At 39.2% G+C, this 116,643-nt stretch overlaps 13 protein-coding genes across 20 annotated transcripts; 11 read left to right on the forward strand and 2 right to left on the reverse strand.

The window, feature by feature from the left end:
* Window positions 1-7,433: 7,433 nt before the first annotated feature.
* Act5C (Actin 5C) lies at window positions 7,434-11,146 on the forward strand. 2 transcript variants are annotated; one of them, XM_017180679.3, is made up of 2 exons: window positions 7,434-7,588; window positions 9,324-11,146. In XM_017180679.3, the coding sequence occupies exon 2, from the start codon at window positions 9,332-9,334 to the stop codon at window positions 10,460-10,462; it is 1,131 nt and encodes a 376-aa protein (XP_017036168.2). In that variant the 5' UTR covers window positions 7,434-7,588; window positions 9,324-9,331; the 3' UTR covers window positions 10,463-11,146. The 2 variants fall into 2 exon arrangements, with proteins under 2 accessions (XP_017036168.2, XP_017036167.2); XM_017180678.3 differs by lacking the exon at window positions 7,434-7,588 and adding an exon at window positions 8,513-8,664.
* Window positions 11,147-12,389: 1,243 nt separating this feature from the next.
* On the forward strand, window positions 12,390-14,965 carry LOC108084466 (putative fatty acyl-CoA reductase CG5065). Its single transcript, XM_017180677.3, has 8 exons — window positions 12,390-12,675; window positions 12,782-13,067; window positions 13,299-13,535; window positions 13,595-13,704; window positions 13,763-14,157; window positions 14,236-14,306; window positions 14,378-14,503; window positions 14,689-14,965. The coding sequence occupies exons 1-8, from the start codon at window positions 12,621-12,623 to the stop codon at window positions 14,909-14,911; spliced, it is 1,503 nt and encodes a 500-aa protein (XP_017036166.1). The 5' UTR covers window positions 12,390-12,620; the 3' UTR covers window positions 14,912-14,965.
* Window positions 14,966-15,287: 322 nt separating this feature from the next.
* On the forward strand, window positions 15,288-20,514 carry LOC108084483 (modifier of mdg4). Of its 2 annotated transcripts, none has more exons than XM_017180709.3 (5): window positions 15,288-15,908; window positions 15,974-16,640; window positions 16,702-16,938; window positions 17,006-17,152; window positions 20,195-20,514. In XM_017180709.3, exons 1-5 carry the CDS (start codon window positions 15,639-15,641, stop codon window positions 20,512-20,514), a joined length of 1,641 nt encoding a protein of 546 aa, XP_017036198.1. In that variant the 5' UTR covers window positions 15,288-15,638. The 2 variants fall into 2 exon arrangements, with proteins under 2 accessions (XP_017036198.1, XP_017036199.1); XM_017180710.3 differs by lacking the exon at window positions 20,195-20,514 and adding an exon at window positions 17,880-19,393.
* A 1,028-nt stretch (window positions 20,515-21,542) lies between these two features.
* Shmt (serine hydroxymethyl transferase) lies at window positions 21,543-26,024 on the reverse strand. 2 transcript variants are annotated; one of them, XM_017180712.3, is made up of 4 exons: window positions 25,818-26,024; window positions 25,464-25,714; window positions 23,158-23,357; window positions 21,543-22,848 (listed from the first exon to the last, which is right to left on the reverse strand). In XM_017180712.3, the coding sequence occupies exons 2-4, from the start codon at window positions 25,701-25,703 to the stop codon at window positions 21,642-21,644; spliced, it is 1,647 nt and encodes a 548-aa protein (XP_017036201.1). In that variant the 5' UTR covers window positions 25,704-25,714; window positions 25,818-26,024; the 3' UTR covers window positions 21,543-21,641. The 2 variants fall into 2 exon arrangements, with proteins under 2 accessions (XP_017036201.1, XP_017036200.1); XM_017180711.3 differs by having other exon boundaries at window positions 25,808-26,024.
* A 23,459-nt stretch (window positions 26,025-49,483) lies between these two features.
* Window positions 49,484-52,266, forward strand: LOC108084490 (modifier of mdg4). 2 transcript variants are annotated; one of them, XM_017180727.3, is made up of 6 exons: window positions 49,484-49,774; window positions 49,838-50,322; window positions 50,381-51,434; window positions 51,497-51,621; window positions 51,679-51,791; window positions 51,852-52,266. In XM_017180727.3, exons 1-6 carry the CDS (start codon window positions 49,484-49,486, stop codon window positions 51,887-51,889), a joined length of 2,106 nt encoding a protein of 701 aa, XP_017036216.1. In that variant the 3' UTR covers window positions 51,890-52,266. The 2 variants fall into 2 exon arrangements, with proteins under 2 accessions (XP_017036216.1, XP_017036212.1); XM_017180723.3 differs by having other exon boundaries at window positions 51,875-52,266.
* Window positions 52,267-52,658: 392 nt separating this feature from the next.
* LOC108084445 (putative uncharacterized protein DDB_G0274435) lies at window positions 52,659-54,977 on the forward strand. Of its 2 annotated transcripts, XM_070288475.1 has the most exons (6): window positions 52,659-52,896; window positions 52,967-53,161; window positions 53,642-53,780; window positions 53,859-54,007; window positions 54,044-54,162; window positions 54,231-54,977. In XM_070288475.1, the coding sequence occupies exons 1-6, from the start codon at window positions 52,741-52,743 to the stop codon at window positions 54,658-54,660; spliced, it is 1,188 nt and encodes a 395-aa protein (XP_070144576.1). In that variant the 5' UTR covers window positions 52,659-52,740; the 3' UTR covers window positions 54,661-54,977. The 2 variants fall into 2 exon arrangements, with proteins under 2 accessions (XP_070144576.1, XP_017036142.1); XM_017180653.3 differs by having other exon boundaries at window positions 53,859-54,162.
* A 230-nt stretch (window positions 54,978-55,207) lies between these two features.
* On the forward strand, window positions 55,208-57,393 carry LOC108084448 (trypsin eta). Of its 2 annotated transcripts, XM_017180657.3 has the most exons (4): window positions 55,208-55,398; window positions 56,221-56,428; window positions 56,486-56,765; window positions 56,839-57,393. In XM_017180657.3, exons 1-4 carry the CDS (start codon window positions 55,341-55,343, stop codon window positions 57,247-57,249), a joined length of 957 nt encoding a protein of 318 aa, XP_017036146.1. In that variant the 5' UTR covers window positions 55,208-55,340; the 3' UTR covers window positions 57,250-57,393. The 2 variants fall into 2 exon arrangements, with proteins under 2 accessions (XP_017036146.1, XP_070144743.1); XM_070288642.1 differs by having other exon boundaries at window positions 56,221-56,765.
* Window positions 57,394-57,959: 566 nt separating this feature from the next.
* Window positions 57,960-59,434, forward strand: LOC108084452 (trypsin). Its single transcript, XM_017180662.3, has 3 exons — window positions 57,960-58,420; window positions 58,475-58,760; window positions 58,812-59,434. The coding sequence occupies exons 1-3, from the start codon at window positions 58,041-58,043 to the stop codon at window positions 59,211-59,213; spliced, it is 1,068 nt and encodes a 355-aa protein (XP_017036151.1). The 5' UTR covers window positions 57,960-58,040; the 3' UTR covers window positions 59,214-59,434.
* A 1,689-nt stretch (window positions 59,435-61,123) lies between these two features.
* Window positions 61,124-63,459, forward strand: LOC108084449 (trypsin-2). The gene is made up of 3 exons (XM_017180658.3): window positions 61,124-61,266; window positions 61,622-61,847; window positions 62,554-63,459. Exons 1-3 carry the CDS (start codon window positions 61,191-61,193, stop codon window positions 63,356-63,358), a joined length of 1,107 nt encoding a protein of 368 aa, XP_017036147.1. The 5' UTR covers window positions 61,124-61,190; the 3' UTR covers window positions 63,359-63,459.
* Window positions 63,460-65,896: 2,437 nt separating this feature from the next.
* LOC108084482 (uncharacterized) lies at window positions 65,897-68,915 on the forward strand. Its single transcript, XM_017180708.3, has 3 exons — window positions 65,897-66,130; window positions 67,640-67,865; window positions 68,012-68,915. Exons 1-3 carry the CDS (start codon window positions 66,055-66,057, stop codon window positions 68,640-68,642), a joined length of 933 nt encoding a protein of 310 aa, XP_017036197.1. The 5' UTR covers window positions 65,897-66,054; the 3' UTR covers window positions 68,643-68,915.
* Window positions 68,818-74,973, reverse strand: fs(1)M3 (female sterile (1) M3). The gene is made up of 7 exons (XM_017180706.2): window positions 74,293-74,973; window positions 74,098-74,233; window positions 73,529-74,024; window positions 73,069-73,470; window positions 72,505-73,005; window positions 72,197-72,444; window positions 68,818-72,133 (listed from the first exon to the last, which is right to left on the reverse strand). Exons 1-7 carry the CDS (start codon window positions 74,928-74,930, stop codon window positions 68,954-68,956), a joined length of 5,601 nt encoding a protein of 1,866 aa, XP_017036195.1. The 5' UTR covers window positions 74,931-74,973; the 3' UTR covers window positions 68,818-68,953.
* A 2,402-nt stretch (window positions 74,974-77,375) lies between these two features.
* Window positions 77,376-103,120, forward strand: Grip (Glutamate receptor interacting protein). 2 transcript variants are annotated; one of them, XM_041775011.2, is made up of 10 exons: window positions 77,376-77,834; window positions 95,403-95,522; window positions 97,858-98,070; window positions 98,126-98,319; window positions 98,396-98,712; window positions 98,782-98,945; window positions 100,501-101,719; window positions 101,800-102,002; window positions 102,064-102,596; window positions 102,668-103,120. In XM_041775011.2, the coding sequence occupies exons 1-10, from the start codon at window positions 77,642-77,644 to the stop codon at window positions 102,767-102,769; spliced, it is 3,258 nt and encodes a 1,085-aa protein (XP_041630945.1). In that variant the 5' UTR covers window positions 77,376-77,641; the 3' UTR covers window positions 102,770-103,120. The 2 variants fall into 2 exon arrangements, with proteins under 2 accessions (XP_041630945.1, XP_041630946.1); XM_041775012.2 differs by having other exon boundaries at window positions 98,129-98,319.
* Window positions 103,121-105,872: 2,752 nt separating this feature from the next.
* Window positions 105,873-110,332, forward strand: LOC108074936 (pancreatic triacylglycerol lipase). The gene is made up of 3 exons (XM_017167167.3): window positions 105,873-106,384; window positions 108,275-109,170; window positions 109,234-110,332. Exons 1-3 carry the CDS (start codon window positions 106,267-106,269, stop codon window positions 109,837-109,839), a joined length of 1,620 nt encoding a protein of 539 aa, XP_017022656.1. The 5' UTR covers window positions 105,873-106,266; the 3' UTR covers window positions 109,840-110,332.
* The last annotated feature ends 6,311 nt before the right edge of the window (window positions 110,333-116,643 follow it).

Raw genomic sequence — 116,643 nt, forward strand, 5'->3', positions numbered from 1 at the left:
TGGATTTGTAGAGTTGTTTTCGAATCACAGAAGTAAGTATTACATATGTGCTATTAAATAATTACTTACCCTTAAAGTTATTAAATTATTTCTTAAATCACGAACAATTTTCCATAATTTAGAAAATGAACAATTAGAAATGAATATGTTCACTAACTTCAGTTCCCTCACTTATGAGCAACCCGTCATAAATTTAGCATAGGATTCCAGAACGGATTAGTTGAAATGCTATTTATACAGATTATAAAATATGATCAATCCTGCTTGTAATTCTTCCGATGTAACTGTTTAAAAGTAATTTCCAGTTAAATGCAAAAAATATATTCTAATCTTTATCATTTACCACAACCGGTTTCATAAAAGTTCTCTCAAGTTCATTAACAGACTGCATTGAGATTTGCAATTCAAAACCTGAGATACATACAGACTTACAGCTTTTAATAAAAATATGACGAATTTTACTTAATCGAAATATATTTAGGTAGGGCAAACTTAAGTACTTTCGAGTTATTATAACTCCTAGATAAACTTCCGTATTTTCGAGATACAGGGCTATTAAACTTGTATTTCGTAGTTAAACTGGATTTAAATGTTGTCCAAATGAATTTCTTGCATGTCACACCCTCTGGGCAAAGGACTGCGACTGGCTATAACTATCTGCTTGGCACGATCTGGTGGAGACCCCTAAGTACCCCCGGTGAGAGCATTATGTAGAGTGCCGCCCGGATTTGGGGCCTCACGCAATGCTTTCCTCTTTGCGCCCGGCTCAATCCGGATTCCGGCGGAATACCAAAAGGGCGGACAAGTATCTCTGGCGGGGATCTGGGCGTGGCCACACGTGTGTGCAGAGTGTACACACCCACGGAAGCATAAAAAAAAGTAGCCGAGCTCACGTGTGCACTTTTCAATTTGTGTAATTAGAGGCAGAGTCAGGGGCATCTTTATTTGAATTTTTGTTGCGCACAATGTTGTGGTTATATGCTTTTATCAGGAGGTATAAAATCAGCTTAAAAGTTCGTAATATTTCATAATTTTTGTGTTTATTTATTAAAAAAGTTAAAATAATTAACAATAAAATAATTCAAATGAGTTAATCCCATATCTAATAGCATTTATTATAGACTAATCCATAAGATCACACTATCATAACTCTGCTACCCTGAAAGATAATGCTGTGAAATTTGGCAGATTTGTATATAATACAATTTCAGAGGATCGTGACAAGTTTGGTGCTTTTTATGTTCTTAATGTACCCCTGGGAAGGCAATGAATGAGCAGTAAGTGTATTCCAAATGTCTGTTCCTGCACCCAGCTGATGGCAACAGACCGCAACGGGCCAACCCTGCGAAAAGCAGAAGACAAAATAAATAACTCAGCACTACTTCGTCGGGAAATGGAATGGGAACGGGAATGGGACTGCGAACGGGATTTGGAATGGGTATGGAAGTGGTAATGGAAGTGGGAAGTGGGTGTGCTTCTATGTGGGCCTACATATGTATACATACATTTATAAATACATTGCACACACGAAACCAGCATACAATACATATATAGAAATTTTCATTAAAAACCACTTTTAGGTTTAGTTTCTGCAACCCACATTCTGGACGACCGACCAGCGATGTTTTCGATTTCGCTAACAGAAACAGTGGGGTTTGACTTATAAAATATATATTTTTTAAATTTATTTAGATAAATAATAATATAACCAGGAAAAATATTAGGTACATTTTCAAATAAAATAGAAAATAATTATTTTAAATCAACGTAGAATATAGAAAAGAATTATATTGAATGCTTAGGTCACACTTAATATTTAAACCTTTCATTTAAAAGCTGTTTTTAGACCTACAAATATGGAAAAAAAAATAATAATTTTGCAAGCTATAATTCTCAATATTCTTTATCTTTATATAAATTCTTATCTCTTTCGACAAAATACTAAATAATACTATTAATAATTAATACTTCCAAGCAGAACCCACTGTAAATTCAATCTTCGTATAGTGTCTAGTTCCACTATAACTGCCTCTTTCTGCCCCAGTTACTTCACCATGCAAATATGTTGCTTTAACCTTAAATGCAAGACGTTGACAGCGCTGCGACTGAGTCTCTCAGACTGAACTAACAGAGGCAGTTTTTTAGCCCTGTTTTTTGGCCAAAGCCAAAAATTATAATGTAACAAAATAAGCTTAATTTATGCGCATTTTATTATAAGGCTGTTTATTTGAAAAAAATGGAACATGATATAAGCAAAAATTTATTTATAGAGAATTACAGAATCCAGAAGAATTGTTTTTATTGAGTTTTTAAATTAACCAACAAAACAGTACGACTTTATCAATACTTTTCCCCTTGAATACATGAAATTAAATCCTTTGGCTTTGATCCTTTCTGGTTTAAACCTGTTTATTTTTTGCTTTGAAGACTACTTGCTACTGCCTCCGCATCAGTAGATCTCGCACCCACGTGAAGTGTGCGGTTTTGCTACTTCTTTTTTATTTTTTATTTTTTTTTCCCCACATTTCTTTCATTGCCAGCCGCTAGCCAGCTTAACTTGGCGCTAATCAGATGCGACAGCAACAACAGCAACAGCACGAACACAGCTGCAGCTGGATGGATGGATGGATAGAGCAAAAAATAAAGTCTCGCCAAAAGCTGACGCCGCAATAAACAAGTCAAGAAAGCAACTGAAGAAACTAAAGCGACGAGCGGAGACAGACAGAGGTGGTGCGAAGGGGAGAGCATGAGTGTCTGCTTTTGCCTGTCTCACTCTGTCAGCTAAAGCTGGGTACAGTTGTGCCCAAGATGAGAGTATAAGTAATAAAATATAAAAAAAAAAATTAATTAATATAGTAAGCTTATAAACCATTAATATAAGAATTTTAAATGAAAAATCGATTAATCAAAGAAATCAAATTCGTCTTGATATAAGAATTTGAAATTTACAAATATTTTATCTATAATCATGGGTTAAAATACTATTTGTATTATTAAAAACACTAGTTAATACTATTTTTGCGAACGCAGCTGTAACTTACATCAAGCACAATTGCTTTGCACCTTTCAGTCTGGGAAGCTGCGCCCTCCGCCTGCTCTTCATCCTGCCATCACACACCCAATGGCGTGTGTCTGTCTGTCTGACCAAACTGAATGACTCAATGAAACTTTTTTACACTTGTTTTTTTTTTTTTTTGCCCTGCACAGTTCAACTAGTTTATTGAGCAATTGCTCAAATATTTTAATATTATGATTTTAGGACTGAAATAAATTAAATTAAATTGTAGTGACACAAGTGTTGACTGTATTGAAAAAGTTCAAGCAATTTAACCTGCTCACTTGCATTCTAAAATTTATTAACAGTAATTTGTTTTTGAAGGGAACACAGCTCGATCACCACTCGGGTGAAATTTTGCAAAAAGCACTTTAAAATCGAGCAACAAAAAGAAATTAATAAATAAAATGCAGTAAAATATTATTTCTTTCACTTTCCCGAAGCTTCTACTGCAACTCCCACGCGCACGACAGGTGCAACAATGTCGAAAATGCAATGCTTCGGGCAATTAACGGAGCAATTAGCCATGTTGTGCAGGAATTCGGCGATTTAGCATTAACATAGATATTCGTGGCTGTTATTTATATCACGGATGGCGAAAGCAAGCACAATTAACTCTAAGTGTATATATGTATCTACTTAGCAGACGTATTCATAAGATACAAGGGTTTTATCCATAGGATACATGGCTGAAAACAGAGAATGTATGCAATAGACAGAGAAAATAAATACATATGTATATTATTGATAAGCATAACGGACATGGCTAAATCGAATCGGTTGGTGTGTCTATGTTCGTTTGTTTTATTTATTTAATTTTTTTTTACTTTTTTGCTATTATAATAAATATTTCTTAAGCATTCGCTCTATGTTCTTGACTGAGATTTCTTCAGTCTGTTTTAACCAAATGTCCATGGCCTTGGCTTTGGCTTTGGCTTTGCATTTGGTTTGGTGCTCTTGGGCTTTCGGGTGCCATCGCCAACGCATGATCTTCAATTCAATTCCAAAATCCAAAAATCCAAGCAGAAAACTCACTTTTTCGCTGCCTCTTGGCACGCAAACTAATTAAGACGGCAATTAATGATTATATCTCTCTATCTCTCTCCTGGCCATGGCCAATTGTGCGATGCGAAGCCGAAATGGCCAAAAGCGCGCCGGAGTGAAAATGTGTTTGCAACGTCGCGTTGACCAAAAACGGTTAACTGCAATGCCAGCTGGTGAAAAAAAGTAAATTAATAAAAATAAAATAAGGTTGGAGCAGGGGGGTGGGTGGTGGCAACCCTGGCGGTGCGTGCATGTTAATGGCAAACGCACACACACACACGTGTGTATGGACGCACGCAGCGTGAAAAATAATGGAAATGGAAGAAAACAAATTAATTGCGAAAAATTTACGAAAATTTTCACATTCAATGACCTTGACAATGGCTTTGGCCCAAGTCGCTTAACAAGTTGGATTTTTTTTCTCGTTGTGGAGAGTTTGCCGTGTGTGTGTGCGTGTAGAAAACGTGACGAGTTACGTACTTTTGGAGAAAGGTCGTTGATCATGGCTATAGTTTTTTTTTTTTTTTTTTTTGTTTAATAGCGGTTTCAAAGTCAACATCAACTTAACGCGCTGCTGTTTTTGGCCATTTAAGTATTTCTAGTTTCGGTTAACCCCTCTTCTCCTTCGCACCGATCGATCTCTCACCTGCCTCGAGTTAACCTCACCATCGCAAGGTTAAAGCCAAAGCCATTGGCCCCCCGGGAAATTTCTTCAATCTTTTTTTCACTGCCTTGCCAAATTAAAGTAAATAAAAAAAAAAAAACAGTTGATCAGCGTGAACTTGAGAACAGCCAACAAAGCTGAAAACAGAATGTGACTTTGCCCAAGAACTAGAGTTCAAGGGGTATCAGTCTTAAGCCGACATTCTACGTCGCTTTTAGCATTTATATTAACACATATTCTTAGTTCTTCTTCGTTTTCGATATAATATAATTTTTCCAGTCGTTACCGTCTTATGTGTGCCACAAACTGAAGACACGTCTTCTGGCCATTAACGCAGACCAGATAAACGTAAAATACCAAATACAAACACATAATAAATACATTCGAGAAGAAATGGCTAAAGAAAACTAGTTGATGGCCTCCCGACTAATGCTAAATAGCCATATTCGGAGCAATTCGATGCCAATTTCCTTCCAACAGGTGCAATTGCTCCATTCTCGGGCCGTATTCCACAACGCTTTTCACCGTTACAACAACAGCTACGAAGATAAGATTGTGTCTCGTCTCTTTTTCACTTATCTCTAAGATTCAACGATTCTCCGAAGAATAACCATAAAAGAGAACGAAAATCACAAGAAGTTGATTGAGGAATGTGGAATTTTGCGATGACGTCGGCGAATATTTTTGACACCCAGAAACCATGATAAAAATATTTGCTTGTGGAAATTTTCCCTTAAAATTAGTATCCATGACAATAATTAATTCACATAAGGGTTTTTTAAAAGTAAATCTATGAAGAAATACTCATACTATTTTAGGAAACTCATGCTTCTTTTAAATGTCTCTTATTCTTTTTAAGCTCACATTTCAGATTTTGCCTGGAAGGCTCCATGCAATCGTTCCCTTCTTTTTAATATTTGCAATTTGCAGTCTCTCCTCTTTGATTTCAATTTCTTCCAAAGAAGAGACAGCAAGACCAAATGTGGCAAGGCAAAAAAAACAGACAGGGTGAGAGAGTAGTAGAGACAGGCAGGGCGGGGCAGGGGCTGTGCTGTGGCTGGGCGCGACGTCACCGCCGTTGGAGCCACTCCTTTGACCAGTTGCCCCAACATTGACTTCGCATTGTGTCTGTGTATGCGTCTGTTGTTTTCTTTTTATGCTGCTGCTCTCCCTCTCTCTTTCTCTCTATCCAGCTCTGTCTCTTGCTCACTCGCCTTGCGTGCTTATCGCCGTATGTTGCCGTTTCCTTTTATGCGTCATTTTGGCTCGAAATAGGCAATTATTTAAACAAAGATTAGTCAACGAAAAGCGCAAATAAATAAGTCTACATATTGTTACTTATTTTTATAGGCATGTGTGTGCAGTATTGTTGCAAGCAACAACAACAGCTGAATCAAGTGAAACACACGCATCGGCTTTCCCTCTTTCACTTTTTTGCAAAGACGAGTGCGAGTGAAACGGCAAGACCGGCACAAGCACCCGGCCGAATTCTGACTAAAAATATCAATTGCTAGCAATGCATTTGGCATAACAATAACAATAGCAATGGCAATAGCGAATGCCTACAATATTGTGTATTGTTTATGCCGCGAGTCCGGCTCAAGAATCTGCGAGAGTGGAGCTCGGCTTATCATATATGTACATACATAAATACATAAAGTATGTATGCATGTAGCAGGACTGAGTCACAGCCAAAAGCCGCAAGTCAGAGCAAGAGAGCCGCTTACTCTGCATGGGCGTGCGAGGCTGCATGTGTATGTGTGTTGAGGGGTGTGCGTGTGGAGCGTCTCTCTCTGCATCTCTGTTGCGCAAACGCGCTGTCGCATCACCTACTCCAGCTCTCGTCTGGCAGCTGTTTCGCCGCTGGCGCCGTTATTGTTTAAAACCGGCTTGCGGCTTCTATGACTATTTTTTAATGACTACGAAAATACCCTCTCAAAAGCTAGAAAAGTTTATAGATAACAATATGCATGCAAATAAATGAAAGCAACATTTTTTAGATTTATGAATTCCCAATTTCAAATACAAAATCGCTAAACACTTGTATCCTTTAATTATTGTTAGTTTACAAATTGTCAGAGTTGACAAAAATTCGAAATGGGATTACAAAGACGCTTCAGAGATTGTGACTTAAAGCATAAAGTTCCAGGAATATTCCCATGAATTGCTCCCCGTGACTAGTGGGGCAATTTAAAGAATTGTTATGACCACCCTTTATCTCGCACAAGTAATTCTCCATAAAGATAACGCCTGAAGTGTGCGGGCCTTCGATTATCGGGTGGGGATGACTAAGGCAGCGCCCTAAGAATTGAATTGAATCACATGCGTAGTGTTAGGCGCCGAACGACCGACCCGGCCTCAGCTATAGAGTATCAGAAACCCCATTGGAACTGATAGGACCCATGAATACACTGCACACACACACACACACACACACACTTGGAGAGTGCAGACATTCAGAGAGAGGGAAAATTCTCCGAAAAGCGAATCGGCGAACAATTCATACCCATATATGGTAAAACTTTGGACGCGGCTCAAAGAGAAGAGAGCCGGTTTTGGCTGTGCGCTGATAAGGCGAGCGGCGAACTGTTGAGCGGTACGGAAAATGCGGGGTGGGTGTTGGGCCGGCGGTACACGAGCGGCCCGGCTTTATAAAACGGGCGGCACCGACCAGTTTTCATATCACTACCGTTTGAGTTCTTGTGCTGTGTGGATACTCCTCCCGACGCAAACCGCTCCATCAGCCAGCAGTCGTCTACTTAGAGACACCAACCGAAAGACTTAATTTATATTTATTTAATTAATTTTAATAAAACAGACCAAAAGTAAGTATACCGTAGTACCGCGATGGTTGTGTGAAAAGACGTTACTTTTTTTGATAAACCAAATATTTTTTTGTGTGCCAGTGCTAAAAAGTGATCTGAAAACCCAAGCCAGTTACAAGAGTTATTGTATTGATCAAAACTCAGAAATCTGCAAGGCAAAAGCTTTGACCGTTTGGCTACAAATTGAAAATCAAAAACGCCCTGCTTGATAATACCATAACTCCGAAATAAGCAACAAAAACCCCCAGGCCTTCTTCGTATCACATCAGGATAGTCCAATAAGAACCCCTTAAGTGTACAGTTATCAGACATAAATCCCCTGTAAATCCACCAATTTTATGAGATCACTGCGATTACTCGCCTATAAAAGTGGGCGTGTCACGACGATTTCACCCAAAGATAGTCCAAAAATCATGGCGACAGTTTCGTTTCGTCTCTGTGCTTTCTGCACACTTTCTTTTTCCCACGCCTCACGAAACCAGAGCGTTCGATCGTTCGAACAGCGATCATAGTTTCTATGTTTACGCGGTGGTTCCAATAACTGCGGAATGCGAGCAATAATCTGAAACTTGGATTTGGATCAAGATCCGTCGTCGCTTGTGACGTAGGCAGCAGATCGCATCGCGTCATTAAGGCCGAATCGGCTTAAACAGAATTTTTGCCGGTTTTCCAAGTCGGCGCTGCAAAAATGGAGAAAACCTTCGGCTTTGCATACATGCATGTGCGAGTGTGTGTGAGTGAGCCCGAGCGAGAGAGTGCACGAAAGGCGAAGCGATTGCTTTTCGCCCCGAAACATGACCATATATGGTCACAAAACTTGGCAGCCGCAACTCAACACACCAGCGCTCTCTGTCGCACGCATGCGCCGGGTCCCTGTGGTGAGCGCGGCAGAGAGAGAGAGCGAGAGGGCGAGGGAGATAGGCGGCCGCCATCGCAGGCAGCGGGAATCGTGGTTAACTGGCATTCGCCGTTCGTCCGCTTCGTTTAATCATTCCTCTTTCGACAGTCGTTCGGTGCGGACCAGTTCACTTGAGCTCTCTCTTTCTCGCCTTGAATTTGTTTAATTAAACAAAAAGGTAACGGCTTTTGGCTCTCGGGTGAAAATTTGTGCAGTTAGCTGAAAGTATTTCGCGATTTTTTTTTAACCGTGTGCGATTTTGAAATAAATTAAATTGATTTTTTTTTTTTTCAAACAGGCGCCATCTTAAGGCTGCTCACATATAAAAGTGTCCTCTCCTTCAGCGGTTCCCTTTTGCACCGGCTTTTGTAAAAGTTCTTCGTGTCTCCTTTCATTTTTTTTTTTAGATTTTTTTCCGTTATCCAAATTACTATTTTTTTGTTCTTTTCTTTTTTGGGTGGGGCCTTTTGATACGTTTAATTCGTTTTTTACAGTTATCAAAAATTTGCAAAAGCAATTAACCTAAAAATGTATATTGATACATTTTAAAAATAATATGAAAAAGAGTGCTGAGAAATATACATATAGTCTATGATTCAAAGTGTTTAAACTCAAACTAGCTTTTATTGAGCAGTATTTTAATTTTTTAATTTAACTTGGCTGAATACGAAAAGACTTATAATCTTGATTTTGACTTCCTAGGCCAGTGAAAAAAACTAAAAAAAAATTTCACACATATTAGAAGTAAATGGTTTAAAAATATTTTTTATTATTTTTTTTTTTGCCAAATTTTATTTTTAACTGAAACTAACCAGCATTTATTTCCTTCAATTGCAGCTTACAAAATGTGTGACGAGGAAGTTGCTGCATTGGTTGTCGACAACGGCTCCGGCATGTGCAAGGCTGGTTTCGCCGGAGACGATGCGCCCCGCGCCGTCTTCCCCTCGATTGTGGGTCGCCCCCGCCACCAGGGTGTGATGGTCGGTATGGGCCAGAAGGACTCCTACGTCGGTGATGAGGCCCAGAGCAAGCGTGGTATCCTCACCCTGAAGTACCCCATTGAGCACGGTATCGTGACCAACTGGGATGATATGGAGAAGATCTGGCACCACACCTTCTACAATGAGCTGCGTGTGGCCCCCGAGGAGCACCCCGTGCTGCTGACCGAGGCCCCCTTGAACCCGAAGGCCAACCGTGAGAAGATGACACAGATCATGTTCGAGACCTTCAACACACCCGCCATGTACGTGGCCATCCAGGCCGTGCTCTCCCTGTACGCCTCTGGCCGTACCACCGGTATTGTGCTGGATTCCGGCGATGGTGTCTCCCACACCGTGCCCATCTATGAGGGTTATGCCCTTCCCCACGCCATCCTGCGTCTGGATTTGGCCGGTCGCGATCTGACCGACTACCTGATGAAGATCCTGACTGAGCGTGGCTACTCTTTCACCACCACCGCTGAGCGTGAGATCGTGCGTGACATCAAGGAGAAGCTGTGCTATGTTGCTCTTGACTTCGAGCAGGAGATGGCCACCGCTGCCAGCAGCTCGTCACTGGAGAAGTCCTACGAGCTTCCCGACGGACAGGTCATCACCATTGGCAACGAGCGTTTCCGCTGCCCTGAGGCCCTGTTCCAGCCCTCGTTCTTGGGAATGGAGGCGTGCGGCATCCATGAGACCACCTACAACTCAATCATGAAGTGCGATGTCGATATCCGTAAGGATCTGTATGCCAACACTGTGCTGTCTGGTGGTACTACCATGTACCCTGGCATTGCCGATCGCATGCAGAAGGAGATCACCGCCCTGGCCCCATCCACCATGAAGATCAAGATCATTGCTCCCCCAGAGCGCAAGTACTCCGTCTGGATCGGTGGCTCCATCCTGGCTTCGCTGTCCACCTTCCAGCAGATGTGGATCTCCAAGCAGGAGTACGACGAGTCCGGCCCCTCCATTGTGCACCGCAAGTGCTTCTAAGGTGGATCAGGATCAGGAGGAGTGGTTAGAAGAGGAACAGGAGGAGGAGGAGAAAGCGAAGAAGGAGGAGGAAACAGCAGCAGCAGTAGTGCAAGTGCGAGTGGTGGCAGTTTGGAGTGCAGCACAACAACAACACCAATCAGAAGATGAAAAGCAGAAGCAGCAGCAAGAAGCAACACACAAGCATCATCATGATCATCGTGCATCCGGTGCCAATAGCATTATTATTGGCGCGTTGTGTTGTGTTGTAGCATTAATTTAATTAATTTATTCCACATGAAATATGATAAACTATGTATTTTTTGTTTTTTTTTTTTTTTGTATACCTTTTAATATAACAACTACAAACAAACAAAAAAGCAAAGAAACAGCATATTCTGCCATTTCACAGACACACCAAAACACACACAAACACGAACACACCTGCACATGCAGCAGAACACACACACACACTCGCGGCATGACAAAGACATGAACATCATCATCCGGAGGATCAAGAAAAAGAACAGATATTCCCCAAAGCAAAAAAGACAAAACATGAAGAACACACAAAAGCAATGCAAAACACAAACAACACACTAGCGTTTTGTAAAATTCGTCAGCAACCTTATGTATTATTTTTTAATTATGATGTAATTATAAACAAAGTGAAACAAAAATATGAAAACAAAAAGGAAAACCAAACTGTCTTCTCTTTCATCCTCCCCCGCCCCCATCCGTCTTTCTCTGTCTGCCTCCTCACTCTGCTGCCCTGCTCTCTGCTCGCTCGCTGGCGCTCTTTCCTTATTTCTGCCTGTGCCGCCGCCTCTCTTTTCAACCTTCTTTGCCGGCCGGCAAAGTTACCATTACGCCAACAACACCCACACACACACACACACACTGAGACACACTTGGCTGCAGTTTCACACACACGAGGAGCATATAAGCATATGTAATTTTTTTATTTGTACACTTTTCTAATTGCATGCGTATCGATTGATAAGTTTACGCCTGAAAATGTTAATTAAAATGTGAAAATGCAACTAAAAGAGACGAAAACCACGGAACTATTCCGGAGACTTATTAAATATTTACAAGGTACCGTTGCAGCGGCTTTTCTGGAGTTGCTGCGGGAGAGGGGGTTGGGGTCACCGACCCGAAGCTGTTAGAAACAGCTGTTAATGCTCTGCAATTTAAGAGTCCGCAGCCGCCGTCTCGCTCGCTCTTACGCACACGCATGCTAATGCCGGGAGAGTGCGATTAAAATGCCGTTTTAAGTAGCAAGAAAAAAAATACAAAAACGGGCGCTCAAAGCGGAGGAGCGGATAATACGATAAACGCGCTAACACAAATCGACTGGCATAGTTTAGTGTGCTTGTGTGTGTAAGCAGACAGAAAAAGGTTTGGATGGCATTTTCGAAATACAAATTTTGCTATGATCCTTGTTCTAAGATCCTAGAATAGATTTAATTTTATAATTGTTGAAAAGGTAGGAGTAATCGTATTGTGTTTTCAACTTTGATTCTTCCTTGTGTTGGGTTCAAAGGTTCCGTTTCTATTGCTCTTCATTTAAGCTTCGTTCTTGTTCTACTTTTTCTTCTTGTCCACACACACACATGAATCAGATTGTGGGGGGCATAACCTTAGTTAAATTTTATGTTTTTTAAAAAGATATTGAAAATAGCTTAAGTATAATTCATATTAAAAATTTGCAGAAATATAAATAAAAATTAATTAAGAAAGGTTTTTTTTTTTATGTAAAACTGTGTCTTACTATTCAATAAAGCAAAGTGTTTTTACTCGCCTAAAAATATTTACTTCATGAAAGGTGCTTAAATTAAAATAAAAACAAGTTTAAATACGTTATGTATTTAATTCTAAGCACTTGGCTTAAAATACCCTCTCTCCGATTTTTTTTAGATTTATTGTTGTTGTTCTTTTAGGCGAAATACCAATTCATTTACAGGGTATCATCCGCCACGTATATAAAGAAGGCCCTACCTAATGCGGCCCAGAATATTCAGCAATGTGTGATCCCTTTAGCCGGAGGTCAGGCAACGTGATTGTCCGGACTTGAGTATTCCCGCCTTGGATCCGGTGTACTTCGCACAGAACCACTTGGGACGGCAATACGGGCAGAGTGACAAAAGAAAAAGCACCATTATTAAATATATATACGATGACTATATCGGAAGTTTTCACGGATCAGGAAATCTTTGTGACCGGCGCCTCGGGTATGTAAATTATTATTACAGGATTTTAAAGAGGTTTTCATCTATATTAACTTATCATACACTTAATTAATTAAATTTAAATCGAATCTGCAATTTTGCGGAACAGGTTTTGTGGGCAAGGCGCTGGTCGAGAAGCTGCTCCGGTCCTGTCCAACACTAGGCCGGATTTACGTTCTGATGCGGCCCAAAAAGGGGCACAATATCGAGGAGCGTCTGCAGCTCCAATGGGAGACAAAGCTGTACGAGAGGGTGCGTAGGGAACAGCCCGATGCCCGATCCAAGTTGGTGGCCATTGCCGGGGACGTGGAGCAGTTGGGCATGGGCATCAGTGCAGCAGATCTAGAGCGATTGAAAAACGTAAACATTGTATATCACTCGGCGGCCAGTGTGCGGTATGTAAATCGTTATTATTATTAATATTTTATAAATCAATATTTAAATTATAATTATTAGCTGTGAAATATACACCCACCAGTTGTTATAATTCTCAACTTGTTTTTCGTTTTGTTTTTGGATTGAAAATTGTATTAATTTGTCTTAAATTTAAATTAATTTATGGTGCTATATAATGATATGTAAAATAATTTTTCAAAAATAATATATGTACATCTTTTGCTCCATAGTTTTGACGACCCCCTACGCACCGCCATATTAATGAATACCCGCGGCACCCATGAACTGATCAAGCTGGCCCTGGGTTGGCGTAAACTCAAGGCCTTTGTCCACGTGTCCACCACGTATGCAAACCCCGGAGTTCTGGAGGTAGAGGAGCGCGTCTATCCACCGCTGGCCGATTGGCGGACAACCATTAAGCTGGCGGAGACCTACGACGAGGAGACTTTGAACATCTACAATCTCAAGTGAGTAATGACGATATATCTAAGGAACTACATATAGAATCTATATGTCCTCCTGGCAGGTATGGAAATTTCCAGCCCAATACGTACACCTTTACAAAGAGCTTGGCCGAGCAGGTTGTCAACGACTACAGGGATCAGCTGCCCATCTTTATCTTTAGGCCATCAATTGGTAAGGTTTTGTTTATACAATTTGTAAATTCCTTCATTTAAAATCCCTTTATTTACAGTGGTTTCCACCATTGAGGAGCCCATGCCCGGCTGGGCGGATAATTTCAATGGACCCACTGGCCTTCTGGTTGCCTGCGGCACTGGAATTCTTCGTTCCCAGAACTGTGATCCCAATATTGTGTCCGATTTTGTGCCCGCTGACGTGGTGGTTCGTACACTAATCACCGCAGCTTACAAGTTCATTTCGGAGGCTAAGCTCCGGCAGGAGCGTAAGGCCAAAGGCGAGGAAAGTGAGATGTATGTGATCAACTGTGCCACGGCCAATATATCACCCATAACCATGGGCGAGGTGATCGAAATTGGCAAGACTTTTATACGAAAGAATCCCTTTGAGAAGACCCTATGGCTGCCAGGTGGAAGTATGACCACCTGTCCGGTATTGCACTTTATAAGGGTGAGTAAATAATTCCTAAATAATAATAAAATGTAATTAATAAATAATTGTATATGATTCTTCGGTATATATTTCCAGTTCTGCACTATGCATTTACTCATGGCCGTTGTGGTTGACACTTTGCTGCGACTCTCTAACGAAAAGCCCTTGTAAGTGGAATAGTTTTTAATCAAAATACAAATTAAATTTGAAATTATTTAATTTCCTGTGTAAATTGCAGCCTTATGAAGCTGCAGCGTCGCATTTTTGCTGCCTTTAGTGCCCTGCAGGTTTTCGCCATGACCGAGTGGCACTTTCAGAATAACAATTTCCGGGCCCTGCATGACTTAGTTCCGGAAAATGAAATGTGAGTTCTTATTTAAAAAAGTTAAACAACTTAAAGTTAATTTAAGAAAATGCACAAAAAATACCCCTTTAGTTTTAAGTCTTTTAAATATTTCTCAATAGGATAAACTACATTTTTTTATTGTTAACATTTGAGATGTAACATTTAACATATTCTTTTATAACTCCATCCTTCCTCGCTTCCAGGTCCACCTTTGGCTTCATGCAGCATGCGAATATCAATTATGTGGACTTCTTCCAGCATGGTATACGAGGCGCCAAGGAGTTTCTATTGAATGAAGGTCCCGAAAGCAGTAAAGCCGCCAGATTCCGGGTGAAAATCTTTTACGTTTTGGACTTTTTGTGTCGCGGCATTGTGTACAGCTTCCTGCTCCGTTTGATATACAAATTTCTTGTGGGCCTGTGGTAGCCTCGTTTTATTTTATTTTCCTTAAAAAATATATATTGTGGCATTGGTTTGTAATTCTCTCGTGATTTTCTTAATATTTAATTTTTGAGAATATGGAATTCAAAATAACAGGTTTTTGTCGATCTGGCAGCGCTGTTTTCGAACAAGCGCCATCTGGTGTATTTTCTTGGCACTCCAATTATCGGCTTTGCAAAAATAAAAAAAGTAAACTGAAAACTTAAGAAAAACTTAGTTTTGTTTCACAAAAATGTAAGCAAATTTGGTGCAATTGTAATTTTTGCCCTTTTCATGGTCCCTGAAAATGTCTTATTTATCATCGATATCATCGATACTGCGATAGGTATCGCCCAAACGATGAGTGCATATCGATAGCACACACAAGTACAGTAATTGTGAAAATTAAGGTAAACTCAGCGAATAAACAACAAGAAGAGGAGCCACCAGCAGCAGGAGGAGCAACGCGCGAAGAACACAGCGAATAGGCAGAGAATCGGTGGAGAAAGAGCCAGCGGATAAGGATTTCGGTGTTTGCCAGGACGTGCGAGGCGGGCCAGCTTCAGAGGAGAGCAGAGCAAACCCACCGCCCCCGTTGCCTCTCCTCCCCCGTTGCGGGGAGAGCGAGAAACCGCTAATTGGATTGCAGTGTTTTTTTTGTGTTTTTTTTTTTGCGGAAAGAGGGTAATAATAGGAAGATAGCCGCCGCCGCCGCGCGTGCAAGGAGGACGCAATGGCCACCACGCAGCAATACTCGCTGCGATGGAACAACTACCTGCGCCACCTCACCTACTCGCTGGACAACCATCGGCTGAACGACGACTTTGTCGATGTGAGCCTGTGCGTCGACGGGCGACGGATCAAGGCGCACAAGGTGGTTCTATCCTCCTGCTCCTCGTACTTTAAGGAGATCTTCAAGGAGAATCCGCATCCGCATCCGGTCATTATTTTTAAGTTTATCAAGTTTGAGGATCTCAACTCTATCATTGAGTTTATGTACCAGGTGGGTTTTTGCCGGCGGAAGCCATACATGGGGAAATGATTACCTCTTATTTCCTCCTCTTCCAGGGCGAAGTCAATGTGCAGCAGGAGGCCCTCCAGTCTTTTCTGCAAACCGCCGAGCTACTGGCCGTCCAGGGACTTACCGCCGAGGAGAAGGAGCGGCCGCAGCTGCCGGTGGCGCCGCTTATCAGCGAGCACAAGCTAATCAAGACCATACCGAGCACCATCCGTGCAGTTAGCGAGCAGCAGCACCAGGTTAATACGGTGGCGGCCCAGCAGGCGCAGACGGCCACACAGACCATCGAAATACCCACGGCCACGCTGCTGCAGGCCACCACCGCTAGCCAGGTGCAAACGCAGGTGGCGGCAGCTGCAGCAGCAGCCGCACAGTTGCAGCAGGTTCAACAGCAGCAGCATCATCATGTACAAACCACACAGATTCAGCACATTCAAGTGCAATCTGCACCGCCACCGCAGCAACAACAGCAGCAACAACAGCAGCAGCAGCAGCAACAACAGCAGCAGCAGCAACAACAGCAGCAGCAGCAACAACAAACCCAACCGCAACAGACGACGCCCGTGCAGACGCAGCATTTGAGCATTAGCAATGCAGTGTCTCTGCCCGCGGCCAGCACGGTGAAGAAGCGCAAGATCACCTTCTCCGACGACGATGACAACATCTACACCACCGAGACCGTTGACTATGCCAAGGATGAGCAGAACATTGTGAAAAGTAAATAAAAAAAAGAGCCATTAGGATAAAATATAATAGTACAAAATTATACCCCCCATAGCCTCCGATATGACTTTTTTACGCGGCGCCGTAAAGATGGACATACCGGATTACATTGTCGGCGAGGTGGACGATCGGCTGTCGGATGGCGCCACACCGCAAACGTCACAGGATGCCACCACAGGCGCTGCCCAGACAGTGGCCCAGTATTCCTCCGAGTACGAAATCCTCACCGAGTCTGAGATCGAGGAGAAGTATCAGGCGGATGCGGATAATGCTGAAATTACCATCGAAATGTGTGAGTATTGATAATGTATTTGTACTATTACTATAATTATAAATGTAAAATATATTCACCATTTAAGCTCGCCTGTTGGGTAATGCCAGCGGCACGGCAGCAGCGGCGGCGGCAGCGAGCGGTGGCCTGGAGGATGGAGGCGGTGGGACGGGTCCCGCGACTACGGTGTCTGTGACGCCGGTCAAGTCGGACAGCAAGTCCAGTGGGACGAATGGTGAGTGGGGTTTAGGTTTTTTATATACTTTTTTTTGTATATTTTAAGAGACGTCAGAAAATATCGATATATCAAAGCTTATATAACGATATTGAAACGTTGCGATATATGAGCGATTATTGGTTATACCGATCCACTTAATCAAAAAAAAAAAGAGACAAATATTTAAGTTGGTTAAGCAGTTTCGTATATTTCGATAATATCAAGATTTTTCTTTGAATTCGATTATTTTCGATATTTAAAATTTCGATATATCGAAGTTAAAGATATTTTGAATAAGATATAAAATTTTTCCTTTCTTTTCTTTCCTTTTTAAATTATTATTATTTTTATTTATTTTAAATTTATTTTTTAAGTTTTAACTAGTTAAATGTTTTATTTTTACATTCTTTAAGTTACTAAACCAAATATGCTTTTAAGTATTTATTTATAGCATTATCTATATTATTTATGTATTGTTTTTGTGTGTGTGTGTGTGTATGTTTTTAGTTTAAGATTAAGGTGATTGTGTAAATACCATAAGGCATTCCCTAGGAAGGTCTTGTAGCTTTGCTTCCCCCAATTAGTTGATTATTTATTTCGTGCATTAAGTATTTAGTTGTTGTTGTTGTGGCTGTCGAATATGTCTCCAACGCGTATGTCCAGCTAGGAAATTCATTGAGGGATCCATCCCATCCATTAGAGTCTGTGCCTAACTGATCTGTACGTATTTTCTGTATATTTTTAGATTCACCCAATAATAAGTGGACAGAATGTCAGTTTTGCAAAATGGTTATTACCACGGTAAATCTTTGGAGACATATTCGCACCCAACACACACCACAACCGCCCCGCAAATGCGATCTGTGCAATAAGAATTTCAAGAACAAGTACAGCCTGCGAGAGCATATACGCATCTCGCACGAGCAGAAGGTGTCTATCAAGACGGAGAACTGATCCGCCGCCATCAGCGTTGTCAGCGTTGGCCGCCTCTAAATCCAGAGTCCCGGCAATCAACATATAGTTAATTACGTCCAGCTTAGCAAAAAGAGTCGAGGAAGAGTCAGAGTCAGCCCATTCCCATTAATCCTAAAACTAGCCAAAATTTTCAACTCAAATGCAAAGCAGAAACAATTCAAGAGCATTATACTCTTAGCGTGCATATATACATATATTGCGTGTCTAAACTATATAGCCTATGTAAACATAAACATAAGATGGATAGCGTTTAGGTTCAAGTCCGAGTCAGAGCCAGAGTCAGTCGGAGAGTGGAGCTGGTAATCCCGTCGTTGACCAAGCCACATTATGATTTAGGAACACGTATATATACTAACTTTATTTATACCTTGGATAGCAAAGTACAAGAAACCCCTATGTATATAGACACACAGATCAGTGATCACAGGAATATTTAGAGTTTAAGGATTAATTAGGCCCAAATACCTTGATTTTATGTACATATACTATATTATATATTATATATAGTAGTGGCAGCCGACTTAATGTAACCCTGTCTAATACTAGTGACTAGTCTTTAAATCTCTGGAGATTTCTGTGAGCGCTTCAAGAGATTGATTCCCTTGCCAGGGCCCATGTACTTTGCTCAACCCCATCAACCTGAAACCTTAGATGAATATGAACAGAATATACCCTATATACCCTGTAGTCTTTCTATCATTGTGTACAAATTTATATATTAAAACAAATGAACTGTAATTCGATCCAGCGCTTTGTCCATGACCATTCTGTGTTCAGCATTGAAGCGTTGGGCCCCCCCTGTTTGTACATTAGCTAAATTAGTTATAGTTTATAGTTGATAGTTTATAGTTGATAGTTTATAGTTTAATTTAAGCCCAAACAAAAATTGCATGTAGAGACCACGAAAAAGCCAAGTGAAAATGGAAGTCATAATGTGTACGCTAGGATTAGGTTTGAAAGTTCGAGAGTATTTTGTCACAACCTGTAACACCTGGTAGAAATTCTCTCTATAAAGACAACTCTACATACTAAAGATAATCTAGTTAAATGAAACAACTCATACGTATTACTTATCGATCCACATATTGATCTATGTATACACAAGCATATAGTTAATGTTATATCTATACTATATATATATATATATATATATGCCCCGAAGTCCGAACTCAAGCCACTTGGAAAATATGTGTTTTTTCGCCTAGGATCTCACTAAAAAAAAAACAAGAATACAACAAAAAGAAAAAGAAGGAATGTATCAACGAAATGTAGACTCTCTGGTCAGTATGTACAATGAGCTGGAGTTGTCTTTTAAAAGTCTCTTAAAAATATGTAAATCTCTTCTTAGGTGACTTTGAAAATCTCCAGCGATTTCTGTGGCATTCCTGGCTAGAGAGTATTTAGTAGCAGATTCCATGACCTTCAAAAAAAAAAGAAAAAAATGTTTACCTTTAAGTCCCATATGTATATCTTTGTATATTGATTTATACACATCGATGAAATGAGACAAAATAACTCAATTTGAATTCGTTTTGCTAGAAACTTAAAAAAGAAAGAGACAGAGCTAGAGGGAGAAAGCAAGAGAGAGACAGCGCGAAAGGAAGAAAAATAAAAGAATTACATGTAAACAATTTCAAATGCAATGTATTTTTTGGGTAGAATTAAGAAAAAATACCTTTAATTAGCATTTTATAATTTTATAAATTTCTATTGTTATTGTTTTTACTTAAAAATTTTTTTAAATTGTATTTTGGGTTTTTAATAACCATGACTGAATGTTGAAATTTATTTTATTTCATATATTTTTATTGAAATGAACCTGAAATTTACTGTAAATAAACTTGTTTTATTGTTAATTTTAAGTTTATGGTAATTTTTTTATTTTTTAATTTAAGAACTAACCACGAATTTTAGATATTTGAAAATATTTTTGTTTAAAATGGAACTCTTACAGCTAGCTTGGCGCTAGAATTCCCAATGGGTTCTAGCTGCCATCTTATGGTAATCTGTTACTAATAACGATTCTGGCTTAAAAAATCACAAAATCAAATTCTAATATTGAATTTCCTGCTTTTCTGCTTGCAGCTTCCAGAGTAGCCTTTAAATCCGAACCTGGCAGCGGTAGTGATAGTGCATCAGGTGGCGGAGAACCACGAATCGGAGCAGCCCCAGCCACGGCCAGTGATGATGAGAACGGAGCAGGCCAAATGTTATTAGTGTGCAGCTTTTGCAAACGTCGCCTCAAGTCGGTGCATGCTTTGCGCCGGCACATAGCCTGCCGGCACTCAGAGATCCAGGGCAGGGAGCACGAGTGCTTCATTTGCATGAAGAGCTTCAAGACGAAATGGTCGCTGGCCACCCACAATTCCCGCTTCCATCGGGATCGCTCGAGCAAGGAGTCCTAAACGTATTTCGTATGTATGCTATGGTATTTTCTTTTATATATTTTGTATACAAATTTAAGCAAAAGTGAAATTAGCGTCAGCACACGTAAGTTCCTCCGCTAACTTGTTCTTAATTAGGACAATTTTTAGGAAAAAACTTCTTCTCAAAAAAGAAATCCAAGCTCAATCAGAACCAAACTATCGCGAATGACACCTAAAAAATAAGCTAAAAATTTTAAAATTTATATTAAATTAGCGTTACTTAAGAAAAATCTGAATTAAATGTATATTCCTGGCATTTTTTTTGTGCCATTTTAAAACTTAAGCGTCGGGAGGATACTTTCTTAATAATAATTTAAATTATTTCAAAAGATTGCAATGCTTAATTAAAGAATTTTATATGTTGCCTATTTTTCACCAAGACTAGATTGTTTATACATATATGCAATAGCAATAACAACATCATGAATAAACAAAATGTAGGCATATTTCCAATACCGTTTTCCTTTTTGACTGGATGAGTCCAAAAAATGTCCGCTAAAAATATTAAATTCGGACAAAGAATCTGACTTTCCGCATTAGTTTCGCTAAATGCTCAAAAACGGACGCGCAAACGGACGAATAGCGGACGAGTGTTGCGAATTCTCAGGATTATACTCGCTAATGATGTTGTAAAATAGAAATCTTATTGGGATTCCAAAAATTATAACATTTTCTGCCCTCGACAGGTTACGATAAGCTTTATTGTCATTTATGAGTCTGAATCGGAGGTTTTGTCCGCTTCAAATCCGGTAAACTTTCGTTTTTAATATCATAAACGAACCAGACAAAAGCTAAGATCTTCTCATCTTCAGAAATACAAAAACAAAATCTATACATCGTCAATATTAACCAAAATATAACACAAAAGTTATAAAATACACAAGCCTTACACTAGGCTTTCCTTTTATAAAGCTCCTTAGACTCCAGAAAAGACTCATATTTGAACATTTACTGTCCTCCCCTGGTCTGAATCCACTGTTAAATCCCAAGAAAAAAAAAATTGAAAATATGTTAGAATGGCTTCGAAATGCGTTTAATGACTTAACTACTACAAAATTTACTGCCAAAAGAGAGGTAAAAATTATCAGAGAAGGTCTCCAGTCTCCTTAGAAGGTCTCCAGTCCCGGGAGCGGGAACTTCCTGCTGAACTCCACCACCGACTTGCTGATCTCATCCTTCTTCGCCTTCACCGTTGCATTCTCCTCGAGCACCTTGTGGTAATCGGCCATTTTGGGGCTACCCGCCACCTTGGCCGCCTCGACACCGACCTTCAGGGCGTCATCGATAAAGGCCACCACCTGCTCAATGTCCTTCTCGACTAGACCGCGTGTGGTCAGGGCCGGTGTGCCAAGACGAATGCCCGAGGGATTCATCGCTGACTTATCACCGGGCACAGTGTTCTTATTACAGGCAATGCCCACCTCCTCCAGGATGTACTCGGCCTTGGCGCCGGTCAAACCAGCCTTGCGCAAATCAACCAACACCAGATGGACATCAGTGCCGCCGGTGGCCACCTGATAGCCACGAGAGATCAGGCCATCGCACAGGACCTTGGCATTCTTGAGGACCTGCGTCTGATATGCCTTAAACTCCGGTGTCTTGGCCTGCTTGAAGGCCGTGGCAATGCCGCCCACAGCATTGTTGTGTGGACCGCCCTGCAGGGATGGGAACACAGCCTGATTGATGCGCTCCTCCAGATCGTAGAGGATCTTGTCGCCATTGGGCTTGGTGGAACGGACGCCCTTGCGGAAGAAGATCACACCGGAACGTGGACCGCGCAGGGTCTTGTGCGTGGTGGTGGTCACAATGTCGGCATACTCAAACGGCGAGGGAATCAAGCCGGCGGCCACAATGCCAGCCACATGGGCCATGTCGGCCATCAGATAGGCACCGACATCGTCGCAAATCTTACGGAAACGGGCATAATCCAGCAGGCGGGAATAGCACGAGATGCCGGCAATGATGATCTGCGGACGGAAATTCTTGGCTGCCTCGGCCAGCTTGTCGTAATCGATGATGCCCGTCTCGGGGTTCACCTTGTACGGCATGCTCTCGAAGAAGATCGATGTTGCGGAGATCTTCTTGGTGGGCGTGAAGAAGCCATGGGTTAGATGGCCACCATCGGGTAGATCCAGACCCATGATGCGGTCATGTGGCCGGCACACGCCCGTATAGACGGCCAAATTGGCCGGCGACCCCGAATATGGCTGGACATTGACGCCCCACTGATCCCCGCTGAGGTTGAACAGTTCGAGGCCGCGTTTCTGGGCCAGCAGCTCGATGCAGTCGATAAACTCGTTGCCGCCATAGTAGCTGCAATGGAGAAGGTTTCAGGGATTAGTTAAGGTTTTACAGGAAATATCGATTAATCGAGGTAATCGAAGTTTATCGAGTTAGTTGTTTAAAACTCAAGGGTTTAAGCTTTTCAGAGTCACTTAAACATTTTTTAAATTACGTTTGTCTAAATTACGTCTAAAATCTAAAAAGTTATAGAAATTAATCTAAATTGTTTATCAAGTTGTTTGTTTGGCTATTTTTGACTTTGATTTGTCCTTAAGCTGATATTATTATACAAATATCGAAATATATCGATTTGCAATCGAAAAACGAAAATCCACTCACCGCTTGCCGGGATAACCCTCCGAGTACTTGTTGGTCAGGCAGGAGCTCAGACTCTCCAGCACCGCCACCGAGGTGAAGTTCTCGCTGGCAATCATCTCGAGTCCCTCGCGCTGACGCTCCTTCTCCTTCTTGATGAGATTGGCCAGCTCGGGATCGCTCTCCTCCAAAGTGGCCTGCAGCATCTTCTGGTCCGGCATGGTCTGGGGTTTAAGGATGATATATATATATATATACTATATATTCGAGGTATCGGCAGTGCAATGTGCGATGCGTTCGATGCAAAGATCGTTGGCTATATGAATGCTATGGAAAACCGATCCCTGACTCAACAGTGCGCCTATCATGTTTTTTTCTACGCCCCGATTTCAACAACAAAAATATTTATATTTATATTTATGTTGCGAAAAAAAAATACACACACTCTCAGGTTCAATGGGTTCAAATAGCTTTGGAAAAGTTCGGTTGATAAGAGGGCGATCGACTGATGGATCGACGAGCTATCGCCAAGCGGAGATTAGCCGCGGGATGCACCATGGCAACCACTTGATTCGGGCTTCTTTCTCGATTAGATTGGCCAAATAAACACAAAAGTATAGGTATATAATGGTTATGTCACCAATATACTACCCAGAGATCCCTGCTTCAAAGACCCCCTGTGGCTGGGAGCCAAGCTATTTGCGTCCTATCTGTATCCATCTATCGCGTGTTTGTCTGTCTGGGTCACGGGTTCAGGCGATAAGGATGCGGGCCCCCCTTGGGTGCTGACGTATGTGCTTTGGAAAGATCGGGAATAACGTAAGCTATAATGTTTTGAAAGTCTCAATGTTGGAATTTACTATTTCTATTAGGGAAATTTCAAAAAGATGTTTCTCTTTCTTTCAGTTTTAACCTAACCTTTCAGTTTGCTTTAGATATTTATTGAGAAATTATTGTATATTTTTTGAAATCCCATTAAAAACTGCCTTAAAGTGGGCAACAAACAAGGAAAATGATCATAACTTAGTCAACAATTCGTTAATTTTAATTCGAAAAGGTTTTTTTTTTAACTTAAATCAGCATATGGAATTTAAAATTAAAATATTTAAAATAAGTCAACCTTTTTTTAAACTATTTTGATTTAAAAATAAATTCAATAAAAACCTTATATAAATATTTAATTAATACCTCACACTTTCAAGAATAATATAATTAAAAAATCATTTTTAGTATTTAAAAAAAAAAAAGGAAGAACATCTAATAACTAAATAAATTAAATAAAGTGCTAATTTTCAGCCACGAGTCGTCGCCTAATGTTTACCGCAAAATTTTGCACTTGTCACAGGCGAAATTCAATTTAATTGGCAATGTCATATATAGCCGGCGATATCGGTATCGAACTGGCTATATATAATGTATAAACAGGTGGAAAAAAAATATAATAGAGCAACACAAAACCAAAGAAATTTGAGTAGGCCTAAAACGAGTTTAAAGCTGAGACAGCTAAATAAATCAAAGAATATTTTGCTTAAAATAATGAAACCGAAAAGTCTAATACCCTAATATTAAGTTTATAAAATTGAATGTTATAATTATATATCAATGCAACATCTAAACTATATTTTAGGTGAAGAGTAATTTATTTTTAATTTAAAGCCTGATTTTAAGTTTATAAGTAAGGTTTATACCTTAAGTTAGAAATATTTGAACATTTTTTTTTTTGGCTAAAGTAGAATATTTACAATAAATTTAAGGTTTTTTCTTTAGTTTGATTAATGTTTTAAACTGAGCATAAAAATAAGTATATACATATGTATAAATATTATTCAAAAGTATCTTTAATAATGTAAATATTTTTAATAAGCAAACCGAAGAATAATGTATATTAGTTAGAATTAAGTACAAACTAATCTTTCTCAAAAAATCCTTATAACTTTACGATGCCTATAATTATCATAAAAAAGTATATAATAAGGTAAACAATGTATGTGAATACCTAAATCTATACATACTTGTTTACTTTCCTCACAAAAAGTGAAGATTAAAAGGCTTTAGGAGGCCCAAAGATAAGAGATCACACAACATTTCCCATTGAAAATACGCTCTGGAAGAGTATTTTAAAGGAAACCAACCCCAACACAGAAAATATGCGAGAAAAACACATGGTTCCTACACCGGATCAGCACATGGCTCCGTAAAAAACAAACGAAAGCAAAGCTTTACAAGTTAAGCACTTATTTCCAATACCAACTCAAGATCCACACTACACAATACACACTTCTCCTGCTCAATTGATTAATTAATATCGTTCAGTAAACACACTCACTCACCTTCTTCGAGGTGTTTTGTTCGCAGTCCGAAAATCTTCTGATCGCGGCGAAAAATAATGGTGATGGTGCCGCCGATATCGTCCGATTTTTAGCGGCAAAGATGCGGCGGGTTAAAGCTCCTCCTACTTCCAGCTGAGTTCCAGTTCCAGAGTTAACCAGTTTCTGACTGGCGGTGTTCAGGTCCCGGCTAAAGCACAATCGAAGCTTATTTGGCAGTGTGATTGGGCGCATTCGCTGCATGTTTTTAAGGCCTACAAAAAATTACATAAATAATTTAATTAATTATGTAAGAATATACTGTCTTTTGGAATATTAAAACATATTCCACAGCCATCGGCAGGCACCTTTACAGACTTCTCTGGTTTGGCCGCTCGGCGTTCGTGGCGAAACTGTGCCTGTCCGCGTTGCCGCCGCCGCCGCCTTGCCACCGCTGATAATTGATAAGAGTTCGGCCCCTGACCCGTGACCTCAGATTACTGATAAGGCCGCCGCAAGAGATCTCCCTATCTTTTTGGCCGCATCCGAAAATATTCCCGACACTTTCAAGTTGAAAACAAAACAAAACAATGTCAGTGTTCTCCCTAAAAAACCCAGAAAATTTGCGCTTTCGCGGCTTCTGGGCACACTAAAAAAGTTCTCTCTCTACATTTTAACATTCTACACGAGAATTCGACCCCAAAAACGAGAATTCGACCCCAAGCATGTAAAACTTTGTTTTGACATTTTACTTTGAAGTTCAGAGTGACCAAGGGGAAAATATAAAAAAATATCAATATTGGGCAAAAAATATCGATATATTTAGGTTTTGAAGCATAATTGATTATAGTGGGAAAATAGCTGAATTGGCAATACTGATTCGGTCGCGGCGGCACATTTCAAACACGTTCGTCGAACACATTCTCTCTCGGTTCGGTTGCAACGAAGCCGAAGTTCGGTTGCAACGGAGCCGAAGTGCTGCCGAAGGCTGCCGAAGTCTATGTTGTTCGCTCTCGAACACTCTACATTCTACACGAGAATTCGACCCCAAAAACGAGAATTCGACCCCAAGCATGTAAAACTTTGTTTTGACATTTTACTTTGAAGCTCAGAGTGACCAAGGGGAAAATATCAAACAAAAATATGGCGATTTCGATATTTGGGCAAAAAGTATTTAGGTTTTGAAACACGCCAGATATAGTGGGAAAATAGCTAAATTGGCAGCACTGATTCGTAGTCGTATTCATTCAGCGTTCAGAGTAGCGAATCGGAGACGTTCTGCGATAAAATAAAACTCGTCTGTCGATTTAATATTTTACTTCAAATTAAGTAAACAAACACAAACAATTATTTTTTTTTAGGTTTTTTTAGCTGTTTATTTTGGGTAATCCCGGTTTTTCACTCGAAAGGTCTCTCAGCGGTCGGTTCTGCTTTTCCCAAGTCGAAAAACGGTCTATTAGATATATTAAATTAAATTAAATATAAACCAAATATTTAAAAACTAAAAAACACTTGTATTTTGTTTTTTATTTTTATGTTCATTGCCAATATTGATTGACTTTTCTCGGTAATACGCCGAAAAGCTAAAGCGAAAAGTGACAATTATTTCGAGTGCTAACGGTACCGTTTCGTCGATCTGAATAAAGCGCGCGCTTCGAAAATTTGTTTGAAAATACGATTGTTTTTTTTCTGTTACACCGAAAAGAGAATAACTGAAAATGAAGAAATTACGAAAATAATAACTGAATGGATTTTGTTGCAAAAATTAAACAAATAAAATAGCTGCGTGTGCATTTTAATCAAATAAATACGAAGAGCGGCCGCAAGGAAGGCGATAAAAAAAGAAAACAAAAGCAACGGTACGCGGCGAAGGTGTGGAGAGAGGCGACAAAAGATACCGCGAAAAGTCGTAAAGAAAAGGTGAGAAAACAAATTATTTATTTCATGTGCTAAAAAGACACGCAAAAACGTCGTTTTATTTTTAGCCAAACAAAAGTTGTGTCTTATCTGTGAGTGTGTGTGTGTGCTGTTTTTTCCCTCCTTTTTGCATTCATAATTTGCGATTTTTTCAAGAATAATTTTGTTTTGTTTCTTGTCTTGTGATTTTTTTTACACGTCTCGTTTTGTGCGTGTTTTTTTAATGTTTTTTTTTTTGCTTATTGTTTTGTGTGTGGCAAGTGAATGCACAAAAAAAGCACAAAACGTAGAAATATAAAAAATATTACGATAAAACGCCGTTGTTCTCTCGGTTTCCGAAGGTTTCCGGGTTTGTTGACTTTGCCAGCTGCTGAACACCGAAATTGACATAAACAATAATGCCAGCGTATTTATTCATGCACAATTATTATAAACAATTGTGATTTGCCCAGGAAACGATTTTATTCGCTGTCCGCTATTTGTTGTCATTAATTTGCAATGATAAAAAGTTAGAAAAAATAATGAAAAAAGGAGTTAAAAACATAAATAAACCAAGTATTTGTATTTCAACTGAAAGGGCGCAAAATGAGAAAAATGCGCTAGTAATTTACAGTTTTTTTTTCTCTTTCTACTGATAATTAGCAACTAGAAATGACAATGGAAAAATAGCAATTTTGTTCTCAAAAACAAAATAAAAGATAAAATGTTATTTATTATTTACCGAAAACGTCAGTTTTTTAAAAGTTCTTTTCGGGTTATTTACTTTATTTATTTATCTTTATTTTCAAAATTTATATATGCCTATTTTAGGTTTTATTTAAAGCTTTTTGTTTGCTTTTTGTTGCCATCATCATTTCCGCCTTTACAGTAAAAGCAATTTGCAATTTACTTTTCTTTTTTTCCTCTTTTTTTTCTTTCATTTTACTCATTGCAATTAATTTTTTACAACGTTAATTATAATAAACGGCGATAACCAAACAAAAAACTGGGGAAACAAAAAAAAAATATATACTCGAAAAAAAGTCGTAGAAAAAAACGTTAAAAAACATGAACAACGAAAATTAAAATTGCAAATCGCAAATTGAGTGACGTTGCCCGACGACGGCGCTGCGCGGCTGCGAAACGTTTGCGTTACGTTTACGTTTTCGTCTTGTTTCTCCGGCCTTTTGTTTTTGTCCGCTGCTTTATTAGATTTTTTGTTTTCACAACGGCATTCGCCTGCGCAAAAAGCAGTGGCCGAGGAGGAGGAGGAGACAGAGGATGGGGATTGGGGAAGGCAAAGAGAGGCGCCAAATCTGCGGCATCGTTGCGTATGTGTGTGTGTGTGTGTGTGTGCCAACTGCGGCCTGTGTGCGTGCTTTCGCTCTCTCCATGGCCCCCTTGCTGTTTTGCTCGCTCTCTCTCTGCCCCTGCCTTTCGCCCCACTCACACACATTTCAATTACATGTGGAACGCGTGCTCCAAATTTCAAGTTCATTGTCCAAAGCGGAATCAACAACAACAACAACAACAACAACAAGCACACACACCCCCACTCGCAGCCGCCACAAGCACAAACAGGAAAACAAGGGCAGTTCAGCATCCGTAATGGCGGACCACGCCTCTTTAAATGTTCAGTGCCCACAATGTAACATATAAAAATAATGCAACAGAGTCACTCTGCTCATTAATGGCCACATTATCTACTGATTTATGGTAATTAATCAGAATTGACACAGGACAACCGCAAATACGCATAGATGTTACATTAATCCGAACTATGTATACACATTTGTAAATTAACATCAATCAAATTATTAACGTTCTGGTCAGTAATAAAGGCTAGAAATTAGACTGTTCTGAATCTCTCCCTCCTCCCTTTGGCGTAATGAATCCATCTTAATTTCGTTATTTAATCACGCTTTCCGTTGTTTTTAAATCCACTTTTTTATTACAATCATAAAAATATATTTTATATGACTGTAAAACACGATTGTTACATTATACAAATTACTTTTTAATTGTCTGCTCTTCAGACTTCATTTGTAAATACTTTGTTTTATTTTTGGGAGATTAGGAATATTTAGTTTTGAAAAAGTTTTGGATGCATAATCAATTTTGGGGAATTTAAAATATTTTCAAGAAATAATTTTAGGATTTTCTAAAGTTACAAAAGTTTTCTTTTTACATTTATTTTTTCAATAAAATAAAAATCACAAATCCATTAGGGTATTTCCAGAGTCTTGTCTTGTGCATTAAAAACAAAATCTGTTCATAATCAACAAAAAAATCACACTTATTTTCGTGTTATTCCGCAACCAAATAAAAATTCTTCAGAAAAAGCACAGAAAAAAACAAGAACAATAACAACAAAATGGCAGCAATAGAGGAAATAAAGCACAAAAAACGACACAAATTTTGCCACGAATATTGTTTTTCTGGGCTTTTGTTTGTTATTTTACCTTATAAAATGGCAGTACATTCGTTTCTTTTTTTTTGTTTTTTTGTCACACTAACTTCAGTTTGTTCAGTAAATAAATTTCGCTTCTTACGCAAATTTTTAGTTGTTTATTCAAAACAATTCCACTTTTGACAGATAGCTGAAAATAACAAAATAATTTGCAATGCGTAAATAATGTTTTTTCAAATGTAAAAAAAAGAAGAAAAAAAAAAAAAAAACTTCCATTGAAGGTATGAATATGGAACATGGAATAATTTCCTTGAACTTTTCCCAAGGTTTTTTGTCAGAATAGGAAAAATATATATATTATATATGTATATGTACAGTGTATATGCTATTTGCTATTGTTGCTGAAAAGGGCTTTATTTGCTAACTTTTTTTCTTTTTTAATTTTTTTTCCTTTGTGATATCAGCGCATATTTATAATTAAAAACAAACAAACAAATCAAAAAAAAAAAAAGAAAACAAAAATTAACAACACTAGAAATATGTATGTACTATATATATACATATGTATATATATGTACATATATAGTCAAATTCGCTGATAACTTCTAGAGCAAAATGTAGAAGTGGAAGAAAATAAAGCTGGGTGAAAATACATAGCAAAAAAAATAATAAAAAAAAACAACGCTGAAATCAAAGCAATGGGAGGAGAGATAAAAACTATTTCCGTCGAATAAAGCCAAGCAAAACAATGGGAAATAATACAAATAAAAAAATGAAGAAAAAACCTAGAGAAATACACTAAAAATATGGTTGTTTCCCGCGTTGTTGGAAAGTTCGAGGAGAATTCTGTGGGGTCCCAGTTTCTTCAGGGGTTTTTTTCTCCTCTCTCGCTCTCTACATGTATGTTTTTTGTTTTCTTTCATCTTCTTTTTGTTCATCCAAGGTTTTCAAATCAAATTATGTCGCGATCGAAAATAACAAAAAAGGCAACACAAATACGGCCTCTATTTTTATGCAATTATCCGACGAAAAAGAGCAACAAAAAAAAGAAGCATTTTCAAATAGGAAAGATAAAAACAAACACACGCATACACTCACACTCGAACAAAAGGCAAACTCTACAAAAAATGTTATATGTATAAAAATAATAACAACAAAACCGATTCCGAATCCGAATCGAAATTATGAATCACAAAACGTTTTTTGTGGTCGTCGTTTGGGTTTGCCTCAATTTTATTTTATATATTTTTTTTTGTTAATTGTTCTCTCCTTTTTGTGTCTCTTTTTGTTATTTGTTAATACATTTTAATTCAATTTTGTTTCTTTCGCCTGGTTTCCAGTTTTTTTTTTTAATTTATCCGCTTCCGTGGCCATGTGGCATGATTTTTTTTTTGTGTGTGTGTGGTAAATATTTTTATATTTATTTTTATTCCCATTTAATTTGCAAAAATGTTTGGGCTTAAATTGTATTAGTTCTGGCGCTGCATTCCTGTGCATTATGTTACTGATTCAATTATATTTACTTTTCCATTAATTGAATTTATGCACAAAAAAGTGAGGTGACGTCTCTTTCTGTACATTATTTTATTTAATTTGTTTTGTTTTTCCTTTTTTAACCTTGGCTGATAAGCGTTGGGAGAGCTTTTTGAAAAAATACATTGTGTAAATTTGACTTGGGGCTTACAGGTTTAGGTTTTTCTATATAATTTAGAGTGGACCTAGCTCTCTTTTAAAATTATATATATATATATATATATTTTTTTTTTTTTTTATACCCTTGCAGGGTATTATAATTTCAGTCAGAAGTTTGCAACGCAGTGAAGGAGACGTTTCCGACCCTATAAAGTATATATATTCTTGATCAGCATCAACAGCCGAGTCGATCTAGCCATGTCCGTCTGTCCGTCCGTCTGTCCGTCTGTCCGTCTGTCCGTTTCTACGCAAACTAGTCCCTCAGTTTTAAAGCTATCTCAATGAAACTTTGCATATAGTCTTCTATATACTCTCACTGCTATATATGTCGGAACGGGCCGGATCGAACGACTATATCGTATAGCTGCCATACAAATGTTCGATAAATTTTTAGAAAAAAAATTATAACTTGGCTGTTTTCCAAAATTTTTGCATCATTTTTGGGATATGGCCATTTTATATTATTCCAGAATTTTGGTAAAAATTTTATGAAAATCGGACGACTATATCTTATAGCTGCCATAGGAACGATCGGGAAATTAATAGAAAAAAAATTATAGATTCGTTGTTTTTCAACGTATTTTCATCTACTCCGGGATATAAGCTTATTTTATTATTATAGAATTTTGGTATAAATTTCAAAAAAATCGGACAACTATATCATATAGCTGCCATAGAAACCGATCGGTAGATGTAGAGAAAATGTAAAGCTGGGAATGCAAAACTGTAACTGTCAAACTGTAAACATAATAAGTATAGGTAAAATGTATTGAAATAATATCTGCAAGGGTATACAAACTTCGGCGTGCCGAAGTTAGCTTCCTTTCTTGTTTTAATTTAATTTTTAAAATAAAATTTCGTTATAAAGTTGGGCTCCAAAAAATGTTACAAGGTGGGAGAATTTTTAACTTGTTTATAACAAGAAACCGGCTCGAAATACCAATTTTTCATCGTTTCATGAAAGAAGAGATGGCTTAAATATTTGTTAACAAAAAAATATAAACAAGTATTATAATTTTAATATATACAAAACAAATTTTAAAAATAACATGAAATTGTTTACATTTTTAACATTAATAATGAGAAAAACACCTTTAAGACAATTTTTAATTTACTTTTTGTGGTGAAAATGCCTTTATATATATTTTTTTTAAGTGTCAAGTAAAGCAAAATATAATTTAAATATTATTTAAAACCCTAACTATACACTAATTTAATAATAATAATCGTATTGAGGTACATTTTGGGATACCTTTATGCTTTTACTTCAAGGTTTTCAAGATTGTTTATCTAGATTTATGTATACAGCTAAAAAGCTTTATGTGTAGTTTTGTTTTAGTTAGTTCACATTTTCTTGAAAAATATTTAAGTGCAAATAAGAGGATTTTCTCTGTTAAGATAAAAGTCTCTTGTCAACCGCAACAGGTTCAACAGTAATTTCTTTTCTTTTTCCATCTCCTTGCTAAAACCCTTGTTATTTTTTGTCCCCTCATGGAAAACTTACTTGGTTCGCTTTTCTCACTTATGGAAATCTTCTTGTAGAATGAACATTTCCACCCTATTGTTCGTTCGCCAGCAGCAGATTGGAATTCCATCTAACGAACGAACTACAAATCATGCTCTAAAATGACACAAAAAAAAAAAAACGTAAAAAAAGTAAAGAATATATATAACAAAAAAAAAAAGTGAGAGATGGAGACAAAGGGAAAACACGAGAGAAATTGCTAAGCAAAAACAGTCAATGGCAAAAAAACTTACACAAAAATCCAGAAAAATAGGGAAACAAGAAGAAAAACGTTGAAGTATATCCCGAGAAAAGGCAAGGAAAATATTAAAACAAGGCAAACATCGCCAGGCAAAATAAAGTCAAGCATTTAATTTATTTACCCTCGAAAATCCCCCACCCCACTAGAAAACGAAAGGAAAAAAGCAGAGCTCGTTTTACTGTTGCTCGGTTTTTGCCTGTCCGCTTTTCCACATTTCCCTTAGAGTCCTCCTCCTCCCCCCAGACTTTTATAATTTTTTTTTTGTATATTTTCCTTTTTTTTTTGGCGCGCTCGGCAAAGGGACGGAAAACTATGAGCTCAAGAGGGAAATTCGGAGAAAAGGGGCAAAGAAAAACTGTAACCGACTGAACGAACGAACTTTTCCAGCGATAGGAGGTAAGAAAGGAAGAACAGCAGGAGGAGTAATGGAAATTGTGAAAAAATAGTACATTTTATATTTTATATGTATATTTTGTACAGAGCAAAGAATTTGGGAATTTTGATATTGTATTTATTTTATAAAAAAACTTTAATTCAAAAATTAAATTATAAAAATTAGGCTTAAGCAAAAATTTAAAATAATTAAATGAGATATATGATATAGGACCAATCCGACCCTATAAAGTGTATATATTCTTGATCAGCATCAACAGCCGAGTCGATCTAGCCATGTCCGTCTATCCATTTCTACGCAAACTAGTCCTTCAGTTTTAAAGCTATCTGAATAAAACTTTGCATATAGTATTCTGAATACTTTCACTGCTATATATGTCGGAATGTGCCGGATCGGACGATCAAAAAATTGTTAGAAAAAAAAAATATATATATATAAAGGCTGTTTTTCTACATATTTTCCATTAATTTAACCAGAATAGATATATTCTTAATGATCCAATTGCAAACTGCAAGGGTATACAAACTTCGGCGTGCCGAAGTTAGCTTCCTTTCTTGTTTGTACCTAACTTTTTTTTTGTTCCGATTCCTTTGGAGTCCAAAAACCCAAGGGAAGTATTAGCTGTTTCATCAAATTTGCAAGACACGACACGGGTTTTTGGGATTTGCAGCAAGGTCGAAAGGAAATGGAGTGAAAATGCCATCAACTGGTGTTGGAATTAGCAGTGATGGCTTAAAAAAAGGGGGTGTTTATCATCAGATTATGGCTCCTTCTAGGGTATCAATTGTTAGAGTCTCTGTTCTATAATTTAACTTTGTATTATAGAGGAAGAGAGAAAGAGTAAAACCCCTTCCCCTATATATATTATGGTACATTATATACGTTCAGATATATTGTAACGGTATGTGTATATTATATGTCAGGAAAAAATGGTTGGAAAATGTGGGGGAAATCGGAAAAAACTCAAGGATGGAAGGGAGGTACACATGCACATTACCAAAAGAGTAAATCACTTTTGAACGAAACGAAAACCGAAAACGAAAACGAAGGCAGCTTGTCAGCATGGAAAATATCTCAATATTCACTTTGGCTCGCTTTTCCTTGCCCCGCCTCCCCTGATTTTCCTATCAATTTTTTTTTTACAATTTTCCATCGCCACTTTACTGCTGGGAGGGGCGTTAAGTCGACCCTGCGACATTGTCTCGTGCAAAAATTGAACAATTTTATAAAATACTCGAACGGAGCAGCAACAGCAAAAAACGTAATAAATTACAAAGTGCCCCCAAAAACACAAACAACAAAAAAAAAGAAAACACAGATTTTGTTTCTGAAAAAGAGAGAAAAAAAAAATGAAACAGTGTAAGCAGCAAAAAAACAGCAGCCAGTAAAAAAGGCAATTTTAGGAAAGCAGCGACTGGGAAATATCTAGTACATAAAATAGTTGATATATATGTACCTACATGTATTTTATATATCTTATCATATACTTTTATTAGGAAAAGTAACCAATTTTGGCAACAAGCTGCAAGCCATTAAAGTACGAGAGGAGTAGGGTGGTATGTAATAGGTTTTCAAGGATAGTAAAAGTTCTTTGGCTAAAAAATCGACAAATTTTTATGTTGTTTATACAAAATTTATTATATTTAGTAATTATATAATATCTATTTAAATTATATATAAAATATATATAAAACTTTTTCTCGTAAAGACCAACTTCAGCAGCCCAATCAGTACTCTTTCCTAAAAATTATCAATTTTTGCAAATTTTTCAAGTTGATAAATCATAAATCTTGCCCAAGTTCAAACTAATAACCCTTAAAACCCTCGATTTACAGGGTATCAACATTCTCATTTCAAGGAGACAAGCAGCGGCAAAAAAAACTCCTCTGCTCTTCTCATTTTGAGATTTCGCCTCCATCATCATCAACGTTCGTTCGTCTTTTTTTTATATATTTTTTGTTTCCTTCACAACTTGTTTTTTTTTGTTTTTCCTTTTATTTTCCGTTGTTATTTTCCTATATTCTCCATTTTTATTTTGTTGCCATTGCTGTTCTCGGGCTTTTCGTTATTAAAGTAATTTTAAATGAAATAGTAAAAGTCAGTTGGGAATTTTCCACAAGCTATCTTTTGGGAAATTGGTGTTCTACTTGATTGAAATATTTTCCCTGTTGACGTAAAAAGTCGTACTATTTCCGCTTTATTTAGTTGGTGATAAAAAATGACAAGGTAAAAAACCAACAACACAATGAAAACTTGTTATAATAAACTTAAGTAATTGCGGAATTAAATATACAATACGTTTTAGGCCAAGGCCACAAAGTTTATTAAATATAAATTCATAAAATAAATAAAACAACTAAAATAAAAAATAAATTAATTAATAAAATATATGATATTACAAGTATAAAGCCTATAAGTATATTTATTTTTTAATTAAAAACCGTAATTAAAACATGTTTACAAAGTAAATGTGTCTTAAAAAAAATTCTTTACATTTTCACTGAAGGATTATACCAAACTCCTCCTCCACCTGCCAAGATATATGTATATACCATATATGTTTGAGGCTTTTCTTGAGTTTTCCCGGCAGATTATAAATGTTGCGTTTCTTTTTCTTTTTAATTTTTTGCCACAGCATTTGTGGTCTTTGGTTTTCCTTTTTTGGACACACACACTTTTTTGTGGGGTTTCCACGAACAATACTGAAAATAATATTAAAGTTTACATTAGGCGCGTCAAAAAAAAAAGGAAGAAAGATATGATAAATAATGAAAATAAAAACGAACGAGCGTAGGAATGGACACAAAACACCGACATAAACAAACGGCTAAGACTAGGCAGTGGGAGGGAAGGGGAACCCCCGAGTAACAAGCGGCAAAACGCGGCAACAAAAATAAACAAGGCAAGAAAGAGAGGCGGCGGCAGTAATATAAGTTAGAATTCACGGAGGCTAACGTACTTACAAATACAGATACGGCTACGGCAACAGCTACAGCTTCAGCTACATCTGCACAGATACAGATACTGAGATACTCCTCGTCTGGTACACTGGCACCGGCTAAGATACAGATACTCGCACACAAAACAAAAAAAAACAAAAAAACGACGACAGTTTTCTTGATGAATGTTCTTTTTTCCCCCTCAGCAAGTGAGTTTTTCCCCCTGAGTATCTTACATCTTACATTTGTATCTGCAGCTTCTTCGGCTTTTTCATGCGCCGCCACCAAAAACAAAAACAACACACAAAAAATTATATATATATATGGAAAAGAAAGAACCGAACGCAGTAGCAGTAGCTAGTTGATACACTGGGGAAAGTATAGAGATCGGTGTTATATATATTTGAAGAATTATATTACTCGCTTAGATCTCTTCTATCTTTAAGATACAATTTTATTCAGATACAATCTTAGATCAGTATTTTTTATTGTTCAAAATTTTGTTTCTAGTATTTTTTTAGAACTATTGATTTTATTTATTTTTTTAAATTCTTAAATTAAAATATCTACTTACTGAGGTTTAGTCATAACAACATTTTTATTTATTTATTCTTTTTTAAGAAAAATCTATAACTTAAAATTTAATTTATATAAAATAGTATACCAGTATACCAGTATAACAGTATGACAGTATAACAGTATATTATTTTGTTTTAAGAACAATGTGGAATATTATATTTAGGTTTAAAAAATGGTTTAAAAAAGCTATTTGGATCTTAAATCAGATTAAATAAAGTCTGTATTAAAAAAATATATATCTTGAAATTAAAAAAAATATATATATATTAATAATAATAAATAAATAATAATAACAAATAAATAATAATAATAAATAAATAATAATAATAAATAAATAATAATAATAAATAATAATAATAATAATTTAATAACAAAATAAAAAAAATATAAATAAAAAATATTTTGAAATCCAAAAACATATATACTTAATAACAAATAAACCCTAAAAATGCATGATAATTTATTGTAAGGGCTCTCATTAATTATTAGTCCAAAGTTATGCTCAGTGTATTGGCTAGTAGGTAACTACTTTTCCCCGTAATACCCTCCCTCTTCTCTTGGAGATTGTGCAAAAGCAGCTTTTCCTTTTTTTCCAGCTTCGCAATTTGTGTGTTTCCCGCTTGCTCTCTTCTCTATCTTTTTGTTTTATTCAATTTTTTTTTTTTCTTTTTTTTGTTGTTTTGGTTTGCTATTTTTGCCAGCCAGGTTTTTGTGCAGCTTTTCCAAAGAAGAAGCATCAGTTAACAAGGTAGAAAAGCCAAAGCAAAAGGGCAGTTTTTCCCGCCAGCCAGGAAGAGATCCCTTCTGGCTTGGTTTTTGTACTCCAAACCCAGGCATCATCATCATCATTATTTTCCTGGTGCTGCTGCACCTGCTCCAGACCATTGATCACCAACGGCTCCTTTGACTTTTTACCTGGAAAAAAGGAGGTTTTCCAGATCTCTGTACCCTGAACCTAGTATTATTTATAGTTTTTGGGCAGACCTTGACTTGATTTAAAACCAATCAGCCAGATGGATTTATATATGACGAAAAGACAGTTATGAGGTGCTTGGCTACGGTGTGTGTATATATGACATGGAAGATCATAGTTTGGTTGTATATATATCGGATTTCTGTTGGGAAATCTCAAGCCAAAAGCTTACCATAAATAAAGTCCAGTAGAATCAGTTTTAAAATTCTGTAAATAATATTTTATAAACTGAAATTTTATAGAACAGATTTTACTGAACTTTATTTATGGTAAGAGCCATCTATTCGTATTCCTCCTCCTCCTTCCATTGGCTCCTTTTTCGCCCACTTTTCCAGCTCCTTTGAGGTTCAGCAACCTTGAGGTTACACAGATGCAATGAACGCTCAGAGCCACAGCAAAAAAATACGAAAAATAAGAAAAATATTCCTTTATCTTTCCTACTGGACGCTGCGTGTTTTTCTTTTTTTTTTTTTTTTTACCTATTGTTGTTGCTCTTGCTGTCTAATAATTTCAACAAGAACAGCCACAATAACAAAGACAACATAACAAAAATAATGAAAAAGGAAAACATGCTTTGAAAAAAGTTGTAAACTAGGGTCATATGACACTATTTGTTTCTTATACTTTAAGGGAATTAATTATATTATTTAATGCAGTTTTACAAATACAATTTAACAAGTTTAACATTTAAATTTTAATAACAAAATAATAATAAATTATATTAATTTAATTTTAGTAATTTTTTAATACTGGAAGGATATTAAAATAATGTACGAGTTTCTTATTATCAAAATTATTTTTGAATACTGTCGCAATATCCCAATAAAATAGTAATTATAATACATTAAATATACCTTTATGACTCAGAAATACAAATATATTATTTTTTGGAAAAATACCATACTTACAGGAGACCTTTTACCAGTCATTGTATACAGTCTAAAAATACTAAAATATAGTTACACTATTAACAAAGTAATACCAATAAAGAATAATTTTAAAATAAGTAATACTATTACAGCAAAATACTTTAAAGTAACCCCAATTACCTAGAAATGCTACAAATAAAATAAATGATTAAAAAATAACTTAATTACTAAGGACATTTTACTAGCCAAGTGTCATACAGGCAGCGATTTGGTAGAAGGGGTTTTTAGACCAAGAAGAAGGAGCTGCATAAGTCAACACAAGGCAACAACAAAAGCGGAAGGCGAATGCACTGGGAAAACAAAACAACAAGCAAAAAAAACTAAAATAAAAAAAATGACAGAAAAAACCAAAGCAACAAAAAAAAAAATCAACAAGAAAAAAAGCAGCAACATCGAAGGCAGAAACAGCAGCAGCACAAGCAATATCATAGTTATAGAGGATCGTAAAGTAAGGTTACACAGTTCTTGTGGCTTGTTTTTTTTTTGTATTTTGATGATGTTGCGTACCTCTGCAAAGATACTATATATATATATTTTATGGATATCTGTATGTGTTAAGTGTTATTGCACTTGGCCTTATTCGCAATTGTATATTTTGCCAGAGGGGGATCGGGGAGGCTGGTCTTGATCTTGGTCTTCAATTTGGACCTCCTTGGCCTAGGTCCGATTTTCTGTCTGCATTTTTAACTCAATTTTTTATTTATCTATTTTTTTTCGTTTGATGATGGCATTCCAAAAACAGAAACCCAAAGGCAACGCAATCGCAGAATCTTCCAAATGAAAATATTTTTGTATATAAATACATATATATATACAGACATTCAAGTTGAAAAGGGGGGAAACCTGCGTATCTGTAAGATGCTGCTTTTTCTGCATTTTTTTTTTGCTTACTTTTTTTTTCGTTGTTGTTGTTGTTGTTGGTTTGCTGCGTGCTCTTCTCTTTGGCAATTTTCTTTAGCTTCTTTTTTATTACTTATTAATAATATGAATTTCGTTTTGCTGGCCATCCCCGCAATCAGCAGCTAAAAGGAAACGTGTCAAAATGTTTCGAATTACAGATATCCTTTAGCCATAAAGATTATGTAAAGTAAAAATATTTTGTTCAAAGTTGTGATTTGCAGTAAAATATAGATTTTAGATTCAAAAGAGAGACTTTTTGGGTGTAAAAAATATATAAATTAGTAATAAGTATTTTAATAATTTTTAATCTTATAATCAAATATTTCAATAATAATTTAATTTATTATTAAAGCTAACCCAGGTTGACCGTGACATCCTCTTATCGCCATAAACAACTATAAACTAAAAATATATATTGAAATCCGATCATCATGCCCTGCTTGTTTGTATTGCATAAATAATGGGTATCTCGGTATCGGAAGAAATATATATAAAAAAAAAAAATATATATGGAAAAAAGAGAACAAGGCAAAAAAACTCCTACCAATTTGCCAAGAAAGCGAGAATCAAAAGAACGCATAGATTTTTCCTTTGAATTGCTTTCGAATGCGAATTCTTTCTACATTTCTTATTATTATTAAGTTTTTTTGTGTGGTTTTTTTTTGTTGATGTTTCCTTTTCCCTTTTTGTGTGTGTGTGTGTTATTTTTTTTTTCTCGCAGAAGCGAAGAAACTGCTTATTCATTTGGCTTCGTCTTTCTGTCGTTTGGTTTATTTTATCTTTGATACCTCCGAAACTTGAACAGAGTGTCAGGGTGTATCAGGTTATTGGTGAATTGGTTAAAAGAAAGTTTAAGGTATCTAAGTACTAGTAAAACTGTGTCTAAAATTATGCTATATTTATTTTGTAGTTACTTTTTGGGCGATTTTAAATCTCTAACGAAGACATGATATTATTTATTATTTTTAAGATATATATATATATATATATTTAAATATATTCTGTAAATATTTATTGAAACAAATATACAAATTTTATTAATTAAGGTTGTTAAGCAATGGTTTGTTTATATTATTATTATAAATATAGGGTATCACTTCTTCGGTACTCTTAAATTGTTGTTCGACTCCTCTATTTATGCTAGCCGGAGACCGGACAAGTTGTAGTTGCAAATTTCAAAAGATCTTTCTTCACTAAGAAAATGCTAAAGTCTCTGATTACAGTCATACCTGTACCATTTACATAATATATTTAATTTTTTTATAATAAAAAATATTTATATCAAAGTTATAATTAATAATAGAATAATTACAAAAACATCTTAGTTAAAAAATATCGAAATAAATCAATCAGCTTTAGGTATTTTTTCGTATTTTTAAAAATTACCAAAATCATCTAAAATTCCCAAGTCCGAATTCAGCGATCAACAAATAAGCTTTCTTGACTTCAAATTTGTAAACATTGTGGTTTAGCTTATGGAAGCTCATCTGTGAGCTGAATGCAAATTTTTTGTTACTGTCTTTAATGCTTTTTCTTGTATTCGATGTGAAATTCGCATGTCTGCTGATTGTATTTGGGTTTGTTTTCTTTCTGAATGTCTTTCGTTGCGGTTTTAAAAACGACGAGGGAAGAAATGTTTGCATAAATCAAATAAATAAATTCCCCAAACCCTCATTGACATTATCAGCGAAAAAAAATTAATTATTTTGACTGCTTCGCTGGATTTTCCCAAGCTTTGTCTGTGTGAATAAAGAGAATACCAAGTCCTAACCTATACAAAAATAAACAGAGCTGGGGTAACTGCCTGGTATATTCCCTTTTAAATCTTTATTTTATTTATATACACTTTGGACTTTATATATTTAATTTTCTGAAAATATTTCGGCCCCTAATTCTCCCTTTTTTTTCCCCTACTTTTACTTTTCTGTTTCAAATGCTTTGTTTTGTTGATCATTTTTTGCATTTATCTTTTTGTTTTATTAACTTTTTACGGCGCGATAAAATACGTTCTAGGAGGGGAAACAGGAGGAGGGTTGATGAAAAACTGGGTTCCGAGAGCAACTCCATAAACAAAGAAATAAACGGATATGAAACTTTTTCACTTCCATATATTTTTCGCTGGCGTATTATATATATTTTGTAGCTATATATACATGTTCTTTTTTTTTTTATTAATATTAAAAATAACCAAATGAAAATTGTGTAAAACACTCTACTTGCCATATATATATATATATATATTTGCCGTGTTCCATTTGCAAACAAGTTCCTACCGCCCTACCCCTGCACATAAATTTATATTAAAATTTTTTGCTCTCTGCCAAGGAAAGCTACAAAAACAAAGCACAAAAAAAAAAAAAAAAAGAAAAAACGGAAAAAGGAAAACAAGGAGCAAAAAAAGGCATTACAAAAAACCCACTTAGGTTGGCAAAAAAACAAAAATCGAAAAAAAAACAGGAGCACAGCGTCGACAATGTTAAAAAATTATACAAATTACAAAAGCAACTGCTGCTGCTGCTGTTGAAGGAGCAGCAAAAATAAAGAAAGGAAATTGCTATAGCACGAAGGATATATTTACGTGTGTGTAGCACGTACTATATATAGCTATATGGAGTTATATATACATATATATATATTCATATATACATCTGTGTGTAGTATGTGTAATAGTTTGTGCACTTATCCGTTGCCTTAATGCAATTGATAATGCGGTTACAGCATTTTTACCCAATCCCGAATCGCTCTTCCCCTTACCATATATTCCATTTTGTTGAGTAAAAAAAAAAACCAATTTGGTTTGTTTGAGTTAATTTCAATATCGGCTTATATGAAAGGGATTATCCCTTTGTCTTTGTTAAGGAAGGTGGCAAAACGTTTTTTCATTTTCATTTTCGGCGAGTTTTCTTTTAGTTGAAAAATAATTTTGTAGTTGATTTACCTTTTCTATGATATTTTAATGTATTTCTTGTATAATAAGATAAATATTGGGTTAAAATCTACATCTAATTAAAAACTAGGGTTTTAAAACACTAGAAAATGTGCCTAAAAATATGCAACACTTTTTTTAGATACCAAAATAAAATGTGGCATATTTTGGACACCTTTCCAAGGGTTTTAATACACCTAGGAACTTTTAGAACACTCTTCAACATTGTTTAATATTTAATAATTTCAAAAATTGCATATTACCAGAATTTTTTAATTTTTTAATTGCATCATATTACGCTAATTTATATATATTTGTTTCTTTCTTTTTTTTTAACTGATCTTTGTGCTTTCTAAAAATATGATATGATATGATATAGTCGTCCGATGCGGCCCGTTCCGACGTATGTATATAGCAGTGAGAGTATTCAGGGACTAGTTTGCGTAGAAACGGACAAACGGACATGCCTAGATCGACTCGGCTGTTGATGCTGATCAATAATATATATTCTTTATAGGGTAGGAAAGGTTTCCTGAAATTATAATACCCTGCAAGGGTATAAAAATGCTTAACTATAATAATATAATATAATAATATAATAATCTGTTAAGATTGATTAAATGTGATTTGAATTATAAAATAAATGGAAATTAAAGACAGAAATTTCAGTTTAATAATATGAAAACTTGTTTAAATGTAAAACTATAAATTCCTTGTTATTTATTTTATTCTAATAAGAAAATGAATAGATAGAAATATCAAATAGAATGTTTTGGAATATTGTCACAGCAATATATATATGTATATAGGACTGTATCTATCTCGATTGAGTTCTCCATTAATCATGGCTACCCACACCCACTCCCCCCCCCCTTCATCCATATTCCCCGCAAACAAAAAAAGGCTAAGGAAAACTAGTGGAAAAAGTGGAAATATCTCGGGATATCTTGGAGTTGTTTTCCTCGTCGTCGTCCCTGTCGAGCAAATTTTACAAAAAGGAAATGCGGAAAATATACGAGTGTGTGTTTGTGAATAAAAAAAATTAATAATAAAAAGAGACAGCACACACACACATGGTTGACAGGTCCACCATATAAATTCCATACTCTCCTTTTTTTTATATTCCCTTTCTTTTTTTTTTTTGCTGCTTTTCTTTTTTCTTGTTTTTTTTTTTTCGTTGTTGTATGGAAAACTGTGTACCTTTCATTTAAGTTGACATGAAAATCGATATTAAAAAAAAAAGAAAAAGGATAAAATTGCAGAAAATAAAAGGAGCAAGGAGCAGAAAAACATAAAAAACGTCAAGTAAAAAAAAAAAATTACAGCTTAAAAAGTAGAAAACGGAGAAAAACATGGCAAAAAAAAGGAGGAGCACAGCGAGAAATAAGAAAGAAAAATAAATGGGAAAAAGACAGAAACTGAAAATAATAATAAAGTGCTGGAGCTGAGACGGGGGGGGAAAAGCTGGTAAAAAAAAGCGGAAAAACCAAACGAAATGAAACGAGAAACGGTCGTTATGCTTTCCCTGCCTCCCCTACCTCCCTCCCTCCCCCTTCCGCCCCTTTTTTCCTCATACTGTTCTGCCCAGCTTTTTGTGTTTTTATTTATTTATTTTTTGCGTCTCTCCAAACGTCGCAGTCGCTGTAATGTCTTTTTTCATTTTTATTTTTCCGCTTGCAACCTTTTTTTTTCGTTGACGAAGAAGGAAAAAAAAACTAAAAAAAAAGAAACCCTCTTTTCTTCTGGCCTTTCTTCCCTACGCCCCTTTTTACCCCCTTTTTGCACTGCTTACAAGCAGCAGAAACAGAAAAAAAATTTATATAAAAAAACAAAACACACACACTCACTCACACACACACACACACACACAGACAAAACGAAATCCAAAGAAGAAGAAAAATGTGATAAAAACTGAAAAATATTTTCCATGAGAAAATCCAAAAGAAAAGGGGGGCGGCAGGCGGTGGGGTGGCTTGGTTTTTGAGTTGGGTTCAAGCAACGTATGTGTGTGCCTCTGTGTGTGTGTGTGTGTGTGTGTGCTTGGCGGGAAAAATATACTACAATAAAACATGTATTTTTTATGCCAGCCCCCAACCCCCCCACTAACCCTTACATATATGTAGCTTTTTTTTATTTTAAGGAACTTAAATGTGTAACGCTTTCGGTGTGTGTGTGTGTGTGTGGAGAAAAGATTGGGATCAAAAACCCTTTGCAGTTAACTCTTGTCTACATATATACTATATATGTATATAGTATGAGTGTGTGTGTGTGTGTGTTTTTGAGAGGTGGGAGGGGGGTTTTCTATTATTGCGTGGGAGGGAGCCAAGTCAGAAACCGAAACGAAACAGAAACCAAACTCAAATCCCAATACTTGAGTGCCGGACACTGAGTTTTTTTAATGCCACTATTTTAGGCAGTAAAACCAGTTGCCAGTGTGACCATTTCACCGAAAAAAAAGAAAGAAAATAAGAAAAATTGATAGTGCTACGAATATATGTTTTTTATGATCAATACAAGGAAAGAAAAGTAATAGTTTTAAGAAATTAGAAATCTTATAAGATTATTTAAATGTTTAATGCCAGTGTGACCATTTCATCGAAAATATATGTTTTTTATGATCAATAAAAGGAAAGAAAAGTAATAGTTTTAAGAGTACAACTCTTATACGAATGAATGTTTAATTAATTAAAAAAATAAGAGTTGTAGATAAGATCATTTAAATATTTAATTAATTTACAAAATAAATAAACAAAATTATAGATATGGTTTTATACTCTGCCAGTTTAATCATCATCAGAACCCACTTTTGCTTTAATAATTATTATAGAAAATCTGTAGTATTTCAGCAAATGATTTAATATATTAATATTTCTAAATGCAACTGTTCTTTACCTTGTCAGGATCTTTATGATATGTAAATCTAATATTTGATTTATATATTTAAACAAGGAATTCGAATCTGAATAATATGTGTTATATGTGTATTACAGCTTTAAGTATTTCTTTCTAGTATTTAAGGTATTTAAGGTATTTTATATCTTCAATAATGTTATCCCAAAAAAAGCTTGCCTGTACTTTTATATATCAATCATGTGGCACACACACACCCCATACCCATTTCTATATATACTTTAGAATGCATATAGCTCTCTTTTATATACTTTCTGAAGAAGTCCTTTCTTCTTCAACATTTTCTAGTTATTCTTTTTTACCTTTTCTTCCAGTTTTTTTCTGGTTTTTTTTTTTTTGTATGGTTTTTTGTGCAATTTATTTGCCAGTGTTCTGATGTTTTTTATTTCGTTTGGTTTTTTTTTGTATTTTGCTTTTTGCAGCTTGTGTTTTTTTTTTGTTTCTCAACTTTCCTTTGGCATTTCTTGTAGCTGCAAAAAGGTGAAGCGAAATTTGCTTTCGCATTCTGTTCGCGAGCAGAGCTCTGAGCTCCTTTCTTCAGCAGCTTTTTCTACAGCATATTCACGCTCCCTGCTTCTTCTTGCTTTGCGTTTTTTTTTTGACCCAAGCTGGAGTTTCTTTACTCTTAATGTCCTTTTCCCTAAATGTCAGAGTGTATGTGTAAGGTCCATTTTGTACACTGGACATAAAACGCAGCTAACATAAAGTTCTTATCCCTGCCCCTTTTATCCTACCCTTTTTTTCGTTCTTTTACCCCTTGTGCTATTAGTACTAAAAGCAAGAATGCGTTTTACGAAAATAAAAAAAGGGGGAGAAAAAAGTAAACCCAACCAAACCAAGTTTAAGAGACAAAAAAAAAAAAATCCAAAAATTTGTTAGCAGATAAAAAAAAGAAAGAAAAAGGGTAACAAAATTGTTGGGGGAATTCTTAAAATTTATTGCCTGAACCGGGGGAAGGGTTAAAGTGGGCGCACTTTAGGGGGGAGGGTGTGAGAAAAGGGACAGTAGCCAGTATAAATATATATAAAGATGGACACAACTCTATCATCCTTTTTATTATATACTACATACCTGTTTACAATATATTGTATAAAGTATATATATATCCAGTGTCCTTACTGTTTGGAAAGGTGGAAGCTTTAACCGCTTACAAAAAGGTTTTAAATTTTAAAATTCCTGCTTAAAACTAAGGTTTGGAGTTAGAATTCTGAGCTATGTTTCGTTCTTTCAAACTTACAACTGAATTAGTTTAATTTTTGAATAAAATGTGACCTTGCCTTCTGTATAAAAGCTACCTTGCAGTGTCATAGTGCCAAAAGACGTGATTACATCTCTAAAATGGTTTACCTGTTTCGTTTTCTAATGCTTACATTAATAATGTTAATAACACAATCTAAACAAAATCCTTGCAAAGCTTTAAATACACAAAATAAAATGCGACCGTCTCTTTATTGACAAAATGTCTTCTCTGGAAATTATTAAGCAGCTTTGCAGTGTCATAATGCCATAAAAATAATGTTGTAAAATTAGGTTCCTTTATATTTGTAAAATGTATTATGTTTTTCAAGTTAAAAAAATAATGAGGCACGCCTAATGAAACCTTTAACAAACAAACACAACAAGCCAGTGCCATAAGCCAGTGTGATCTCTATAAATATCTGCTTTCCTAATTTTTCAATCAAGCATTATAATTATAATATATAATATAATAACGCTATCTTTAAGATTTCTTCGTAAAAACAAGAAATCTTAACTAAACAGAAGCAACAAGCCAGTGTCATAATACCATAATTCGTAATTTATATACATAATCTTCAATATCTTAATTAATATACCCACACTTTCTTATTGATTAATTTTAATTTATAATTTATTATATTTATTTATTATTAATTCAGTTAATACGTTTTTGAAAGAACCCTTATAGTATTTGTTCAGTTAATAACATGGAATATGGAATGGTATTATCTTTGACCAGCCACAAAGACGAAAATCAATTTATTTCGCTCTTTCGTCACGTCAATTTTTACCAATTACGATGTGTGTGTGTGTGGAATCTGTGGAAATCGACAACAAAAGGGATTTTATAATTGCTCTTTTCATACATGTACATACATATATGTACATGTATATATATCTGTAGATTTATTTTTAAATATATATTTTTTGTTTATTCCTTTTTTGTGCTTGTACCTTTTACGTTCAAGTATATTGACAGATATGGCGGGAAAGCAAAAGGGAAATTGTGTTTTTATTAAGCGTCAACTCGTACTCGTACTTTTCGTATATATAAACAAGATATATATATACTTTGTATTACATAAATCCATGTGTATGTGTGTAGGTGGTGGCAATGGGGGGGGGGGAGTAGTGACAAACAAAATAAAGTTTTACCTTGCGCATAATATTTGCGATGCATAAAAGTGTGCACCAGAAAAAAAAAAAACAAAAAATTATGAAAATTCTTTATGTGTACAAAAGAGGGGTAAAGTGGGGGGGGGGGGGAATAATAATAAAATGAAACGAAAACGAGAACGGACATTTTTATGGTCCTCCTCTCAGAGCCAAGGAAAAAAACGACCGCCCCCTTTTTTTCGCAGTGACTGAAGTCATTGGCGCTGCTGCTGCTGCTGCTGCTGCTGGTGCTTCTTTGTTGCCAGGGAAATGGAGCTGGAAAAAACATCTCGCCATTCGATGACTGGCAGCAGGAGGAGGAGATTCCTCCTCCAGGACGATTCCTGCCACACTCTTTGCTCTCCTCAGTCCAAACTATAGCACATGCTGAGCATAAAGCGGGAATTTCGATTATTTATTTGGGCGAAAAAAAGAACAAAAATTGCAATGAATTTAATTCGAAAAATACCTTGGAAAAAAGGGGAGAAGAGGACATAACAGAAGGCGGCAAAAAACGTTTTCATTAAATAGTTAAAAAGCTGCATGTCCTCCGATTGACATTTACACACAAATGCCCAGCGAAAGGATTCGGTTTGGTATAACAAGTTTATCGATACGGATGCGAGTCCTGTTACTGCCTCTCCAGGAGATAAAAAACCAATAAACGGCTCCAAATCCCTGGAAAATTGTATAAAAAATATTCTAGAAAAAGTCAATTTACTAGAGGGTCTGGAAAATAAAAAGGAAAAACACAAAAAAAAGGCAAAGAAACTATTGTTTGATTTCATATTTGAACTGGGTGGAAATTTAAAGTGCAAAACTTAACATTTAAGAAATAAAAACTGGAAAATTTAAGAGCAAATCTGCTTAAAAATAATAATTTCTTAGAGGAATTAAAAAAAACATAGATTTTTTTAAAATAAATTCCTTAATAAATTAAGCTTTTTATGATTTTATTATTTACGTCTTTAAATTTCACCTATTCAAGTTTGTTCACATTTCTTTTTAAGTTTAAGCTTTAATTTTTCGAAATACTTTATTTTGTTTAATTGTAAATATAACACTTTAAGCAGGGCTGCATCTCCAGTAGACCTATCGATGCTGTGCCTTATCGATATACACACCGCAACCAATCGATAGATTAAACTTTTGACATATTTTTAAAATTTTAACTGAAGCATTTAAATTATCGAAAAAAATGAATATAAATATTTAAATAATCTTTGTTTTTTCACATTTTCAACAATTTCTTTTAGATATATAGTACCTAGGAGTAGGAGGAGTAGTAGTCGATAGCATCACCACCATCCGGGGCAGGAACAGGCGCGGCATCATCATGTTGCCGCAGCAGTACTGCCTGAGATGGAAGTACCATCATAGCAACCTACAGACCATGTTCTCGCAGCTCCTGGATCGTGGCTGCTTCTGCGATGTGACTCTGGCCTGCGAGGGTCAACTGATACGGGCCCATCGCGTTGTCCTTTGCGCCTGCAGCACCTTCTTCGACGCGGTCCTCTCGAACTATGCCAGCGAAAGGGATCCGATTATCATCATGAAGGATGTCACCTTTGCGGAGGTCAAGTGCCTGATTGAGTTCATGTACAAGGGCGAGATCAATGTGGAGCATGTGAGTGTTGATCATATGAAATGTAAATCACTTTATTAGATAAATTATTTACTACTTTTACAGGCTAGTCTCCCCTCGCTGCTAAAGACCGCCGATGACCTGAAGATCAAGGGCCTGGCCGAGGTAACTTGGCGCGATGAAGAGGATGGTCCACCGCCTCCCATGGCCGCTGCTGAATTCCATTCGCCGCCACGCAGTCTGGCGGAGAGCTTTGCCCAGGACCTGATCCTCCAGCAACAGCAGCAACAGCAGCAACAGCAGCAGCAGCAGGGAGCTTCATCGCATCTGCACAGCTCCGCGCTGCTGGATAGAGAGCGTGAGAGGGAGCGGGACAGGCTCTCATCACCAGGCATGGACAGTGTGTTGCTGGGCCGCATGCCCGTGATGACACCCCATCCGGGAGCAGCTGGAGTTGGAGTCGGTGCGATAGGCGGCGCCGCCGGCGGCAGCTCCGTCTTGGAGGGCACAGCACCCGTGGAGCACTATCTGGGACCCAAGCGCAAGCGGGGACGTCCGCCACTAGACGATGCCTACGATGTGTTCAATGTGTGAGTTAAAAATCCCTCAAAAAGTTGAATTTAAATAAAAGAATACATTTTTTGACAGCCGCAACAAGCTGGCCCAGTATGCCGCCAACCTGGAGCCCGCTCAGCGCGCCTATTTGGAGACGGCTCGCCATTTCGCCGAGGAGCCGCCAATGGTGGCCCCGCTCAACTCCCCGCCAGCTGCCTGCCCGCCCAAGCAGCGCCAGCGCCTGCGTCATCACCAACAGCAGCAGCAACAACAACAACAACAGCAGCAGCAGCTCCTCCAGTCGGAGGCCAATGAGCAGGAGCCAGGAGTTGGCCAGGAATGGTCCCAGGCCAATGAAGATTCACGTCGCAGTCCCACCACCACCATGATCCCCACCGATGGCAGCGGCGATAACAAACCGGAACTAGAGGCTACCGGTGATAGCAATGAATTAAATCCCGAAGTTCTAACCACCAGCAGTGGCAGCGTTAAAAAGCTGGAGAAGATTAATGAGCGACGGGAGCGTCATGGCAAGCTGCGTCATGCCCGGCGACTCTACGAGAAATCCTCGTCGTCTTCGGATGATCCCGCCCCCGCAGAGACAAAGAAGGAGGATGCCCTGCCGCAGCCGGTGGAGGAGATCGAGAATGAGCATTTGGTGGCTAATAGAGGTGAATCGCCGCGTCTAGCTGCTTCCTTACTACCGGCCAGCCTTGCTGCCTGCAACTATGAGGCCTCAAGTGGCGAAGGAGCTGGAGCAGGAGCTGGATCCAGCTCCGGCTCCGGCTCGTCTTCCGCCGGCTACTTGATCAATGAACATGGCATAATAATGGCACACGAGTTTGCCCCCAATGCTGCTGCGGCTAGTGCAGCTGCGGCCGCCACCGCTGCCGTTGCTGTGGCAGCTGCTGCCGCTGTGGCAGTGGCCGCCAGTGCCTCGGCCGCCAGCTCATCATCAACATCAGCCGGCGGTAGCCAACAGGAGCCTGGCGGTGATTATCCGGACATTAAGTTGGAGGAGTATGATGCCGCCGAACTGCGGCTGACGAACGAGGAGCTGTCACAGTGGCAGGATGTCATCAAAATGGACGACTATCTGGCCAAGGGACGGCGTCCCCAATTCTGGGAGGAACCCTTTACCAAACGTGTAAGTAGCGGGTAAACTTTAATGGGTTTTCTTTGGTTAACATTATACATTTTTTTTTTTAGGTATTGGATGCCATTAAAAACAAAAGACTCGAGATGAAGAAGGCCGCCCGCATCCTGGGCGTTTCCTATGGCACATTGTACGGACGTTACCGTGAGGTCTACGGCTGCTTGAAGCATCCATACAGGTAAGTGGCTTCTTTGTAGCGAATGACAAGTTCGATACGAGTGTCTTTTCTTTCTAGTGGCACGGCATTCCGCAACTCTGGCTCCTCGTCCGCTGCCAGCCAGCTGGGTGGAGTCCAGCCTCGCTTCGATCTAAGCTTCCGCAACGGAGGCGTTCTGCCCGCCCAGCTGGGTAAGTCGGGGGAGGGATAAACCAAAGAGGAAGAGGCGCACCAACTCACTGGGAATTAAGTTCAAACCAATTCCTACTTACAGAGCTGGGCAAGGTAAAGAAGAAGCTGAACGAGCTTTGGACACGGCCGCAGATCTGAGGGCCAGCCATGATGAGGAGGAGGGTCAAGAAGGAGCAGCGACGCCACCGGCTGACGACCTAGGGAGTTGAGAAAAGACAGCTAAGAGCAGGCTAGTTTAAGAACCTTTCCTGAAGAAAGTACCCAACATTTTTTTTTTTTTATTTTGATTCGTTTTTCTCTTCCTTCAACTGATCTTGTACGCGCATAAGGATCTTAAAATATGCATAATATACTTATAATAATAATAATAATACAACCTAATATATGTCTACGAATCGCGGATTAGTTAAATGAACTACATATATATATAAATAAACAGACCCACAAACGGTATTGATTGGCATTCAATGTGAATGAGATATTGTATTTATAGCTTATCTATATTTCTTTTTGGTAGTGAAATTTTTGAATAAAAAAAATACAAGAAAAACACAAGAACTATGAAATAATGGAATCTAGTTAATCGCGAAAACAAAAACACGGATGATAATGTGAATTTTTTGATAAGCTAATGCAAACGAACACAAATAATATGTATTACATACAAAACAAATATATATGTTTAAAACGAAATAAATTAATATCGATTATGAAATGTTTGAATTTGAATTTTGGCGGCTGCCTAACTTAATCGATGTATGAAGGCAGCTATCGATATCAAAGAGGGCTGCCAACTGGCTGCAGTTAACAAGTCGAAAAGCTTATTTCAACTATTTGGGATTTTTTAGGGCGACAGCCAAATTGCATCTGGCAACACTAGTAGCGTCTAATGTTTTTTTTTTCATATTTTATTTAGTTTTGTAGTTTAATGGTGAAATTGTTGCAAAAATGTTGCTAAAAGTGCAAAATATTGATGGCAGCAACTATGTTACTACTTGTAGAAAGATGGGCACCTACATGCTCATTTTCGCTTGCCACAAAGAGGCCACTTTGCAAAGTTTTGAGGAAGTTTTGCATATCGAAGAGTTCAAAAAGCGGCTGGTGGTGAGTATATCCCGGTTTATATATGTAGTATAACTAACGGCAATATGTGTATCTTAACTATCCCGCTTAGAATCTAAACACTCGCATCAAGTTCCCAGAGGAGGCTGTGAAGACCACGCTCATCAAGAACAATTTCTCGCAGAGCTCGATGGCATTGGAGCCCAACTCGGCCGGCGCCTTTGTGCTGGCCTTGAAATATCCCATGGCCGAAACATCGACGCCCCTCAAATGGGAGTGGCACCTCAAGCACACAGATACTGTCGAGGTGAGGAGTTCTTGGTGCAGCAACGGAACTTGTACCTCCCTCAATCTCTCCCTTGCACCTAACGTGCATGTGTGTGAGAGAGAGATGGGGCTCGCATGCATGCACACATGTGCAGTGCATCCTTTTCGTGCTCGCGCTTTATACGGAAAATAGTGGAAGAGCTTTCCCTTCCACTAGAAAGACTTGGGCTAGTAGCTTTCTTTCTTGTTGAAATTCAAAATGTTACTCTGAGATACTGACCTCACGTGCATTTGAGAGAGAGAGAGAGAGAGGGGAGAATAGGGCTTGCATGCATGCACACATGTGCAGTGCTTCCTTTCGTTCTTTATACGGGAATTAATGGAAGAGCTTTTTCCTCCATTAGAGAGACTTGGGGAAGACTTCTTGCTAGTTAAAATTCAAAATATTACACTGCAAGCCACTGTACATTTACTATAAATATATACATATGTACATATATATATATATTTATTTTCCTAGTTCTTCCGCGAGGTACTACTAGAAACCTTGGAACAAGGTACCACACTGCGTAAAATCATTCGAAACTTGACGAAGGAGCTGTGCGCCAAAGACAATGAGTTGCAGCAATATCGCAGGGAGGGATATGAGCTACGCAGAAGTGAGTTTTAAAGCAAAAATGTTCCTTTTTAAAATATGTATAAATTAATTTTTTTCTGTATTAATATTTCCCTTGTAGCCACTGTAAGGACAAAAACTTTTGATTTGCTCGAATTTAACGCTGATAACCAGGAGTTGTTGGAAGAATCATCTGCGTTTGGGGATCTTAATAGTTTCTTTCAGTATTCCCATGACTCCCGTCGACGATCAACACCGTCCACGCCATCAACAACAGCTTCGTCATCATCCACAGGCTCGTCATCCACAACAGCCTCGTCATCATCTAGCAGCAACGTTACGCATAAAACTACTAGTTCTTCATCTAGCTCCAATACTTCTGTGAAACCAGGTTCTTCATATAGCCCCAAGGTAGCCCGTAGCAGGTTCGTCTTTTGATATAAAACATGTATGTTTGGGCGGCATATTTGTAATATCTATTTAATATTCACAGGAAACGTAAGGCTCAGGCGATAAATAGCAAGCGTTTGGAGGAAAAGGTCAAGCAGCGTTTGCTAGATCCGCAAGTAAAGTTCAATTCCCAGAGCTCACAGGAGGATGAGCTGGTAGACTGGCTGGTCGAGGGTGCGGTAAAGGTAGAGCCAGAGCACGAGCTGAAGCAAGAGCCAAAGCCTGAGCCAGATCTGACCATCAAAACCGAGACTGAGGAGGCTCTACAAACCCCAAAAGATGAAGATGCTGCTGAAGTAAAGACCGAGAAGACAGAAGAGCTAGAGGAGAAGGCTACAACCGTGCCTGAAGAAGAAAATAACAACGAAAGCCTCACCGAGAGCGACCAGGAGCTTAACGAACTGCGTTCGATTCTGGCCGCCTCTATGGCTCAGAATCGCCAAAGCGCGGGGAGTAGCAGCAGGTACACTTAAAAAAAACCAACCAGGAACCCACTTATAGTGATATAGAAGTTAACAATTGTTTTTTTTCGTTAAATGTACATTTGAAATGTACAACTTGACATGAAAGAAATCTCCCCACTGATAAAGGGATTTACCAAAGACAATATATAGCCAGGGACATTGCTTGCAGTTTATCATTTTTACCATCAACTGGGTATTGTTTTAAAATTAAAGAAAAAAAAACAACAAAACTTTAGAACGAAAGAAACCAAGAGAAAATTAAGAGATCTATAAAACTTAAATTTGTAACTGACGAGAATGAAATAAACATTTGCTATAGCAAAGAAGTGTGTCGTCTGATTCAGGGGAGTTGGCCCGGTTTGCGGCCGAGTGAGCCATCGAAATCAAATGTGAATTTTCGCTCTGATTTGGCATTTGTTTACTTTTATGACACCCGATCGAGCCATCGGCCCGGGTTGGGTCTTTGGGGGGCTTTGGCAACATTCAATTTACGCACGGTTAGCGATAAGATAGGCCCAGGCAGCCACCACAAGTAATATCAACTGGCCATGGGTCGGATGGCTCATTGCGGTGGCTCGATTCAAGAAATTCGGTCGATAATTGTAACACCGGTCCAACCATCATCGTTTCAAGAACCAACATAAAAGTATTGTTATTTCAAATTGTTAATCGAAAGAATAGATCTCGGGATGATTCGAATTTTGCTGGCAATATCGCTTCTTCTCGGCGTTATGGCCATCGATGAAAGTGAGTCACGGTTTTGACGGTTATCAATCCAATATTATGGCATTACAAGTGTGGGCGGCGCTACTTGCCTGAATAAGTAAGACTATCGGCAATGAAAACTAACGAAACAAATGTTTAGTTATCGGGTAAAACCCACAAAACGTTTAAGAGAACTATTTATCGTTTCAAATCGGTTTTTTTTATGTGTTAATTCTTTTTTTTTTTCGGTGTAATAAGTGAAGTTACAAGCCATATTTTGTTATTACAATATGTAAAATATGTGTGGGAAATAAGGAATAGAACTTATTAAAACTATAATAAAATAATAATTATTATTATTATATTAATAAAATGTAATATTTTAAAATAATTATCTACCCCCAAATGCCAACCCATTAATAGCCCCAATTATCCAAGTACTTTTCCAAGGAGTGTTCACAAAGCAAAAACTTCGATTAGATTGTTGTTTTTTTTTTTGCAATAGAAAGAAGTCATAAAACCATAAACATATACCCAATTGACGTTAAGTATCTATCGAAAAGCACTGGGGGGAAAATTGTGTGTTTCACGCTTTCTGTATGGCAAATACTTGCAGCTATTATCTACTAACACCTGCCACAAGCGATTATTACTGTTCACTTATAGTATTCAATAATCGGCAGTGAGTCAGATTTGAGTCGTAAAATCAGTATATAAACGGAAATAATTTAACTAAGAACCGAACGCCTAAAATTCCCAATTGGTTCTAGCATTTGCGCCATGAAGTAGAAACAAGAAAGAAAGCTAACTTCGTGAAGCCGATACATTTTCTCCTCATATAAAAATACTATGGTATCTTCGCAGATGCTGGAACTGAAGCGGTGAATGCCACTTCCGGTAAGATCGATCCCAAGATTGTTGGTGGCGAAGCGGTGGATATAACGGCAGTGCCATACACGGTATCGATTCGTCTGACCGCCAACGATAGACGCAGCTATGGATCTGGACATCTTTGCGGCGGTGTGGTGATCTCCCAGCGTTTGGTGGTCACCGCCGCTCATTGTTGCTACAAGTGGGTATCCTTCTCCACCACCACCTACTTCTCTTCCAATAATTATATATCTTTCAGTTCCGATACCAGCAAATATCGAACGGCGGGCGAATATTTCCTGGTCATGGGCAGCAGCAATCTGCGTAGCTCCACCGCCAACACCCAGGAGTACTATGTCCAACAGCTGATCATTCATCCGGATTACAACCACAAAACGCTGACCAATGACATTGCCCTGATGTTCATCAATGGCTATATACCATGGAATTCGCCCACGGTGCGGGCTCTGGCCCTGAATAGCGGCATGGTGTCCACAGGGACCGTTTGCATCATCTCCGGCTGGGGTGTGCTCTATAGTGTGAGTAGCAGAGAGGAGGAGGATGCTTTGCATATATTATATTATTTCTATAACTGCCATCTCCCATTTTCAGGGTGGCTACAGCAGCAATAGCCTGCAGGCGGCCTCGGTGCCCATCGTCTCCTACGAGTCCTGTCGCTCTGCCTACGAAATTGTGCCCATCTCTCAGGTCTGCGCTGGCTATGCCAAGGGTGGCGTCGATGCCTGCCAGGGCGACTCTGGCGGACCACTGAATTGTAACAACCAGCTGGCAGGGATTGTCTCCTACGGCAGTGGATGCGCGCTGGCCGGCTATCCGGGCGTATACACCAATGTGTCGTACTACAACGGCTGGATTGTGCAGCAAAACAACTCGCTGAATTATTCTATATACAGGAATGCTGCCGGTCCACTAAGTTCCGGCTCTAAACTGTGGTGGCTGCCACTGGCTCTGGCCTTTGTCCTGGCCACTGGTGGCAGCTCCTTGGCGGCGGCGTCACACTGAAGCAGATGCTCCAGGCCGTAACTTAAGTAGTTTGTGTTTAGCAAAATAAATGAATTTATTTAATATTTTCAAGAAAGCAAAAAAAAAAAGCAAAGAACAAAGTTATGTTGAATTGAAGAGTAAAATAAGAATGTATTGCATACTTTTGGACGCCTTTTTATAAGGGTTTTAAATCGTTTCTATTGGGAAAGTCACTAGAGTTCTTAAAAACCCAAAAAAAAGGTTAAATATTTGCCTTTACAATTTGTTACATGTTTCAGTAACTCCAGAATTGCTTTGCATACTTTTAGATCCCCTTCTAAGAGTTTCAAAAACTCCTTAGTGTTTTCTGAAACTTAAGTAGTTTGTATTTAGCAAAATAAATGAATTTATTTAATATTTTCAAGAGAGTTAACAAGAGCAAAGTACAAAGAACAAAGTTATGTTGAATTGAAGAGTAAAAGGAAAATGTATTGCATACATTTGGACAGCTTTTCAAAAGGTTTTTCAACATTTTCTATTAAAAAAAAATCCAAAAGTTTTTAAAATCCCAAAAAAGTAGTAAAAAATTTGCATTTAAAATTTGTTATCATAAAAAAAAACATATTTCAGTTACTCAAAAAATTGCTGTGCATATTTCTAGACATCCTTCTAGGGGTTTAAAAAACCATAAAAAAGTGATTTGTGAAACACCCCAGTGTATATTTCTCTATAGCATCGCTTAGGCAACGATCCATTTATCATTCGACTTTTGTTTTATTTATTTTTTTTCCACTCAACGACACGGAAATCAAACTCTTCTGGACCTGGAGATGGCGTTGGAGCGCCACCAGTGGCCGCTAGTGCTGCTGTCGCTGGCCCTGGCAGCCTGCGGCCAGCAAGAGTCCCATCAGCAGCCTGAAACGCTTTCTGAACCCAAAATCGAAACGCAATCATCCGAATCAGTTAACGACACACAGACAACACTTGTCCAGTTTCCCGGTGGCGACACCGACTCCGACTCCGCCTCGGCATCGTTCGTCCGGCTGCCGAAGGTCGTTGGCGGCTATACGGTGACTATTGACCAGGTGCCCTACCTGGTGTCCGTGCGCAAACGCATCGTCCACGAGCAGATCTTCGGACAGGGCCATTTTTGCGGCGGAGCAATCATCTCCCAGCGGGTGGTCTGCTCCGCTGCCCACTGCTATGCCATGTGGGTGTTGATAGTTAGCCCAGTTAGTTAAGTAAAGCCTATTTCTCCATGCAGTAATACCACGGAAAGGCAGGATTATTACAGACCCGAGCTATTTGTGGTGCTGGCCGGCATGAGTGTCCTCGACCGGATGGATCAATTCGTCCAGGAGTATTACGTACAGCAGATAGTTGGCCATGAGCACTACGACTCCAGGACGCTGACGAATGACATTGCCCTGCTCTTCCTCAATGGCTATATACCGTGGGAATCGAAAACGGTGAAAGCAGTGCCGCTGGCCAACGACCCGCCCATGGCGGGCACCTCTTGCCTCATCCATGGCTGGGGCATGCCCAGGAAGGTGAGTGATGATTCCACACTAGGATATTATAATTCTATACACAAATTTTAGTGGGACAAAGTGATAACGCTGCAGCAGGCCCCGGTGCCCATCTTGAACAAGGATCTATGCCGTTTCATCTACAAGCAGCCCGAATCCCAGATGTGCGCGGGCTTCCTGCAGGGTGGCATCGATGCATGTCAGGGTGACTCCGGCGGGCCGTTGGTCTGCAATGGGTTTCTTGCTGGGATTATTTCGTGGGGCGTGGGCTGTGCCGATCCTGGCTTCCCGGGTGTCTATACCAATGTGTCGAGGTTTTTGGAATGGATACGCGCCGTGAACCTCTCGTTTAACTACTACGACTACCGAGATATGAGGCTCCTCAATGGACAGACGGCAGGCAGTAGCATCAATTCTGGCCTCCTGGCTTCTGCTATCCTTATGATCATCATCGTCGCGGTCGGCCTTCTGTGACACAATAAATCGCTTGCTTTGTCTATTGTTCCAACAACTATGTACTATGTAGAACTACACTGATTTATCTAATCGTGGCGAGTGGAAGCTACCTGAGATCGCCAGCCACTTGAAGATTGTCCCTGTCCAATAGTTGACCACGCTGATCGATGACATCAGACAGACCAGAGTGGTGTTCAATGGGTACTCTGTACTGGTCAAGGGGTATGTACTGTGTTCAGAAGAAAAAAGTGTGATGAAAGTAGTTGGGGAAATATTAAATAATAAATGAATATAGGTTTGCCTTAAACCTGATAAATATGATAGTTTCTTCTTTATGCTTTAAGGCCTTTTAGGCTCTCTGAAAAAAGACTTGGGAATTATAAGCAAAATGTTGTTTTCCATTGATTTATAATCATCTTTTGTGGCTTAAGGAAATTATATGAAAAAAAATAAAAAAGGTGTTTTATTTAAAAATAAAAGGTTAGCTATTATCTTTAGTTATTTAGGCTCTATGAAAAAGGACTTGGGAATTATAAGCGAATTTTAACTTGGGAACGATTGTAAATACAAGTTTAGAAAACGATCCTTGATCTTGTTTTCATTAACAAGATTTTTTTCAAGTGTGGCTATTAATTAACATCCCCTCCCAAGACAATCCCTGTTTTTTTTTAATAGTTTATATTTATTAATTTAATTGTCAACACAATTGACTCAAAAAATATTATATTAACAAAAGGACCACAACACACTGACCTTATTTTTGATTATGTAAATAAACAAGGTATAATAAAGGTATAAAGTATACAATAATTAAGCTATCTACCACACATAATAATAACAAATAAAAATTGTATAAATAATCAAAATTGACCCAGATTTTTCTTGTGGATGAGTAACTCTTGGTCGAGGGGCACTCCCCCTCTTTCGCCTTTTAATTTTTTGATTTTTTATAAATTGTTTACCAGCCTTGTTAGCTGAAATATTAATCAATTTTATTTGCACAAGAGCCGCGCGTTAAATTAAATCGAAATCATAACAATGGTCAGCGATCAAATAAATTCGCATTCCCAACCTGTTGCTGATCGACGAGTTTTCTGGGAAATTAAGCGACAGGGACAGCAAAGTGCTCTTGGCTGATATGGGGCTTTGTTTTTTAATTGTATTCGTAAATTGTTTTCTGATTTTATTTTAGTAATTGAAGTGAGTAAGCACTTGAATACTCTACTAAGTTGTAATGTCTTAGCTTGGTTTCTTTACGATTATATATTAATTTTATTCGATTCGGTTTTATATTATATTTTATATATATATATTTAATGGTTCCCAAATCAAGTCTGAAACGATCTTGTTAACTTTTGTTCATATATTTCACGGTCACCAAAGTAAGTTTCATATTTATTATATATATAAATATTTGAAAATCTTGTATTTTTCATACATTTCACGGTCGCCATGGCAAGATCTGATGTTTCAGATATAGTTTACTCGTCAGTCTAAAAAGTCCATATAAAATCCCAGGAGATAAACTATTCGACGACGATTTCCAGATATATATGTACTTGTAGATTTGAAAATCCCGAAGTACAGTAATTCCCCTACCTCTTGCCGAGGGCGTCATAAATCGGTGTGTTAAACCCAGAGATTGCGGGCGGGGGAAAATCCAGTGGAAGCGCCTCAAGTGGCTGCAGTTCTTCGTTAGACCAGCGCACCCATGTGCTCTCTCCGTTCTCCAGTCTTCGGCTCCGGTGAAGGCTAGAAAGCCCGAAGGGTATCGTGTCTTGTACGTACATGTGATGTACGATGTTCGATGTACGACCACTATGTTGACGATGATGATGTGTTTTTTGATTAGATTAGGATGCCCGTTTGCTGTCAGATTTATTTGGCGGCGACGGCGGTGATATGGCTTCGAGAGTGCCTCCTTCTCCTTCTCCAGTTGGCATTGCCACGTCGGGGACGTAACACAGACAAAGCAGCGAAGCTAACCAACCAACCATGATCGGAAAGGGACAACTTCTGGCGGGATCTCTGCTCCTGGTTGTGCTTACAACCCTGCCATCGGCACTGAATGGTAAGATAAACTCTCTTACTTTCTTGGATAACCTTAACTCCCCCTTCGACACCTTCTTAACTCACCTTCTCACCTTCTCCTTAATTCCTCTTTAAAGTTTTCCTTGAACATCTCCTCGAACTCCTCCTTCAAATCCCCATTGAACTCCTCCTTCAAATCCACCTTTAATTCCTCCCTGAAATCCTCCTTCTACTCCACCTTCTAGTCCACCTTTAACTCCTTCTTTAACTCCACCTTTAACTCCTTCTTTAACTCCTCCTTCAACTCCTCCTTCAACTCCTTTTTCAACTCCTTTTTCATCACCTTTTTACCTGTTCCTTTATCACCTCTTTAACTCCTCCTTGATCTCCTCCAGGTTTTGTGCGACCCACGCCGCTGGGCGCCAGATCCATTAAACCACGCTTCGATGTGGACCCCGGGCGGATTATCAACGGCACGGAGGCCACTCTGGGCGCCACCAGGCATCAGGTGGGCATCAGGAAGGCCCTCAATGATGGATACTTCTTCGGAACAGGACACCTGTGCGGGGGATCGCTCATCCGGCCGGGCTGGGTGCTAACCGCCGCCCATTGTTTTGTGGAGTAAGTTGAAGCAAGGTTCTTAAGTTTGATTTAAAATGGTATTTTCATAAATAATATATTTAATTAAGCCCAAATAAGTTATTTAATAATATATAAATATTTTGCTATAAACTTTTTTAATTAAGTATTTTTTTCAAAGTTTTATATTTATATTTTTGTTTATATTTCTAAACTCTTAAAGTTAAATATTTATGTCTGCCTCTACACCTTATCTCTGATCTATATCGGTATGAATTTTATAGGTAATATTTACAAGTGTCGCTTCACGTGGCTATTAACTTATTTATGACTATTATAACTTATTATCAATTGTTGAGGCAAGAAGATAGTTACACGGGAAGAATTCTATAGGAAAGACAGTAACATTAAATTTGTTACTTAACGGTAATATTATATATTATATATATATTATAAATATTTTTAGAAATAATGTTTACCTAAAGATTATTTATTAAATATGATATAAATGCACAATTCAATCATTGGGTCTTTTACATTTTGTTAATGTTCATGTTATACTATTACTGTTATACTTATACTTTTATACTATTACTCTTATCCTTATACTTTTATACTGTTATACTAATACTTTTATACTATTACTCTTATACTGTTATACTAGTATCGTTATATCGATACTTTTAACTGTTATACGTATTACTTACTGTTATACTTATTATCATTCTCTCTTGATTTACCTTCCCAGCCAAGTTATATATGACGGCACCTTCGTGCCCAAGGAAGAGTTCATCGTGGTAATGGGTAACTTGGATCGCTACGATAAGACCAACACCCTAACCTTTGAGATCAAGGAACGAATCATGCAACTGGACAAATTCGTCCTGTCCACCTACGACAAGGACATTGCCCTGTTAGAGCTGAATGATACTGTGCCGACGGGTCATCCCACCATCCGACCTATTGCCCTCAATCGTTTCCCAGTAGCCGAGGGCGTTGTCTGCCAGGTGACCGGTTGGGGAACGAAAGAAGATGGCTACATCTCGGATCTGCTGATGACCGTTGACTTGCCCATTATCAGTGAGCAGCACTGCATCGAGGACAGCGATCTGGGCCATTTAATCCTGCCCGGCATGATGTGCGCTGGGTATTTGGAGCAGGGCGAGAAGGATGCCTGCTCGGGCGACTCCGGCGGCCCGATGGTCTGCCAGAGCGAGCTAGCCGGCGTCATCTCCTGGGGCATCAAGTGTGCCCTGCCCCGTTTGCCGGGCGTCTACACCGAGGTGGCTTACTACTACGATTGGATACTGGAGCAGATGGGCGAGGATCCCAATGGTGAGGGTAGCGGCGGCGATGGAAGTGGTGAAGGAAGCGGTGAAGGAAGTGGAGAAGGAAGTGGTGAAGGAAGTGGTGAAGGAAGCGGTGAAGGAAGTGGTGATATCGATGGCAGTGGTGATGGTGGTGGTGGTGGTGGCGCCATGACCGCCATTACCAGTACTCTGAGCTTGCTCCTGCCCGGCTTTCTTGCCCTGAGCCTGATGTTTAGTCATTAATCCCAGAATTACTTTGATAAAAAAATCTGTATAATCTAAGGACAAGGCTAAATTTTTTTTTGTATTAATTTGTAATAAAAAAAATATAGATTATATTATAATTATAAAATGGGGATTTGTTTTTGGAAAAATCAATCTGCTTTCAAAATTATATCGATAAATATCGATTTAAAGTGGCTAGAAATTCCGAACTTGAGGCATTCCTTTGAGCATTTAAAGCAAAAAAAAAAAACGAGTAAAAGCCAAAAATCTCGGTTTGTCATTAATATTTTAAGTTAAAGTTTTTCGTATAATCTTTTCAAGGTAAGTTTTTTTTCTTATGAATTTCTATTTCATTTTAAAACAAGAAAGGTTGCTAACTGCGGCACGCCGAAGATTGTATACCCTTGCATTTAACAATTAAAATATATCATAAATAAGCCAAAAATGCATTAATTTCGATTCGGAAAGCGGTTTTGTGTTAGTTTTTATACAAGGTGCGTTCCAAAGTAAAATTTATCGAACATTTGTATGGCAGCTATATGATATAGTCGTCCGATCCGGCCCGTTCCGACATATATAGCAGTGAGAGCATATAGAAGACTATATGCAAAGTTTCATTCAGATAGCTTTAAAACTGAGGGACTAGTTTGCGTAGAAACAGACAGACGGACAGACGGACAGATGGACAGACGGACAGACGGACATGGTTAGATCGACTCGGCTGTTGATGCTGATCAATAATATATATACTTTATAGGGTCGAAAAGGTCTCCTTCACTGCGTTGCAAGCTTCTGACTGAAATTATAATACCCTGCAAGGGTATAAAAATGTTGAGCATTAGTGTGTACCTGGAGACCCCTTGTATTACCTTTCTATCTGAATAGGTTCCGAACGTGGCTTATAGCTTTTCGCCATTCATGGCCTACTTCTAGGCGGTCGGTAGTAAGTTAGTTTCCTCCACAAATATTTTAATCTGCGGAAACTAAGTCCAACTAATCCCTGATCGACGCCGCTATCAGCTTCATTTTGCGTTAGTTTGTTAACTAAAAATAGTTTACGGCGCAGAAAACAAACCTGATTTCACTAGTCCGATGAATGGAGCTGGGCCACCGATAGGGGCCTAATCTTTATGGCAGCAGACTGGACGGCTGGCCAAGAATGGTGTCCGTGACTGCAGGGCGATCCATCGATCCATCGTACCACCGATCGCAGTGCAGACAAGGTCAAGGAGTCCCGTCTGCACGGAGTGGGTGCACTCTATTGATACCATCGATTGTCTGTCCCCGATTTGATTATGATTTGGCTTTGATAGCATCATAGGCATTACGCTAGTTTCAACCCCCAAGGTCTTGGGGGCATTACAACATCTTCCCCTCTTGATTAATCCTCGATTTCGGGTAGCATCGCTATCTAGAGTCCCTTCCTGCCACAATCGATCCTTATCGGGCACTCTTGGCGATGCAATCTCGTTCTGCTTTCCGTTTTAGTTTCGACCAAGTGGCCTATTCATAGTTTTAGAAAAAAAGAAGGCGTAATTTCCGTTACACTCAAGGAAAATTATTTATTTTATTATTATTATTTCTTATTTATTATTTATTTAAAGAATTACTCATAATTTAATGTTCTGATTAATATACTCGTGCATATTTTTTAACACAGTGTTAAATTTTAATAAATAATTATTAATAATTTACTATTGAATAGCTCTCCAAAAGCTTACCTTTTCAAGTTCTTATTTAGTATAACTTTACTCCGTATGCCTTATTAAATATAGTGCAAAAAAAAAAAAAAGTATAACATTAGCTGATTTAACGTTTTGTAGTATACTTTAGGGCCGCATTTTAAATGATTTTAAAACCGCAGCAATTTTTGTGGTATCCCTAATAAAAAAATTATTTAAAAAAAATTATATTTAAAAAAAACAATAAATTACAATACATTTTAGTTTAATTATAATACAAATTCCCTTTTAAAACCCTTATAAAAACCCCACATATTTTAATATTTAAAAATTATTTCAAGTTGAAAATTGCAAGAAATTCTTTTCTGTGTAAAGGTTGCTATCTTAAGAAAATAAAAAAACAAGTTTGGCACTCACTCATTCCCCCGAAAAAATTTAAGGCGCACCAAAAAATAGTTTTTACCGAAAATATTTTTCACAATAATAAGCAAGTAGTTGAGCCTTATCAGAGAATCCCAATTATTATTTAGTTTCTGCGAATCTTGAATTTTTATCTTTAACCTAAATTTAATTTTTATTTTAAGCTCAAAGTCCGACTTGCATCCAACTTGCAACATAAACAAATTACTAAAAATATTTATAAAAACAACAAAATAACAGTCGTCCCTTGACTGGCGCTTATCGATGGCATGGAGCGTGTGTGTTTGTTTATTATTCGATTCGAATGGAATCGGGCTCTATATAGTCGTGTATGGGTGCCTTATCGACGCCGACGTCGAATCAAAACTCACGAAACCAAAACAAAATTATGGAATTATCTAAGAACGCTTTTGCGAATTTGCGTTCGTTCGATTTAGGAAAGAAGCTCGCCAGCGGTTTCTTCATTCGACGCTCGACAGGTGAACCGTTCAGCACGCTTTTCGCGCTTTCAAATTTCGAGATTAAAGCTGGATCATCACCTGTGTTATATATATATAAAATATATATATATTCCTTTTTTTTTTAATTTTTTACTGTGAACTAAGCTTTAGAATGCAGCTCAACGATCACTGGCGCAAGATTGTAAAGACTATGATCTTTGCCTTTCTCTGCACCGAAATGCAAACAAGTAAGTTTTTTTTTTAATGTAAAGTGTTACATTTTTGTTTAATTTTTAAATGAAAGAAAATAGAAATTATTAATATAAGGAGTTTATTTAAAAAAAAAGTGTAACCCTTATTAGATATCTTAAAATACACATTTTATACGATTTTTTATCAGTAATAAATTATTCAAAAATATTCTTAATCAATTATTATTTAATTTTAAATTAAATTAATAATAAAATACAATGTGCTGTAATGTTTATATACAGTTATCAGCGAAAGTTAGCCCTTGAATAGGTTTAGATATGGAATTACGCCAGTTTTACACTTGATTCGGTCAAGGTTTCTTGGGAATACTTGAAATGTTAGTACACCAAGAAATATATAGATATGTCGATAAGGTTTAAAAAGAAATAATATATATAAGTATTTATATATATATAAATTATAGATGTTTTAAAGTCACGTAAGCTATAATTTACCTTTGAACATTATCATTAAAGTGTGAAGAATTTAAGTGCTGCGTTTAAAAAGTTGTAAATATTTTTATAGCAAAACTTGTTTGGTTTATGGTTTTTTTTGGTGTTTTGGAAAACATTTTTGTGTATTCTTGGGCAAAAGTTCAGCTAATTAAATAAATAAAAATAAAATAAAAATAGCTGCTGGAATTGACATAATTTATTTCTGTTTAAAAAAAGAAATATATGTATATATATGCAACTTAAAATTGTAAAGTAAATATTGAGATCATAATTATTTATATATTCTACTGAAATAAAACAATATTTATAGGATATATATATATATAAAGGATATAATAATTTCTTAATTTTTATTTTAGAATTTTATTTTGAATGTAGTATGTACCTTGATCATTTTAATAATATATTATAATATTTTAATATTAATAATATATGTAATAAATATATATACAATTTTCTGAGTCATATACCTTTTGCTAGCAGTGTTTTCTTGGGCCTATATGGCCCAATATAATCCCACGATTATCCAAATCGCTGTGCGCCTTCAAGTGCGTCACTCCAAAATTGATCAATTGGGGCGATCAGTGAGTACTATAATATCGCGTGATCCGACCAAACTATAGCACGCTTCCGGCATGTGTGTCTGTGGGATTTGACTTGACTTGGCTTGAGTTCTATATACATAGATATAGCACCTATCATATCTGCAATCGCGCACACACGCCCGAGGGAACAGTTAGGCAGGCGGTGGTGGCCTGATCGCTCTCCGTTTCGGTTACTCCACGGATCCGGGGATCGGGAATCCGGGGCTTGTGCACTAGCTGAAAACGCGCTGATATCACGGGGCGATCGAACGCTGACCAGGCGTCCTGATAAGGTGATAAGACCTAACTGCACTCGGAGACTGTTTCCATGGGGGAATCCGATCGGATCTCGATTGTGGCTTATCGGCCTTCCTGCTTAACCTTCACCTCGCTGGTTTAAGAAAAATATATGGTATATATATTTAGATAAATAATATATTTTTTTTATATTTAATACCTTCCACAGCATATACACATCGCGACTTGACCGCAAAGCGACTTGGCCTGGCCGAAATGGAGGCCATTGCAGCGGCCACTGGCGAGGATCGTTTCCAGGCCAAGATGAGGGCCCCATATCATGCATCCATTCGTTTGCTGGCCCAGGAGCGGGATTACTTTGGCAAGGGGCACATCTGTTCGGGTGCATTGGTGGCGCCATCTGTTGTGCTAACCGTAAGCAGTTGCATCTTCAGGTGAGTTATAATTCCCAAGTAAAGAGTTGGGAATGAAGAAAAATATATAACAAATGAAGTTTTTAGTTTTTTTACTTAAAAAATATAATAAATACATTATTTTATCAATTAACAATAATATATAAATTTTGTGTTATTACCTACAGCCACGTTAAGAAGTCCTACTACCATCCCTCGGAGCTTCGCGTGTTGCTTGGTAATCCCCAGAGGTTTGCTCCCCACGAGCAGGGCTTGGCCTTTGGCATTACCCACATCTACCAGCCGCCCAAGGATCTGGCCCTGGCCATTCTTATGCTGGACAAGGACGTTCCCCTGGATCATGAGCTCATTCAACCGGTGGGTCTGCCCTCGCCCGGCGAGACATCCGTCCTGGATGCGGAGTCAAGCAACTCCTTGCAGATCAGCACTTGGGGCTACGATGGCGAGATCCGGGAGCTGCACGACCTGATTACCTTGAATGCCACTCACACAGCGTGTCATCAGCAGCAGGCGACGCAGAGCCAGTCCCCAAGGATCTGTGTCCAGGCGGAGGTGACGAGTTCTTCTCTCGGCCAGAAGTTGTACATGGACGCAGGGGCCACGCTGACGGAGCAGGATCGCCTGCTGGGTCTAAGGAGCAGTGATGGCGGCTTTGAGGACGTGGCCAGTCATGTGGAGTGGATCCTTGCTCAGATAGGCGATGGCGGCAATCAGAACAGCTCCATTTGGGGCATTCTGGGGTTCCTGGTCTTCACTGGCTATGTGCTTACCGTCAGCAGGAAGAGCTTCTCGACATAGGGATGTGGGATTTGTGGGGGATTTTTCGGGGGAAACTAGCCAAGTAAGAGGGATCCTAGGTCAGCCTAGAAATGTGATAATCTCGATAGCCAGAGCAGGATATCCTGGACCAAGTTTGCCTAAAGATACTTTTTATAATTTCAATATTTTGTAAAGAAAACAAGTCCTTAACAAGTCCCTTGGGTTGCTCAACAATTTATTTACATATATATAATACATAGCATAAGGGTAGAATTATATACGCATTAAATACAAATACAATAATAACGATAATATACAAAAATGTACAAGAAAAATGAACCCTGGATCCCTCAACCCAGCAAAGCCCTCACCAGGCTGCACTCCTTGGCTCCATCGCAGAGCAGCAGGAGCGGCGTCTCCTCGGCCTCCAATCTTTGGCCAGATTTTACCAAAGGAAAAGCCCACTGTTGCTGTTTTTTGTGGCCAAAACTGCGCTGCTGCCAGCCTCCCACCTGGCCGTACTTGAACAGGTAAAAGTGCTCCGACTCCGGCTGGGTGACCACCAGCAAATACTGCTCCTCTCCCACCCGGAACGGTGTCAATTGCTGGATACGCTTCTCGAAACTCAACTGCTGGCGGGGCTCAAAGGAAGAGCTCTTTGCCTGGATCCGACCGAAGATGGCTATGTGCCGGCAACCCGGACAGGTGACCAGCAGCTGATCCCCCTGCAACTCGGCCAAATCGTAGGAGCCAGGTATAAGCTGAATCAACTTGAAGCGCTGGTCCGCGGGATCCCATGAATGGATGGCCACCACGGGACGGTGGTTGTCCATGCCGCTGGTTAGCAATAGGTCCTCTTCTCCTTCTCCTCCTGCTTTTCCTTCTCCCCCACCCATTCGGTGCACCTTCATCAAACGACCATCGGCCGGTGTCACCGATTGCCAGTCCGTGAGACTACAATTGGTTTGGTTTAGCCGCAAGACTCGTACCTCCTCCTCGGTGCCTAGGAGGAGCAGTGCTAATCCCTGGCCCTGATCCAGCAACTGCAACGCCTCAACCGGCTGACGCATGCCCAGGTGGTGGGATTCGTTGCGGCAGCTGATGTTGATCCTGCTGCGCAGCCTCCTGGCCGGGCGATGGCAGTGATTCTGCACCTTTACTCGGATATCACCGGAGGTTATACGCGTCAGCTGGCTGGAGGAGGCATTGACTAGGAGCACCTGGCGCTCGGGGAGCCGGACCTGAGCCCTTAGCTCCCGACGCTGGCAGGGAGCTGTTTGACCCAGGGGCAGGCTTACCAGGAAGTCGGCGTGGCCCTTGAGCGGTGGCTTCACCCATTCGGATGCCAGGGTCTCGGAATCATGATCCAGGTAGAGCAGCCGCCTATGGAGGGAGCTTTGGTTCCCAACGCTCAGAAGTTCCTGCAACTCTTGCAGCGGATTGCCTTCCTGCGTCCCCTCCAGCGTTCTCATCTGATTGGGTCTGGGAAGGGGTGCTAGTTGTGGCTGGACGAGACCTCCGGAAAAGAGAGCCCTGTCCAGCACCAGGCTATCGATATTGTAGTCCCTGTCCCGGAAGATGCTGCCACGGTAGCTCTCGCTGAGATCACGACCATTTAGGTTCATCACATGACCAGGTCCCGTGAACTGTACACCTCCGTGGAAGGTCTTCGCACCCGAGATGCTCTGCACCTGGCGGCTGTGCTTCAGGACGAGGTTATCCAGCGGAATGCCGTTGATGGTTCGCAATAGGGGCTTCCCCAGCTGCAGTTGCTCAAAGGTCAGGGAGCCGAATACCTCCAGAGCGGCCCCCTTGAGGGGAATACGGTGCTGGAGGAAGTAATCCAAGCTCATCTCGTTCACGGTGCCCAGGCTGAGGGATTGCTTAACATGCAGTTGCCTGAACTTTACCCTGGGCCAGGATTGGCCACTGCCCTGCTGGAAGATCTCACCAAGCGGAACTCCATTCACCTTTGGCCTCTCCAGCTGAAGTCGGCCTATCTCCGGCTCTTGGAGGAAGTGGAGATTAGCAGCAATGGCCTCGCCACTGGACAGGCGGTAGAGTGAGGCATTCAGTCGCTTTATATCGATACCATTCACCTGGCCGAAATGTGCATCCTTTGCCAGGTGCACTGCTCTGGCTCTCACGGTTCCCAGTAGCATGTGGTTGGCCGTTATCACCTGGCTTTCATTGCTGCCCGTCCAACGCAGAAGGGCATCCTCGGCCACATCCGAGAGATTGAGATTTGTGGGCAGGGATTGTTGCTTGCTTTGGAGCCTCTGCATTTGAGGTGCTCTCAGGAGCACATGCCCAGTGATGCTCTGGTTGCCCGCCCGCCGAACAGCGTGCTGGCGCAGATAATCCAGCTGGGAGTGCTCTTCGGCATTGGCATCGGCATCCCACAGGGCATCGCCGGTGACTATCAAATTCCGCCAGGGAAGTTGCTTCACCAGCTCAACCCGCTTCTCCAGATTCTCCAATCCCAGGCCAGGTTCACTTGGGCACTTCAGGCTGCCCTTGATGGTCAGCTGCTTCAAGTAAACATCTCCCTGTAGCTTCACATCCTTACGAGTGTCAATGAACTCTTCCCTGGGAACGCCATTCACCCGGGGCACATCCACATTGCTGGCCGCCATCCGGCCAAAGCTGTAGGCACCGCCAATCTCCTGGGGCGTTATCCGAAGCAGGGTGTTGTCCAGCAGGGAGCTCAGGTCGATATTGTTGATGTGCGGCGTGTGCAGGGCATCGTTTAACTGGAGTCCGGCCTGGAAGGCTTTCCTGCCCCCCACTTCCGCATTGGCATCGAGCCTGACCAGTCGGCTTAGGTATTGGTCCCACTCAATGCCATTGATGGTCTGCAGCTGGAGTGGCTTCTCGAAGCGTACGCTGCCCTCGATGAGCAGCTGCTTGCGGAGGAGAAGCAGCGAGTGCTCCTCACCCTCGGAAATCTTGGACAGCAGGTCGTCAAAGGGCAAACCGTTAAGGCGACGAAAATGCAGCATTTTGAGATGCGGAGTGTCCGTCAGTTCCAAGCGCTTCAAGCTCAGATCGTGACCCAGGAGTTGATCTATGGGCAGCCCATTTAGGCGACTCACGTTTAGGTGCTCTTGTACACGCACCTCATCCGACACCACCAGGCGGCCAAAGCGCTTCGTTCCTTGAAAACTCTGGACGGGATTCGATTTGAGAACCAGCTCGCTTACCGGCATTCCGTTTATTTGCTGGCTTTGAAGCGTTTGGACTGTGAGAGGTGCCTGGAAGCGCTTGTGTCCCGTTATATTAGCCTCCTGGCCATGACGCACTGCCTCCCTAGAGAGCTCGGCCAAACGAGAGCTGTAGTCCCGGCACAGAATGTCACCCTGGACACTGGCGTTCATAAAGATTATGTGTAGAGATCGGTTTGGAGTTTGGCTGGAAATGGGTTGACCTCCGTTGAGCAGGTGTTCTTGGAGAGGGTGTCCACCCAGGAAACTGCTGTTAAGAGAATGTGCACTGACCTTGGCGTAACCAAAGGTCAAGTTGGAGATGTCCTATGGGATTTGGAGAAGAAGTTTAAAAGGTCAAGTTATACAGAAGCAGTTGGGGAAACTCACCTGTGGCGCTTGATTGAGCAGGTACTGGGCATGGAGGTCACTCCGGGCCAGCGACTGATTGCCCAGCATCAGCTGGGAGATCTCCGTGTCCCGTTGCACACTCCTAACAGTCAAGGAGCCGCGGATGGTGATCCTGCCCGTGTAGTACTGCTGAAGGAGTTGCTCCTTCTCCGGATCCAGCTGCCTCTTCGTGCGATTCGCCACCTGCAGGTCACCGGATACGCTCATCTGGTTGATGCGAACAGGAGCTAGCGCATAAATGAGGTTTGCATTAATTCAGTGGTGGTTTGGGGAAAGTTCAGGCTTACTTTGCACCCAGGTATCATTGCCTGTTCCGCGAAAGACTATGTCCTGGGCAAAGTCCATTCCGTTCACACTCTGGGCTTCGAGGCGCGGCGCAAAGAAGGCTGACATGTAGATGTTGGAGCTGATCACCTGGGCACGGCGCAGGTTGAACAGTTGGTCCACCACCAGTCCATTGAGAAGGGTCGTTTGCATGGCGGCTACTTTGGTTCTTGACTGCAGGACGAGGCGACCCTCGAGGCGAGTGTCGCGATTGCGCAGGAAGAGCGAGTCGAGAAAGTCGTGCCAAGACACGCCATTGATCAGTTCCACTTGAAGGTGACGCACCACGCACTCGGTGCCAGCCGGATGCTCACCCGCCTCTGGTGGCGGCGTTTGAGATTCACTGGAATTCTGGTAGTCCCGCGGGGTCATCAGCTGCTCTGTGCGCAGAGTCTTGGTTAGCACAGGACTATTTTGAATGGTCAACAGAGGAGCTGGGCTCGATGTTGTGTCCAATATGTGTCCTGAAACGGAAACCAGAGATTAGACCCACAGATGAAAGTAATATTTACTTATAGAGATCGTACCTGGCATAAGGACTCCTCTGTAAATGAGATTTTCCACCCGGAGACGCTTTACTTTCAGCGTTTCCACGGCTTCATTGTCGTTTTCCGCCCCAAAGGAACGGGTCATTCTCCTTGTCTGCTGTTTATCCTGCTCCAATCTCTTATATTTCTGACGCAGCTGCTCCAGACGCTGCTTCAGCTGCGAGGGAGTACACAGGTGGTCATCCTCTAGTTGGAGAAGTTCAATATGTCCCCCTTTGCGGAGATGGAGTTCCTGATTAAGTTGTGTACCAGTTCGCTGCTGCAGGATATGGATTACATTGCTCAGGGCTGCCAGGCTGGAACGACGGCGCAGGAGCAGGCCACGAAGGCCATTGATGGACTCCTCGAACTCATGGCGATGCAGCTGGACCACAGTAAGGTCTGAAAAAGTAGCAAAGTCTAAGAATCCTTTTGAAGAACTGCTTCCCCTACATGTTACCTTCATCCGGTGTGGCGCCCACTTGATTGGCGGACTCCTCAGACTCTGGACCCAGCTGAACAGTCCTCAGCACGGCACTGGAGGCTAGGTGGTAGGCGAGCAGCAGGAAACTCTCGTTCTTTGCATTCCTATGACTGAGCAGGCCACTAGGATCTGGTTGGCCAGTCATGGCAAAGCCGGAGTAGCAATCCAGTCGGGCGGATCCAAAGACAATTACTTCTCCATTGGCGCGGGCTCCGACCAGGAGCTGGCCCCCCTTGGTGGTTGTCAGCCGGCGGAAGCTAAGATCGCGACGGGCATGCTTTCGATTGACCACAAACTGGCCATCGATCATTCGAAAGTAGAGACACGGATCGGAGGCGGATGAACTGCAGGCAATTAGACGGTTCCGGCTGCGGAATCTGAATGCGTGAACAGTCTGGGCCTGGACAGTCATGGCCTGGCGATGCTGCAGGCGCAAAGTTATCTTGTCCAGCTCGTAAATGGTGAGTACCATCTGGATAGGATTAACAGAGAATAGTTAAGAAACCTTAAATGGACTGAATAATGGATGAATAATGGTTACTCACCCGTGACTGCGATCCTCGCAGGGATCGACCAAAAATTACATACAGCGGCTGGTTACCCACCACTTGAAGGACGCGGATGGCCGGCAAGGTGATCTCCTCGAGGGGATTGAAGTACGTGTCCAGCCATTCGAAGGTTCTGTGGGATAACTATAACACTAAAGTATATGATCCTCCTTGATTTAGGATTAGCAGCACCTGCACTTGCTCTGCGACCTGGTGTGATTGGAGGCCACCAGTAGGAGCACCTTTTCCGCACTGGGCTTGAGGATATGCAGCTGCAGGAATCCGCCGGGCAGCGAGAATTCCTGCAGCGGCTCAAAGTTCAATTGAGTCGAGGGATCTTCGGAGAGGAGCAGATCCCTGGGCAGTTGGTATACCTCCAGAGAGTCCTCTAGGACGAGGGCCAGTAGCAGGAACTGTCGCCAGGCTACAATCTCGACGCCAAGCGCTGGACGCTCTTTCACCCGTCCCGCCAGGCCGCCCAGGGGTACCAGCCGCCGCCTGCCGGTGGACACGTGGAGCTGATGGATCTCCGGTCCATGGAGCAGGAGCAGCAGATCCGTCTCCGGCTCGCGAAGCACAAAGATCGGCATCTCGTGGCGCATTAGTATGTCGACGAAGGGCAGGCGGATCTCCGGGCCGGCGCTGCTACTGCCATTAAACGCATTCCGGCAGGAGCTGGGCAGCACTTGCACTCCCCCTGGGTGTCCCGGCACTTCCTCCGCGGACAGTTTTCCCCCCACTTGGACTAGGCTGTGGCACACGAGGACACTCAATAACAGGACATAAAATCCGGACGAGAACATTTCACGTTTTATAAATATGGATCGCATGGCAGCATTAATGTCATTCCATTCGCTTAGACATCCAACTTTTCGAAAGCTTTTTCCCGGAGACTAACTGTAATATTTGGGGAAGGCGATAAAAGGGGGAGAGAATGGAGATGGAAAAAGAAGAGGAAGAGAAAGAGGAGAAGAGAAGATAAGCAACATTGTCAGAAAAAAGGTAGTGGGATTGAAAGGGATAGTACAGTGGGAGAGATGACTTTTTAAGCTCTGAAAGGATGCGGAGGAGATATAGAAAGGGAAGACAAAGGAAGGAGAAGGAGAGATTTGCAACTAATAGAGGGACATAATAGAGGGACTAAGGGAGAGGCACAGAGCTTACAACAGTACAGATTTTTTTTTTTTTTTATAAGCTTTAATTTCATAAATACTCTTAGAAATTTAGTAAATGCATAAAAAATAAAATTGTAATGTGTCTTAAATGTGTTATCAGTGTAAGCTAAAGAGATTTTTGTAATGGGAATATTTTTTGTTCATAAGTTTTCCGAATTATAGAAAAAAAATATTAATCTATCACTATGCCAAGTTGTTCTTGGTTGTCCCATTTCAGAACAGTGCCTGAAGGTATGCCACAAAATGGTAACCTCTTGTCGTAATGCTCTCAACAGACATTTTGCCCTGTATTTTCTATAGTTTTCCCCCAATTCTGCCTTTTCTCTTTCTCTGTCTCTGCCAGAGTGACACCTTGGGGCTGGGAATTACATTTTTGTATGGGGGGTAGTGAGGTGTGTGTAGACTATATTGAGTCTAAAAATAAAGGCAGACAACAAACTTGGAGAGTGCCTTCGACGATTCCGTCGAATCAATCAGCTTCGATCATTAGTCGAGGTCATTAAAGACATTAAGCCTCCCTCTTTTCACCGAAAATGAGGAAGACAGCATTTAACACGGAAGAGGGAATCGCGTATAAATAAAATCTATATATACATATGTACATATATGTATATCTTTATAGAGGGACTCATTGCCTGGAGGGATTTGATGTAAATCCGTAGCTTTAACCCAAAAGGTGGCCGCACATTTGTACTTTGTGTTTAAGAGAAATCAAAAGGACCCGTAAATTGTGCAATGGAATAAAATTTCTATATAATTTAATTCGTGTCAATGCCCTCGAGTCAAATAATGGCTGCATCTGCTCTGAATAACCGGCAGAATATTTACTTTTCCGAAAACTGGATGGATGGATCGCAATATTTCGGCCGCATATTGAAAGAAATGTAAACAAAGGCAGCTTTTGGTTAAAAATAACAGCACTGCGAATATTTAATTTTGTATAATTACTTATGCAGAGCTATTATTTATTGAAATTTTGTGAAGATTTTAAAGCAAATATTTTTAAATATACCTAACTTTATTAAAAGTTAAAATGGCTCAAGACCATTTGGAAAAGAAAAACATAAAAAATTAATTCATTTAGGAACTGTTGCATGCTGCAACTTTAACTTCTGCTGCTAACAGCTGTTGTCTGGTCATTAGCAGATGTTCCGCTTGCGTGCTGCCGTCCGTCCATCCGTTTGTCCTGTTTCCGTTGACCATCTCGAGCAGCCGCCGTCGCTTTTCGTGACTAATTAGCAAATTTCGCGACACCCGTCGCGCATACGAGCATTTGGCGCTCTTTGGCGTTTTTGACATTTGGGGTCAGAGGCCAAACCCAGAATCTAACCTACGGTTACCGTTAGCCAGCAGCTGATTGCCATGCCTGCAGCTCATCAGCAGGCTCATAATCATAACGGTGATGAGTGGCGGCCACTGATTTGAGTGAAGCACTCCTCCCCCCCGCCCAATGGGCCGCACTCATGCGAGCCGCACTCACTTGCGCTCTCTCTTTCATTCTCTCTCTGTGTTGCTTCCAGTCGCCAAACTCCCCAGAAAGTGCTCCACTTACGCCCCACTCTCTCTGCACTCGAGTGTGTGAGTCAGCGGCAGCGAACCACGCATCATGGGCAAAGAGAGCCATGTACAGTGGGTAGCAATTCGTCTGTCTGCTTAAAATAAGTGCATTCACAACATTCACTTTATCTGATTATGCTAAAATTTATAAAAACTAAAATTTAAGAGTCTTGAATGCAGACGAGGCAAAATGTTTCTAGCAACATATTGCGCAACATCCAAATGAAAACAAATGTTCCTTAAAACTTGTGCAACGTTTCATCTATGAATCGTCACTGATGACAGCCTAGAAATTAATTTCATCGGTAATTTTATATGAAAATTCCTTCATTGATATTTCATTTGAATTTACTGGTGAATTACTTTTAAGTTACTGATGAATGCAGGCTTCTGTTCTTGTGCGGCCCACTGTGCGGCGCCCAAAAATTCTTGGAGAGCAGAGTGTGCGCTGTGGCACAGTGGCCTCTAAAGAGAGCGAGAGAGTGAACTGGCAGCAAGATCGCTCATTGTGCAATTTCGGGCCGTGTTCTGCGGACGCAGTTCAGTCGCATCGCAGTCGCCGCCGACGTCGCAGTAGCTGAATTCCGATTGGAAGTGAACTTAAAATTCGAAGCGGGCAATTTTTGTTTATTTTTATTTGGTTCGTTTTTCTATGTTTTTTGTGTTTTATTTTTTTGTGAAAATGTCACCGGCTAAGCAACAATTTGCCATGAATGAGCGTTGAGAAAATTAAAACCAAAAGAGAACCTTTTGGATACAAAAAAAAAAAAAAAAGGGGGGGAGATAAAGGAGATTGAAAAACACTCAAAATGAAATTGTGGAAATCAAAGAAGCCCATTTCGGGCTGTGTGCCTGGAAAATCAGCGGCCCTCAAGCAGGACCAACAACAACAACAGCAACAGGACTCCCTCAACAACGGATCCTTCAATGGACAGCATCACCATTCACAGCAGCATCCGCAGTCGGACAGTAGCGGCATCGCCTTGGCGCCCATGTTATCCGGTAAGAGCTTTTCCGCTTTTTCGTCCCGCCCCTCTCCCCACTTTCCCAGCAATCGCCCCCATCTTAGAGGCGCCCAACATGTGCGCTCCCATTTTCCGCTTTTCCACTTTTTCGCCTTCCAACCGCCACCCCCTCCCCCGCTCAGGGTTATCGCATTTCCGCCCAAGGTGCTTGCGTACGGCCCTCAAGTGCTCGAATTTAGATATAGAACTGTATACAAATATCCGACGGTGTATATCTTTGTATAAGCGGATATCAGCTGGCAAGCACTGGGAGGAAATCTTGAAAAGAAATTTAATTTACTTTGAAATATTTAAATGTTAATTTAACTCAATTTTTATAATATTTACTAAGCATAGAGGGATAAAAGTTATATTAAACTCTAGAGTTATTAAAGATTTTAAAATGTGGAAAGTGTATTTCAAATATTAGTCCATTTAATCCATTAAAAATAAATCATTTTTAAACATAACTGTTCAAAATCCGAACTATTTGTTGGAAACTGCTGGAAATTGTTGAAATTGTATTTTTATTTCTGCCTTTTACTCGATTTTAATCAAATATATATTTTACGTCCTGGGAAATGAAAATCAGTTTGTGTGTGACTCCTTACCTTTGTTATTTCTCTCAGTGTAGTAGCCAAGACAATGTTTGACATTTTCAATTGAATGTAATTGCTCGCGTTTCGTTTTCATTTTCATTTTCATTTTCCAACCGTACTCGAATTCCCTGCAATTTGTCGTCAATTTCCCCCTCAGTTTCGGTTCTGGCAGCCGCTCCTCCTACTGCTGTGACCTGACCCTTGATTTCCCCCCAGCGAACGGTTCAATGAGATCAGCGGGCAATGTGATGGATTACCCGGGCAACGAATGCGATTGCCAAATCAGAGAAGTTCAACAGTTCCCCGGTTGGGATCTGTGCCACCGATATATCATGCCTAATTGGAGCTGATCGGATAAGCAGATGATCAGATGCATTTGCCATCAATTGAGACGTAATTGAATGGATTGCACAATCTCAAAATGGAGGCTCCTGATTCTGCAGAGCATTTACAGAATTTTCCCAAAATAAATTCTGAGCTCTGGTCGACCTTTAACCTATCCGAAAGCAGAGATCTAGATAGGCACCTTAATGGTCATAAAAGGTTGTCGTCTCTCTCTCTCTCACTTTGAGTTTTGGTTCCGCGAATCCAAAAGATACTGGCGCGGATTAATGATCTAAAAATGCCGCCAGGACAGGCGGCTGGGATTAATGTCAGCTAAGAGGGAAGAGTGGAAAAAAGTGGGGGTAAAATGATGGCCCAACTCCAATTGCAACTTGAACTTTTTAGTGAATGGAGGAGAACCGAACCGTCGGTGGAGATACAAAAGTATCTGCATCTGTTCGTGTGCACGGGCTTAAATTGCATTTGATGAATTTATGGCATGGCAGGCGTAATTAAGCATTTAATTAAATATTTCTGATGCGCCGCATTGTTGTTGCCATTGCCATTGCCCCTGCTCCCGCCCCTCCGCCGTTTGTTGCTTAATTTTCTTGCGCGGAATGCCGCAGATTGTATCTGCTAGATAAGGCCAACTGCCTGGCCAGAATGTTGCTGCTGGCTGCTGCCCGATGCCACACAATCGCCCATTGATGCCACAGAACAGCTGCCTTCAAGATATTAGTATCTTTTTTAATTCAAAATGTGAAAATTTCTATAGAAAATGTGTTTTCTGAATGTTAGTTACCTTATTTCCCATTTGAGTTGAAATTGAGAACAATTACAAGTATCTGATATCTTCCACTATTGCCTTGATCACTGCAGTATGAATACACGGGCTCCGAATATATAGATTCATCTGCAATTGTGGGCAAACAGAGGCGTGCACTCATACTACATATAAAAAGGGGGGATTGGTTCCGGGGGATGACCAGATGTCACTTGTTTACACAGCAATGACAGCGACAACAACAACAACAACAACTGAGGCGATTGATTTGACTCGACTTTTCGTAAAGCAAACATAGCCTGAGAACGGCGAAAGGTGTTCAATGTCAATGCCCGGATCCAACTCTAAATTCAAATCAGAGACCCAACAGATGACAACTCCCCCGAAAAAAAAAAAAACAGAAAAGAGAAAGAAACCCTCATTTCGGCGTCCCCCTTCCCTAGACGCACATTAAATGCCCATAAAATCAACGACAAAACATATGAAATCGTAAAAAAAGAGTTGAATGGAATGGGAAAATGTAATGGATCAACACAGATACCATTGTAGGCGATGACAGGCAATGGGAATGAGATGTATATTTTAGGGAAATCAATTGATGGTATTAGGAATTATGATTTATATATTATTATTATTATTCCTATAATTGTATAGAAATTTAGAAAAACAAGTTTACCTATTAAGAAAATTATTTAAAAACGTTTTCAAAAAATATAAACTTTTAGAATAACTCATTTATTCTGGTTCCAAACAAATGTTGACATCCTTGTCTATATCGTTTGTAATCTTTTCACCCGATTTAACAAATTGCCATTAACCGATACAACTTACAAGAAACATATACATATGTATATTGATGAAACTTAAAAATGCTATTAAGCTCAATATGGATTTTTCCTTTCGAGCGATTGAAAGAGTGCAGAAAATCCCGAAAAGATCACGTCTCTGTTTGACATGGAAAATGTGGCAAAACTTATGGGACAATTAAATTTATGGAATTTTTATGATCATCATGATATGTCGCAGCAGCAACAGAATCTAGGGTAACCGATATACTATAAATGCAAAGTGGATAATGTTCCTTAAACACCATCATGTGTGTGCTTCTGCTTTTAGTTCTTTTTTAGATTTTATGGATTCCTTTGGGTTGCATACACTTTTTACGAGTTGCATTGGGGCCATGATTGATTGAACATCGAACAAATGTTTGAGAGCCCACTGAAACACTGAAACACCAAATGGAAATGGAAAATATGGGTCGCTGGGGGCGAGCCATGGGTACTATCTATTTGTGTATTGCCTTTGTTGTGCACTTTTCAGGCCAGAATGAATTTGTTCGAGTCTTGTTTCCCGACTTTTTTTTTATGGCCAGTAAATTGAAGTGTTTGGAATTTACAACTGATTTGGAAAGCAATTCTGATTTAGCCATTTATGGGGGGAGAAGGGGAAGTGATGAGAGGGCGTGTCTCCTTGTTTTATGATCGGTGCTAAAATTAGAATGGGAAATACTTTTTTTTAGAAGAGAAATGTGTAGAAAAACTAACAATCAATGCTTTCCATATTTAAATCAATAATTTTTTGACTTTGTTATGGTTTTTATCAACTGAAAGACTCTATTACAATATGATCTTTGAATAATATATCTAAAATTACTGAAATTATTCCTAGTGTAGACTTCGTCTTCTGCATAGCTGCAATTCCTTTATTGCTCTGGCGACACTTCATTGTTGTTGATGGGTTTATTTCGTTCCCTGGAGACAGACCATTTTCCCAACTTCCCCACATCCCCGAGGGAATATACATACATACATATATGTATATGCATATATGCAGCATGCAGGAACAATAAAAGTCATGAGTAGGTTCGCTCATCCAGGGATTTTCATAATTCCCGGCCTCTTTTTCCCCTTGGCACTCCATGGAATTGGGTGATGTGTGATTTGGGGCTTGGGTATTGGAGTATTGGAGTATTGGAGTATTGGAGTATTGAGGGGGGGAGTTTAAGATAAATCGGAGAAGGGGTTAACTCTTCCAGACGGTAAGACGTCTTATGGCTAAAAGGGGTAAGAATTCAATGAATTCTTTCTTTTCCTACACCAAAAACATATAGTATTTGTTTACGTATAAGAATCTTTTATAAAATCGAGAATATTATGAGCACTTTTTTTCTTTTGTTCTTTTTTAATAAATATTATAGCTATATAATAATAATATTTTTTAAAAAATTATTTACCTATTAAATAAAATGATGTTACTTCATTATATTTTTCCCTCAGTGTATTTCTCCTCAAGAGACCGAGAGACTCTGCCTAAGAAGCGAGAAATCGCCGAGATGCCACTGTCGCGGCATTTCCCCTGTTCTCGACCTACCCCCCCCCCACATTCCCTTCCCCTATTTGTTTTTGGGCAATCGAAGATTTTTGCCCCTCACTTTTCACTTTCCCCTGTGTTTCCTTTTCGTGCCATGTGCGTAAGAGTTTTCCTCGGGTGTGCGTGTGTGCCTGTGTGTGTTTATTTTTCGCCACATTGCGGCCATCGAGTGTAAACAAAGCAACAGCCAAGGGACAGTGCCAGGGGCGGGAGTGGGGGTGTTGTCAAAAGGGGGGCCTCCGAATAAAGAGAGCGTCGCGAAGAACTCAACAATTTGACGCAATTAAAACGAAATGAGCACTGAGCGAGTGGGATGGCCACGGCGGCGACTGCGACAACAGTTGGTGTTGCTTGCCACAGTGGCGTTTCAAGGGGGTTTGTTGGGGTATGCAGTCCCTAAAAGAGTTTTTTTTTGAAGACTTAATATAATTTGAAATGTAAATGAAAATTCCCTAATTCAGAAATCATTAAAAATTTACATATCGCAGAGTAGATTAAAATAGGTTGCACAAAAACAAGGTCATATGTTTTTAGTTTTTAATTTTCCCTTAATTTCTACATATACATTTTAAGTTTTTTAAAGTTTAATTTATGAAACTTTAACACTGAGACTTTGCTTTTGAAGGTAAACAGGAATGTACATATATACTTTATAGGCAAACTTCTGATTAAAATAAAAATAAAGGAAAAGGGTTTAACCCTAGACGGTCATGCTTCGTCGATTCGACGACGCAAAATCACAAAAGTTCGAAAAATGAAAAAAAGGTCGTTTTTTATTCTTAGTTTTTAAGTATATTCTTAATATAAGAATTAATTATTATTTCTAATTTTGAACAGTTAAAATGATGAATTAAACGATGTTAAATTTTTTTTTACAATATTTGTTTGTTTTTTAACAATTATACTTATTTTAAAATTGGCGTCGTCGATTCGACGAAGCATAACCTTAACGTAGGAAAAATAAGCATGACCGTCTAGGGTTAAAAACCAAAACCCCAAAGGTTCCCCTTAGCAACACCCCCTGACCAACCCGCCTCTGGATTTAAAGTGTTTTGTTTTCGTCTGCGAAAGAGAGAGAGATAGAGAGTGAGAGAGAGAGAGAGAGAGACGCGTAGACAAAGTAGAGGTGGAGAAGGTGGCAAACGGCAGCCCTGCCTTTGTTTTTGGGGCGTGATAAATCCTTTGGGGACCATATTCGTATCATAAAGCTGCCAAATCAAACGGAAGCGACAAATGCAACGGGATCGGAGTGGGGAATAACCATGTAAACAAAGCGCAGCAGGCAAATGACATTCGCGCCCGTTATTCACCACCGTCCACGTCCACCCGCTCTCTCTCCACTCCGCACAGTGGGCCACATGGGGCAAATAACAATCGAATCAGGAGGAGGCGCAAGGAGGTGGCAGCAACTGCTTTGATAACGCAAATAAAGTTGCCGACAATAGATGGAAAACGTGGGTTCAGTGCACTTCCCTTGAACTCGGAACAACGTATGTGGTGATGGTAGGGGTTAGAATATTCAAATATTTAAGCTGGGAAACAATCTACTTATAATTTCTATTATATAATTAAAACTGCGAGTATCTTAAAGATACAACGTAGGCTTTAATACATTTTAATGTGAACGTTAGCCCTAGCATAGACTTTACAAAAACAAATCCTATTAAAAAAATACCCAATTTAATTTAATATATATAAATATCTTTTAATATCACTTTTGGTAAATATCGAGAAATTATAGAATTCGGTGAAACTCTTTAAAGTACATATAATAAAAATTTATTAAGCTTGACAGGAACTTGCAACTACCATATGATGGAATGTAAAAATGTAAGTTATTTATATTTTATATTTATTTTAGCTAATGTATTTTCCTTTTGAAGTTCTTGGACTTTTGCTTAGTTTTCACAATTATTCCTTTTCTGCTTCTCTAGAATTTCAGACCAATTTTATGGTCACTTTTTCGTTGTGTGCCACCCATGGTTATTGTTTTTGTTGTTGTTCTTGGGCCTCTTCTACAATATTTGCTTGTTGTTGCTGTTGTTGAGACAGTGGCATGTTGCAAACATTTTGCTGCCATTTATTTTTGTTTAATTTTCCTATTGCCGCCGCGAAATCTGCCACAACGACGTCACTCAGCAGTAAACATAAACAGAGACAGACAGAAGGGTGTTGTGAGAGGGCGAGGGGGTGGGGAAAGGAAAATAGAAGAAAAGCGAAGATGGAAAATAGATAGTTTAGACAGCTATTTACTTCTGAAATTTGTAATTTATATGAATTTATTAAGTAAGCTATTGAATTTGAAATTTATAAAAAAAAGGATGTTGATTTCTAAAATAAATTTTAAAAATAAATTCCGATTAAAAAAATTATTTTTTAAGGCTCTCAAAATAAAGATAATTATACATAATTGAAATTTTAAAATCCACACGTTTCACATACACCCCTATTTCGCTCATTTTCCACAGCCTCCAGATATATTTATTCAAGAGAGAAAATTTCAAGAGAGATGGGGGAAGTAGGGAGAATGTCACAATTTCAGAGGCTGTGTAAAAATAGCAACAAAACAAATAATAAAAACAACAACATCATGCTTGGAGTACACGTTGGATTTTTTTCTTTTTATTGTACTTTTTACTTTTTGGATTTTGGATTAATTTGTAAAGTCTGCCGTTTGGCTGACAACTTCGTGTGCCTCCCCCGGTTTTCCGCTGCTGTTTTTCACTGCTATTTTCCTCATAATTATTTTTTTTAGACTGAATAGCAATCTCTTTTTTCGCATTTTCCATAAGGAAAATAATATAGAGAACTGCGATTTTTTGCGTCCCATTGTCACTTGCATTTAATAATTATGAATGCAAATATTTCTGTAGATGAATAAGGAAAATATTTATACGAATATAATATTTCATATATTAAAAAAGAATCTTAAACTGGTAATTATTATTAGAAAAAACCTTTCCCAAACCTCCCCATTTTCCTGAAATAAAATATTCTACGGTTTATAATGACATATCAATAAAATTTCGAAAATTTCTTATTTATAAATATATAAATTTTAAAAGAAAAAAAAATGTTAATCTACCATTAGATCTTTTACCAATTACAATTTTCTAATAAAAGAACATCCCCTTTTTCAGCTAGATAATAACATAAATTAATGATATATTAAATTTCATAACTATATTTAAGAGTCTTCCTCACAAATTGGGTTTTATGATGACGTTTCCATTGGGTTTTTCCGAGCTCTTTAGTGGCAAAGAGTTATATCTCTCTTTTTTTTTGTTGCTTTAATGATAACATAATCCAATGATCAACCAAATTTCCCAACGATCGAATTAGGTTTAAGTGATGATAATGAAGCTATCCCTTCCCTATACACTTCATGGGAAATTCACTTTCCTTTTTTCATTTTCAATAAGGAATTTAATTAAGCTGGCGTTCAGTGGCGGGAAATTCGATTCCAGTGATCTGTCACAGTCTCATTATGGAGCACAGCCTCCAGCATCCAGCAGCACTCTGAGCATAGCATTCAAGTATTTGTGTCTATATCTTTTCACTCTGGGACCCTTTAATTGAGTTTCGGGCATGATGAGTTGTAAAATTTGTATGCAACCTCCCCGAAACAAATTTAATGATGGCCCTTGACAATCTGTGTGTGAAGTGCTTACAAGTCCGGGTCTAGAGTTATCTGGAGCCAGCAACGCCTTCAGTTTTGTCAACGCTGAAACGGTGAAGATACAAGATACCGATACCCAATATATACATACATATATCCCAACTGCAGTGTTATCATCAGTTTGCGTGCGGGGGCCGGGGATCGGTTACGGGTAATTAACATTTCGGGGCATAAATCTGAACCCTCTTATCCGATATGCCCCAATATGTATTCCAATAATTCTCGGGATCCTTTTTGGGGTACTATGTACCATATATAGTGCATCATATTGCAGATGGCCAGCGTGGAGAGCTGCTGAAAATTGTCAAATGTTTTCTGGATGTGCAAATGAAATGTTCCGTACAAAGTTATGACTCTGTTATGCACTTGAAAAAATAACAGAAACTTGAAATGTACTTAAAAATATATTAAAAAATTAGGTTAATAAAAGGTCTTAATTATTAAAAATACTTTATTATTAATTGCTTAAATCGGTAATTTATTTCTATATATTTTTCTTTTGGTGTATTTTCTTCACTTTCTGCTACAGCTTACTGTTCCGCCCCTTTAAAAAGTCATAAAAAAAAATACCAAAATGGTCGTAAATCAATTTTGAGGCAGAGTTCCACGACTGCAACGCGACTTAGTGGCGGCTCTTCGCCTCCTCAACTCAACTCCAGTCCAGTTTGCTGCTTCACGTCACCTCCTGCACTCCTCTCCACCCTTTCAGAATTGAAATAATTTTGCAATTTTCACCAAAAGGGTGTTTTTTTTTTGCATTGAGAAAGAGAGACACCGACAGGCGGTGGAGGAGGAGCAGGGAGTCAGCTACATTTGTTGCGATGTGAGATGTGCGGGCAACCATGAACCGAGGGGAACGAAATGGAAGGGTATCGTCCTTCCAGGGCTACTGTTTATGGATCAGGGTTTTCGGAGGATAATGCTGATTAATATTGTTATAAATTTATGAAATAGCTATGTATTACAACACTTTAATGTTGTGATAAATTATGTAGAAATCTTTGGAGTTATGAAAAAATGTTAGACAATTTTCTATATGTTTTAAAACAAAGAATACGGTAGGTTGGATTTTGACTTAGGACTTCCTTACATATTTTAACAACGTTTTTTTTTTTCATAAATTTCATTGCAATTACATCAAATTACATCACTGCATCCCTGGCTGTCTGATTTGCTTGGGCTATTTTGTTTCGCTTGTTTTTCGCACTCATCAAATGAATGTCAACGTTTTGCTAAATACTCGAGGATCTCAATGAAGTTCCCCTTGTGGCTCCCGGGCTTTTCCCTTTTAATTTTTTTGTTTTCTGTTATTTATTATTTTTTTTTTTTTGCATACACGCAAGGGTCGCCCTTTTTTTCCTGCGGTGAGTTCGGTTCATTTAGGTTGAGTTCGTTGTGGCTGTTGCACTTTGGTGGCAACAGGGCCGGGCCTCTGCCCCCTTCCTTAAGAACAGTCCTCGCATTTCGCATTTGTTGCGGCTTTATCAGATGTTGACATTTTTGCGGAACCACACTCGAGTTCATTTGCAATAATTGGTTTTTCTTGTCTTCTTGACAAAAAAAAAAAAGAAAGAAAAAAGAGAGACAAAGGGGTCTGGAGGGACTAAGAGCCTTGTGCTAAATAGATTCCATCGAGAAATTCCTGGCATACTGGTATTTTCACGCCCAGAGAGCTGTGTATCCATTAATAAATAAGTCAAGGCATTTTTTACAAAACTAAAAACAAAAACAGAATAGAAAAGCTACTGAAAAGGGAAGGCAGCACCTTAAGGAGATGTTTTTAATAGTTTTTATTTAAAGAAAACTATATAAAGAAAAATTATATATAAATAAATATTATAATAAATATTTAAAAATTTAAATTTAACAAGAAAGGAAACTATTTTAGCTTATTTACTTAAAAACATAGCTAGATCGTCTCTGCTTGCGATGAAAACCGAGCCTAAGAGAAGAGTAATACTATATAGTAACGCCTTAACCTGGAAGGGAGTTCCCCCATAAAGTACTATCTAGGCAATAATGTAACATGTTTGATGGCAGTGAAGGGGCCAAGTCTGCTTTTGGTGGGTTAATGGACGTAAAACGCCACCGCTACAGCAACTGCGCAGTTTTTGTGTTGCTCTCCCCCCTTAACCCATTAACCCTGTCATGTTGCAACCACAACACTTTGTGGCAATTCCCTAACAGTCCCTACTTTTAGTAATTAAAAAACTAAAAGCTGGAGAAAAGTGGCAAACAATAACAAAGCCTCAAGTTGCCAATAGAGATTGCCCTGTCAATCCATCAATATCCACTGAAGCAGTCAGTCAGTCAGTCAGTCAATCAGTCAATTAGTCGACTGATTGGCCCACATCCACATCAAATGGATCTTCTTCCCAGCACCTGTCAAAGAAATAAATACAAGAACAGCTCAATCAAAGGGAACACCGATCGTATATAAACTAAAGATATAGAAAGAAGAGCTGGAAAATGATTTATTTTAAGAATATAGAGAGGTTTACAAGGGGTCTTTTAAGTTCAAAAATATTTGTAATAATTAACTTCTTAAAGTACGATTTGATCTAAACCCTAATGATCTGAAATTCTTTGAGAAGATTGATAAATTCCAAACAGCAAGCAGTTCCGACCTCCAACAGATCGCCTTGGGGCAGATTTCCCTGGAAACGAATGTCTATTTAGCAAGTTAATGTGGCAAATCGTTGAGGAATTCAAGGCGGCAAATGAACCATTCCAGCAGAGACAACATTATCTCGATTCTATAGAAGACAACCCTAGAATCGCTGGAAGGAAAGATCAACAAAGCTGGGAAAACTGACGTTGACGACCCCCAGCAATGTGTGTTGGAAAATGGAAAAGAAGAAGCTGTCTTTGTGTCTGTCAATCTTGTGCAATTTCTGCAATTCTTTTTGAATCCGGATCTCCGGCAATCTGGGGATCATCGTCTGGGGTGGCCTCCAAGTGTCTATTTTGCTCTTAGATCTGTCCAATTGCCAGGATGACTTCAGGAAGTATGTAGTATACATTCGCCACTATAAATGGAGTCTGGTCTGCCGGGCAAATCTTTTGCGGATGAGCGCGATTTCCGCTAGAGACGGAATTGCCAACTGTCGCCGATAAATTTTACCGCACACACACACACACACATACATATAAGTTTTCCACACTTTTTCCGCGAGTGGTGGCCATAAAAACCGAAAGGCGAAACCGTTGTCAAAAATAGCCTTAACTGCTCTACAAGTAATGTGCGGAGAAGAACTCCAAGATCTCGCACAGAAATCCATTTCATCTTCTCCAGAACGGAACTGCAAATGGCACTGTGAATTAGCCGGGAACTGCCAGCGATGCCATTATAGACGATGTCCTCCGCAAGTTAATTGGGGTCTAGTACTTTAGGGTACTTTCTCTGCGTCGGATTTTTCCCGGAAACATTCAGATTTAGTGCTCATTATTTACAATTCAATTATCAAGCAGAGCTTGTGGTGGCTTTTTGCATTTTTAATTTAATTTTTAACAGTTTTGGGGGTTTTATAAACATTTTCTTAATTTTTGTAAGAGTTTTTATTCAAATAAAATTAAGATGTTTTTAATTAGTAAAAAGTTCGACTTGGTCACTAATATTCATTTTATTCCTTATTATTTATTAATGAATATAGTTATTTATTCAAATGAAACCTCACCTCTTAAAATAATGCGTGATGCTGCGGCATCTTGGGGTTTTCTTATATATTTTTCTATTATTAATAATTAACTAATTAAATAAATATATATTATATACTATACAAATACTAAATAAAATTAAATATATATTAAATTATATATTTCACTAATAAAATTATTCAAATAAAACTATTCTAATATTTAAAACAGATTGAAGCCAAAGAAACTTTCTCCATCACTTGTTAACATTGAAAAAGGAGTTCGAGTTAGTGTTATCCCTTCGTAAATCATATATATCCAAGTCATGTATATATACATACATATATAGAGAAAGATATAGCTGGCAGTGCTTGTCCGTCCGTATATATAGTATTTCATAAATCCATACGCACTCCATCACATTAGTTGGCTATTTTATGGGTTCTTTTCGATTTCATTTAGCGTTTGGCTCATTTCAACTTGTTTTCCCACCACCACCACACCCTTGCTTTCCCTTTCCGCTTTTCCTCGCAGCATTTCCCGCTGCTTTTCTTGCTGCTTTTCCCTATTTCTCCTAAGATCTCGACCACTTCCAGGGCGTCGCATGTTTTTCCCGCTTTTCTTTAAAATTCTGATTACATTTATTTATGAAACTGCGTGTACATATGTACATATCATTTCCGCTTGCTCCAATGAATTATGTCAAAGCAAGAAAGGAAGCTAACTTCGGCTCGCCGAAGTTTGTATACCCTTGCAGATTGGTTTTCATATTTATATCATAAATTATAATGCCGAAAACAGACACTAAACAGAGTTTCATAACATTTTACCTATACTTATTATGTTTACAGTTTGAAAGTTACAGTTATACATTCCCAGCTTTACATTTTCTCTACATCTACGGATCGCTTCTATGGCAGCTATATGATATAGTTGTCCGATTTTCATAATATTGTTACCAAAATTCTGAAATGAGCTCATGACTTAAAGTAAATGAAAATACGTTGAAAAACAACGAAGTTATAATTTTGTCTATTACTTTCCCTATCGTTCCTATGGCAGCTATAAGATATAGTCGTCCGATTTTCATAAAATTTATACCAAAATTCTGATAAAATACCAGAAGCTCATGTCTCAAATTAGATTTAAAATTTTTTTCTAATATTTTAACTTATTTTTTTGGATTTTTAAAATTTTTTTAGAATTAAAAAAAAATTTTTTAAATATTTTAACTGCCAAATTTGAATTTGAATTTAACTGTCAAATTTGAATTTAACGACGATCAGTTTCAGTGTGCCCAGGTGCAGTTGTAAAATAACACCTAAATTTGGATTCAAAAGGTTTGAGTCTCCGCTTACTACCGCCGGCTCCGAAATGGTTTGAAACTTGGACTTTTTATAACAGTTTATACCAGTTTTCAGTTGCTTGCTGCTGATTTCTGTTCGCCTGTTACCCCAATTTGGGAAACGGGCAATTTGCATGGAAATGTTCGGAAATTTGGATTGGCTGCTGTAGGGATGTTGTTGTAAAAAGGTTGTTGTTGCCATAAGCTGTTGTTGTCGGCAACAAATAGGTATAAATGCATAAAATGAAATATAACAGTTTATACCAATTATTATTTTTGCCCAAATGTTTTTATAACAGTTTATACCAGTTTTCAGTTGCTTGCTGCTGGTTTCTGTTCGCCTGTTACCCCAGTTTGGAAAGCGGCCAAATTGAATGAAAAAATTTGCTCACTTGCATCAGTGATGCTCATCTCCATCAGTGATGCTCACTTGCATCAGTGATGCTCACTTCCATCAGTGATGCTCACTTCCATCAGTGATGCTCACTTCCATCAGTGATGCTCACTTCCATCAGTGATGCTCACTTCCATCAGTGATGCTCACTTCCATCAGTGATGCTCACTTCCATCAGTGATGCTCACTTTCATCAGTGATGCTCACTTCCATCAGTGATGCTCACTTCCATCAGTGATGCTCACTTCCATCAGTGATGCTCACTTCCATCAGTGATGCTCACTTCCATCAGTGATGCTCACTTCCATCAGTGATGCTCACTTCCATCAGTGATGCTCACTTCCATCAGTGATGCTCATCTGCATCAGTGATGCTCATCTAGCTATATTGCAATATTGGGAGGCTATAAAATCGGGCTTAATGGCAGTGATGCTCATCTGGCTATATTGCAATATTGGGAGGCTATAAAATCAGACTTTGCATCAGTGATGCTCATGTAGCTATTTTGCAATATTGGGAGGCAATATATCAGGCGTAATAGCAGTGATGCCCATCTAGCTATATTTCTTTATTGGGACAAAATAGATAGATGAGCATCACTGATGCAAAGTCAGATTCAGTGTGCCCAGGTGCATTTAAGCAACATTTTAGCCAAAAAATGTACAATATGGTCATATCTGGTTTGAGTCTTCGCTTACTCCAAGATCAATGGTTCGAAACTTGGACTTTTTATAACAGTTTATACCAGTTTTCAGTTGCTTGCTGCTGGTTTCTGTTCGCCTGTTATCCCAATTTGGGAAACGGGCAATTTGCATGGAAAATTTCAGAAATTTGTATGGACTGCTGCAGGGATGTTGTTGTAAAGGGGTTGTTGTTGCCATCAAGCTGTTGTTGTCGGCAACAAATAGGTATAAATGCATAAAATGAAATATAACAGTTTATACCAATTATTATATTTGCCCAAAAGTTTTTATAACAGTTTATACCAGTTTTCAGTTGCTTGCTGCTGGTTTCTGTTCGCCTGTTACCCCAGTCTGGAAAGCGGCCAAATTGAATGAAAAATTTTGCTCACTTGCATCTGTGATGCTCATTAGCATTATTAAAAAATTAAAGCATACTTTTGGGGTTTTCTATTAAAAACGTGGCATCTTTTAGGCGGAAGTTCAGATTACAGTTTGATAAGCACTGGTCCAAGTGAGATTCAACTTTTACAGTTTGACAAGCACTTTTCGGATAATATAAAATGGCCATATCTAAAAAATGGTGCAAAAATGTTGAAAAACAGCTAAGTTATAATTTTTTTTCTAAAAATTTATCGAACATTTGTATGGGAGCTATATGATATAGTCGTCCGATCCGGCCCGTTCCGACATATATAGCAGTGAGAGTATATAGAAGACCCTATACAAAGTTTCATTCAGATAGCTTTAAAACTGAGGGACTAGTTTGCGTAGAAACAGACAGACGGACAGACGGACAGATGGACAGACGGACAGACGGACATGGCTAGATCGACTGGGCTGTTGATGCTGATCAACAATATATATACTTTATAGGGTCGGAAAGGTCTCCTTCACTGCGTTGCAAACTTCTGACTGAAATTATAATACCCTGCAAGGGTATAAAAAGAAAGAAAAGAAAACTAAAAAAAAAATATTAAAAAAAAGCAAGAGGAAAAACTAATAGCGCCTTCGCCGGTGGAAATCAAACCGAAAATGAAAAGTCCACATGTAAAAATAGCAAATGAAAAGCGCATCAAAAAAATAGAAAAAAAAAATAGAGAAATGTTAAGACTTCAAAGCGAATGCGAATCAAAGTGGAGACGTTGAAAGAGAGAGAGATAGAGGGAGGGAGGGGAAAAGGTACAATTTAAACAAAAACAAAAACAAAACAGAAAAATTACTAAAAAGGAAAAAAACTTTCTCAGGAAAGTGTTTTATATTTTTTTATGTTTTTTCTTACAAAAACATAATATTCAAATTTATTTTTTGTTTTGATAAATATTATTTTACATATTATAAAAGTTGTATTAATAAGGTAATATAAATTCTACCACATAAAAACAAAGTTTACATTTAGTAGAAAATAAGATGCTCAGCTAAACGTTTTTTAAAAATTTATTTCTTAATTCTTTCGTATTTTTACACTTTAAATTTAATATTAAAAAATATTTGGAGCTGGGAAATAAATATATAACTTGCTTTTAATTTGTATTATTGAAAAATGGCTACCTAAAACTTGGTAAATAAATATATTAATATATATTAATTTTAATTTCAATCTTATTTAGCTTATTTAGTTGTAGACTAAAAATCATTATTATTATTTTTTAAGTTTAAGCTTAGATATATCTTATTTAATTTTTGAGTGAGAAAAACTTTCCTCAGTGTAGCCAAAGGTGCAACAACTGCCCCAAATTGGCACACCTTTCGTAGGCTAAGAAGAAGCAAAGCCGAAGTCGCAACCGAAGAAAACAAATTAAATGAAAATAAATTATAGCGAATCAGCTCTCTACATATGCACACATACATATATGCTTATATATATATATATATGTATAAATGTATATACAATTTTATATAGTATGTGTGTGTGTGTGTTTTGTTGGACAAATGAAGCGAAACGCTACGTTTTTTTAGCAGCTCTGCTGCCCCTGCTGCTGCTTCTACCCCTGGTCCCTGGCCCTGGTTAGTTTTTCCATTTTCCTTGGGGGCTTTTGGCTTTTGCCTAATTATTGTTGCTGCTTTTCATAGTCGGGCGGGCGCATTAAGAAAAACTTTATGCGCCATTGAAGCGTTCGAAAATAAAAGTCGCGTCCGCTTGCGTCAAACGCTGCTGACTTTTGCCACGTGTGTTTGCCTCCTCGAGTGTGTGTGTGTTCTACTAGTTTTCTTTTTTTTTTTTTTTTTTGCTGTATTTTTTTGTTGTATTCTTCTCTATATATGTTTCTTTTATTTTTCCGAAGGAAATTCACTCGTTACGCACACACGGCGTAATTGTAGCAGATCGCGTATACGCCGCATGGTCCCCAAAACAAAACACGAAATAAGAACAAAAAGTATTGCGACACACACACAGCACACAAAGCACACAAAAAGTGAATGAAGATGGCTAAAGGGGGCAAAAGGGGGTGTAATGGGGAGGCTGGGTGCCACCTCAACATTGTAAGCTGTCCAGAGAATAATTGTTTTTTTGCCACCAGTCTTTTGTTATTATTTTTACTTTTGTTATGACAAATAATAGGAAAATAATCGATTTTTCTTATTATCTATTCATTTATTATTGTTTACTTAATTGTTTGAATTCATTTATTTGGAAATAAGAAACCTAAAAATAAAGATAGGTGAAAACTATAGGAAATTAATATATTTTGCTAGACACTCTACACTCTACTGTTTATTTAAAAACAAAACAAAAAATAAAAAATATAGTTTACAAATATCTAACTAATATTTTTTAATTTCAACTGTGATTTAAAGCCTTTTAGTTAATATTGTAGTTATTAGAGTTAATTTATAATATTTACAAAAAAATATATTTAAAATCAAAATTGTTTCCAAAAAGACTCGCTGATAAACTATTATTTAACTGGTAATTACATTTATAACAATATTTCTCTATATTTAAGAAAAACTAAGAAGGGAATTTAGAAAGTTTTTATGAAATTAAGGCAAAGCTCGATAAAATTGAAAGCTTCTCAAGTTGATAAAGTCACTTAAATCGCATTGCCAAATTGGCCATTTCACATCGGAATTTAGTGCTGCCTTTTATCAGGCTATAGGCTATAGCTATAGCCATCCGATTTTGATTTCAATTTTTAATTCGATTTCCCAATTTTCCTCCTCATCTCCAGAGATCTCTGCAATGGAAGCTGCCACTTCTACGGCGGTGTTTCTCGTGTATTGTTGGTTTCTATTTGTTTTTCGTGCCACATGTTGTTGTGTCGGGGGCATCGTACAAGATTAATTGAGTTCATATATATACATATATATGTATATATAAATACTGGGCTGTCTGTTTTTGTGGTTTTTATAATTCACCGAGTGAGATTCATTCGCTTGTGGAATTTTAATTGAAGCTTTTTTGGCGACGCCGAAGGTCGCGATTTGTGTTTTGGGGGATTCTCCGAATTGAATTGGATACGCCTGTGGATTATAGCATAGTAGTGTCTTCTTTGATGTCTGCATTTCCCACACATTTTCCCTAGAAATTACACAATTACAACAAGATATTCAGCACTTGGTCAGTGGAGGAGTAAAGAAGTTTCTTGTATTCCCTGACACCTTTGAAGTGGGATCTGAGCACATAGTAAAAAAAATAAGGAACAAAGATTAAAGAAATCGAGAAAATAGGGAAACATTTTCCTAAATCTTTAAATTTTAAATTAAATTTCTTTAATTTTCTTTTTTTAACAATCTTCACTTTCTTTTCGCAGTTGACCGCGCCATGAGTCCGGCGCAATCGGAGGACTCTGGACTGGCCCCGGAAAGGGGCACCACCTATGCCACCATTACCCTGCCACGGAATGCCCTGCATTTAGCCATCACATTTGCAGGTGAGAGAGCGAGAGGGGTATTAGATATTTCCCTCCACTAATGCCTCTCGAGTGGAGGGAAAAAACAAAAGGGGTTGTGGGTAAGCCGATATCTTTATGCTGGTCCAGGGCAAGGAAAAGATTTGACGAGCTCTTTGGCTGCCCTGGCAGCTGTCACTATGAATCAGTAGCAATCGGTATATACATACATACATATATATGTATGAATCAGATTCGGGGGAAATTATTTTAGATACAAATTGGGCTAACCCCGCTGCGGATCAATCAGAAAACTCAATTGATGGCGATATTTATGCGGGTTGCTCATAATAATATTGATTGATCCATTACTGGATTATTTGCTTTAATTGTCAAGGTGAAATGGTAATTAATTAGTCCTTGAAAATATATATTTTAAGAGTTTAAGTAAGTCAGTTATAAAATCTTTATTGTTTTTTTTTATCCATAAAAAAAGAGAATTTTTAAACAATTTTTGTACTATTTTTAAGAAAAGGAAGTGCTGGAAAAATTCCCAGCGGTTTTAAATCCCTTTAAAGTAGTCTCTAAAAGTATGCTACACAAATGTATATTGAATTTGGTGCTTTAAAATGTTGTATTGCATACTTTTAGACATATTTGAAAGGGTTTTGTAAACTCCTAGTTATTTCTTAAGCACCCTGAAATAGAGAAAACTAGTCTTTCTTCTCTCAAAAAGAGAAATCATAGCTTATAAAGCCCATTTTAAGTCCAATCTATTCCACATTTATGGAATATATTTTTTGGGGTTTATAGCCAGTCGTCTATATCAACCGAAAGTACTTATTTCTTGGGCTACGCATTGATTTATGTCGATGGGGTCGGGTCTATGATGGGTGGCTGGCTGCCCTCTCAGATGGCTCTAGCATTTCTTTGAGGGTGGTTTCCATGCAAAAGAATATATATATATATATATATGTACATATGTATGGCCAAAGCTATACACCGCCGATCGCTAGACAATGTGGGCCGGTCTCCGGAATCATTCGATTTGAATGCGGAACGCGTCTCTGTCGCCGTCGATAATGCTCGTCGTGGCTTCCCGGCAAACGTCTCCGTCTCTGATTCCGTCTGTATTTTGTAGTCTCCGTCTGCTGTTGTCGCTGCCAAAATAAATCATCGTTCCAATCTAGAGAGAAGCCCACCCCCAGAAGGCGGGACGGGGACCGATGCCAGACATAATAATGAGTATGTACCACGTAGGCGCTACACACAAGAGGTCAAGTTTTTAGTTACCAAACTCCAAGAAGCTTGAATATTTCAAGGAATCAAATGATTTTATTATTGACCAAGATACAAAAGGTCTAAGATACAAATATAGTTTAGAATAAAGTATATATTTCTACCTTTTGTTCCTTTTTTTCTAATTTATTTATAACCTTAAACCAGAGGTATTCTTAGCCCAGACTCGCGGTCCTCTGCTTGAAAGCTTCTTTCTATATGCCTAGCTTTTTCTTTTTATTTCTTTTTAATTATTAATAATTAATTACTTGTTATTATTTATTCAAGATTTGCCTACTTCCCTATTCCCTTGACCCCTGCTGTCTGGTGTGACGGATTTCGTCTGAATCAGAATATAAAGTCCAACCATTCGCATCTTGATTTGGATTTGGTACTCTTGACTAATCTGCCGGGCGATGTGGCTTTTGGCAATTTATGTGGTGTGAAGTCCAGGCGAAGGGTCACTGTTTCCAGCGGGGGAGGGGTTAACGTTAACCCTTAACCCTAACCCTCCAAGGGTTCTCCTTCTCTCGACTGACGTAATTCCCTACCCCATCAGCATCATTTGCACTTTCCAGGGAAGGAGGGAAAAAGTGTCTTGCTATGTGTTGTCATAAAGCGTCGCGACGTGTCGGTTTTCCCCCATAATTTTCCTACTATTTTCTTAGCTTTTCTTATGGGACAACTTTTTTTTGGCGGCTAGTTTTTCTGTTTTTTTTTTTTTTTTTTTTTTGGCAATTCGCCAGTTGCGCTCTCAATGCGGCTGGCCCCAAACTACTGTCCGTCGCCGCTTTTTTTTTACCCGATTTCTTTATTTACGCGCTGTTGTTTTCCTCTTACCCCCTTGACTTTCTGCAATTTTCTATGATTTCCCCCCCAGTTTTCCACCCGATTTCCCCTTGATTTCCCTCAGATTTTACTGCGTTGGCTGACGAGTCGCTGACAGAGTAGCTGGCAAAGGAAATCCAAATGAAAAAAGGGGGGCAAACACTATGTAGTACCATCCAGGAGGAGATTTAATTAATTCCGAGAGATTGGAAAAGGAAGAAAAGCATATATAATAGATACCTATGTATATCTGTATTTGTACTCCTCTTAGAACGCAACGACCTATCGTATCCGCCGGTGGTGGGTGCTTTGAGTCCCGTGGGCCATGCGGCGGACTTCCTGGCGCCCGGCGATCGCCTCCATCAGATCGATGGCATCTCCACAATTGGCCTGAGCAACCAGAAGGTAATGAATATGCTTTGCTCTGGAGGATCAGAGTCAGGTCCCGCCATTGTGGAGATTGAATACTCGCTGCCCGAATACAGTAAGTGATATATTTCATGCCCAAGCTATACTCCTCCATCATGGGCCCTCTTTAGCAGTTTCCCAGAACAGCCTGTGCGTGACCTCGAAGCTGGCACAGATCACAGTGGAGCGGGAGAGCGGCTGCTTGGGTCTAACGCTGCGCGGTGGGGCCGACTACCCGCTGATTGTCACCCATGTTCGGCCCCATGGACCCGTCTACAAGACCGGACGCATCAAGCCCGGCGACCGGCTGCTGCGCGTCGATAATGTGAGTGACACCTTGACACCTCCATTTCCGCTTCCGCTTCCGTTTGCTGAAAAACCATCTCTCTCTGCCCTTTTAGGTCTCGCTGATAGGCAAGACCTTGGCGGAGGCCCAGCAGATCATCAAGTGCGGCGGCCATGTCTCCGGCTACACCAACCTGACCATCGAGTACGATGTCTCTGTGGTGCAGAGCGTCGAGTTCTCGATGGGACCGCTGCTCATCGAGATCGAGCGTCCGATGAACGACAAATTGGGTTTGGTTCTTTGCAACTATACGCCCGCAGTGGCCGCCTCTGGATCTGGATCGAGCACACCCCCCAGCAGCGCCCAGGAGAAGATTGAGGAGTCGGCAGGGGTCTTTATAGCCAGCATCCTGCCAGCCAGCATTGCGGATCGGTGAGGATTAGCAACTACCAAAGTTGTGTGAAATAAAGAAATCCATTCTCACGGCTAACCCCTTTGCAGTTGTGGTGCCTTATCCGTTGGCGATCAGGTGCTCTCCATCGACGACACCATGATCGAGCACAACGCCTTCAGTCCCGACGAGGTGATGACCATATTGGACACCGGCACAGGTCGCGGCTACACACAGATGCAGATCATGCCCGCTCACGCGCTGGCCCGCCGCGGTGAGTCTTCGCTTATGTCTATGTCTACTGTAGTGCCCCAGATCCTCGCCAGCTGCTGCTGCTGCTGCTGCAGCTCCATTTGAATTATTTTTTGTTTTTTGTTTTTTTTTTTTTTTTTTGGCTATCTAACGGTGGCAATCTGTGCCCCACAAGGCCAACACACAGCCAGGCTCCCGAGCGGCGTGTCGAAGGTCTGGCGTGGGCGTCACGGCTAATGAACAGTCGCGTCCGCACAGAAGCCGCCTCTATAACAGCACGTCCACGTCCACATCCACAACCAAGACGGCGACTGAAACAATAGAGACGCCAAGCCATATATAGTAAAGTGCGAGGTGGGATTTGGCAGTCACAGAAACAGAAACAGAAACAGAAACAGAAACAGAGGCACTCTTAAAATGCACTTTAAATGTTAAATTAAATGTTAATTTCATTTGCAAACATTAATTACTGAGCGTATTATAGCTAAGATCATATACTACATATGGTATTTAGGCATATAAAGTATAGTGTGAGATGCAATCTAGCAGTTAGGGTGACAGTGACACATACATTTAACAGGCAGTTTTACAGGCAGTTTAACCTTTACCTAAACCCATCTACAATAGTTTAAACTCGAACTAGTTATAGCTAAGCTATATGTCAATGTTATTCATTAATAACAATCAAATCTTGGCTTTTTACAATATCAATTTTAGGAGAAATGCAAAGGTTTAACATTAGCAAGCACGTTAACGTGCTGTTTAGAAAACATAAAGATTTAATAAAACAGAAAAAAGTTACTTTTCAATTACACAACAAACAAGTTAAAATGATTTTATCGGCAATCATTATCTTAAAATATTAATTGTTAAAATATTAATTGTTAACAAACACTCTTAACCGCAAGTTAACTGTTATTTTTAAGAGTTTCTCAGTCGAATTTCTGCAATTTCTACAATATTTCTTTTAGTTTTATGTTCTGTGTTGTCCCATTTTCTTCTCTATCCACCCTCGCTGCAGCCAATCAATTGTTTTTCCCAGTTCCTCCCTCCATTTGTTAAGCAAACACGCAGCGAGGCGCACATTCCAAAGACGGAAAGCACCGAAAGAGCCGAAAAAAGCATAGCAAGATCATTCTCCCCTCCTGACAATCAATCGAAGCCAAATCCGGATCCAAGTACGAGCCAAATAAAATATAGAACCAAGTGGGGAGGGAGGAGGAGGGGGAGAGGACTGAGGTGATGCCATAAATTGTTGACTCGGCAGAGGATACGCAGCTGGGATCAGCTAAGCTGCGGCTCAGTTGCCATGGAAGTGGATGTGGACAGGCTGGAAGAGGTCTTAAAAGCGTCCATTAAATGGAGGAAGGGAGATGTGATTGAAGAGGTTGGGGGGCAGAAGCCACTCCATCAATTTGTGGAGGAGCAGCAGGAGTTCTAGAAGAAGTTCTTCGATTTTAAGGAGCTAAACTGCCTTACTTTGAATATTTTACTTTACTAAATTTATATTTTTTGTTTTTTGTTATTTCTTAAATAAATACTTATATATTTATATTTATTTATATATCTTGGCACAGGTCACACGGCCCTGGGCAGTCCCAAGTACAGCTTTAGCACCCTGGAGTCCCGCAAATCGACGGCGGGTCGCCAGCGTCAGCGTTTCGCCCGGAAGAGCTCCCTGCCTTTGGAGGGGCCCTTGTCTTCAGCCGCTTCTGTACCAGCTGGAGGAACCAGCAACATGGGTCTGGGCCTTTGCCGGGCGGAAAGCTTTCCCGTGCTCCTCGACTGCAGCCACGGGGCGGGAATTATCCTGGCAGATGCCCTAGGAAACGGCACAGGAGCCGGAACAGCAGCTGGTTCTGGAGCTGCAGCTGGAGCAGTGACCATAGCCAAGATCCTGGCCGACTCGGTGGCCGATCGCAGCGGCTGCATTCAGGCTGGCGATCGCATCGTGGCCATCAATAAGATGTACAGCCTAGATGCGGCGGCCATGCGGCAACTGCTGGAGGGCGGCAACGCCAACCGAAGTGGAGGGGGAGGCGGCGGGGGAGTTGCCGCACCCGCCAACTGGCTGGAGCTGGAGATCGAGTTCGATATGCCGGACGCCGTGGTGCCCTCCAGCGGTGTGTTCAGCGTGAAGCTCCTGCGCGCCGGCAAGTGTGGCCTCGGCCTCAGTGTCAGCGGCTCCAGTCACGGCGGCCTGGTCATTGCGGACGTAAAGATGGGCAGTCCGGCCCATCGTAGCGGTTCCCTGCGCTCCGGCGACATCCTGCTGGCCGTGGATCAGCACCCAGTTCAGCACTTTAACGTGGACGCCCTTCTCAAGGAGGAGGCACGCGGACCGCACAGCAGCAATTCAGACTTTACCACGCTGACCATCAAGCGGGTGGTCCTTCCCGATTTCCTGCCCATGTCCAGTCCCATCTATAGCAACTGTCCCCCCGTGGGCCTGGGACTGGGATTGGCATCTTCTGGCGGGGATCATGACCTCTACAGCAGCGCCTATGTGACTTCGTCTGGGAAATATGCCGACTGTGTCTCCCTTAAGTCGCGGACGCCGCAGCCGGACTACTTTCGGGTGCCCAGCATGGACGATGCCAGCCTGCAGTCTGTCCAGCTAAGACATGGACCGGGAGCGGGTTCAGGGTCGGGTCAGGGTCAGAGCAATGGCTGGCCAAGCAACAGCCGGTCCTTTGTGTCCCCGCCGAACACGCAGAGCCTCACCACCGAGCTGCCCGAGGAGGAGGATGAGCAGGAGCAGCTGTATCCCGGCTACGAGCTCAATCGCTATGCCAGGTGAGTGGTCAGAGAGAGAGAGAGAGAGTTACCAGATCCTCTAAAGTTATCCTTATCCTTATCCTGATCCTGATCCTCAGCGTGGACTGCACTGCCCTGCCGCCGCCCATGGAGAGCAAGGTCTACGGTTCGGCAGCCAGTTCGAGCAGCAAGAGCAGCGGGAGCAGCCTTCACCAAATCATCTTTACGGTCCGCCTGGAGCCCAAGGGGGGCCTGCTGGGCATCACCCTGGCCGGCAGCGAGGACATCACCAAGCCCATCACCATCAGTGGTCTGGTTGAAGGTGAAAGCTCTATTCCTCCTTGCCTAAAAAGTAATTCCACCAAGATCTCTCTTCTCCATAGGAGGCATTGCCCACAAGAATGGCCAGATCCATGTGGGTGACCAGCTGTTGGCCATTGACGAGCACTCGGTGCAGGGCATGCCGCTATCCCATGCCACCAGCCTGCTGCAGAATCTTGGTGAGCTGGTTGACCTGAAGATCCTGCGCAGCCATGACCTTGCCAATGGCAGCAGCAGCGGTGGCGGCGGCGGCGGCGGCGGCGGCGGAGACAGTCATCTTCTACCCCAAACCCAGGCCATTTATGCCAAGGTCCAGAGGCGTCCGCGCAGTCCCTCGGCCAACACGGAGGCCAGCAAGGAGTCCAACAACAATAACAGCAATGCCAACGGAAGTGGGAACACAAATGGAAATGCCAATGGCAATGGCAAGCCTCGAATCTTCCATGTGACCCTGTACAAGGACAAGGTGTACGACGACTATGGCTTCTCGGTGTCGGATGGCCTGTACGAAAGGGGTGTCTTTATCAACAGGATCCGGAGCGGTGGTCCTGCGGATATGTGCGGTCTGCTGAAGCCCTTCGATCGGATCATGCAGGTGGGTTGTCATAGCTTTTTGCATGTTTCCTTATAATCTACGATCTCCTCCTCCTCCTCCTCCTCTGCCAGGTAAATGAGATGAAGACGCAGGACTTTGACTGCTGCCTGACTGTTCCGCTGATTGCTGCCGCCGGGGACAAGATCGAGATGATTATGCAGCGCTCTGAGTAATCCCAGGAGGCGCTGCTTTATGTTAAACTAGTTGTACGCTGAGCTTAATCCTAAGTGCCATTTTTAGCCCATAATAATTCCTGTGCCCGGTATCTGTATCAAGATATTACGATATTTCGATAGCGCGATATTTCCGATTTCCCTAAAAAAAAATATCACTAAGATCAGAGCTTAGAGAGCTGGCCAGGATCAAAGTTATCAATACAGTTCATCGATTATTTCGATAACAATATCGATTTTAAATTCATCACCGTCCTGGCCAGCTCTAGCGAATATCGAAATGCCGAAGTACAGTCTGCCGTAACCAAATAATGTCCTCTTTATACTAGATCTGCCATAATTCTACTTTAATTCTATGCTAAATTTGTTTTCTAGCAAATAAATAATAATACTGAAAGTTTGTTCAAAACTAAAACAAAATCCCTTTGCTTTCTATGGATTTTTCAGGATGAGGATTATAATCAATATAAAAGAGAATATATATAAAAGCGAAATATGGTTGGGTAGCAAGCAAAGTTTATGTGGTTTTTTGTTTATATGTATAATATTTATTTATTATATTTTTTTTTTATTTTTCTAAATCCCATTACATTTTTTGATTTATTCTTTTTCCCACTTAAAGGTTTATCTTATTTTATTATAAATATTTCAATTTTCTAATGAGCATTGACCCAGTTTTCGCTTGACCCAAATGATTGTTTTATGTGTGTCAAAAACTCAAGATTAGCATAATTCCCTCTCCATGCTATACATATTTTTGCTACAAAAAAGTACAATATATTCTGAGCTTTGCTTCTGGGTGCCAACTAAGAAGTTACAAGGACTTTCTGTACTTTTCTCTACTTTGTACTCATTCAAATCGATCGAATTAATCTGTGTAAACAATAATAATAAAGCCCATATATTACGGATTGTGTACTTTCTATTTTGCAACCCATAATCTATACATCTATATATGTAACAGCACACGTAAATAGACTTCCTTCAATGCTGTAAACAAAATATTTTGTGCGTCAGTGTGGCGTAAAAATATGGCCACTGTCCTGCAAATAACTAAAAATATTAAAAATTAAACTTAAATTCAATTAAATTTGAAAACCTTGCATAGCGTCAGGTTTTTGCTAAAAGAAAGTATAATTTTCTCAGTTTTTAAAACATTATTAATCAAAAGAATAGCTTAAAGAATATAATTTAATATCTGCTTATTGAGAAATTGTTACTATCAAAATTCATAAAAAGTATAAATTTAAAGTTAAACTCTTAAGCCCCAGACTTTTGCAGGTCAGTGTGGGCCATGCAAGTGTGGATTTTTGAACCGGAATCGATTCTCGGAATCAAAGTTCGATGCTTATCATTTCGAGAGAGAGAGGTAGTCATAGAGATAGTTCGAGGAATTTGGATCTGTTGCTGCCACGCGGAAGTGGAAACTACCAAGGGGAATCTCGACTATTGATTGCCTCTAGTTCTCCCCTAGTTTCCAGGCCAAGTGTGTGGGTGGCTGCCCCAAAGAATGTCGTAAACAAAAACAAGAATAAAGCAAAATGATAACGATGGACACCAAAAGGCCGCACCCTCTGGCTGTCTGCCGGCTGGAATCGATGATCACTTTGACGTCAATGGTCGTCGGCATTCGAGATCCTGGTGGAATCGATCGTAAACACCTTCTCCGTAATCCATAAACCGCTGTCCGGACTTTGTACGCCTCGAAGGCGAAACGGGATTCTGTGAGAGAGATCGCTGATAAGGCTTGCCATGCGGGAATCGGGAAAGGGGATCCGGGAGTGGGAATACTTACCAGACATTGACACCACCTGTCAAGGGGGCTGGCCTGGGGATTGACACAGTTTCTAAAGGAATCTCCCCCAACCGCAACACAGTGAGAAATAAAGGGGAAATACTAATCCCAAAAAGATCAAAGGGATCATAAGGATTACAAAATGTTTAATTCAGGTTTACTTACATATGTATTAGAATCTTATAGATTTAATATTAAAAGTGAGGTTTGTAAGGGTTTATTTAAAATATTTCTTGAAATACATACATATATAATTAATATATATATTATAATATAATATATTAAATATTATGAGTTAGTTATAAGAAAATGAATAGAAAAATCAAAAGATCTTAAGGCAAAAGTTTCCACTAAATTCATACCAAAATACTTACAGCTTATGGGCCTCAAAATCAAATTTAATAAATCTTTTTAATTACTTATATAACTGATATTAAATTTAAAAAAATTATATATTTTTTTAAACTTTAAAAACTATGTAAAAAATAATTATTTTGCTATCTCTCTGTGCTTTTCTTTATGTGCTTAATCGCTGCTTGCTGGAAAACAGCTGCTGATAGTCCAAGGGGGTCTCTCTGTGTCTGTTTGCTATTCTACATACATATAATATATATATATATATATATATATATATATATATACATGGGAATGGAGCCCGAACCCCAACCCGACCCATTATCAGCTCTGCCTCCATTGGCGGTCACTTTGTTGTGGCTCCAGCGCCTCGCCGCTTATCATGAAGGTGCATCCGATTCAACAAAGAAGAGCAGATTCAACCAGCTGCTGTACTTTGCATCTACACTGAGCAAAAAGCTGCTTATTTTTATGGCCTTATCAGAGTGCTGCTGCTGCGGCTCAGGGCCAACTGCAGCGACAGCTCTGTTGCAGGGTGCGGGGTTATATCATATTTATGATAATATTTATTTTAAAAAAATCGAAAAAAAAAATATATTTAAGAATATAATAAATTTATATTAAAAGAGGTTAATAAGCTGCAAAATTCCTATATAAATATAAATTTAAAGATATAATAATCTGTATTTAATAATGTTAATATTACAAAATTCCATTTCAAGTTTATTTATATTATATATTTTATATTATATTAATTTATATTACTTATGTATATTTTAAATTTAAAGCTAAGCTTCTGGCGGGAAATCTGCCAAAGTGCCAGCACTATGGACGCACAGCGTCATAAGCTTGGGTTGCAGCTTCGGATGCGCTTTCCATTGGCTCACTTCGGGCTTTAGCTTCGGCTTCGTTTTCGCTTTTGCTCGCCGCCATAAATATTGACGGAATCGCAGCTGATCCGCTCAGTACTGCGACGGTTCTCAGGCGATCAAGATCGGCGGACTATATATATTACATATATAGAGGCGGCGCTAGATAGTAACGGGGAGATAGACAAGAGACCTCAGAGGGCCAGAAAGTAACGGCACCCGCGACGAGACACGACCACGACACTCGTGGAAGAGACACCACTCACCACTCCGTCGATAAGATTAACTAGGGCCCAAAGAATACTTAATTAAGGCTAACGAAGAGCCAACAAGCCAACAGCAACAGGTCTTAGACTTAGATAATAGCCCAACTCGAGTGCCCCAGTGATTTGTGACCATTATTGGTCGGTTAAGAACCCCTGCCAGACATTCATATATGTGCAAAGAGTGAACGGCAATTCAAAAGGGTGTAAGCAAGGATGTACATGGCCAACACCACCGGCGGCCTGATGCTGCAGACCATGTTGTACCTGGCGAATCACACCAGCAGGGCGGCGGTCAACACCCTCGTGGATCTGCCACCAGCCCCCAAGAGCGGTAAGTAACACAAGATCAGAATCTAATCTACCATTTGAAGCTTAAAGAAGGTGCTTCGAATTTTGAGATTTTTTGATTGGTTTATAAAAATATCCTAAATATATTCTACAAATTTCTAGTAAATTCTGCAAATAAATAAATATTCAAACAAAGTTGTGAACCATTATTAAAAGCAGTTACTACTACGAACAAAATATATAGTCGAATTTTAAGCAATTTTTCTAGATTATCCTAGTAAAGTAAAGGAATAAAGCCTTGCTATTTACAAATTATTTAAAGAAAAATTGTTGGCTAGAGTTACAGTTGTCCCCGACTTTTTTCTATATTTAAACTTTGCAAATAAGTCAAAAGTAAATAAATCAAATGGGAAAATTAACTAAAGGCCTTTAAAACTCATTAAGTATTTTGGTTTATGTTTACGAATTGTTGGGGAATTTTTTGTTTGACTATTTAGTAAATATATATTTACAGAAAAATATAGGAGAAAACAGATAATTAGCTCGGCTATTTCAAAAGATTTTTAATTCATTTCTATATTTTTGTTTTCTCAATTTTAAATAAATATAAGAAACTTGTTGATAATTCATTTAAAAAGCCAATTTCTACAGACATTTACATGTTCCCCAATTACCAAATTTTTCGGTTGACTGGCAGCTATTATTTTGTCCACAACTGTGTGTCTTTGGGGCCAGAGCCTTCAATTTGGGGCTTCTTCTCTGCTCTGGTCTCTAAGTGGTTGCTCGTTGGCTTAAACACAGCCCGAGTGTGTGTGTGCTAAGCAAACCGTTTTTGGGCCTTCTTTCGGGGCACTTTTGAGGCACTTTTGGGTCATTCTATGCTCAGATGCTGGTCTGCGGGGAAAGCTCTGCTCTGAAATCAAAGGCAACCGCCGTAAGCAGCACTAAAAAAAAAATGTATAAAGAACTTTTAAATATAAAATATTATAAAAATTTCTTAAAATACCATAAAGGGTAACGTATAAGGAAAAATACAGATGTTTATTAAATTTATTAACTCAATTTTAAGCACATATTTTAAAGAAATTGTTTGGTTATATTCAAAACAATAGTTAAAAACTATTGAATATTTAATTAAAAATTATTAAACATAAATACAGTTGTTCATTTAATTTATTAACTCAATTTCAAGCATTTTCCTTAAGACCACCTGGACATTTCTCTCCGTGTAACAGGTGGTGTGCCGCAGCAGCAGCAGCAGCTTTTCGATTTGGTTTGGAAATCAGGGTCCCGGGGCTAATGACGTGCCTCGGTGCCCCGGTATCGCAAATGCCATAATATGGCGGCGGTATATGATATGGATATAGCGATATATAGTACAGCCTATCTAATCGATAACTTCCGATGCAAACGGAAGACGAAGGCAGATGCCAAAGAGAGCCAAAAGACCACGATAAAGAAATATATATTTAAATAACAACAAAATCACATAGAAGGCGACACTGGTCAGTGGTCAGTGGCCTGGTCATCCATGCTCCGGTGGAGCCTTCTAGAGGTCTTCATGGCTCACTGGAGCCCTTAATGGCCCTCAGCTGTTGGTCAAAAACTGGCCGAAAAACCCTTCAGAATTGTGATTCCAATTATGATTTCTTGGCTTGCTAGTCAAGTTTTTCCAGTTGGCTTAACTGATAAGCAGACCAAAACGCTTCTAACTGTTTATTAAGTTAATTAAGTAAACAATTATTGATAATAATGGGGTTTTTATTTAAGAAATAGTTAGGTTTCTAGGTTAGGTTTTTAGGGCTAGAATATTCTCTTGCCTGCTTCAATTAGTTTCCTTAGTTTCCCAGACCTTATCTGCCTTCAAATGATTTACCATATCAAAAATACCCACCCAAGCTAATTCTTGCCAATCCTTGCTTATCCCCGCCAGATATCAACGAGGTGAAGTGCTTCGGCGTCTACGGCTGCTTCCCCTTGAACGGACCCTGGAACACGGTGACCCGCTCGATCAACGTCCATCCGCAGAAGCCCTCGGAGATTGAGCCTCACTTCACGCTGCACACGCGCCGGCAACTGGACCAGCCCAAGTATTTGGATCTCAACGATCCGGACAGTGTCCAGGGCATGGGCATCGATCCGCGGGGAAAGATCTTTCTGCTGGTCCACGGCTACCTGGAGTCGGGCGAGATACCCTGGATGTCGGACATGGCCAAGGCCCTGCTGGCCTACGAGCCGGAGGGCAGTGCCTGTGCCGTGCTCATTGATTGGGGCGGCGGCGCAAGTCCGCCGTATGTCCAGGCGGTGGCTAATATCCGGCTGGTGGGCGCCATAACGGCGCATGTGGTCCACATGCTGTACGAGGAGCTGCGACTGCCCAATCTGGACAATGTTCACATCATTGGCCACTCCCTCGGCGCCCATTTGTCCGGCTATGCGGGCTATCACCTGCAGCGGGACTTTGGCTTGAAGGCGGCCAGGATAACGGGCCTGGATCCGGCAGCGCCGCTCTTCACCGACACCGATCCCATTGTGCGGCTGGACAAGACGGACGCCCACTTTGTGGATGTGGTGCACACCGATGCCAATCCGCTGATGAAGGGCGGACTGGGCATCAATATGCGGCTGGGACATGTCGACTTCTTTCCCAATGGAGGTTTCGATAATCCCGGCTGCAACAAGAAGTTCCAGGACGTGGTGAAGAAGAAGACCCTCTTCCTGACCATGCAGGAGTTCCTGGGCTGCAATCACATCCGGAGCCAGCAGTATTTCACGGAGAGCATTGGCTCCCAGTGCCCGTTTTTGGGCATCACCTGTGATTCCTTTGAGGTGAGTGGGAGAGGGATATTCGCAGGACAAACTGTGAAATTAATTCTTCTTTCGCGCCCGCAGAGCTTTAAGGACACCAAATGCACCAGCTGCGAGGAGCCGGGTCACACCTGCCTGCGCATGGGCTACCACAGTCAGGAGGACTACCAGGAGCAGGTGGATCTCGGCCAGTTGCGTCAGGGCGATTCGCCGGGCGTCTTTTATCTGACAACCGGCGACCGGGCTCCCTTCTGCCGGCTGCACTACAGGATCACTGTACGTGTGTCCGGCCACGATGAGAGCACCCTGCACGGCGGCGAGGTGGGCATCCTCTCCGTCCAGCTGCATGGGAAGAAGAGCGGCAAGCGCACGGATGCCGCCTCGTCCACGGAACTGATGCGATTCTCGCCGAAGGCCATGTACTTTGAGCCTGGCTACGAGTACAACGCTCTGGTGGCGGGTCGGGATGTGCGGGAGCCGGAGTATGCCACCGTGAACTGGGAGTATCCCACAAGCATCCTGAATCCGCTCACCTGGCGCATCCTGTCCTCGCCGAGGATCTACCTGGAGTACGTGCTGGTCGAGGCGATGGAGTCCAGTGAGCTCTACCTGAAGCTCTGTCCGCAGCACGAGGGCGCCATTTTGGCGGGCGCCGAGAATGTCCTGCGCTCCAGCTACTGCAGGGATTAGATTTCATCTAGCTTTCGTTTTTTTTTTTTCTAAATTGAATTATCTAATTACCAGTTGCCCCTAATTATCTACTTTGACTATTTGAGTTACGAGTTAGAGTTACGTAGCTACGTAGCGTAGCTATTTAATCGCTAGCTAGGTGTTCGTAGTAAGTAGCAATCCATGACATAAGTTTAAGTTTCTTTTTTTTGTAATTACCGCCAAGGGCAAGCAGTTTAAAGCAGTTTGGCTTGTGCCACAGTTTATGGTTCTTCCTTCTTGCTATAAAAGCGCTCCCTTCAACTGTTCCCAAATTCGGTCATGTGTTTATAGCAGGAACAGTTTGTATTTTATTTATAGTATTGTTATTCATGCATCCCCAACACCGTTATTTATTTTTGTTATTTAATTTTTTTTCAAGCATCTAAAGTGTATTTGTAGTTTGTAGTTCAATTTATGCAGCCCTATTTAATGTAAATAAAAATACATAAACGAAAATAAATAATAAAACAAACATCTCTCTCTAAAACAAATATCTCTCTTATTAAGTAAAATGATATATGTGAGATTAAGCGTTATATTTTTAATGTTACTTTTTTCAATTTTATAAACTTTATAAAGTTTAAGGGGTTAAATAAAATGTCTGCAAGATATAATATATTTTTCACTTGTTTAGCTGCATACTACGTTTAGGGCTCTTTTTAATTTCATTTTTTTCAATTTTAATGATGTAACCCCTTAGATATTTTTGAAAAAGTGGAGCGATTTATTTTGATAATTTTTGAAAAAAAAAAACACATTTTCAAAGGTTCATAATTCAGCCAAAAATGCATGAAATTCAATTCGGAAAGCGGTTCTAAGATAGCTTTTCTAAGCTTAACAAAGCTGCTTACTTAGTTTTATTTAAATACTTACCTGTAATTTTTAATAATTTTTTAAACAAGAATGAGCTAAAAACTTATTTTCAAAGCTTGCTTATAAACTGTTCTAATTCGTTTAATTTATTAAATATATATTCTAAATTTTACGTTATAAAAAAATTATGTTTAGGATAGTTGAGAAAATTGGATTTTACATTCAAATATAAGATTTAAATAGCGAATTGAACAATATATTTTATATCCTTAAGGTTCAGGGACCAAGGACCAAGACAAAACCGGTATTTCTTATCCACTTAGCTCGCCCCGCAACCCAAACATATTCGGAGTCAGTGGCGCCATGAACCGATTATCCCGATCCTGTTTCACAACCCAGTGTTGGCAAAGCCGGCAGATATTATTTAAATTAGAATACAAAAAAAATATACAAAGCACATTTATAATTTGGAAATTTAAATATAATATCTACTGCATATTTTTATATATAATATTTATTTATTTTATTCATTTATACCATATATTTTCAGTTTATTCACTTTTATAACCCTTTTACATCCCGAAATGTCCTGCCAAGCTACTTTTGCTTGTTGCTGGGTTCACCGTTTAAGGATAACGACTGTTTCAAGGGTGGTGAGGACTTAATTAAACCGAAACAAGGACAATCTAAATGGGAAGTGCAACCTAGTAACATTTTTAAAGGCAATCAAACTGCCTGCCTGGGAGCAGGGGAACAGTACAACTTTCCCTGTAACCATTCCCTCTCTCCTCCTGGGACAAAAGTCTCGGCCCTCGGCTCCACAAAAATAGCTAAACGAAAAGCTGGAAAAGTTTCACCAGATATTCTCAAATATTTCATATACATAGCTTGTCGCAAAGGCAAAATACTCGCAATGCCTGAACGAGAATTTCCGGAGGCAGCAGAGATTCAAAAGTTTCCGGAATATTCCTGCCCCAGAAATGGCAATGTGTCTAGATGATGGATATTGTTTAAGGTGTTGATGTCCAGGATTTTTCAACAATTTTATAGACTGAACAAGATGGTTTGCTCAAGAAGCTTGGGTCTTGAAGAAAATAAATTAAAAATTAAATATTTAAACAAAATGTGTTGGTTTAGCTGTTTAAGTATATTAAATACATTTTTGAAATGTTTAAAATATTCAAATATTTTGTTATTTTTATTTTAAGAGATTATTATTTATATATTTTAATTTAATATTTTATTTATTTATTTATAAATCCCTCTTAAACTCCAACTCCCGACTCCACCTTTGTCTTACTCTCTCTCCGTTCCTCTTCGCTCTTATTGTCACTGCTGTTATTTTTGCCTGTGCATTCTTGTTCCTCAAAACGGATTGAAGAACAAGAGAGTGAAAGTGTCAGAGTGAGAGCCAGTATAGGTGGAGAGAGTGGGGGGGCGTAATGAAGCGGAAATTGAAATTCGTGTGCCAAACGAATGTAGCTCGCTAGAATTTTGAAAGGTTTTTTGTGTTTATACACCTCTGCCTTTGCTTTTGTATGCACAATCACACACTCATACACGCACACTCACTGAGAGACTATTCAATGGCTTACATCATGATGCAACTTTAGAAGGTGGTCTTCATCACCTTTGTTGAGGACGATAAATATTTATAGCCCTCTCTCCGGCTCTTGGACAAACAAGCGCTAGAAAGAGCTGGCAATAGGCAAACGTCTTTAAAGGAGAATGCAGTTCTTGCAATGAGACCACCTTGAGTAGTTCCACCATGACTTACACATTATGCTTTCCGACTTTTGTCACTCCTTGTGACTCGCTCTCTTTCCCCCCTCCACGAACTTGAACTGCAAACGGAGTGCAGGTGGAGAGTGGCGGAGATGTTAAGCGGGAGGTGGGGGGTGGAAGCTGAGCTTCAACTGTTGCGCTGTTTCTTCGCTTTTAAAATTGCATAGCATACATTTCGGCGATAAATGTAGTCGAGAAAGTACGGTGGAAGCGATGGAATTATAATTGCATATTATTTTAATATTATATTATCTTTATTATATTACTTTATTTATTAATATAGATATTTATGGGTCACAATCCCATGCTTTATATTTATAAATATTTTCTTGAGCTCTTGAAAAATGTTAAATGTTGGTTAGGAAGTATTGTTTATTTTTATATAATATATTATAAATATTATTATTATACCCTTGTGAAAAACTGTCAAAAAAATATATTAAAAAAAAAAAAATAAATAAATAAATAAAATAATTCATATTAAAAACTAACTCAAAATAGTATTCTGAATTCAAATTAATACCTTTTTGGTTTAATTATGATATTTAAAAGCTTCGATTTGACCACTGTACCATGTCCAATTCATTATTCATCAAGATCTGCTGGGTGCCTTTTCCGTTTTCCCGCTTTCCAGCTACTTTGTGGCACATATTTGACGCCAAATTAAATATATAAAAAATAAGCCATACCCTTGCCAGCAGAGAGAATAAACCAAGAGATCCCTGAACCAAAATGTAATTAAGTAATTACAGAATCTTGTAAAGAAATTAAGCTACTTCTTAAAGGTTTTCTTGACAAAGAAAGAAATATACATAAGAAACCATCTCAGAAATATAAATATTTGTAGTTTTATATTAGCACATTTCATACTTTATAAATATTTTCTTTGTAATTATTAGGTTTCAAGAGGTACTCCTGTTGCTGCCGCGGATACAAACAGCTTTTGCTGTAGTTGATGTTAATGCTGCTGCTGTTGCTGTTGCAGTTGCTGTCTGGCAGCTTGAGCCTTCTGATGCGTTGACTTTTTGAGTGATGAGTGCACAGAATGCATGTGATATGTTGAGCGTCTAATTAGCAAAGCGGCGGACAAGCCGCCAACTTTGGGGAAGGGGGTTTGGGAGGGTTTACTATTTGTATTCCCGGCACATGGCACATTTAAGGCGGTTTCTGGCTGCATAAACCCCATTTTGGCCCATAAATTACCAGTGCCGACAAACAGTTGTAAATTTTCTTACTGACATTTCGCAGATAATGGATATAATGGCAATGCAAACACACAAACTTACACACACACACACTCAGAGCCTTGAAACAGTTGCCTTTTGCTTTAAAGTAGGAATTAATTACTATTCGAAATTCGACTCGCTTCATATTTAATTATCCTGCAGTCCCTCGAGTCCTCTTTCGATTCGGGTTTCGGGTTGCCTCTGCTCTCATTTGACGACAGTTTGTGCCAATAAATTATGTTTAACTGAGGCAAATCATTAAGCTGACAAATTACATATGAAATGCATTGAAGAAAATTGAGTTTTCTGGGAAAATCCATTGGCTTAGAATAGAAATAATGCAGTCATAAATAAATAAATAGTAGAATATACATATTTTATTTATTTAATTTGTGACACCTGTTTTCTTCTTTGATTAAGAATTAAGCTTTAAGTCAGGATCTTGTTTGCCAGCTCGGTTTCTGATTTGATTTTCTACATTTGCGGTTTTGGCGGTTCTGTCTTGTAAATCGGGGAATTCCCCTCTTTAAGAGAGCATCTAAAACCACAAAGAGAAAGGCACCACAAAATTCCAGTCCTGGAAGTTAGGGTATTAGATAAGTGAGCCTATTTTTTTAAGCAAGCATTTTGGCACAGTTGAAACATAATTTGTAAATTTTAAAAATATATATAAATTAAAAATTGTATAAGCTTAGGTTTTTGTTTCTTGAAAATATTTCTATTTTCTTATTTTATATAGTATTTGTATCTGTATATTATTTATATTTTCAAGATGGAACTTAAGTCTCTTGGTTTCCTTACATTTCTTTGCAGGGCATGCGCAGGTCGTGTAGGATTTTAGATTGTAATTCCAGTACCTTCCAGCCGCCTCTCTTACCTTTGAAGGGAAATTCTCTCTTTGACCAAACTTAAGCTGCGGCCAGGACGTGCTTACAATCATAGTTACCAAGCACAGAAAGCAGAAAGCAGTATAAGCAGCACTTGCCTTCCCCCTTTTGGCAGAGCAATTTGGGCTTTTGGCCACGTTTAGGGACCATGTTACATGTGTCTGTTCGGGGATAACGTAAAGGATTTAAGCCACTTGCTGCTGCCTGCTGGCTGTTTGCCGCTAATGCCGACGTTTGAGGACCGGACCCGTTACGGGATCCGCATTCACGGCTGTACGAATGCCCCTGGCTTAAGTGGCATATCCAGGTGAAAGTCACCGTGTTTGTTTAGGCTTTTTCTTTTCCCATATCCTTTACATATTTGATATACATATATGTATGTATATATGTTACATATCTGTTTCTGGGCTTAGCCAAGGCCTCTCCTAGGCTGAAAGTGGTTCAAGCTAGCTTACGGAGTCGCGTGTCCTGTCCAGCATCCGGAAATACTTGCACACGAAATGCTATGCTATTTAATTTAAATATTTTGAACTTTATATATTGGATATATCAGAGTTTAAAATATGATATTATCATATGCTATTGAGCGCAATATTTTGATTGATTTCTCATCGATTATCTTTCATCCTTAAAATCCTAAAATATATTATAGTATTTATATAAAAATATTATATTTAAATCAATTATAATTTAGAATATTTTTTTAATATTTTATAATATTTTTAAAGTATTTTATAATATTTTTTTGAATATTTTATAATATTTTTTTAAATATTTTATAATATTTTTTTAAAATATTTTATAATATTTTGCTTAATATAATATTTTATAATATTTATATAAATTTAAATTTAAATAAAATATAAATATTTTCGTTACATTCACTTATGTTTACACTTTTCCTCTCAGTGTGCGATCAGAATACGAGAAAAAGGCCGTCGAAATCGGAATCTAGACGCAATTGTGCGCCGGGTTAACAATGAATGCTCCATTGGAGTTCCGTTCGAGTGGAGGTAGTACGTGCCACCCCGCCTCTCCATTCTTATTTTTCCCTGCCGGATATATACATATATATTTTCTCCACAACAATGGCCCCGATGTGAAACAAAAGTTCCCGCTGGGTTAAAGTGGGCTCTGGGGGATGTTTTGATGGTGTTGTCCGAAAATAGTTAAATAAAATTAATATAAAAAATTGATTTTAAACGAATATTTGTTAGTTGAACTCGTGTATTTATGTATTTAAGAAGAGGTCTTTGCGTATTATTTGCAGCTTATTTGGTTTATTAAATATGCAGGCAACATTAATTGAGCTGTATTTACACTTTTAAAAGGAAATTGAATTGCTTTTCTACTTATTTTTGTTTATTTATATATATTTTTTTATTTTTTTTATGGAATTTGTTTTTCCGTTTCACTGAAAAGCGGCCACTCTTGGCCGTTTTTTCTTCTTTGTTTTTGGCCAGCTTTTGTTTGAAAATATGTTTTACGGTTTTCCGTTTTCCAATTTCTATTTTCTCTCTTTCGGGCTTGATTAGTTTATGTGTGCGCGAGCGAGTGTGTAAGTGTGTGTGTGTGTGTGTGCAACCGGATGTTAAGCCAAAGCGGAAATTGTGTTAAGAGTGTGGGCAAGTGTGGGAAATGCACCAGAATATGCCATGGATCAATCGAAATTGAGTTTGACGAACCAAATACAGGAATATTTTCCACAATTTCGACAGGATATTTCATGGGAATAATTGCAACGGATTGATTTTTTGCCTAATCAATGCACCTTTAAAACGGAAACGGAAACAAACGTTCGGGCAAGACCTTTTAATTGGAAATAAATAATAGATTAAAGGGGAGAATATGATAAGGAAGAGTTGGAAACAGATGAGCATATAATATAATATTTCTTATTATTTAAAAGATAATTAAGAGAATATGGTACATACATATTTATAAAAAAAAGGAATTTTAATGTTCCTTCCTGTATCTTTCCAGTAGTTTATATATATTTTTGGGTTTATAAAGACACTTTTCTAGTAATATTCCCTAGAACTTTATGGCTTATTTATTATTTTGGGTTCAAT

This window comes from Drosophila kikkawai, chromosome X, assembly GCF_030179895.1.
Source record: "Drosophila kikkawai strain 14028-0561.14 chromosome X, DkikHiC1v2, whole genome shotgun sequence".
Classification (NCBI taxonomy): Eukaryota; Metazoa; Arthropoda; class Insecta; order Diptera; family Drosophilidae; genus Drosophila; species Drosophila kikkawai.

What these genes read in the sequence shown, in the direction of transcription:
- Grip (XM_041775011.2), top strand. Translation starts at nt 77,642, where the DNA reads ATGAAATTGTGGAAATCAAAGAAGCCCATTTCGGGCTGTGTGCCTGGA. An exon ending in TTTAGCCATCACATTTGCAG is followed by an intron (nt 95,523 to 97,857) that starts GTGAGAGAGCGA and finishes TACTCCTCTTAG; the next exon opens with AACGCAACGACCTATCGTAT. An exon ending in CATCAGTGGTCTGGTTGAAG is followed by an intron (nt 102,003 to 102,063) that starts GTGAAAGCTCTA and finishes TCTTCTCCATAG; the next exon opens with GAGGCATTGCCCACAAGAAT.
- LOC108084445 (XM_017180653.3), top strand. Translation starts at nt 52,741, where the DNA reads ATGTTGCTAAAAGTGCAAAATATTGATGGCAGCAACTATGTTACTACT. An exon ending in AGTTCAAAAAGCGGCTGGTG is followed by an intron (nt 52,897 to 52,966) that starts GTGAGTATATCC and finishes TATCCCGCTTAG; the next exon opens with AATCTAAACACTCGCATCAA. An exon ending in GGGATATGAGCTACGCAGAA is followed by an intron (nt 53,781 to 53,858) that starts GTGAGTTTTAAA and finishes TTTCCCTTGTAG; the next exon opens with CCACTGTAAGGACAAAAACT.
- Shmt (XM_017180712.3), bottom strand. Translation starts at nt 25,703, where the DNA reads ATGCAGCGAATGCGCCCAATCACACTGCCAAATAAGCTTCGATTGTGC. An exon ending in AACAAAACACCTCGAAGAAG is followed by an intron (nt 23,358 to 25,463) that starts GTGAGTGAGTGT and finishes CTTAAACCCCAG; the next exon opens with ACCATGCCGGACCAGAAGAT. An exon ending in GAGGGTTATCCCGGCAAGCG is followed by an intron (nt 22,849 to 23,157) that starts GTGAGTGGATTT and finishes TCTCCATTGCAG; the next exon opens with CTACTATGGCGGCAACGAGT.
- LOC108084490 (XM_017180723.3), top strand. Translation starts at nt 49,484, where the DNA reads ATGTTGCCGCAGCAGTACTGCCTGAGATGGAAGTACCATCATAGCAAC. An exon ending in GCCTACGATGTGTTCAATGT is followed by an intron (nt 50,323 to 50,380) that starts GTGAGTTAAAAA and finishes ATTTTTTGACAG; the next exon opens with CCGCAACAAGCTGGCCCAGT. An exon ending in CGTTCTGCCCGCCCAGCTGG is followed by an intron (nt 51,792 to 51,874) that starts GTAAGTCGGGGG and finishes TCCTACTTACAG; the next exon opens with AGCTGGGCAAGGTAAAGAAG.
- LOC108084452 (XM_017180662.3), top strand. Translation starts at nt 58,041, where the DNA reads ATGGCGTTGGAGCGCCACCAGTGGCCGCTAGTGCTGCTGTCGCTGGCC. An exon ending in GCTGCCCACTGCTATGCCAT is followed by an intron (nt 58,421 to 58,474) that starts GTGGGTGTTGAT and finishes TTCTCCATGCAG; the next exon opens with TAATACCACGGAAAGGCAGG. An exon ending in GCTGGGGCATGCCCAGGAAG is followed by an intron (nt 58,761 to 58,811) that starts GTGAGTGATGAT and finishes CACAAATTTTAG; the next exon opens with TGGGACAAAGTGATAACGCT.
- LOC108084482 (XM_017180708.3), top strand. Translation starts at nt 66,055, where the DNA reads ATGCAGCTCAACGATCACTGGCGCAAGATTGTAAAGACTATGATCTTT. An exon ending in CTGCACCGAAATGCAAACAA is followed by an intron (nt 66,131 to 67,639) that starts GTAAGTTTTTTT and finishes TACCTTCCACAG; the next exon opens with CATATACACATCGCGACTTG. An exon ending in GTAAGCAGTTGCATCTTCAG is followed by an intron (nt 67,866 to 68,011) that starts GTGAGTTATAAT and finishes TATTACCTACAG; the next exon opens with CCACGTTAAGAAGTCCTACT.
- LOC108084449 (XM_017180658.3), top strand. Translation starts at nt 61,191, where the DNA reads ATGATCGGAAAGGGACAACTTCTGGCGGGATCTCTGCTCCTGGTTGTG. An exon ending in CCTGCCATCGGCACTGAATG is followed by an intron (nt 61,267 to 61,621) that starts GTAAGATAAACT and finishes GATCTCCTCCAG; the next exon opens with GTTTTGTGCGACCCACGCCG. An exon ending in GCCGCCCATTGTTTTGTGGA is followed by an intron (nt 61,848 to 62,553) that starts GTAAGTTGAAGC and finishes TTACCTTCCCAG; the next exon opens with CCAAGTTATATATGACGGCA.
- LOC108084448 (XM_070288642.1), top strand. Translation starts at nt 55,341, where the DNA reads ATGATTCGAATTTTGCTGGCAATATCGCTTCTTCTCGGCGTTATGGCC. An exon ending in CGTTATGGCCATCGATGAAA is followed by an intron (nt 55,399 to 56,220) that starts GTGAGTCACGGT and finishes GTATCTTCGCAG; the next exon opens with ATGCTGGAACTGAAGCGGTG. An exon ending in GCTGGGGTGTGCTCTATAGT is followed by an intron (nt 56,766 to 56,838) that starts GTGAGTAGCAGA and finishes TCCCATTTTCAG; the next exon opens with GGTGGCTACAGCAGCAATAG.
- LOC108084483 (XM_017180709.3), top strand. Translation starts at nt 15,639, where the DNA reads ATGGCCACCACGCAGCAATACTCGCTGCGATGGAACAACTACCTGCGC. An exon ending in TGAGCAGAACATTGTGAAAA is followed by an intron (nt 16,641 to 16,701) that starts GTAAATAAAAAA and finishes TACCCCCCATAG; the next exon opens with CCTCCGATATGACTTTTTTA. An exon ending in CAAGTCCAGTGGGACGAATG is followed by an intron (nt 17,153 to 20,194) that starts GTGAGTGGGGTT and finishes TTCTGCTTGCAG; the next exon opens with CTTCCAGAGTAGCCTTTAAA.
- LOC108074936 (XM_017167167.3), top strand. Translation starts at nt 106,267, where the DNA reads ATGTACATGGCCAACACCACCGGCGGCCTGATGCTGCAGACCATGTTG. An exon ending in GCCACCAGCCCCCAAGAGCG is followed by an intron (nt 106,385 to 108,274) that starts GTAAGTAACACA and finishes TATCCCCGCCAG; the next exon opens with ATATCAACGAGGTGAAGTGC. An exon ending in TCACCTGTGATTCCTTTGAG is followed by an intron (nt 109,171 to 109,233) that starts GTGAGTGGGAGA and finishes TCGCGCCCGCAG; the next exon opens with AGCTTTAAGGACACCAAATG.
- Act5C (XM_017180679.3), top strand. Translation starts at nt 9,332, where the DNA reads ATGTGTGACGAGGAAGTTGCTGCATTGGTTGTCGACAACGGCTCCGGC.
- LOC108084466 (XM_017180677.3), top strand. Translation starts at nt 12,621, where the DNA reads ATGACTATATCGGAAGTTTTCACGGATCAGGAAATCTTTGTGACCGGC. An exon ending in CACTCGGCGGCCAGTGTGCG is followed by an intron (nt 13,068 to 13,298) that starts GTATGTAAATCG and finishes TTTGCTCCATAG; the next exon opens with TTTTGACGACCCCCTACGCA. An exon ending in CTCTCTAACGAAAAGCCCTT is followed by an intron (nt 14,307 to 14,377) that starts GTAAGTGGAATA and finishes TGTAAATTGCAG; the next exon opens with CCTTATGAAGCTGCAGCGTC.